At 39.7% G+C, this 144,179-nt stretch overlaps 6 protein-coding genes and 1 long non-coding RNA gene across 13 annotated transcripts in view; 6 read left to right on the top strand and 1 right to left on the bottom strand.

The window, feature by feature from the left end:
* The first annotated feature begins 13,640 nt into the window (after positions 1–13,640).
* LOC129761262 (neuropathy target esterase sws) lies at positions 13,641–82,720 on the top strand. 4 transcript variants are annotated; one of them, XM_055759036.1, is made up of 13 exons: positions 13,642–14,029; positions 14,139–14,220; positions 14,295–14,854; positions 14,915–15,121; positions 15,176–15,520; positions 15,581–15,810; positions 29,400–30,396; positions 30,464–30,739; positions 30,803–30,989; positions 49,047–49,163; positions 51,526–51,737; positions 51,812–52,023; positions 52,092–52,603. In XM_055759036.1, exons 1-13 carry the CDS (start codon positions 13,931–13,933, stop codon positions 52,396–52,398), a joined length of 3,831 nt encoding a protein of 1,276 aa, XP_055615011.1. In that variant the 5' UTR covers positions 13,642–13,930; the 3' UTR covers positions 52,399–52,603. The 4 variants fall into 4 exon arrangements, with proteins under 4 accessions (XP_055615056.1, XP_055615011.1, XP_055615102.1 ...); XM_055758993.1 differs by lacking the exon at positions 49,047–49,163 and adding an exon at positions 31,328–31,444 and having other exon boundaries at positions 13,643–14,029; XM_055759081.1 differs by lacking the exons at positions 49,047–49,163; positions 51,526–51,737; positions 51,812–52,023; positions 52,092–52,603 and adding exons at positions 31,328–31,444; positions 82,373–82,471; positions 82,531–82,720 and having other exon boundaries at positions 13,641–14,029.
* Positions 66,557–82,413, top strand: LOC129761456 (RNA-directed DNA polymerase from mobile element jockey). Of its 3 annotated transcripts, XM_055759245.1 has the most exons (3): positions 66,557–66,708; positions 66,775–68,491; positions 82,289–82,413. In XM_055759245.1, exons 1-2 carry the CDS (start codon positions 66,683–66,685, stop codon positions 67,823–67,825), a joined length of 1,077 nt encoding a protein of 358 aa, XP_055615220.1. In that variant the 5' UTR covers positions 66,557–66,682; the 3' UTR covers positions 67,826–68,491; positions 82,289–82,413. The 3 variants fall into 2 exon arrangements, with proteins under 3 accessions (XP_055615220.1, XP_055615174.1, XP_055615271.1); XM_055759199.1 differs by lacking the exon at positions 66,557–66,708 and having other exon boundaries at positions 67,828–68,491; positions 71,448–82,364.
* Positions 82,624–83,243, top strand: LOC129761347 (uncharacterized). The gene is made up of 2 exons (XM_055759064.1): positions 82,624–82,917; positions 82,980–83,243. The coding sequence occupies exons 1-2, from the start codon at positions 82,624–82,626 to the stop codon at positions 83,241–83,243; spliced, it is 558 nt and encodes a 185-aa protein (XP_055615039.1).
* A 14,950-nt stretch (positions 83,244–98,193) lies between these two features.
* LOC129761831 (protein tweety) lies at positions 98,194–122,287 on the top strand. 2 transcript variants are annotated; one of them, XM_055759618.1, is made up of 6 exons: positions 98,197–98,986; positions 110,856–111,341; positions 111,416–111,798; positions 111,858–112,130; positions 121,865–121,972; positions 122,038–122,287. In XM_055759618.1, exons 1-6 carry the CDS (start codon positions 98,828–98,830, stop codon positions 122,285–122,287), a joined length of 1,659 nt encoding a protein of 552 aa, XP_055615593.1. In that variant the 5' UTR covers positions 98,197–98,827. The 2 variants fall into 2 exon arrangements, with proteins under 2 accessions (XP_055615594.1, XP_055615593.1); XM_055759619.1 differs by lacking the exon at positions 121,865–121,972 and having other exon boundaries at positions 98,194–98,986.
* A 42-nt stretch (positions 122,288–122,329) lies between these two features.
* On the top strand, positions 122,330–123,475 carry LOC129761349 (AAC-rich mRNA clone AAC11 protein-like). Its single transcript, XM_055759065.1, has one exon. It carries the CDS (start codon positions 122,330–122,332, stop codon positions 123,473–123,475), a length of 1,146 nt encoding a protein of 381 aa, XP_055615040.1.
* Positions 123,476–137,035: 13,560 nt separating this feature from the next.
* Positions 137,036–137,877, top strand: LOC129763271 (uncharacterized). Its single transcript, XR_008740871.1, has 3 exons — positions 137,036–137,265; positions 137,329–137,625; positions 137,692–137,877. It is a non-coding gene; the product is annotated as an uncharacterized LOC129763271 (long non-coding RNA).
* Positions 137,878–140,062: 2,185 nt separating this feature from the next.
* LOC129762123 (pyridoxal-dependent decarboxylase domain-containing protein 1) overlaps positions 140,063–144,179 on the bottom strand; it is a 14,247-nt gene continuing 10,130 nt past the window's right edge. The window contains exons 6-7 of the mRNA XM_055760112.1: positions 140,649–140,963; positions 140,063–140,590 (exon numbers count right to left, since the gene is read on the bottom strand). Of these exons, the coding sequence (XP_055616087.1) occupies positions 140,377–140,590; positions 140,649–140,963 (529 nt within the window). The 3' untranslated portion in view covers positions 140,063–140,376. The remainder of the gene's footprint in view (positions 140,591–140,648; positions 140,964–144,179) is intronic.

Genomic DNA, 144,179 nt, shown 5'->3' on the forward strand with positions numbered 1-144,179 from the left:
AGGAAAAGAAATACGTTATTTTTTTCCGTCCGATTGACGTAGTGATCAATATCGCATAAAGTATCGATCAATCTATTCCGATTTTATGATTGTTGAAAAGAGAACATAGTTGAATCGTTTGTTTCAGAAACCCTATAAGACCATTTGACGCACTTGCGAGAAAACGACACAATAATGTTTTTCTCAAAATATTGATGGTATCCTCCTGTTTGTTTGTATCAAAGTCGGTTATTACACAGAAAAAATATTCTGTGGAACCTCTCCTTTATCAATATAACGATAACAACTAAGATAACTGTGAACAGTGCTCGGCAAAGTCATATTCGACTGAGAATAGTCAGTGGACTATGGAGAAATACGCCTACGTATTCAATTGGAAACGACTTTTGGTCTCTTCCAGCAGTTTCTCCGTCAACATGACTCAACAGTCATTCCGGCGATTAGTTGCTATCTCACTCTACGACTCGACTATCGCATTTCATTCTTCCCCGTCAAATGGACTTCATTATATATTGCGTTTCACTGGTTGAATAAAATTATTCTTCTCTACGCTTCATTCCTACGAATTGACGATCTCTATGTGGCAGTTGGCGATTGCAATTACGACATCATCATGTTGACCGAAACCGGACTTGACGAGAGTATCAACTCCCTGCAGCTATTTGGAGCTGGTTTTGACGTTTTTCGCTGCGACCGTAGCCCCTCCAACAGTTTAAAGTCCAGCTTTGGTGGAGTCCTCATTGCAGTAGCTCGTCGTTTCACTGCGGTTGCGGTTCAAACGAGAAATGGAGATTCCTTGGAACAGATTTGATTCTCTACTAACATACGTGGAAAAAAGATGTCACTTTGCACAGTTTACATTCCTCCCGACCGCAGTCAGGACGTGGGGGTTTATGATGCCCATTTGGCTTCCGTGCGAGAGTTGTGTGACCGTGCGTCTTCTGATGACACAATCCTAATATGTGGTGACTACAATCAGCCTCATATTGCGTGGGAACCGAATGCCGATTCTGTTGTTGACCTGAATCCCGCTTTGACCTCCGCGGCGAGTGCTGTTCTAGTGGATGGAGTCGCCTTTTTCGATCTCCAGCAGCGTAACTTCATTCGCAACTCTCGCAGCCGCTCATTGAATCTAGTGTTCTGTGCTCCCGACATCAACATAACTATCAGCGAATCCATATCACCACTGTTAGCGGTGGATGCATCATCCTCTATTAGTACTGTCGTTACCAGCTACAGGTGGAGTAGTGCCGGCTGCTGAGGATTGAGACGAAGCTGAACGACCGTTGAACTACTCTAAAATTTATTTCGCTGTATTCAATGAGTTTCTGTGTAACTACGATTGGAGTGTCCTTAGTCAGGACGTAAATGACATGGCGACGCGTTTTTGCGAAATTGTTTGCGGCTGGCTCGTAACAAATACTCCACGAAAAAAACCCTCTATGTCTCCAGCTTGGAGCACTCCGCTCCTTCGCGTCCTACGGCGCGACAAAAATTCCTGGCAAGTGCTCCGTGTCCAGACGAACTTGCGTAGGAACCCAGGAAGTTTCTGGAATTTTGTCAATTCCAAGTGGAAAACTGCAGATATCCCGTCTAAGGTGTTTTTGGGCGATCGGGAGTCATCTTCTGTTCCTGAAACATGTGATTTGTTTTCAAAAACACTTCAGTGTTTGTAGCCGATGTAGCCACCCCATCCGAAGCCGAGAGGGCTGCAGCTAACGTCCCGGAGGGTTCAACAGACTTGCGGTCATTCGCTGTTACTCCACAGATGGTTGAGAAGGGCATTGGCAGATGGCATTCCAGCAATAGTTCTTTGCCGCTGTGCCACAGCTTTGACTTTACCACTCTCCCGTATCTACACAGCTTCGCTGGATCAAGGGATTTTTCCTAACGTGTGGAAGCTCTCCTTTATGTTTCCAGTCTTCAAAAAGGGAGACAAGTGTGTCGTGACTAACTATCGTGGCATAACCAGCTTATCTGCTGCATCTAAGCTGTTTGAGCTAATCGTAAACGAAGTTGTCTTCTTCGAAGTCAGGAGCTATATCTTACCAGTACAACATGGTTTTATGCCACGACGCTCGGTTAGCACCAATCTTCTCGAGTTTTCATCGTTTTGTGTCAACCGCCTGGAGGCACGTGCTCAGATTGATGCTATCTACACCGACATAAAAGCCGCTTTCGATCGAATTGACCACCGGATCCTACTGAGAAAACTTTCGCGTCTTGGTGCCTCTGAAGAATTCATCAACTGGTTGAGGTCATACCTTTCTGGAAGAACGCTCCGTGTCAAACTTCAGTCTCACACCTCATCTCCGTTTGCTGTTTCTTCTGGAGTTCCGCAAGGCAGCAATCTAGGACCGCGATCTTTTATAACGATGTATCGCTTGTTCTAGCATCCGGCTGTGTATCGATCTACGCAGACGACTTAAAACTATATCTAACCATCTAAACTCTTGAGGATTGCAATCGGTTGCAGAGCTTGCTTGATTAGTTTGTGTGTTGGTGTCATTTGAATAAACTTACCATCAGCATCACTAAATGTGTGATTATGAGCTTCTATCGAAAAAGACAACCAATTATATTCGACTACACGATCGATGATTACTTCTTGGAGAGAGTCAGTCAGGTCAACGACTTGGGCGTAGCGCTCGAACCTAAACTCACTTTCGTCGCACACAGTTCTGCGCTGGTATCTAAAGCCAATCGTCAGCTTGGGTTTATTTCAAAAATTTCTAGGGACTTCACTGTTCCCTACTGCCTGAAGTCGCTTTACTGCTCTCTTGTTCGGCCAATTCTTGAAACTGCATCTGTAGTATGGAACCCTTACCAGCACACGTGGAGCAATAGGATTGAACGAATTCAGAAATGCTTCATCCGTAGAGCACTCAGGCACTCATATGTCGTTAGTGATCCGCGGAACCTACCGCCATATCCAGCTAGATGTCGATTGCTGAATTTGGATACGCTTGAGCGACGTAGACGCATACAACAAGCCACTTTCGTTGCAAAACTAATTTGTGGTGAAATTAATGCACCTAACTTGCTCCAGATGGTGAACTTTCACGCTCCCAGTCGCATCCTACGATCCTCGTATTTGCTGCAACCGCTCCCGCATCGTTCATCGTTTGGTCATCATGAGCCGATTACGGGAATGATAAGGACATTTTCGTTAGTAGAGGAATTTTTCGATTTTGGAGAGACATCACTACGCTTCAGAAACAGGATAGAGAATTCAGATGTGCTTAATGTTATGTTTCAATGTGTGATATAATTATCTTACTTCATTAAGACGATGCTGTCAGATGAACTTTAATTAAAACAAATAAACAAATATTGCAAAACTGTCCATATTACCCCCACTACATGTCGATTATACCCGCATCGAAAAAAATTTTGTACTTTTCGGTCTGTTTTAATTTTAGTAAAAACATTGAAAAACACTTTTTTGTAAAATATTTGGCCAATTAGGTAGAAAAACAGTATATAGAATTGCAAGAAACTGCATCAAAGTTTTGGGAAACATGAGTTTCCAAGAATATAATTGAAGTTCTTGAAGTTTGACATATACTACAGGTGAGCTAGATTTTTTCGTATTCACACTGACAAATTTGTGAATTTTGTTGATATAAACCCATTTTTCTGTATGTTTTTTACAAAATTGAACTAGGAGACAAAGTGAACTAAAATTTTGTTTAGAATTCCTCCCAAACTGCACGCTATTTACTAATACTAACGAGAGGACCTTTATAGCATACCAGATAACTGTCTAAGTTCACGGTGGGTAGACAACAAACCGTCTACTTTTTTGCATCAGAAATCAAGTTTTCGTTTCACTTTATATGAAAGTAAAAATAAGATTGTGTACTCGGGTAACAAGATACATGTCAAGAAGTGTGAATTGAAGTCAGGTTAAATGAAGAGGCAGAGGCATTTGTATTCATTAGTCACGTCAATTAGAATATCCATTGACTAGAATAGTTCATCAGTCATCCTAGCTCTCAACGCTCGTCAATTCATTTTCAAGTTAATTCAAATTATATTGTAGTCCGAAGTAGTCCTAGTCGAAGCGAAGCTACTGAGAGGAGAGTCGTGTTTCATTTTTCATCTTCGAAGATTTCGTGCCTTGTCCGTTAGTTCGCGTGCACCAGTGCATATGGATACTGTGGAATGAATTTCTATGAATTACTTTGGAATCTGCTGTTACGGATAATCCGCACCGTGGTTCATCCGCTCGCGGATAATCGAGGTTCTACTGAGCTCTCAAATCACTCTGCGACAATCTTGAAAGTTGATTCGTGCATTTGCTAAAATGCAAAAAATAGGAAAACTAATTATAGGATATGGACATCATGCGCGTTATCATTACGCATTATCCGTCAAGAAATTCCCTGCCCACAGAAACAAGCCCCTCACTCGTTGATGCTGCAACTCGCAACTCCTCGCGTATAACATAAGTATGGTTTCTTGATGAGGTGGCTGAAAGCAGACATACGCCCGCAATGGGTTAAATTGATCTTATTATAATGGAAATGTAGCTATGTACGTACAAGGCGAAAACAATCGAAAAGAGTCACGTCAAAATAGTATGCTTTTCGTCTAATTTGCTCTATGATGAATATCTATGAGTTGGAAATAATATGAATTGAGACAGTTATATATTATCTCGTACTCTGTTCAAAAGTGACAATAAGTTACAGTACGATAATGTTAAACAGATTTGTGTTTTCATGTGTTAAGGAACTGGTCTTCTGATTATAGACATGTTTAAAAGAGTAAATCTTGTTAGTAAATATCCACGTGTCATATGTCGTTAGTGAAGCCGATGGGTTGAGTGAATTAATTAGCGTCGTTCACCACATGTTCAACATTAGTTTTCATCGCAACCCTATACAAAACTAATAAATTTGAAATTTTGTTTCTGCCAAAGGGGTAAACCATCAAAATTGGGAACAAATATCAGTGCTTTTCGCTAATTCGAAGTGAAGTTGAAAGCCTCCCATACCTGACTGCTCTGATGATTACTGCACTTTTGTCTAGCGATGATCGGTCATCCACGGTTGGTCGTAACTTGATTTGGTGTTATCGCGTTGTAATTTTATGACGATCGCCATAAATATTCAACAGTGAAAAGTGCGTAGAATGTGGAACAAACCAGTAATGCGCAGCTGTGTGGATAGAATTAACGGAAATTGAAGCAACTTATTTTTTTCTCTGAAAATGCTTCTTCACACATAATATCAATGTGAAAAGCATGTACATCCAAAATGTTATTGACCTATTGCAGAAATGATAACTGTAACAAACGAGGAAGCGAATGATTAATTCCTGCAATATCTAGGCAATATCTATTTGTATTTGACCAGGTTCGAAATTTATTGAACGCAAATAAATTTCGAACCTGGTCAAATACAAACAATATATTAAATTGTTTTGTCCATTTTCAATTTGTTCTGTTCCAACACAGACCGTTCCAGGATTGGGTCTAAGACAAAAAATATATTGCAACGATTGCGTCACATTTACCCGAAACCCACTCACCCGAATGACAGTTACCCGAAAGACATTCACCGGAATTCCACTCACCCGAACGTAACATCTACCCGAATTGACACTTACCCGAATGCGACATTTACCCGAATGCAACAATTAACCGAATGTAACATTTATCCGAATGTAACATTTACCCGAATGCGACAGTTACCCTAATGTAACAATTACCCGAATGTAACATCTACCCGAAAGCGACACTTACCCAAAAGAAGGATATAAATGGTGTGTCACATCAAATTGCATCACGGAAAAAACGCTGTAGAAATTCGCCCAGTAGACCGATCCTTTTGAATATTTTAGACAATAAAATAAAAACTATTAAACAACTTTTGGCATTTTCTTTTTATTCATACTTCGAGCCCAAGCCCGTTTGCTCGCACCTTCCTCTTTACCCCGTCCATAAGGTTCTGTACAACGTCAGGTTGTAGTTTTTTTTGAACAGAAATCCATTTTCTCTTGAAGTCCGCCTCCGATTTGACAACTTTTGGGTTCTTCCGGAGGGCCTGCTTCATAATCGCCCAATATTTCTCTATTGGGCGAAGCTCCGGCGCGTTGGGCGGGTTCATTCCCTTTGGCACGAAGGTGACCCCGTTTGCTTCGTACCATTTCAACACATCCTTTGAATAGTGGCACGAAGCGAGATCCGGCCAGAAGATGGTCGGACCCTCGTGCTGCTTCAATAGTGGTAGTAAGCGCTTCTGTAGGCACTCCTTAAGGTAAACCTGCCCGTTTACCGTGCTGGTTATCACGAAGGGGGCGCTCCGCTTTCCACAAGAGCAGATCGCTTGCCACACCATGTACTTTTTGGCAAACTTGGATAGTTTCTGCTTGCGAATCTCCACCGGAACGCTGAATTTGTCCTCTGCGGAGAAGAACAACAGGCCCGGCAGCTGACAAAAGTCCGCTTTGACGTAGGTTTCGTCGTCCATTACCAGGCAATGCGGCTTCGTCAGCATTTCGGTGTACAGCTTCCGGGCTCGCGTCTTCCCCACCATGTTTTGCCTTTCGTCGCGGTTAGGAGCCTTCTGAACCTTGTATGTACGCAGGCCCTCCCGCTGCTTGGTCCGCTGGATGAATGAACTTGACAAATTCAGCTTATTGGCGACATCCCGGACCGAACTTCTCGGATCACGTCTAAACTGCTTAACTACGCGCTTGTGATCTTTTTCACTGACGGAGCATCCATTTTTGCCGTTCTTCACCTTCCGGTCGATGGTTAGGTTCTCGATGTATCGTTTTAGTACTCTGCTGACCGTGGATTGGACGATTCCCAGCATCTTACCGATGTCCCGATGTGACAACTCCAGATTCTCGAAATGAGTGAACAGGATTAATTCACGACGCTCTTTTTCGTTCGACGACATTTTTCCAAATTTACGAAAAATTGACAGTGAAGCATGGCCAACGTGATCTATACACTCTTATCTGATTATAAGCGAAAGCTGAAGATATAATTCCTAAAAATTAAATTTCTACAGCGTTTTTTCCGTGATGCAATTTGATGTGACACACCCTTTATTCAAATTATACACAAATTTTACTATATTTGAATTTGTATTTGTATATTTAATTCTGATCAGTGTTATATAAAGATCATATTTGTCTCATACTTTCATTTCCATTCAAAAGGTATTTTTCGTGGGAAGTACAATACGAGAAATACTGGAATTGAATAAAATCCTTTTCAAAATAATGAAAAGTGAATAAATGCAGTTTTATAACGTATTATTAAGTCCATCTATTCTTATGGATGACGCAGCCCGTTTGCGAGCGTCGGACGCCATACGTTTATCTGGTGCATCACGTTTGCAACCAGGCAATCAAAATGCATGACATGCATAATTAACCGGGCAAACGTAATGCACCAGGTAATCGTATGCAGTCCGACGCTCGCTAACGCTCGGTCCTGACCTGACTAAAGGATCGTCTCCTAGGTTTCAAACAAACCGGGCAATCGGTGGAACACAGGTTTGCTTGCGAGTAGGCCGCCGGGTCGGTGGCCTACTCGGATTGCGTCACCTCGGCGCCTAGGTGCCGTCTCGATTCCTTATTCTCGTTAAATGGGAACTTCGCCCCCATTACATTGATCTCAAAATAAATCTCATCACTAAATAATAAACTCATGATAAAAATTGCGCTGCGGCGGCAAATACGTAAGTACCATTTTTTCTTATCTATTCTTTTCACATTTTCATTAAAAAAAATTATGTTATAGTTACCTGTTTAATTTTCGAAATATTTCATAACCCATGCTCATTTCTGAATGATCTCTTGATCTTAAAGAGCAATACGGAAAGGAAAGAAGACAGCATGTCAATTGTGCCTACACTAATTTCTAAAAATGACACAGCGAAGTCTTCAACATCTTTTTCGAATTTCCTCATTACAATTTCTCAGTTTACTTCGTAACTTCCTAACAGCAGATTCGACAAAACTCATAAACTGATTTTTCGGAATTTTCCCTTCTCCATTCGGGTAAACATCCCATTCGAGTAAATGTCGCATTCGGGTAAACGTTGTATTCGGGTAAATGTTTATTCGGGTAAATGTCCATTCGGGTATATATTGCATTCGGGTATTTGTTACATTCGGGTATGCGTTACATTCGGGTAAATGTGCTTCGGGTAAACGTGTTTCGAGTGAATGGAATTCGGGTGAATGGGACACAACCATTGCAACTTCACAAAAATTTATAATGATACAAAAAAAAATCTGGTCATAGGATGAAATGTAGAAAATTGTTTAAATTTTCATAAAAGACACCATTTTTTAAAAATTTCTATTAAAAATATATTTCAAAATTTAAAACTATTTTTTTTAAAAACGTTTTTTTAAATTGTCAAAAAAAAAATGTGAACAGCTCTTGCAATTCCCAATAAGTCGTCCATACATCGCAAGACATCGCACTTTTACAGGGAAAAATTTTCGAACAAACAACTTTTTCATGTTTTCTTCGAAAAAAATACAAATAATCCTCTTTTTTTTCATGTCAAGATAACAATATAGTGTGTTCGACAATATTTTAGATCTAATTAAAATATGAACATGAAATGAAAATGAAAATATTGTTAAAGATTTTGTATGAAAATATTGTTAAAGATTTTGTTGAAAAACTTTTTCCCTGTAAAGGTGCCCATCTTCCGATGTATAGGTGACTTTGTTGGAAATTGTAAATGCTTTTTTATCTATTTTTTTCAGAATCGAGAAAAATGAATTTTGATTTTCAATTTTTTTTTTTATAAAAACTGTTTATAATTTTTAAATGAAAACGTAAATAACTTCGTACTTTTTATTCTTTAACCAACAATTCGTAGATCTTCTTGGATGGCACTAACGTTCCCAGTGGAACTTTTGCCTTATCAACATAGGTATTACTTGCAACATTTTTGTGAGTACACCCAGGTTTTTTTTTACGCGGAGGATACGTGCCTCGTAAAAAAAACCACGTTAATTGGAAAATTCGCGTAAAAAAAACGCGTTAATTGGAAAATCCGCGTAAAAAAACCGCGTTAATTCGAAAATCCGTGTAAAAAAACCATATCTCCTAATGATAGATATTAAATGGGACTATCTTTACGTAGAACGGAAGTAAAAAGTTGAGTGTTGCTCGCTTCCGAAAACCCGTAGTTTTTTCCTGCAATTTCGTTTGTTACTGGTAGCTATAGTTCGGTTTTCCGCACGAATGAGGTCATCTGCTGTAGCTAGAAGATTCCCTAGTAATTTGTACACTTTTCTGCCGATGCACTGTTGGACCGTCCAGAGCTAAGTAGACAGGAAAAGACTTTCACGAATAGCTGCCCGTAAAAACTCCGTCCCGTTGTACCGCCCGGTGAGCTCCCCGTTACCCAACACCTAAAATCCACGTAAGAATCTTGAGAAGGTGAGGCACTAAGCGCTGAACTCCGTTACAAACACTAATTACTGTAATTTGCTCTGAGGGAACATGAGAGAAAAATGTGAGCTGAGGGGGAGATGTGATATTGCACTGGTTTTTTTACGCGGGTACCGCGTGAAAAAAAACCGCGTTAATTGGAAAATTTGCGTAAAAAAAACCTCGTAAAAAAACAGCGCAAAAAAAACCGCGTAAAAAAACCTGGGTGTAGTACCTAGTTAAGATTTCTATGCCGAATAACACGCCTCGAATGTATTCTGAAGTGGCAAGCTTTCACAGTGCAAGTCAGAAGAAATTTCTTGGACGAAAAATCCCCCGGCCAGAACGGGAATCGTACCTGGAACCCCGGTATGATAATGTGGGACGCTAACCACTCGGCCATGGGAGCACCTGGATCTTTTTGTAGATCTTAAAGTTTTTAAATTAAAATTTCTCGGAAAAAGTTGAAAAAAACTAAAAAATTTCAAAAATTTCTTACAAAAAATCTAGTCAAAGAATGTAATGTAGAAAATTATTAACATCAAACAAACTACTACTGCCATAGAAATGAAGCATACATTTCTGCATAATTCAAGAACTAATCAAGTAAACTGAACCAAATTTGGCATGTGGAGATTTTAGGGGGTCCTCCCACCTTTCTGAGGGAAAAAACAAATTTCTGCATAACTCGTGAACTAATCAAGCTAATGGAACCAAATTAGGCTTATGGAGGTTTAGGGTACAATCATTGCCCCCCCCCCTCTGAACCCGAACATCCGGCATGATAATGTGAGACGCTAACCACTCGGCCACGGGTGCACAAAATGCACTCCTATATCTTCTTCTATACAAAAATACAAATAAAAAAGTAGGGCTGTCTTTATTCTATCATATTTTCTGTACAAAACATTTATTCCATGTAACGGAGGAACATGTTATTTGCAAGTGGTTGAAAACTCTTGAACGAGAATTATGTGTAAAAAGAATCTGATATTATAATGATGAATTTTGTTAGAAATACTAGGAATTTTATAGTAAAAGGTAAATTCAATGGGGTTGATTAGAAGATCAATCAATGAACAGTTCTGGACGCATGAAAAACGTGAATGTTTGGAGGTATTGATAACAAAAAACCAATTTTGAGCGGGACGAAGTTAGCCGGGTCAGCTAGTTACATATATTTCTCTACAATCTCTCCTTGTTTATAATGAAAAAAGGTTAATTTAGCACCTGGGCGGAGGGTCAATTTGAACCCCCACAGAAAAGGAATAAAATCATATATATCCAATTTCATCATATAAATCCGGTTCATTCTGCACCCCAGAAATCGTGAACCCGGGGGCGGTCCGCCACCTCCGCACCCCCAGTCAACGCCACTACCTTTTATATCAACTCATGTCTCTTATTATCAGATCACCTAACAGATATACTGGAACTTGAGGCATTTTACCATACCAAAAATTACCAACCATACCATTCACCAACAATGGGAAACCTTCGCGTGATATCTCGGCTTATGTCCAATCACTACAACCTAAACACGCATCTCTATCGCATTGGGCTCGCAGCAAACAATCTTTGTGATTGTGGCGATGGCTACCACGACATCGAGCATGTTGTCTGGTCGTGTATCCGGTTCCATGCTGCTCGCTCTCAGCTCTCTAGAGCACTGAGAGCACAAGGCAGACAATCGGATATCCCCGTCCGGGATATCTTAGGTAGCCGGGATCCTGATCTTCTGCTTCATCTATACTTGTTCCTCAGAAACGCCGATGTCAACGTTTAATGATGTTTCCTTCGTTGTGTCCCCGTTTCATATCCCTACTATCCGATCGATAAACTTTTACTTAGTCGCGGCAATACATACACACACTCTTTACAGATGCACGGGCCGAAGGTTGTGCAGTCCACTGATCATTCAACAAGAGCCAAAGGTTGTACCGCTCATGACAACTCTACACGAGCTGATGATTGCGCCGGCTAGTGACCATTCTATCCTGGATTCCACGAGTCGAGAAAGACGCACCACGCTAGATATGAGGTACAGACTAGGGGGGCGTTGCTAATTAATGGTCAGCTGCATCCCAATAGCAAGTATCCCGTGTCGGGCACACGTACAGAGCATCGAAGACTGCAACATACCAATTATGAGAACACTTGTAATACTAACCTCGAGCCAACCGCGAGTAATCGGTTACATATTACTAACATAGTTGTAAGACAAAAATTGTCAAAATATTGGACTCCCGGCCCAGTCAGGCTAACGCCACATGTGCCTTAATAAAATATATATTTTGGGAAAAAAAAGGAAAGCTTCCCCTATCCGGCAGGTTAGCAAAAAAATCAGAGCAACTGCGAACCACCGAGATAGAGAGATTATGAACCTCAAAGAAGGCCTTTCCACGATTTTGGTAACCTAGTATTATAGATTTGTTTACAGCAGAACAAAGCAACGTTCCTCACCTCTATAAAAAAAAGAACAATGGTATAGCACGCATTTCAATTTTCATCTGTAATATTGGAATGCTTTACGAAAGCTAAAATCTCATCTCACTTAATAATTCGATTTATCAAATAAATTCGAATGAATAAAGTGTCGCTTCTATGGTTACCACTCAAACAAGTCGAGTGTCACTGTCATGGTTACAGCTCTAACAAATTTTACTATTTCAAATTGAAATTCATTCTGCACATTAATTAATCATCTTATATTAATCTGAATTTCTCCACCAACAGGTAGATACGTCAGGGATCCAAAGTTCCTCCGCCACCATCTCCATTCTCTTTCATATCAAGGATCCGAGATCCCATCGCTACCATCTATGTAGAAACTCAATAGTATGGATTCAAAATCCAATCGCTACCAAACTACCAAACTCCATTATTTGAATTTCTAAGCAATATTACATCTCATGGCTTGCTATTACATGTATGTCTCTACAAAATTCGTCATATACACTATGATCAGAAAGTACTTGATTTTGTTTTACTTAAACGTACCGTGGATGTGGGAACTGGTTTCTTTTATGTTGGTACGACCTTAAAACTCACCTCCGTCAGGTTTTAGTGCCATCCGATCATTAGTGTCTGTCTGTACGTCGCAAACGGCCGGAAATGTGGTCCGACAATTCTTGGATTTTGCCATCCCTTCGTAATCTCGTATGAAAATATTGTTAAAAATTTTCCTTCGTCGGTCTATCATGGATGCATGGAGGACAGAGTCAAGCGTTGGCACATGTGTGTTGCTTCAGATGGATCATATTTTGAAGGAGATAAAAGAATGTTGTTTGAAATTGAACTGTATTTTGTTTTATTCGGAAATTCACAGTACTTTCTGATCATAGGGTACACCATTAACGGGAATTTTGACGTTGGCAAAATAAGTCCAAGAGAATAGTTGACGGGACGGTGACGGTGACGCTGTATGTGTATCGCACGAATACTCACAACGTATTAATCTTGTTTTTGAATGAGCGAATTTTTCACGTGAAAAATTCGTTCTTGCGAAATGTTTTCGTTAAAATCATTCACACTGAACTGCGAGTTGTGTTAATCTGTCAAACTATAGTCCTCCAGTAACGAGATTGGTGAAACAAATTCATGTTACTCACAAATTTGAGTTCAAGTGAAAGTGAAGTTCAATTTTTGTATTTTGTTGCGACCATCTAGATTTATTCAAAGCAAACATTAAATTGATTCGCAAATGGTAGGTCGCATATAAATTCGTTTGAATTTACATTCGTATGAAATATCAGCCCAAGGATGCATCATGTATATCTAGAATCCAGAGAATGTTATAACGTTTTTTTTTCAACAGTTTACTATTGAAAACAAAAAGTATTAATAATTAATTGTTCCGCATTTTTTCTGCCATTACAATTCTTACAACCCGTTTGGAATTCCGTTCAGTTCATATAACACAAGGGTTTTTCAGGGTCACTATTTGGAGTATTGAATGAGTTAAACTTACGAATTCTGAACAGTTAGAAAACTTTATTCAAAAGCAATTATCCTCAAAGTCCTACGACAAGTTTCCGTGTGCGCCTCTTGATATAGACCTTCCTACTTTTTTTCCAACAAATCCACCAGAACATTTTGTAGCACAAATTATAACAATATTTTCTCAGTATGTGCTTTTCCCAGTTCCCATTGCAGTTCTCAACTCAATTCAACAAGACTACACTCATGAAACAGATCACCTATAGGGTGTATTTTGACATTACTGAAGATTTGCTGGTTGTTTCTTTTCATTGCATTCGAACTCGTAAAACAATAACATAGTTGCTGCGTTTTTCATAAAGAACTCAAAAAAGCATCAAGCAGCTCGTTTCGGTAATAGTTTTGCCAAATTGTTTATTATAACGCAGGAAACTAGGAGGGAGATATCTTGAAACTAAAATGAAAAAACTCATCCTTCCGTGAAGAAGTGATTTTTTTTCCACTCGATCTCTTCGGTTTATTTGTGAAGTTTTCTGTGGTAAATCCGTTTCGGTAGGCTAAAATTACACAATGGATATTGTAGGATTGGTCAAACGGTCTTATTCCGATTATGGGACAATCCTAAAGGACTCCTGGTATACCATAATTGCAGAAGAAATCAGGAACAACGTAAGTTACGCACACCGCATAGAGTGACGTTTGGCTGTTGATAATATTGAATTAATTGCTGGTTTGAACTTTTAATCTTTGATTTTCTTTTATTGGGACTTCATTTCAGTATGCCTGGTCTCTGAGCGTATTGTTGTTGCTGATAGCCGCAATTGTTGGTCTTTATTGTTGGAGACGAATATATTTGAAAAGTAAATTAGAAATAATAGTTTATTTTTTGACTTTTGTGTGGTTCTAAAATGTTCCGTTCATATTTTAATTGCAGAACTACGCGATAAGGCGGCTCAATTACTTTTCCAGAGTCATGATCCCTCGCAGTTGCGTTTCCGAAAGCGTGACAAAATGCTGTTCTATGGACGGCGCATGTTGCGTAAGGTCAAGTCCATTTCCGGCCAAGCGTATAGTGGTCAGGGAAGAAAGCGGAAAGCTGTTATGCGTTTCGCTAAGAGGCTACTTCACATACGGCGCGAGAATGATCCGATACAGTTGCAAGTGATCGAGCCGCCTGCCGAGTATCTGGAAGAAGCGACCGAAGGGAATGATAAGGTGCCTCCTGATGCGTTATATATGTTACAAAGTATTCGAATCTTTGGACACTTTGAGAAGCCAGTGTTTCTGAAGATGTGCAAACATACCGAAATTATTAACTTGATTGCTGGTGAATCTCTGATCAAGGTAGGAGATCCGGATGATAGTGTCTTTATAGTTCAATCCGGTCAAATCAACGTTTTTCTTAACAATCCGGACGGGAGTTCGATCGCTCTCAAAGTAGTGCGCAAGGGCGAATCAGTTACGTCGTTATTAAGTTTCATCGACGTTTTAGTTGTAAGTAGAACTGTTTTTTAAACATTATATGATTGGTTGTAAAATGATTTTCAATTACAGGGCAATACTAGTCAATACAAAACGGTTACGGCAAGAGCAATGGAAAATTCGCAAGTTATTCGTTTGCCTATGTTCGCTTTCAAAGAGGTTTTCGACGAAAGTCCAGATTTGCTAGTGCGTGTGATACAGGTGATAATGATTCGTCTGCAGCGTGTGACAATTACTGCGTTGCATAATTATCTCGGCTTGAGCACTGAATATATCCAGGTTGGTTACGAGTTGAATGTTTTCGATTTACTCAAAAATATAATTTCATCACAGTGCTCATCTCAGCGCAAGAAAGTGGCCGTTCCGATGAAGAGCAGTCCTGGACATCGTAGGGTACCGTCAGACATCCAGGTGGCATCCCACTCACTTGTTGGTCATGCGGTCACCAATGAAAATAGGCCGGATATGCTAGCGGATTTATCGGATCACGTAGGAAGTCGGCGAACGTCGGCACTTCCAAGCGAGCCTATGGAGGATACGGTCATGAAATCGATAGCCATTGAAGGTTTTCTCAAAGAACTAGGCCTGAAGGATGAGGATCGTCCGTTTATCGAAGACAATATAGTACTGAAAGAGATCGCACCGGGGACAACTCTGACGCACCAGGGAAGGAGCGATGTAAATATCGACGACGTTAATACATTTTATAGACAGAATTAAACCAACATTACGTTCCAGGATGTACTGCTCATTTTTGTCATAAGTGGAGGTTTGACAATCGCACAATATCCTCTCGTAAATGTTGGTTGCAACAAAAAGCTGGACAAATCTGAAAATCATACCGTAACCATACATCCTGGTGATGTTGTTGGTGGATTGGCTGTTTTAACGGGAGAGAGTAGTTTGTACACCATTAAGGCGAAGCACTACTCCCGCGTGAGTTTACTTAGCAAGGAGGTCATCTACAAGTATGTATCAACTACATTATATAATCAGTGTGTTCAATATATTCTGGCAGTGGCGTAGTGGCGGATGGGGCTGTCCGCCCCGGGTGTCAAAACCTGTGGGGGTGATCTATATATCTGTGATCTATATACCCATAAACTGGGTGCTGTGAAACCAATTTATGGGGTAATCACAGCCACTGGAGTATTCTGCGACTCAGATAATGGATCAAGTGCACGGTTATTCCTACCAGAATTTTATGATTAAAACTTCTGTGTTATCTGTACTTCTGATGCGTTATACTACACGATCTAGCGCAGAATATTTACAAACCTCTGAGTAACGTGGTGACCAGACTCAATGCACTGGTAATTCTTTTCGTGGTTGATAGGAACAGTCTGGCTGAAATGGCAATTAAAAAGGTTTTATTAAATTCATTGATTAGAAAGCGTTCTGGAGCTGAAACAGCTGGATTGCTGAACTCTTTTTTCGTGGAAAGCGTTGAACAAATCCCTAACATGATTCCATCGTCATCACCGGCAATACAAGAAAATGAAGAGTCACAAAGTTGCTTTGACAAGTTCCAACCGATCAGTATGTGGAACCTTAAACAAACGGTTACAAATCTTAAGGATTGTAGTGGCGTAGATAATATTACGAAGCGAGTAATGATTGACTCATTCAATGTAATGTCGAACCAACTACTTCTAATTGTAAACGACTCTCTTTATCATGGCATGTTCCCAGAAGCATGGAAGAAAATAGTGGTGATCCCGATACCAAAAATACATAAATCGACTAGGCCAGAAGACCATAGACCGATAAACATTTAACCACTTTACGAAAAGGTTTTGGAGACGATTGTGGAGGAACAATTGATGGCATATGTTGAACGTGCCGGAACTCTGTTGGAAGAGCAATCCTGTTTTTGGAAACATCACTCTTGTGAATCAGCCTTGAACTTATTACTCTTAAAGTGGAAGCAGTACATAGAGCAAGGAAAAATAATTGTTGCTGTTTTTGTAGATCTTAAACGAGCCTTCGAAACAATTGATCGGGAGAAGCTGAAAAGAGTGCTGAGGCGCATCGGTATCCGTGGGACCGCGCTGGATTGGTTTCACAGCTATCTAGAAAACCCTGTACAAGTGACGAATTACAACGGTTGCATATCACCAGCAGCAGAAGTGACTTAGGTGTTCCACAAGGTAGTGTGCTTGGACAATTGTTGTTTATATTGTATATAAACGATGTGAAATTGATCCTGCAAGAAGATACAGTACTGTTTGTCGTTGCAGACAGTTTCGACGAATGCTTCAATAAAATGAATCATGAGCTGAACACGTTTTCCGAGTGATTAAAATGGAGGAGGCTTAAGCTGAACCTTACCAAGACAAAATTCATGGTTGTTACTACACGGTTGAGTACTAATATAGATAGAACAATTCAAATTGACGGTGAGGAAATTCAGGGAGTAGAGTCAATGAAGTATCTCGGAGTTATGTTGGACAGAAAATTGAATTTTAACGAGCACATTAGCTATACAATACGTAAAGCCGCCCAAAAGTTTGGTGCACTGCGCAGAGTCAATCGCTTCCTGACAACAGATGCGAAAATTATTTTCTACAAATCAATAATCGCTCCTCACTTTGATTATTGTGCTTCTGTTCTGTTCCTCGCGACGATACAACAAAGGAGAAGGATGTAGATCGTCCAGAATAAGATCATGCGTTTAATTTTATGTTGTGATCGGTTGACATCAAGAATAAGAATGCTAAACTATCTGCAATGGATGTCCATTCGACAACGAATCGAGTTTAACACATTAGTTTTTGTATACCATGTGACGAAAGGAATGGCTCCACAATACTTGAGAAGCACGGTAGTGTATGGAAGAGATGTGCATCGTTACGAAACAAGGCAAGCAGGAGATCTTAGATTGCAGAATTTTAAAAAGACGTGCACACAAAATTCCCTATTTTACCAGCTTCCAGAAGCCGCAAAATGGGCAAATAATTTAAGGGAAATCAAAAATATATGTAAAGTGTTTGTATCACAACGAGCCTTGAATTGAGAGACAAAGATGGAATACACGGAAGTGAAGCAAGATAAAAAGGAATCTCTCAGAATTGAAAAAAAAATATCGAAAGATATCTGCTCATAAACCTTCCACACTTCAAAAGATGAAAAGAAGAAAAGATGAGCCAACTGAAAAAGTCGATTTGACAAACCGGCAACTACGAAGTTTCGGAAAGGCAGCTATTGCTAGAGATACTAGGGCTCCGTAGTAATTTGAAGGCCGCTGGAATTAATTCTAACGATGCCATTAACACGTTCGTCGCCCAGTTAGATCTGGTCAAATTTCTTGCTGGGCCCAAATTCAACTTTTGGTGCTCTAGAGAAACAAGCGGGCAAGAATAAGAATGTTTTCGGGATCGTTTCTGGACTACTTTTCTGTTCAATTCGAATGAAATCAACCGACTACTGATTAGAAAACATACAAAAAATATCCATACAAATTAAACACAAATTTCTGCATTACTTGAGAATTATTCAAGCAAATGAAACCAAATTAGGCATATTGAGGTTTAAGGGTGCAATAAATGTTTCTATGGTGGTTAGACTCTCCACCCCCCTCTTTAAGGGGGGGGGGCTGTCATACAAATGAAACACAAATTTCTACATTACTCAAGAATTATTCAAGCAAATGAAACCAAATTAGGCATATTGAGGTTTTAGGGCGCAATAAATGTTTTTACGGCGGTTAGATACTCCTCCCTCTCCTCTAGCCCCCCTTAGGTGGTCTCCAGCCCCTCTATGGTGGTTAGACTCTCCACCCCCCTCTCTAAGGGGGGGCTGCCATACAAATGAAACACAAATTTCTACATTACTCGAGAATTAATCAAGCAAATGAAACCAAATTAGGCATATGGAGGTTTTAGGGTGCAATAAATGTTTCTATGGTGGTTAGACTCTCCACCCCCCTCTCTAAGGGGGGGCTGCCATACAAATGAAACAAAAATTTCTACATTACTCGAGAATTAATCAAGCAAATGAAACCAAATTAGGCATATGGAGGTTTTAGGGTGCAATAAATGTTTTTACGGTGGTTAAATATTCCTCCCTCTTCTCTAGCCCCCCTTAGGTAGTCTCTAGCCTCTCCACCCCACTCTCTAAGGGGGGGGGGGGCTGCCATACAAATGAAACACAAATTTCTACATTACTCGAGAATTATTCAAGCAAATGAAACCAAATTAGGCATATTGAGGTTTTAGGGTGCAATAAATGTTTTTACGGTGGTTAGATACTCTTCCCTCTTCTCTAAGGGGGGCTTCCATATAAATGAAAAACAAATTTCTGAATTACTCGAGAATTAATCAAGCAAACAAAACCAAATTTGGCATGTGGAGGTTTTAGGATGTAATAAGTATTTCTATGGTGGTTAGACACTTCTTCCGCTCTCTAAGGGTGGGCTGTCATACAAATGAAACACAAATTTCTGCATAACTCGAAAACTAATCAAGCAAATGGAGCCAAATTTGGCATGTGAAGGTTTTACAGGGCACGAAACGTTTCTATGATGTTTGCGCTAGCGAAATTGATCGTTGTTCGAAACTGGAAACGGAATTTAATGTGATGGAACGCACTCCTATATCTTCTTCTATCTATACCAAAAAAAGGATCACCGGATGTGTTGATAAGAGCAGAACTCGAATTGTCCGATTTAGGGCTGTCTGAGCTTAAAATTTTCTTTCTCCAAGAAAATTGCTCTTTGGGCTCCCTAGAAACAGTAGGCGTGTTTGGTTTTGCTAATTCGAATTTAGTCAAAGCAAAGATGGCGTCGAAATAGCACGTGCTCCGCGAACGCGTTGTACGGTGCTACGAAACGCATTTCCAGCAAGGAAAAAAGTTCACGGTGGCACATTTTAAGGAAGAAAATGTACCTGTCAGTACGGTATATCGTATCCTGGGTTCCCTGAACGTAGAGCGGAAGGTCGGAAGTGGTCGTCCGGTGACGATAATGACGAAGCAGAGGAAGACATCGTTAAAAAAGCTTTTTGACAACAAGGACGCAACCAGCCTGCGTGACGCCGGTCGGAAATATGGCTGCTCCCACGTATTGATCCATCGGACCCTCAAGATGGAAGGAATCGTCTGCAGGAAGAAGACGAGGTCGCCGGAGTACACGGAAGAGCAGATTGAAACGGTTAAATCACAGTGTCGGTGGATGACCAAAAAATACCGTGGGACGTCTTTCGTTCTGGACGACGAAAGCTATTTTCCGCTGTCCAAAACGAATATTCCAGGAAATGATAATTACTACTCCAGCGACAAGTCATCCACACCGCCTGAAGTGAAATACAAGTTCAAACACAAGTTTGAAAAAAAGGTTATGTTGTACATCGCCATTTCCGACCGGGGCATTTCAAAGCCTTGGTTTAAGCCGAGCGGTCTGGCAATCAACCAACCAATTTATTGAGAAGAGTGCCTCGATAAAATCCTGCTGCCGTTCCTGAACGAGCATCACGCGGATGGAAAGTACGTCTTCTGGCCGGACAAGGCGTCTTCCAATTACGCCAAGAAGACGCTGGCGTATCTTGAGGAGAAAAAGATACCGTTCGTGCCGAAAGATCGTAACCCAACAAACTTGCCCCAGTGCCGCCCAATAGAGGATTTCTTTGGCTCACTCAGTGCCCTAGTGTATAAAAACAATTGGAGGGCCAAGGACACGAAGCAACTGACTACAAGAATCCGGAATTGTATCCGGAAAATGGACGTAAGTGCCGTACAACGTTCTTGTGAGAGCATCGTGACAAAGTTGCGTCGAACAGCAGACCACGGCACTTACTCAAACATTCACTAACATTTTTTTGAAGAAAATACATTATGTTATTAATAAAAATTATTAAATTGTAGTGTCGTAATTTTCATGTCATTGGGATAACCATTGTATCTGTTGGCAAATGAATAAATATAAATATATAAATATATAGTTTCTGGAAAAAAAAATACTGAAATCGGTGAAAAATAAAAGACGGGTGGGTAATGTCAGGGACATAACCGGAGTGACGTAGGACTATACAAAGGGGACAGCTTTTGTTAAATATATATTTCAAATATATTGTTTTATTTTCTTCTCCTACGTGAATACCTACCTATCTACCTGAAAAATGGATTAGTTTACTGTTTACTCTTTATGAATATGTTGATGGTTCTGAAAAGAACCTTTGGTGTTGTGTTTTTGTTATCACTCGATATTCCCATCTTGTTCGGTTAAACCTTCCTGTTTATCTATTGCGTTTGCCACTCGCCACAGCTTTCACAGTTGGAAAATTTCTTCCCATCCAGCTTGATATGTCACAATATGTTCAGAAAATTACACTTAATGCGACGTGCCGAAGAAACACTTTGCCACTCACTGAAACTAATTGTTGCCTTGATGTCCACCGAACCGAATGTGTTCTGTTCTGAATGCGGTTTTTCTTATCGTCGCGAGTAGCTTTACCAGCCAACTCGATCACTTCGGCGGCCGAAACTATATAACGCCGGCTAGGTGGACTGGTGCACTGGTACTAACGCGCTCGGCCTAGCTACCCTTGCTGAGCAATTGGCGGATACACCTACGGGGAACTGCACACTTGCACGGTTCGAGTGGGACTTTGCCTTTCCCTTAACTTGTCCTCCTTTGTTACGTCCATGATGCCGATGCCGTACAACCACACGGGTTTACGGTTTGAAAGAAAATAAGATTTTTTTTTGGGGTCCGCGTGTTTTATACTCTAGCGGTACACACTCACAGGATAGAGACAAATCGGCAGACTCAGCCAGAGGGGCGAGTCCAACGAGACGAACGAATGAGCGTTAAAAGGGAGCGATGGCAAAAAAATACATTCATTACGATTTGTTCGCTCGTTGGATTCACATGCAGACTAAAAAGGGTCCTTTTCAGGATCACAAAATTATCTTCAACCTAAAGAGTTTATTGTTTTGTTATCACTCGATATCCCCATCTTGTTCGGCTAAACCCTCCTGTTTAGCGATTGCGTTTGCCACTCGCCACAGCTTTCACAATTGGAAAATTTCTTCCCATCCAGCTTTGTGACATGTTGTACAGTAACTTACATTCAATGCGACGTGCCGAAGCGCCACTCAGTGTCGCATTGGAGGCGATTTTAACCTGTAATTAAACATTTGCGATGACAGTGGTACAGTGTCGACTTTCAATGTGGGGTCATAATTTGGACCCCGAACTCTATATTTACAAAAATCTCCAACTAAATAAGTCGCATTACATGTCCGTCCAATTAGCTAAATGTCGAACTAATTGTAAATTACTGTACTTTCAATCTGGAAACAATTTAAGAATTGGTGAAAATTGAATAATCAGGAAAGTCCCCAACTATCAATAAGCTCAGAACAACTGCCAAATTCACATACTCATCAGATCCTGGCAAAAAAATTATGAAAAAATCAATTTGTGTTTTATTATTATTTTGGATAATGTTTTAGAAAGCATTGAACTGTATTTCCTAAACTCTTTTTTGGAAGGTTTAATGGCCCTGAAAAGCGCTTTGTTTTATGGAATGGTTCCAATTTAGAAAACTTAGTACTCGTGGTTTGGAAAAAACCATTTCGAACGCCCTCGATGTCGCCTTGTTCTGGATCACAATTCTCGTTCAAGATTTTTCAACCACTTGCAAATAACATGTTTCTCCGTTACATGGAATAAATGTGTTATACAGAAAATATGACAGAGTAAAGACAGCCCTCAATGGTTAATGGTTCCTTCCTCGAGTTCTGGGATTACACATCCGGTGATCCTTTTTTTGTATAGATAGAAGAAGATATAGGAGTGCGTTTCATCACATTAAAATCCATTTCCAGTTTCGAACAACGATCAATTTCGCTAGCTCGAGTAATGCAGAAATTTGTGTTTTATTTGTATGGCACTTCACAGAACCAGTTACTGACAAAACGACTCATATAACTCATGTCTGAGAGCATTTAACGCAGTTTGCTATGTCCACGATTTTGGTATGTTCAAGAATACGTTTAAGGCTAGGATTAGAGACATAATCTAAGTTTCAGTCTATACGATTGTAAATCGAAGACGAGGACAAATAAATAAATAAATAAATATCCGGCATGTTCAGGTACTAAAATTGAGAAATCGCCGAAGGTCGCTAATTTGACCGTGTACGATGTGCACAACTCTAATCAAAGTACCGTCCGGAGAATTCGTATGCGAAAAGTTTATCGTAATTTCGGTGCCTGCAAGCAACCAAACAGAACGCTGAAGTAAAATATGGTGACCAAAAGATGCACTCGAAAGTTGTACAACAAGGTTTTGACGAAGTACGAATGATGCATGCTGATGATAACGAATCATACGTGAAGATGGATTTTGGACTTCTCCCAGGCCAGAAATTCTATAAGGCCATTGGCAGAAGAGATGTCCCCAGTAATTTTTTCTTGATTTGGCAAGAAATTTGGGAATGTGAGCAGAGCACCAAGGTTTTCGTCACAAGCGTACAATGGACACGAGCTCACTACTGATTTCTCAATTTATTCTATTCCACCACGCTTGTACTGAAAATCATTTTCAACCCCGTTATAGAATTCTCCTCCGTGATTGAAGTCATTTCGCACACTTCGTAGTATCTACTGTAGTATTCTACTACAACCAGTATTGTCCCTCCGGCAATAGTCCTAAAAAATCCATCGCTACGTTTTCCCACGGTCTAGCAGATGAAATTCGCCGGCTCATTGATTCCGGAACGGCCGAAGCAGATACAAGTTAACATTCTCTACAGCGCTTCACATAGGTCTCAACATCGGAGTCCAACTTGGGCCACCACACCGAAAATCGAACATGGTTCTTCATCATTCGGGTGCCTGGGTGCTCTTCATAAGCGAGACATAGCACCTGTCTCAAGTTCCGCGGTTATATCTTGATTATTGGTCTGAATTAGAGCAGCTCCCAAAGTGGTTGGACTTGCATCGGCAATTACAGACGTAGTGTCGTTGCAGTTGTAATATCCCAATTTATTCTGTTTCACCATGGCTTGTTTAATATTATTGAATGCATTCTGTTGCTGCTCCGTCCATACGAATTTTACTGTTTGATACAAGAGTCTCCTAAGTGGTTCGGCAACTGCAGCTAGATTTGAAATGAATTGATTCGTGCAATTTGCAAAACCTAGGATGTTCTTGACTTCGGCCACATTTCCAGAGTGACGGAAAGACAACAGTGCTTCCTCCTTGGTTGGAGCTAGCCGCATCCCTTCGGAACTAATCAGGTGACCTAAGAATTGTAGTTCGGCCACCCAATTATGCATTTCTGATGGTTCAAAACAACTTCGCGTTTCTCAAGACGGGTTGAGATTGCGTTACTTAACGTGACATAAATAACGCATCAATACCTTCAAACAATCACGTTTTCTTATTAAGCGCATGTTCATGGGTCCAATCGCAGAACTATTCAATGAATTATCTTCTAATCGACCCTTTGAAATTACCTTTTTTTATTTCTACTTTCAAACGAAGATCAATTTCGTTAGCGTAAACATCAAATGGACTAACAACGCTTGTCACTACGTAATTATAGAACATATGGGAATAGAATTTTCCCATTTTTCTTCAGAGTTTTCCGAAAATTGTCATGTTTGGTTGAAATATGCATTATTTTTATGGGACTCCTTCTCCATTCCAGAGGAGGGAGGAGTGTCATACCACGATAGAAACATTTTTCGTACCCAAAAACCCTTAATCCCAAATTTGGCTCCATTTGCTTGAGGAGTTCTCGGGTTATGCAGAAGGGAAAGGGGGTAAGTATGTAAAGCCACCATAGAAACATTTATTGCTTTACCGCCATATGCCCAACTCGGTTCTATTGATTAGTTCTTGAGTTATGCAGAAATGGAAAAACAGAGTTTTTTTTGGGAAAAAAATTATAGGAGGTTGTGTCCAAGATACGACCGCATTGTGACGTAGAACTACGCTGTTATTTTTTATAAGTCGCTTGTTTTTACCTTCGGATATTATTCTATAATGCTGTGAAATTTTAGAAACAACTACTTAGTAGAATAATCTCTGGATCGGTTTTTTCATTGTAGAATCAGTTGACGATAATTGATTGATGATTCATTCTTGCCCTCGCAAAACAATACACTAGCTGATCGTTTTATTTTTTATTATTTCATGTCAATGCATTGGAATTTTACCTCGAACGCCTTTTTCGCAATTTGCACCAGCAACATTATTCCACATCTTATAACTGCATCAATATATCTTTGGAACCGCATGGAAACAACAACAACTTTTCAACAATGATAACCGTTGCAAGTATCAAATATCATGCTACATATTATTTAGTATTGCCTCAAAGAAATGGCACCTCTAGGCATCGTTCGTACAACGTAAACCAAGCGCCAAACAAGCGTTCACCATAGCATGCATACAGAGCCTTACATTGGTGGCTTGAAACTACCAGAAATATAAACACTTCTCATCATTTTGCGCTATTCTCAAAAGAAACGCTTCTGTTAATATTACTGGCCTTGAGAAAAGTTGTATTACTTTCTCATGCTTGAGAGAAGCGCAGCTGTCACCCTTAGTGGAGGAAGTTTTGTTACTGGCAAGCGAAACCTAATCACATACAAAATTCCAGAACGACATTTACTTTCTTGGTGACTAAACAAGCGAAATAAACTCTTTTCGTTAATAACGACTTCGAAAATAGTAGCAATGCTTCATTATGATCAATATTAGCGCAAATGCAATCCTAGTTGAAGGCAGTTTAATAACCAAATAACTTATAACATTCCAGTAAGACATTCAAGATGCTTGGTGTTCCCCAAATAATTTTTTTGGCACATAACATTAACACCTGCATCGCCATAACGTCAGTTTAATGCATTGATGCATTCTCAAAGGCACCAACGAAGCCCTTATGATGACGGAAAACAAACAATGTTAACTGCTTGGAAAAAGACTGAATAATGCCACACAGCTTGTACTCTGATGTAAAACCCATCGATGCGAATTCGCTGATGAGGTTGTCAAGAGCGACCGCCTTCGCCACCAGCGGGGGGAGCTTGATTTTGGTTGCTGCCTGGGTAACTGCGTTTACATTTTCGACCGACGCGCCGAAATCGCCATCGCGTGCATCATTAGATGACGCTTGTCTCGAAATTTTATTGCCCCTGGCAATGCGTTCGTTTTTTGCAGGGCTCGAGCCTGCCTTCCTCTTCTTCTTACTCATCACACACTACGCGAAGCGTCCAATTTATGACGCGGAAAGAAAAACACACGATACGAATAACGCGAAAAACGAATAGAAAAAATCACACGACGATATCCAAGTTGGGTTACCACTGGTGGGGTCCAATCTTAGATCGAAGCGCAGCGAAAGCAATGTGAACTGGATTGCTCAACAGTCCGATGCCGAATGAAAGTATGCCGCAGCGAGATCCACTATTTATACTCTAGGCAAGTATTCCCCTTCATTCTTCTTCTTTTCCTTTGTTCACGGAGACTTTAAATCCTACGATTTCCCCTCCGTTGATCGTCGATAAGTTGCTCGTTATTGACAGCTCTGTTCGGGAAAGCACACAAATGGACAGAACAAATGTAGGGGAAAATAGAAACGTTTAAAGTTTTCATGAATTTTAACCATTTACAAACCAGGGGATTCTAATGTATAACATATCAAACAAATCTTACGGCATTTCCGATTCGTTTAGTATGTAAATCGTCAAAATCCGTTCACGGCAAAAATAGTTATTAACGTTAACTTTATTTCATAAAAACGTGACCTGTTTTCTGATTTGGCACCCTTAATGAAAGACGTAGTTCTACGTCAAAAATATTTCGAATATATCACGCGAGAATTTTTTTAGAGCATGATGTATTCGAGACGTTACTGTACTTTGAATCCACAACAGACTATATTGGACACAGTAAAATAAGTAGTAATATATTATACATTAAAATATTATACAACAAATATTGACGTGGGACTACGTCTAACCGGAGTATATGGGAGGTAAAATGAAAACCTAAACACAGAACATGCAGGAAAAAATGAAAGATTCCAAATGCTTATAACTCGAACATTTCTTACTGGATCGGAAAGATGTTTGCATCAATTGATACGGAATATTTCTACGCTTCTATCGCAATGAATAAAATTTTATTTTTCATTAGAAAAACAATTGAATAACTGTGAAATGTCAAGCGTTATCTAAACGCCTTAACTGCCTAGTTTTGATTGGTCCGATTTACGGTTTCCCGAACACAAACTTCTAAATCAATGTACCTGTGGGAATCCGCTTAGCAAATATACATGCAAGTAGGGGACATTTTTGTTCCAACCGAGCTGCGTTTCCCTAACACGGACTTCAAAATCAATGTGCATGGGGGAATCCGCTTTGCAAATACATGAAAGTTGGGGGTATTTTTGTTCCGACTGAAATGTGCTTCCCTAACACAGACTTCAAATCCATGGAGCGTGGGAAATTGGTATTGCCAATACATGCAAGCCGGTTGCATTTTTGTTCCGGCTGAAATGTGTTTCCCCAACACAAACTTCAGAATCATGGTATCTGGGAAAATTGGCATTGCAAATTCATGCAGGTCGGGTGTATTTTTCTTCCGACTGAAATGTGTTTATCTAACACAGACTTCAAATCCAAGCAGCGTGGGGAAATTGGCATTGCAAATACATGCAATTCGGGGGCATTTTTATTCCGGCTGAAATGTGTTTACCTATTACAGACTTCTAAACGAAGGTGTCTGGGGAACTCGGAATTGCAAATACATGCAAATCGGGGGCATTTTTGGTCTGACTGAAATGTGTTTGTCTAATACAGACTTCAAAACCAAGATGTCATCATACCAAACGTAAAAGGACTGTCATTAAATTTACTTGTACGAAGAACATAATCTTTCCAAATGCATGAATTGACCTCACATGGCATTATACAATATTTTTACTCACAAAGTAAATATATTGAATTCAATTGAATTCGGCAATTGTTTCATTCAATCAAAAATTAAATCAATACAAACAAATGCTTGCTAAGCTAAGGTAGTCTCACGTCAACCTTACGGTTATATCATAGATATAACCAGCCCATTTTTTCGCAATCCACAAATTCATTTCTACAAACAAAAAGTTACAGGAGGGTTGTGTCCGATATACAATCGCATAGTTGTCGTAGAATTCCATTAGGCTATCTGTTGCATGCTGATTTGGGATATGTGAAAATTTACATCGTTAAGCTCTTTCATAATTGTTTTGTGGCCTCGAAAAGGGCCGTTTTGTTTGGTTGTTGGGTTCACCCACCAGTGTTACAACCGAGTAATGATGGCAGAAGGATGGTGATTAGTCAATGGGTGGTGCTTATTACGATAGAAGATGCCGTAGTGGAATGAGATATGATGAAAACCGTCCTCTGTGGCTCTGGACGAGATGGCTCCTGTGTTCTGTATGGATGAAGTAATAGAAAAACTCACCAATGTAATCTAAATGAATAAAAAAGGGTCGCCAAAGATGTGCAACCCCCGATAAATGTTCAGATTTGAGCCAGCTATATTTTGTGGTATTCTTTTCTGTCCGTAGATCAATGTTACGGAAAGAAAAATCGAAAAATTCTGAAGGAAAGTCGGCAAATCCGGAATTTTGAATTCCTATATGTTCTACAATTTCATCGTCCTAGGCGCTGTTAGTCAATTCGATGTTTGCGCTAACAAAAGTGGATCTTTTTTTTTGACGTGGGACTGCGTCTAACCGGAGTATATGGGAGGTTAAATGAAAACCTAAACATAGAAAATGCAGGCAAAATGAAAGATTCCGAATGCTTATAACTCGAACATTTCTTACTGGATCGGAAAGATGTTTGCATCAATTGATACGGAATATTTCTACGCTTCCATCGCAATTAATAAAATATTATTTTTCATTAGATAATCAATTGAATAACTGTAAAATGTTAAGCGTTATCTGAACGCCCTAACTAGCTCGTTTTGATTGGCCCGATTTACGGTTTCTCCAACACACCCATCAAAACCAAGCAGCCTTGGGGAAATCGGCATTGCAAACACATGAAAGTATGGGGACTTTTGTTCGCACCGAAATGTGTTCCCTAACACAAACTTCAAAACCAAGCAGCGTTAGAGAAATCGGCAATGCAAATACATGAAAGTCGGGGGTATTTTTGTTCCGACTGAAATGTGTTTCCCTAACACAGACTTCTAATTCATGGAGCGTGGGGAAATCGGCATTGCAAATACATGCAAATCGGGGGCATTTCTGTTCTGACTAAATGTGTTTGTCTAATACAGACATCAAAACCAAGATGTCATCATACCAAACGTAAAAGGACTGTCATTAAATTTACTTGTAACGAAGAACATAATCTATTGCATGAATTGACCTTACATGGCATTATACAATCTTTTTACTCACAATTGAATTCGGAAATTGTTTCATTCATTAAAATTTTTAATCAATACAAACAAATAATTGCTGAGCTAAGGTAGTCCCACGTCAACTTTGCGGTTATATCATATATAGAACCCACCCATTTTTTTAAATACAAATCTATTCCAGCATAATGCGTGAACGCCCGGGTGTCGTGCTCGATATCGCTGACAGCGTGGTGAAGCGACTTTCGCCGCTAGTGCGCCAGTGTGATTTCGCGTTGGACTGGAATTTCCTCGAATCTGGAAGGGCAGTTTATCGACAGGACGAAAACAGTGACTGCACCTATATTGTGTTGAATGGTCGACTTCGGTCGGTCATCACTCACCCCAATGGGAAGAAGGAAATTGTGGGAGAATACGGCAAGGGAGACTTAATAGGCATTGTGGAAATGATAACCGAGACGCCTCGTACAACAACTGTGATGGCTGTCCGTGATTCAGAGCTTGCCAAACTACCGGAAGGACTTTTCAATGCAATTAAATTCAAATATCCAATAGTAGTGACACAGTTGATAAGCTTGCTGAGCCATAGAATTTTAGGATCGATGCAGTCTCAATCAATCACCGGGAGTTCGCTGAGTTCCGTCCCGTTTGATACGAACCAACAGATTCAGCATCGATACTGCACGGTGGCCATCGTTGCGACAAGCGAAGATGTCCCACTGACTTCGTTCACGTACGAATTGTACCATTCGTTGTGTGCTATCGGTTCCACACTGAGACTCACATCGGAGGTGGTACGCAAAACGCTTGGGCCACAAATCATGGATCAATCGAACGAATATCGTTTGACTAGTTGGCTTGGTCAACAGGAAGATCGTCACAATATAGCTCTATATCAGTGTGATTCAACGCTTGGGACGTGGACTCAGCGCTGCCTGAGACAAGCTGATGTAATACTCATAGTTGGTTTAGGTGATCGAGCTCCTACAATAGGGAGGATTGAAAAAGAGATCGACAGACTGGCGATAAGAACTGCGAAGGAGCTGGTACTGCTGCACCATGAGGGTGCCGCTAGGCCAACCAACACCACTAGTTGGTTGAACATGCGAGCTTGGGTGTCGCGGCATCATCATATCCAATGTCCGAAGCGTATGTTCACTAGGAGGAGCCAATATCGAATCGTAAGAGTTTCTTATATTACGAATGACATATCATTTGGTTGTTTAACTGCGAATGTTTCTATTTCAGAATGATTTATACAGCAAAGTGTTGATGTCTGAGCCGAACATTCATTCCGACTTTTCTCGGCTAGCTCGCTGGTTGACTGGCAATTCTGTTGGGTTGGTTTTGGGAGGAGGTGGAGCCCGTGGGGCAGCTCATGTAGGTATGCTGAAGGCAATCCAAGAATCGGGAATACCCATAGATATGGTTGGAGGGGTTAGTATTGGCGCTTTCATGGGCGCATTGTGGTGTTCGGAGAAAAATATTACCACCGTAACGCAAAAGGCTCGTGAGTGGTGCAAAGTAAGTTGAACTAAAAAAGATCGACTGAATTGATAGATTAATTGTTGTTTTTTTTCTGCGTAGAAAATGACTCGATGGGTCATCCAGTTAGCGGATCTGACTTATCCTATCACATCGATGTTCTCCGGCAGAGGCTTCAATCAAACGATTCGCGGGACTTTCGGTGATGTGTGCATCGAAGATCTTTGGATACCATATTTTACACTAACCACGGACATCTCTGCCAGTTGTGCACGAACGCATACTCACGGTAATATTGGATTTTCTTTTAATATGCATACATATATGTCAACATTTATAGCCATATTTTACTATTTTCGCGCGCTTTCGAAATATGTTCTGAGAATTTAAATTTTCGAAAATCGCACAGGTTTTTTCTTGCCATATGTCTTTTTGAAACCGTCTCTCTTTTTTCTTCTGCTTTTGGATATGTTTTTTATTCGTAATTGCATTTAACACATTATTTCATTACTTATTTGAACGAAAATTACGTTTGATCTAAACTGTATTACTTTCATACAACACTCAAACACATTCCAAACTGAAAACGATGCGTGAATGAAACCTATGTCGAATATGTATATGAAGGCTCCCTTTGGCGTTATGTTCGATCGTCCATGTCACTAAGCGGATACATGCCCCCGCTGTGTGATCCCAAAGACGGACACCTACTGTTGGATGGAGGTTATGTCAATAATCTACCAGGTAATTATGCATTTTTCTCCCATTCCATTGAATGTTCTCTAAATCATTTATTTAAGTATTTCATTATTTGGCCTCGATCACTGGCTATAGATATCATCGGCTATTTTTATGTTTCTCAATCGATATCGTTAGAAGTTTTATAAGAAAAACTAACACGTTAATATGATGATTAAACTGCGTTCCGGTCGTTATTTTCAAACACCTTCTAACAGTATATAACCATCTCATCCCTTTTGCTGGAAGTGAAACAGAAACACGTTTGCTGCTTCGTTGAGTAAAAACAATATGGTAGAGGTTTTATTTTGCCATGGTTTCAAACGGTTATGTGTGTATGGATTTATGGTTTAGTAGTGAAAATATCATACCAAACACCTTTGAAATGCTTACCGTTTATGTTTACAAAAAATGTGTCACAAGGAAATGAATCATGAAATGTGGATAACATTGTTGTAACAGATTAGAATTTTCGATATTTTACATGATATTGTCAGCACCGTTATACAAATAAAGGTCTCGATTGGCCTGAGTATACATTCCCCCTTATTCTACGCGGCGAGTGACGTGAGATAGCAAAGATCCCCTCTTCATTGTGGAAGCTACATTAATTTTCAACTTCTTTTTGATACCCGAGTCGATAACATATGAGGACACGACTTCAAATCTCACCTAGTGACCAACTATTGTAAAAATAAAAGAAACAGCCATATGTGAAAAAGTTTACAAGTCGTCCGAGCCCAGATTGGTATCCGAAAGTTATCAGTGATATCAAGAGGAACATTCTATCGAAACCAGTGCGTTCCATAAGAAAAAAATTGGAGGAACCATGGTGATATACACAGGAAAACGAAAAAAAGACACGAGCACAGAAAAACACACATGATAACTAATCACACCCATATCAACGTAAAAAATCAGATATCTGCCCAGGTCAGATTCAAATGTTCATACGAAGTTCCCTATATGCAAGTAGTTCTTAAATTTTCGAACGAACAGAGACGGAAAATTAATGCTCACATCTTTTGGGATTGGTGTTTTCAAACCATCTGGCGTTTAGCTGAGAGGAACATGGCCTGGTAAAAATTGATGTTGATTTACACAAAAGTAACTACTTCTTGGTTCAATGCAGCAGTTTCTGTCATTACATTTCTGTAAAAGATACTAGGATGTCCTTACGTGATGAGCAAACCACTCGGCATGATATCGTACCAATTCCGCTTAATCGATTTGGGAGTTTGCGGACTCAATATATTCTGCTTTGATGGGGTATCCATCAATTCCACAGGTTCCAGGTCATTCCACACATAACGATTCCCCTGCATATTCAAAATGGATCGTTTCCAGTTTCGGGTTCTTTGTTTTGTGTTTTTTTAATCCAACTGAGATCCCTCATGATTCTGAGGAAGTACCTGCAAACTCCCGGGAAATAGGAAACATCCTACGTTCGACTTGGTTGATTGCACTGCGTCATTTGTAACAACGAATATAGCATCTAGATTAGCACTTTCGCCGCCCCGTCACCCAGATATGGGTGACATTTTCCTCGTTCAAATTGAATTGGATTTTAAGCGGATAGATAGAGGATCGATAGAATAGGCATTCAAACTATAAAAACTATTTTTTTTGCAAAATTCAATTCTATTATTCAACAAAATAGCCGCTGAAGGAGAATACGGTGGATGATGCGGAAACAATTCGGAGCCCAATTCATACAATTACACACGTACTTCGAAAAAAAAACTCCCAGAGTGCCGATTTTTGACATAAACTTTTTTTTCGAGATGACACTAGATCTCGACGTTTCATGCAATTTTAACACATTAGGCATCGAATTTTTTTTTTCGAAAACCCCGATTTCCTATATCGGGAAGATCTTTGTTCGTGAGATTTTTGAACCATGTTTTAGCTCTATGTATTAATGGGACATTGTGGTCGCTTTCGGGGAGTGACAAGTGACGGATGGCTTTATTGGTGATGGCTTTTGTTACCAGGTGGGTGAAGGGAAGTTGCCCACTTTCTGCCATTACAGCAAGAGTAGGACTGGTGGGAAAAGCGCCAATTGCGAGTCTAATTGCTTTATTGTAAATTGGTTGAATGGTGTTTAACACCTTGTCCCCTCCACGGCTGAAGGTGCCTATTCCGTAAAGGATTTGTGGGACCAACCAAACATTTACAACATTTAGCAGCGTCTTTCTATGACCAGAGGCTAGGTTGCCCGCGATAGACTTGATGATGTTCAATTTCTTTCTGGTGGCTATTTTGGTCTTTTGGGAATGTGATAGGAAGTTGAGTTTCTTGTCGAAAGTAACCCCTAGTATTTTCAATGTCCTCATTGTAGGGATCGGGGTTTTGTTGAGCTGAAGATAGGTTCTCCTTCTGAGAGCTTTTCCGATATGTATGTGTTTGGATTTCTCCGGGGAAATTTTAAAATCTGTTTTTAGAGCCCAGTTTTGGATGGAGTCTAAGGTTTTTTGAAGCTTCTTTCTCTGAATTAAGCCGAAGCAGCTCGTAGAGATAAGAGTGATGTCATCTGCATAGACTATGATCTTTATATGGTCCGGGATAATCTCGAATAGAGATTGCATGGCAATGTTGAAGAGGGTTGGTGAAAGTGCTGAGCCTTGTGGGAAGCCGTTTTCTGGGATTTTTAGAGAAGATTGGTGGTTGTTAATAACGGTTTTGAAAGACCGGTTTTCTAGAAAACTTTTAACGAAGAGACCTAATCTCCCACGAATCCCCCAGTCGAAAAGGCTTTTCAGCACTGGGTACCTCCATGCCCGATCGAAGGCCTTGGATAAATCCAGGGAAACAATATCAATGTGGTGTAATTTTTCAGTTGCGTCGTCTAGGATTTTTTCGATTGCTACAAGGCAATCTTCTGTACCTTTTCCCGCACGGAAGGCGAATTGTCTGGGATCAATCAGCTTATTTGACTCTAGAAAAGTCGTTAAGCGTCGATTGATCATTTTTTCCAAGACTTTCCCAACACAACTTAGGAGAGTGATGGGGCGGAAATTGTCAAGAAGATGATTGTTCATGTCTGGTTTCGGGATACAGATCATTAAACCCTCTTTCCAGCAACTGGGGAGGGTTCCACTGTCCCAGACTTTGTTGAGGAGCTTCAGAAGTGCTTTTTTCCCGAGATGGGGTAGATTCTTAAGCATAGGGTAGCTGATGTCATCAGGTCCTGTGGATCCTTGTTTGACTTTGTTCAGTACCCAATCGAGCTCTTTGAGGGAGAGGTTTTTGTTGAAGTCAAATTCCACATCGGTATGAAAATCGATGGGAATTCTTTCGCATTCCGTTTTGTGGGTTAGAAAGGTTTGGTCGTAGTGTTACGACAACCGTCACCACGTCGTCACTGAGTAATGGTGTGATCGGGTGATCCCTCGACGTAACCAAATCGGAAGTCTGAGTGTCAAATAAATTCTATTATTCATTCTGAATTGTGTTAGGAACCACGTTAGAAGCATACGATTAACGCACACGATTTAATATAATTAATCTTTGCATATTTTTCTATAAAGGTAATGCGTTAAATAATTTGTATTAATAGTTCTATAAAAATTTAATGTAGCATTCATCAATAGCACGTATAAACAATAATTATTGAATTAGATAAGTGGATAATTCATCCATTATTTTCCCACTGGAATGTAAGTAATTACATATCTAAATAACCTTTGTAAAACCTAATTGGAATAAAAATTGCAGCTTTGAAGCTGTAAGTAACAGCTATTAAAATTTCGGTGTTTGGTTACCGCCACATTAACTTCAAAGATTCCATCGATTTCGCTACGAGAACAGTTTTCTCGGAATACGATGGAAGTAGCAAAGGATTCTACAACGGACGTCCACCAGAATCCACCCGAAGGCACAGAGAATTGCGCTTTGTGCGATCGTCCCAATTCGTACGACAACCTAGTGCAGTGTGACCGTTGTGATCGGTTCGTGCACTACAGCTGCGCAGGGGTCAACGATTCTATAGCTAACCTCGATCGGAGTTTTGTGTGTAAGCAGTGCACAGAGAGGGATGAACGGACGTCCAACAGATCCAGAAGATCCAGCCAGGGATCTCGTAGTAGCCGAAGTTCGGCCCAGTTGGCATTGAATTTGAGGAAACTGGAAGAAGAAAATCAACTACGACTGAAAAGAATCGATGAAGAGGAGCGAATCAGAAAGATGAGATTGGAAGCAGAGGAAACGTTAATTCGTCAAAAGTTAGATCTACTTCAAGCGGATCTTGATAGAGATGATGACAGGGCTAGCAACAGAAGTGAGGTTAGTAGACGGGTAGTCCGTGAAAACACTGAGTCGTGGGTTAGAAAAGGTCAGACTGAAGGAGCAATCAGTAATGCTGCCGCGTCGTCCAGTAATCACCCACAATGGTGTCCACTGAACAATGATGAAGCAACTATTCAGCCGTCAAACCCTTCTGCCCTAGGACAGTTAGTAGAACTAAACGTTCCAGTACAAGGACCTTCGGTGTCCAACAAAACAAGTACTCCTAAAGACGTTTCGACAGGAACCAGCATTATACACAAGTCAACGTCGGGGTCGGTTCCCAACACCATTTCGATCGTTTCGACCGGCCAGCCAGCACCAGTATCCAGCGTAATTGTTGCCGTTCCAATGAGCAATGTGACCACTTCGGTACAAGTACAGCCTCCGAAGCCGATTTCAAATAGTGCAGTGACCTTTTCTTCGACACAAGGGCAGTATGCAGTTACGAATCTCGAACCTGTTACGGCAGCTATGCCATTTTATCAACAGCCGTCAGTCCCGTTCAGCAGTGGCGAAACATCAACGTCAGTACACTTTCCGAGTATGAAACACACTAATCGTGAAACATGTATTAGGCCCGTGACAACAGTGCCCACAATAAATACGACATATCACGTTCCTCCGTCTAGTGTTTCATTGGTTCCACAGCCAATGCCAATTCAACAGCCGTCTGGTTATCATTATTCGTCAGTTCATGACATGATGCCGTTAGAACCACGACCAGAGTATAGCCAGACGAAACAGATTAACCCTACAACAGTAACGTCAAATCCGAACCAACCATCTAGGTTCACATCGTACCGCCCACCTCACGCATTTCGTTCGCTGATACCAGAGCCATCGTTACAAATACCGCGCAGTTTTCCAACAGTCAGCTCATCCACTGAAACAATTCCGACAATTTTCGATACAATTCCTCACACGTCACTTACTCAATCACATATGTCAGGTCGTCCTCCATTAGAATTCGGACAAACTTACGGAGGAATAAACACAAACGTACCACGTGTGTCAGTTCCATATGGGTCGGGGCAAAGCAACCCTATTGGCAATGTAGGGCCAAATGCAGTACAAGTAGCGGCTCGTCAAGTTATACCAAGAGAATTACCAGTTTTCTCAGGAGATCCCCAAGACTGGCCCATTTTTCACAGTGCATTTCGAAATTCCACTCAAGTATGCGGATACAGTGATGCCGAAAACTTGGCTCGTCTGCAGCGGTGTTTACGAGGGCACGCCTTGGAGGCTGTGCGGAGCCGACTTTTAATTCCGGAATCAGTTCCCCATGTAATGACTACTTTACAGCGATTGTATGGACGACCGGAAGTGATAATTAATGCTTTGCTGAAGCAACTACGCAATGTGCCAGCGCCAAGGGCGGATGATTTGAAAACGTTGATCAGATATGGTATGGCTGTACAAAATTTGGTCGAGCATATGATTGTTGCGGAACAACAACATCATTTGTCGAATCCCATGCTGCTCTACGAGTTGGTGGAAAGATTGCCGCCTAATTTTAAGCTTGAATAGGCGAACTATAAGCGAACAAGGTTAGAAGTGAACCTGGTCATTTTCGCTGAGTTTATGACAGACTTGGTAGCGATGGCAAGCGATGTGACGATGTATGTTGATCCAATGAATGCAACATCTACCAAGCTGGATAAGAATAAACGTGATAAGCATCCGAGGGAAAACTTATTCGTTCACCATACGGAAACAAGTGCGAACCAGACTGGCAAAGTAAAAGAAACTTTGTCGACAGAATTTATACCAGTGAAAACCTGCACTTATTGTAATCAAGCTGGACACCTCATTATGGATTGCTATGCGTTTAAACGATTGAATGTTGAAGATCGATGGAAAGCAGTCCGCGAGAAAGGGTTATGTCGCATCTGCTTGGTGCCACACAAATCATGGCCGTGTCGCTCTAAAAGAGAATGTGAGTTCGAGAGCTGCCGTCTACGCCACAACTCACTGTTACACTCTACAACTCCAGGGAATAGTAAACCTGGTTCTTCAAAATCATCAGACAATATAAGTAACATCGCGCACCAAAATCACCATTTCATGAAAGTATGTTCTCTGCTGCGTTATATACCGATTACACTCTACGCAAATGGTATAGAGGCGAGACTGTTCGCTTTTCTTGATGACGGATCGACGTCGACTATAATTGAAGCTGAGGTGGCTGAACAACTTGGAGTGGTAGGACCAGAAGAACCACTTCATCTCTGCTGGACAGGTGATGTGATGAGAGTCGAAGAGAAGTCACAACGCATCCAGTTGAATATTTCCGGAACTAATATGAAAAAGCAGTACCCTTTGACTAACGTACGAACGGTGAAGCACCTCAAGCTTCCAAGCCAGACGTTGAATATTGACGAAATATGTAACACACACCCATACCTCAAAGATTTGCCTATAACAAGCTACTTCGATGTTAGACCAAAAATTATTATTGGGGTCGATAACGCGACATTAATTAGTACACTGAAGCTAAGGGAAGGAAGTAAGGAAGGTCTCATAGCCTCTAAAACCCGACTTGGTTGGAGCATCTACGGTCAACATTCGGGATCGGAAGATTCAGTACACCTTCATCTACACTCAGTACAAGAAACACGAGTCCCTGACAATGCAACGTTGCACGATCTCATGAGGCAGTTCTTCAACATAGAAGAGTCCTGTGTCACTACGAAACCTGAATCAGAAAAAAACAAGCGAGCAACAGAAATTCTCGAACGAACAACTGTTCGCGTTCCAACTGGCTATGAAGTCGGTCTACTCTGGAATCAGGATGAGTACAAACTACCCAACACGTATCCGCTTGCGCTTCGTCGTCTGAAGTGCTTGGAAAAGCGATTATTGCGAAATCCCCACTTGTATGCCAAGGTACGAGAAATAATAGAAAACTACGTCGAGAAAGGCTACGCTCATCGTGCTTCGAAATTGGAATTGGAGTTAACAGACGATCGGAAAACCTGGTACTTGCCACTTGGAGTGGTACAAAATCCCAAAAAACCGAACAAGGTGCGCTTAATTTGGGATGCGGCAGCAGTTGTGGAAGGTTTGAGTTTTAATGACCTTGTGCTGAAAGGTCCAGATATGATGGCTTCGCTCATCGCCGTTCTAATGAAGTTTCGCGAGAGAAATGTAGCGATCGGTGGAGATTTGCGTGAAATGTTTCACCAAATTATGATTCGTGCAGAAGATAGACAGTTCCTGCGTTTTTTATGGAGAGATCACCCGGAAGATTCGCCGCAAGTGTTTGTAATGGACGTGGCCATTTTCGGTGCATCCTGTTCTCCATGTATAGCACAGTTCGTGAAGAACAAAAATGCGGAGGAGTTCTCGGAGGAGTTTCCACGAGCAGCCAAGGCAGTCATCGACAACCACTATGTCGATGACTATCTCGACAGTGTGGATACGGCGGAAGAGGCGGTAGAGTTGATGAAGCAGGTGAAATACATTCACGCTAACGGAGGATTTAAGATTCGGCAGTTCATCTCGAATTCCCAAGAGGTCTTGCTAAGTCTCGGAGTGCAGCAAGAAATCGAGAACAAAAGCATGAATTTGGATTCGCAATCTGAACGAGTCTTGGGAATGTATTGGGTTCCCGCGCAGGACATATTCACCTTCATTTCTCCTTCAGAAGTGAAAGTATCATCGGCAGAATCATCGATTCTCACCAAAAGACAGGTTTTGAAGATTATAATGAGTGTCTTTGACCCATTAGGTTTGATAGCGCATTTTATTATACATGGAAAAATCCTAATGCAACATATCTGGCGCGCTGGAACAAACTGGGATGAACAAATTCCCGATCACTTGCAAGACAGCTGGAATAACTGGCAAGAGTATCTCAAACGTTTAAATGAGATCAAGATCACTCGATGTCTGTTAGGTTGCACACGTTCAGATCAGTCAAGGACGTCGGAACTGCATGCCTTTGTGGATGCAAGTCGGCAGGCCTATGCTTGTGCAATCTACCTGCGAACCCGCGGGGAATCCGGTGTTGAATGCTCTCTCATCATTGCGAAAAGTAAAGTAGCACCGTTGAAACCAGTTTCGATACCCAGGTTGGAGCTTCAGGCTGCACTAATCGGAGCACGCTTGATGGAAAACGTGTGTCAGAGTCTGACGCTTCCCTATTCACGACGGATATTCTGGTCAGATTCCTCCACGGTGCTCTCATGGCTAAATTCGGATGCCTTCCGTTATCATCAATATGTAGCATTCCGTGTGGGTGAAATTCTGTCCACAACAAGAGTTGATGAGTGGAGATATGTTCCCTCAAAGTTAAATGTCGCGGATGACGCCACCAAATGGCAGGCTGGTCCGGACCTTAGCACCGAAAGTCGATGGTTAAACGGTCCAACTTTTCTTCGCCATTCAGAATCACGATGGCCGTTACAACCAGAACGTCAGGAGACCTTGGAAGAGCAAGTTAAGCAGTTATTCCTTCATCAGCAATTAGTACACGACACGCTTATAGAAGTAACCCGTTTCTCTAGTTGGAGCCGGCTACATCGAACAGTTGCATTCGTGTGCAGAGCAAGGACACTGTTCATGAAAAAAGGTGGATCAGATGAAATCCGAGGATGGCTTTCTTCGGAAGAACTTGTTGAAGCCGAAAATGTATTATGGCGGCAAACGCAGCAAGAAATATTTCATCGAGAATATCAAGTGCTGAATGTACGGATGGATGAAAACGATCAGGTCAGGCCGTTGGTGGATAGAACAAGTCCACTATATAAACTATCTCCATTCATCGATCAATCAGGGGTTATTCGAATGGGCAGTCGTATTGGGGCTGCCCCATTCGCCCCATACGAAGCTAAGTACCCCATAATTTTACCGAAACAACATCCGATAACCTTCCTTCTTACTGACAGCTATCACCGACGTTTACTTCATGCCAACAACGAGACGGTTTTCAACGATATGAGGCAAAGGTTCTACGTTCCTGCTTTGCGACGACTGGTAAGAAAAGTAGCATCCGAATGTCAGTGGTGCAAAAACACCAAAGCAGCTCCTCGAACTCCCCGGATGGCACCGTTACCAAGAGCACGATTAATACCCTTCGTAAAACCGTTCTCCTACGTTGGTATTGACTACTTCGGGCCGATGTTAGTCAAAATCGGAAGAAGCCAAGTCAAACGTTGGGTGGCTATATTCACCTGCCTGAACATTCGAGCGGTCCATATGGAAGTCGTCCATAGTCTATCGACGCAGTCGTGTATAATGGCTTTTCGGCGGTTCGTGGCACGTCGCGGAGCACCTCTCGAAGTGTACAGCGATAACGGCACCTGTTTTATCGGGGCAAATCGCCAATTGAGGATGGAGATAAAAAAGGCAAACGAAACCTGCGCTTCTACATTCACAAACGCACGCACAAAATGGATTTTCAATCCACCCGCAGCTCCACACATGGGTGGACTGTGGGAACGGATGGTGCGATCCGTAAAAACGGCCATGATTGCTATCGGAAATGGACAGCGACATCCGAATGAAGAAGTCTTTGAAACCATCGTTCTTGAAGCTGAATCGGTTATCAACTCACGTCCTCTAACCTACATCGCTCTTGATTCGGCGGATCAGGAGGCGCTCACGCCCAGTCATTTTTTGTTGTATGGAACACAGGGGGTGAACCAACCAGCAGTACAACCATCAGACTATCGTTGTGCATTGAGAGATAGCTGGAAGTTAGCACAGTGGATGATCGACGAATTCTGGCGCCGTTGGACAAAAGAGTACCTTCCGGTCATAGCCAGAAGATCTAAGTGGTTTGAGCCAGTGAAGCCACTCCAGGTAGGGAATGTTGTAATCGTGGTAGATGAAACGACGCGGAACCAATGGTTGAAAGGAAGGATCACAGAGGTATTCGTAGCTCCTGATGGACAAGTCAGGAAAGCTAGAGTTCTAACGGCGAAGGGAATCATCTTGCGACCAGCTGTGAAGATAGCAGTATTGGACGTCTTCGGAACTCCCGGACCACACGGGTCGGGGAATGTTACGACAACCGTCACCACGTCGTCACTGAGTGTGAGGGTGATCCCTCGACGTAACCAAATCGGAAGTCTGAGTGTCAAATAAATTCTATTATTCATTCTGAATTGTGTTAGGAACCACGTTAGAAGCATACGATTAACGCACACGATTTAATATAATTAATCTTTGCATATTTTTCTATAAAAGTAATGCGTTAAATAATTTGTATTAATAGTTCTATAAAAATTTAATGTAGCATTCATCAATAGCACGTATAAACAATAATTATTGAATTAGATAAGTGGATAATTCATCCATTATTTTCCCACTGGAATGTAAGTAATTACATATCTAAATAACCTTTGTAAAACCTAATTGGAATAAAAATTGCAGCTTTGAAGCTGTAAGTAACAGCTATTAAAATTTCGGTGTTTGGTTACCGCTACACGTAGTTTTGATTGGAGGAGGCGGAAGCAAAGAAATCTCCAAACGCCTCGGCGATGATTTTCCGGTCATTGGTGTATTGACCGTTAATTAGAAGATTATATTCTTTGCTTCTTTTCTTTCCATGAAGCCTGCCAATCTTACTCCATAACTCCTTTGTTGACGCGTTGGGATTAATTTCGCTGACGAATTTAACCCAACTGTTGTGCTTGGCTGTGTTGATAGCAGTCTTAGCTTCTTTGCGAGCCCTTTGGAACTCTGCAAGCAGAGTGGGTCTCAGTGGGCTGTCCGGATGGGCCTTTCTTAATTTGCGTAGGGCCTTACGTCGACCTTTGATTGCTGCCTTCAGCTCAGGCGACCACCATGGGACACATTTCCTGCCAGGGATGCCACTGGTTCTGGGGATGTGCACCATTGCATCTTCTAGGACAACTTTGGAGAATTCCTTGGCTGTCCAATCTCGTTTAGCGGAGAGGCGGTTTTCAATGTCAAACTGATAGCCAGCCCAGTCAGCGTATTCAAATTTCCATCTTGGCCTTGTTGAAAACTCTGGAGAAGTTTGGCCGAAGGAAGTGAAGATTGGAAAATGATCGCTTCCGCAAGTATCATCGTGGATGTTCCAAGAAAGTTTTGAAGATAGTTTGTCTGATACTATAGTGAGATCGATGGCTGAAGTAGTACCAGAATAATGGATTCTGGTGTGTTGGCCGTTGTTAAGAAGGAGAAGAGAATGGTCGGATATGAAATCCTCAATGATGGATCCTTTTCGATCGAGGTATGCACCTCCCCAGGCGTATGAGTGGGCGTTGAAATCACCCATAAGCATGATTGGGGCGGGAAGTTGGGCGAACAGATGGTCCAGTTGGCCGCGTAGAGTGTTCGGATCGGAATCATAAGTGATGTAGATGCTAACGACGGTGATTGAAAAGGGGTGTTTAATGCGCACTACCACTGCCTGAAGATCAGTGGTAATGGGAAGAAGATCATGTGGAGTGCCATCTTTGATTGCGATTGCAACTCCGTTTTTTGAGGGGTTGGGACCCTCTTTGAAATATGTGATATATTTTGAGATGAAGTGTTTATTGAAATTGTTTGGTGTCATAGTTTCTTGAAGGGCTATGACTGTGGGATTAGAGTTCGAAATAAGCATTTTCAATTCTAGAATATTTCGTCGGATACTTCTGATGTTTCATTGTATCCCGAATTTCTGTGTTGGAGTGAATGTGTTGGTGTTTTTGACTCTAATTCCTAAGTCTTAAATGTGTGTATGTTTGAAATATTCAAGGAGAATTAGTTCGATGGTTCTTTACCCTTGGAAAGAGAAGCTTTCTTTGAGGTGTTGGTGTCGTTTTTGTTTGGTGTAGAAGTCTTTGGAGTGTTTGTTGTGTGTGTGTTGTTTTTTGTTGAGTGTGCGTTGCTGTTGTTGTTATTGTTGTTTTTTGTTTGATGCGTGTTGTTGTTGTTGTTTTTTGTTGGTGTTGTGTTGTTATTTGTTGGTGGTGTAGTTCTTTGTTCGTTTTTTGTTCTTTTCTTGTCCTTGTTATTTTGGATTTCATCTTCGGATTTTTGATCTGAATCAGAAGATGATCCTTTCGCCATTTTCCGTTTATTTTTATTTTTGTTTGGAACATCAGAAGTGTCCATTGAAATGACTGATTCGGATTCGGATTCCGTTGTTGAGCTGTCGGTTGTCGACTCTGTCATAGAAGTATCGATTGTAGTGTCAATTGCGATTGATTGAAAAACCACAAAACCAAATGTATTTGGTCACTGTGTTACATGGATAGAAAACATTCAATTAAACTCTTTCACATGAATATATTTTGAAAATTCCCAAAGGAACTGGCAGATTATTTTCAGTAACGATTAGATATTTCCACATTTTCCTCGATACTGGAAGCCCACCAGTGGTTAATGCCAACTCGATAACCACCTGTTAATAGCACTTGATTGAAACATATTTGGTCACAGTGTAACATGGATAGAAAACATTCAATTAAACTCTTTCACATGAATATATTTTGAAAATTCCCAGAGGAACTGGCAGATTATTTTCAGTAACGATTAGATATTTCCACATTTTCCTCGATACTGGAAGCCCACCAGTGGTTAATGCCAACTCGATAACCACCTGTTAATAGCACTTGATTGAAACATATTTGGTCACTGTGTTACATGGATAGAAAACATTCAATTAAACTCTTTCACATGAATATATTTTGAAAATTCCCAAAGGAACTGGCAGATTATTTTCAGTAACGATTAGATATTTCCACATTTTCCTCGATACTGGAAGCCCACCAGTGGTTAATGCCAACTCGATAACCACCTGTTAATAGCACTTGATTGAAACATATTTGGTCACAGTGTAACATGGATAGAAAACATTCAATTAAACTCTTTCACATGAATATATTTTGAAAATTCCCAAAGGAACTGGCAGATTATTTTCAGTAACGATTAGTTATTTCCACATTTTCCTCGATACTGGAAGCCCACCAGTGGTTAATGCCAACTCGATAACCACCTGTTAATAGCACTTGATTGAAACATATTTGTTCACAGTGTAACATGGATAGAAAACATTCAATTAAACTCTTTCACATGAATATATTTTGAAAATTCCCAAAGGAACTGGCAGATTATTTTCAGTAACGATTAGATATTTCCACATTTTCCTCGATACTGGAAGCCCACCAGTGGTTAATGCCAACTCGATAACCACCTGTTAATAGCACTTGATTGAAACATATTTGGTCACAGTGTTACATGGATAGAAAACATTCAATTAAACTCTTTCACATGAATATATTTTGAAAATTCCCAGAGGAACTGGCAGATTATTTTCAGTAACGATTAGTTAATTCCACATTTTCCTCGATACTGGAAGCCCACCAGTGGTTAATGCCAACTCGATAACCACCTGTTAATAGCACTTGATTGAAACATATTTGGTCACAGTGTAACATGGATAGAAAACATTCAATTAAACTCTTTCACATGAATATATTTTGAAAATTCCCAGAGGAACTGGCAGATTATTTTCAGTAACGATTAGTTATTTCCACATTTTCCTCGATACTGGAAGCCCACCAGTGGTTAATGCCAACTCGATAACCACCTGTTAATAGCACTTGATTGAAACATATTTGGTCACAGTGTTACATGGATAGAAAACATTCAATTAAACTCTTTCACATGAATATATTTTGAAAATTCCCAAAGGAACTGGCAGATTATTTTCAGTAACGATTAGATATTTCCACATTTTCCTCGATACTGGAAGCCCACCAGTGGTTAATGCCAACTCGATAACCACCTGTTAATAGCACTTGATTGAAACATATTTGGTCACAGTGTAACATGGATAGAAAACATTCAATTAAACTCTTTCACATGAATATATTTTGAAAATTCCCAAAGGAACTGGCAGATTATTTTCAGTAACGATTAGATATTTCCACATTTTCCTCGATACTGGAAGCCCACCAGTGGTTAATGCCAACTCGATAACCACCTGTTAATAGCACTTGATTGAAACATATTTGGTCACAGTGTAACATGGATAGAAAACATTCAATTAAACTCTTTCACATGAATATATTTTGAAAATTCCCAGAGGAACTGGCAGATTATTTTCAGTAACGATTAGTTATTTCCACATTTTCCTCGATACTGGAAGCCCACCAGTGGTTAATGCCAACTCGATAACCACCTGTTAATAGCACTTGATTGAAACATATTTGGTCACAGTGTAACATGGATAGAAAACATTCAATTAAACTCTTTCACATGAATATATTTTGAAAATTCCCAAAGGAACTGGCAGATTATTTTCAGTAACGATTAGATATTTCCACATTTTCCTCGATACTGGAAGCCCACCAGTGGTTAATGCCAACTCGATAACCACCTGTTAATAGCCGCGCGTGTATGTGTGTGTAGCGATGTCTTCCCAGGGAACCGTTTGTGGCATCACTCTCCTCCTTATAGATTCCCTTCTGGCCTAGGGTGCACAAACAGGCTCTTGGTGACACCGTTCATCCGCGCTTTCATGATAAATACAGAGCTTCACCGCAACAGCGACAACATGCTCCAATCGCTGTTCAATTAGAACTGAGTGGATTTCAGAGCGCCGCTCGCTTATATACCGATTGGTGATTTCAATAGCCTGTTTTGAAAGCAATTTTAAGACTATTGAAACAAGTTTTTGGATCAAAAAGTAACAAGTATATAACGCGTAGACATTTTATCTTTCGAATGAAGTGTTTATCATACCATTTCGTTCAGTTGTTTAGGAGCTATTAACGCTCAAAATCTCGGTCTCCGGCGTAACGCTTTCGTTTTCGAAACTTTGATTTTACACCCCGGTATAGAAATGAAAGGCGTAGTCCTACGTCAAAAACCTAGTTCATAATGTTTCTCAGCCTCAGGACAATATTTGAAAAAACTGGAAGATTTCAGGATTTAACTGTTTGATTGGATCGAGAGAAAAAAAACTGGAATAATCCAGTTTAAACTGGAACATTGGCAATGCTGCCCACAGGGTCCGCTAGCGTTGAAGTTGAGGTTAACCACACGATTTTCCGGAGATTAGGGCTAAGTTTTAACTCCAACGCTCATTTCCGGACTTACGACCGAGAATAGAGTTTTCTAATGTTTGCAATCGTCAATCGAGACCCTCTACATTCTGAGAAAAGAACTGCTCTCAGTTTTCTGGAGAAAAAACCACGGGGCACAATTGTGTCCGAGTGTCAAGAAAAATTATCGCAGCTTCACAGTTTGGCATCTTCACCAGGGGCAAACTCCAGCCTTACCATGGCAACACATGCGAGATCACCGACGGATCCAAGTGCAACGATTTATGTCTCAAAAAGCCGAAGTTGTTCGAAACGTATGGTTTTGGGTGCCAATAAAAATAGTTATCTCGATTTTTCATTCGAGACCTTGCTTCGAAATGTTGATTTGCACGATAATATACCCTATGCAAAATATTAGCTTATTCGGACTTCATTTTTCGATTTCCAAAAAACTCAAACGCAAACGCTTTGCGCCACTTTTCCTTAAGTTCGATTGAGCTTCAATTTTGCATAGAGTATTTTTTCGAGGTGGTGAACAAAAAAAAAGGCGAGACAAATCGATTAGTTTATAACTTTTTAGCGTTTGGGTAGAAATTGATGAAATTTTTAATAAAATTAGCTAAGAATGTAATGTTTACATCGCGAGAATTTATTCGCAATCCAAGGGGTTATCTTGATAGTATTAGAGCAACAGGATGTACGTTGTCGTGGAAAATCCGACTGCGTCCCACAGATGGATCGGGAATCAACTGGGAATAAATCATTCGACGGTGTCCGCTGTTCAAAAAACAAAAAAAAAGATGAAGCGTGTTGACCTCCACGTCTTCAAGGTCCAAAAGGACCTTACTGGGTCGACAAACAAAACACCGTGGCGAAAACCCGCGCCAGAAAGCTGTACCGAGAATGGTTGACGAAATCACGGTGCGTCGTGATGGGGACGAGACGTTTGGCCATTCCTGAGGACGTAAGGTTGAAGAAGGTGGACGAGTTCGCAAGAAGACTCAACGTAGTACCCTGCGCAAATCTACCGGGACGAGTGCTATCAGAAGCGCCTGTGCCCTGCCTGCGGTCTCATGGAGGCCAGATTAGGCATCCGGTATGGTGTGGCGGCCGGTGTTAGACTACTACAGTATTATAAATATTAGTTTTGTTCTAAAATACATCAACCCATCAAACTTGCAAACCCGATTGAGAAGTTTTGGGTCATCATAAAAGACAGATTCCGTAAAACATCTAAACCTTAGTTTCTAAGGTATTGGAAAATGAGTTGGATTTGGAAAAACAGTAGATTAAAATATCAACAGAAGTTGGTCCCCACATTGCCTAAAACATTATTAGCGTTTTCAATGGCAAAGTTTGGGCATTCGGTTATGGAGAGGAGATACAATAAAGCAATGAAGTAGAAGCCTAATCAAAATGTTGTGGTTTATTCCAAGTTAGTTTGAAGAATGGGACAGAATGTACCCATTGGAGATATTCTGTCTTAGATGTCAACTACTTCATTATTCAGGCATCCTCGAATTTTAAGAAACAATAGCTTTCATCGAATTCATTTTGTCGTACTGGCTATGAATACAATGATTATTATGACAAATGCTGTTCAACTTCCTCAATTCACAAAATGCGGTTCGACGACATATTTCTTAGACTAATAAAAAAAAAACTATTATTATTATTATCAGAATCGATTACATCAAATCTCTGGATAATAATGAATACAACAAAATAAATTAGCTGACGAGTCAGGTTATTGTGTAGTGAGAAAAGATCCATGGATCAGCAGGTGTGATAACAAATCTAGATTTGATACTTGTATTGTTAACCACAAATGATTACTTGGGCTTCACAAACAATGACCGTCGAACCATCGAGAATTCCGGATTCCGCACTTATACATCCCTAATCACGTTTGATTTGACGTCCCGGCTTTTTTTTTCTGTAGAATCTATCCTTATTAGAGTGCCACATAAGACACACAATTCATTCCAAGATTGGTTATTTATTATCGGTGTTGTTTAGTTTATTCTTATTTGCGACAGCGCCTTTTACAGGAAAGAAAAAAGAGAGTAGTTTGCAAAGGACTACAACCAATTGGAAACATAAATGCTCAGAACTATATTTGTTGGTGTTTTATTTTTTCGCTGACGCTATAAAATGTATAATAAAAATTGCAATTTTATTGGCCCCTTATTTTTCAAGAAATTTCTCAAATCTTTCGTTGTAAATGTTGGCAGGAACTTTTCAGTTTTTTTTGTTTATATGTTATGTTGAATTTCTATTGCTAAACTGTTATTCAAATCGACACCTATTAGGAACACTGTGGCGCTATGTTCGTGCTAGTATGTCCGTAGCAGGTATATTCCCTCCTATCTGTGATAATAGAGATGGTCATCTACTGTTAGATGGTTGTTACACAAATAACGTTCCAGGTAAATTTCGTGCATATTATACTACTAACTACTAGTTTAACAAATTTTATATTTAGAGTAAGTATCATTCATGTTTTTTTTCTGTTCAATATTTTAATGTCCGATGCTTTGTGTTGTGCTGTCTGAGTGTACAAACATTGTTTTGGGCTCACATGAAAAGAGAACGATATCGTAATTATAACAGGGTTATACTATCTAACGGTAGCCATGAGGTAAACTAAACGATGTCACTCGGAGACCGTCCGGGGTATCCTAATGTAGCCAAAATCCTTGAAATGATCACTAATGAGCTAGTTTTGACAAATCATGAAGTTTAATGTATCGCATGATGGGATTTGATTCGAGTCATAAAGTAGTCGCATCTCTTGAAAATTTATGTGAATATGAATTAATATGTTTATATCGTTTTATTGTGTTCAAAATATGTTTCTTTACCATTCATGAAAATGCAAACTAAAAGCATATTGCATAAAAATTATCTTTTTCTGAACAGTCTGTTCAATAAATTGTCATTATCGTCATATCGGACCGTTTTTTTATATCCAGTCATATGTACTTCAGCCCTGAAAATAATTCATATACAGTGAACGAACGAACGTGATGAATTATAGAGGTTTTAAACTTTTCAGTTCATTCGCCTCTAAAATATACAGTGATTTCCTCCAGTTGGGCATACCGAGGCACCACTCAGTGTCGTGTTAGAAGCGATTGTGATTTGTAATTGGACATATCAACAAACACAACACAATGTGAAAAACAAGTTGAAACAAGAAAATCATTGGAAATCTAACAAATAACCATTAGAAAAGTGTGCAAAATACATAATCTAACGTTTGCATTAAAAAAGTGGACTTTTTTCGGATGGTGATAAAAAAAAGTAAGACTAAAACTAAGTTTGATAAATTTACCATGGAAGGTAATTATATTAGCTTACCTGCAAAAAAATTCTACGTCCTTGCAAGCGGCATTCCGGCAGTTAACGGGAACATCCGCCATGGCGGACGAAAACATGCGTGTAGACATGTTTTTGAGCTCTTTCTTCGTTTTGTTTATCAATTCCTTCTCAGTTTTCTCGACAAAATTGTTGGAGTAGATCTTACGCTTCAGGTTTGCCCAGAAATTCTCGATGGGACGCAGCTGGAAGACGTTGGGCGGGTTCGCCGACTTGGGTACCACATCGATATTCAGCCGCTCCATCTCCTCTAACGATCGCTTCGAGTAGTTGGCCGACGCCAGATCCGGTCAGAACACCGCGTCTTCGCCCTTATGATATTTCTTGATGAACGACGCAACTTCCGGCAGGCACTTCGTACTATGAATTTTCTCGTTCACAGCCAGTCCGGAGCTAAAGAAGAGTGGCTTTGACATCCCCTTCTCACTGATTGTCAGCCACAGCAACACCTTCTTGTGGAAATTGGTGCGTGAAATAAACTCCACTTCGGAGCTCACTTCCTTCATGGGGGAAGTAAAATACGAAGTGCCCTGACAGTCGTTACCATCCAGAATGAGATAGGCCTCGTCGTCCATCACCACCGCCTTGACGCGATCAGCCGCAAAAAACGACATGACCATCTTATTCAGCCGCTGCCGCTGCGTCATTGCCTGCAGCTCCGAGAACAGTGGACGGGATTTCCACTTCCTGACATGTATGTCCATGTTCGCCAGGTACTTTTTCACTGTTTGACCGGGTGCACCGACCTCCCGGCCAAGCGCACACAGCGATGTAGCCACTTTTCCCTCGATCTTCCTCTTCAGCATCCATTGGAGCTTCTTGTTGCTCAGGATCGTCAGCCGTCCGAAATCGGGCTTTCTTTCGATGCTCTGATTGTTGTCCAATAGTGCCAAGATGTTGTAAATGTAGAAACGGGCGTATCCGGCATCCTCAAAGTTCCACACGATGTCCGTTTTCGACGCGGCGAGGTACCGTTCTTTGAACGCGCACACTTCTGAACAGAGTAGCTTCACTGTTTTCGCCATCACGGTTAGAGTTCGACTGATAGAGCTGTCAATTTTTTTCTGCTGACTCATGGGTTACTATGATTGATGCTGCATGGGTAGTTTAGTCAGTGCATGTGAAGGTAAGCCCATGAATAATCGGCAATTTTTGTCCATTCTTTTTAATGCAAACGTTAGTAAAATGGTTGGAAAATGGTTGAGAACATTCCTAACAATTTATCGTGTTGCTGAAACCGGTACAAAGGATGTTTGCAAAAATGTCTAATTAGAAGATCAAATGTCCAATTATTTGTGTCACATTGCAGGTCTGTCCAATTAGTTAGATGTCTAATTAGAGACAAATCACTGTGTGACGAATGAACTTTATTGGAAAACTAATACTCACCAATGATAATTCGTACCCCAGCCGACGTGATGCGCGCCCAAGGTGCTTCTCACATAATCGCAATCGACGTCGGTTCACAGGATGATACTGACCTAACGGATTACGGAGATGACCTCTCCGGTTGGTGGTTGCTGTACAAGCGATGGAATCCATTCACATCGCCCGTCAAAGTGCCCAATCTGCCTGATATACAATCCCGCCTGGCGTATGTCTCTTGTGTACGACAACTAGAGGTAGAGTGAACTGAGCTTCGGATCTCAAACGTTGAACTTCGTCACTTCACTTTCATTCCCATTTATTCCCACAGGAGGTGAAAAAGAGCGATTACTGTGAGTACATCCGACCTCCAATCGATCGGTACAAGACGTTGGCTTTCGGAAGCTTTGACGAAATCAAAAATGTAGGCTACGAGCACGGAAAAAGCTTCTTCGAAAACATGGCTAAGAATGGCCGCCTATCTCGCTTTAACCAATGGAGCGTGAAGGATGTTCCACAGAAAGTGACGCATTCGCTAAACGAGTAATGATGCGGAACCCATCTGTCCACTTGGAGTAGATCTGATTCTTGTTTCTGTTCTTGTTTTCCAGATATACATTCATCGATTTAGCACAAATCGTTTGCAAGGTTCCTGAAACGTATCCCGAGCGTGTATATTCTTCGAGCGAGGACGATTACTACGATGGATACGCTTCGGAGCCTTCCACCATACCAATGAATAAAGGCGTATCGTTGAGAAATATGCGAGCCGCAGGATCTTTGTCCTTGTCTGAAAATGAAATGGACTCGGATGAACTGGAGATTCCGGTGGCGTTTAAGAAATTACAGGGTAACGCAACCTCCGATAGAAATGCTAGCGTACCGTTGACGCCAGAAAAAGCATCTCACAGCGATTAGTGATGCAATCACTCCCAATCTCTACCTAAATAGTCCAATATCAATCAATGAATCTACCGCTGTACATATTGTTCGCTATGCCAAATGCCTCGGATCAAGACAAAATTAGGAAAAACAGGCTGTAGATTGAATTGTTTATTTAATTTTTGTGATCAGTTTATACTATTATGTCAATAAATTAGACATTTTCAAAATAATACTCTCACATTATATGAGTTTTTATTGTTTTCGTTTGGTTATCAAAGACCATTCATTTGGGCCGGATAACGGAATACTGGAGGACGAACAGTCTGGGTTCAGGAACATCAGTTGTTTCTGAATTGTTTATATTTATTAACAACTAGCTGACTCGGCAAACTTCGTCCCGCCCAAAATTTATTTTTTGTTATCACATCCACGTTTTCTTACTAAGCGCTGTTCGTGGGTCCAATCGCAGAATTGTTCATTGATTGATCTTCTAATCTACCCTTTGAAATAACCTTTTACCATAAAATTCCTAGTACTTCTACCAAAACTCGTCATTATAATATCAGATTATTTTGAGACACAATTCTCGTTCAAGATTTTTCAACTACTTGCAAAGAACATGTTTCTCCGTCACATGGAATAAATGTTTGATACCGAAAATATGATAGATTAAAGACAGCCCTAAATCGGACAATTCCTCTCTCGAGTTTTGCTGTTATCAATTATCAACACATTCGGCGATCCATTTATATATATATATATATATATATATATATATATATATATATATATATATATATATATATATATATATATATATATATATATATATATATAGATAAAAGACGATATAGGAGTTCGTTTTATCACAATAAAATCCATTTTAATTTTCGAACGAAGATCAATTTCGTTAGCGCAAATATCAAATGGACTAATCACGCTTCTCAATACATATGTAATTGTAGAACATATGCGAATTGAATTTTCCCATTTTCCTTCAGAGTTTACCAAAAATTTCCAATTGTCATGTTTGGTTGGAATATGTTTGGTTGAAATATGTGTATTATTTTTAACGGGACCCCCTCTCCATTCCAGAGGAGGGAGGAGTGTCATACCATCAGAAAAAATCCTCGTACATAAAAACCCTCACATCCCAAATTTGGCTCCATTTGCTTGATCAGTTCTCGAGTTATGATTAGTTCTCGAGTTATGCAAACACCACCTATATATCAGGGATGGCCAAACGGTAGTCCGCGGTCTCAATAAAACATATAAGTTTTAAGAGTAGATAATTATCCATTAAAGTTTCCCTTTTAATGCTTTTTTTTCTTTCAGATTGTCCATAACCATAACTTGCAATAAAGCAAAAACTTGTCACTAGGAACAATTTCAACAATGTTTTCTCCAGGCATATCATTTGTTGAATGACCAATTGAAAATGCTGGAAACATCCGGTATAAGCCTTTTTATTTTGATTTATTGTGCAACGTAAGAGCTTCATGACATTCACTAAGACGCTTCATAGTGAATTCGGCATAAGGTTTTGACGTGGGACTACGTCTAACCGGAATATATGGAGGGTAAAATGAAAACCTGAACACAGAACATGCAGGAAAAAATGCAAGATTTCGAATGCCTATAACTCGAACATATCTCACTGGATCGGAAAGATGTTAGCATCAGTTGATAGGGAATATTTCTACGCATCTATCGCAACTAACAAAATGTTATTTTTCATTAGATAAACAATTGAATAACTGTAAAATATTAGGCGGTATCTAAACGCCCTAACTGCCTCGTTTTGATTGGCTCGATTTACGATTTCCCTAACACAGCCATCTAAACCAAGCAGCCTTGGGGGAATCGGCATTGCAAATACATGAAAGTAGGGGGACTTTTGTTCTCAACGAAAAATGTTCCCTAACACAGACTTCAAACCCAAGCAGCGATGGAGAAATCGGCATTGCAAACACATGAAAGTAGGGGGAGCTTTTGTTCCCACCGAAATGTGTTCTGGAGGAAATCGGCATTTCAAATTCATGCAAGTCGGAGGTATTTTTGTTCCGACTGAAATGTGTTTCCCTAACACAGACTTCAAATCCATGGAGCGTGGGGAAATCGGCATTGCGAATTCATACAAGTCGGGGGTATTTCTGTTCCGATTGAAATGTGTTTCCCTAACACAGACTTCAAAACCAATGTTTCTGGGGAAATCGGCTCTGCAAATAAATGCAAACTGCGAGTACTTTTGTCCTCGCTTGCCTTCTGCAGACTGGAATATATCTGTCCTAACACGACCTTCTAAACTTAGGAACCTGGGAAAATCGTGCAGACACTAGAAGCGAATGAACTTTCCAGTTTCAAGCAAATTCGCGATTTGAGAAGTACGTACACTTGAGAGATGTAAAATTTAGAGGGAAATGTAAAATAAAATAATCGTTTGATAGTTCTTCCGTACATATATTTTGTCCTAGGCATCATACCAAACGTAAAAGGTATGACATTAAATTTACTTGTAACGAAGAACATAATCTATCACAATGCATGATTGACCTTACATGGCAATATACAATCTTTTTACTCACAAAGCATTGAATTCAATTGAATTTGGAAACTGTTTCATTCAATCAAGAATTGAAACGAATGATTGCTAACCTAAGGTAGTCCCACGTCAACCTTGCGGTTGTATCATAGATATAACCCACCCATTTTTTTTTTTAAATTAAATTTTTGGAGAAAGCTTTGCCTTTGAAGACTGCGAATGCGAGTTTTAATGAAGCATTGTTATTTTTATTTTACACTGTGATAAGCAATGTGAATTAGTTTTTCAACCGAATTTTGCTCGTTAGCTCTATTTTGCTGTTCTAGATGCAGTCTGGTGAAAGCTGTCGGCATAATTTTTCGAGCTGTTCGATTTGCTTGTTGCATTCCTGATATTTTTCTTTGGAAAACATTTCGGCAACGTTCAAAATAAGGAATTTGCAACAAATGACGTTCGAGAAAGAACTCGATTCTATAACATTCTATCGATTTACAAAATACAAGTTGCTCGGTGTGATAGTTATAGGGATCGAATTGACTATTCGATTCAATCTACATGATAGGGACCAATATTTCCGACAGATATTTCTTATAGGGGAGATGGGGGTAAGACGGACATGTTAAGGAAAACTTCAATTGTATCTTTGGAAACTCATGTTTTCCAAAAATTAAAAGCAGTTTCTTACAGTTCAATATACTGGTTTTCGAAATTATTGGCCAAATGTTTTATAAAAATGTGTTTTTTCATGTTTTTTACTGAAATTAAAACAAGCTGAAAAGTAGCACATTTTTATCGAAGCGGGTATAATGGACATGTAGTGGGGGAATATGGATAGGTCAATAATATACGATGCGTAGAAGCTTATCCCTCGCGAGAGGAATAATTTCGCTCTCTCTCAGTGTTTGTGCGTTCAGTAACTAAAATAGAACAAAAAAAGAAAGCAACATAAAAAAGAGTTCAATATTCTTCCCTTCACTTTCTATCATGCATTGAATGTGACTGTCCATTTCAACACCACCAGTGCAATTATTTCAATAATTTAAATTTATCACTCACGAATGAATTTACTTTTACGTATATTCCTAATATCGCTTCTCTGTTAACTCACAAACCGAAATGTAACCATCAGCGAATTCAATTTTGCAATTAAACCACTCAAAATGCTTAATATCGAAGCCGCAAAAATTACATCCACACGCGGAATCATGTTTGATTTTCGGTTTTTGTTTCCCTATTTCACTTTTGATCAGTATTCGTTGTCATAAGATGGTTTAAATATTCAAGGATAGCATGTGGAAGGGGTGCACCCGTGGCCGAGTGGTTAGCGTCTCACATTATCATGCCGGGTGTTTGGGTTCGATTCCCGTTCTGGCCGGAGGATTTTTCGTCAAAGAAATTTCCTCCGACTTGCACTGTGGTCACGCGTATTCTAGAGCTTGCCCCTCGGAATACATTCAAGGCGTGTTATTTGGCTTAAGAAATCTCAACTAAGTTTTAATGGCCAGAAGATGGTCGGGCCCTCGTGCTGCTTCAATAGTGGTAGTAAGCGCTTCTATAGGCACTCCTTAAGGTAAACCTGCCCGTTTACCGTGCCGGTCATCACGAAGGGAGCGCTCCGCTTTCCGCAAGAGCAGATCGCTTGCCACACCATGTACTTTTTGGCAAACTTGGATAGTTTCTGCTTGCGAATCTCCTCCGGAACGCTGAATTTGTCCTCTGAGGAGAAGAACAACAGGCCCGGCAGCTGACGAAAGTCCGCTTTGACGTAGGTTTCGTCGTCCATTACCAGGCAATGCGGCTTCGTCAGCATTTCGGTGTACAGCTTCCGGGCTCGCGTCTTCCCCACCATGTTTTGCCTTTCGTCGCGGTTAGGAGCCTTCTGAACCTTGTATGTACGCAGGCCCTCCCGCTGCTTGGTCCGCTGGACGAATGAACTTGACAAATTCAGCTTATTGGCGACATCCCGGACCGAACTTCTCGGATCACGTCTAAACTGTTTAACTACGCGCTTGTGATCTTTTTCACTGACGGAGCATCCATTTTTGCCGTTCTTCACCTTCCGGTCGATGGTTAGGTTCTCGAAGTATCGTTTTAGTACTCTGCTGACCGTGGATTGGACGATTCCCAGCATCTTACCGATGTCCCGATGTGACAACTCCGGATTCTCGAAATGAGTGCGCAGGATTAATTCACGACGCTCTTTTTCGTTCGACGACATTTTTCCAAATTTACAAAAAAATGACAGTGAAGCATGGCCAACGTGATTTATACACTCTTATCTGATTATAAGCGAAAGCTGAAGATATAATTCCTAAAAATTAAATTTCTACAGCGTTTTTTCCGTGATGCAATTTGATGTGACACACCCTTCAGAATACTTTCAAGACGTATTATTTGGGATAGAAATTTCAACTTAAGTATTAATAAAAAGGACGCAACTAATACTACGTTGAAACGCTGGAGCTCCACTAGGAACATTAGAGACAATACAGAAGAAGAATGTTTTTCCTTCAATTAACCGACCTATACTCGAGCATACGATCTCACAGGCCAAGAATCAAAAATTTTGTTTTGAGGAGGTTAATTCAGCCTGTTGCCTATAACTATTGAAACTGAATGAAGTTGGAGAAAAAATATTTTCTGATGTTTTTTTTCATTTAATATACTATTTTTCTATGTTTTTAAATACAGATAATGCCTAAAATACACATAAGCAACACTACAGAGATCTGTACAGTCTGTGTGTATGATTCTTCGCGCGAGTACGGGAAATTTAAAACTGTGTTTTATCGTCTATTTTCGTTTATTTTCAACTTAATGTACGCGACGTTGTTTAACCCTCCTGTACTCGCATGCAAAATCATAACACGTATACTCGCGCACGGTGTCACAGACCGAAAATTTAGCTTCTCTGTAATGTTGCCATTGTGTATTTTTCAGGCTTTATTGGCATTTATTTGAAGAAGAGGGTATGATTGAATGAAAAAACTCCAAAAAATATGTTTTCTTCTTCTTTATTATGTTTTAATGGTCATCTAATTCAGCCTCATCAAAATAGAGTAATTTTTTATACTCTAACACAAATAACGAAATTCGAATTTTTAACTGTTATTAATTAAAAGTAAGCAACTGAATATAATTCATGGAAGTATAAAGAGCTATAAAATAACATAAAAACGTATTAATCGATTGTGGTTTCATTGGAGTAAGAATCAGAACATAGCATAACTGCATGCTCGAAACAAACATATTTTTTACATTTCATGCGGTTGTTGCGTGTTTTTCGGGTCTTTTATCGAAGAGAAAAATGTATAACGACCTTCTAGATAATTACCAGATGATAAAGGTTCTGGAATATAAAGTTTGCACATTTCTAATATTCTTTGTCTCTGTTTTCTTGGTAAACTAAGAATTAATGCCTTTTTTTAGATGAGGCATAAAAAGATAAAAATAAAAGGATTTCTAGGAACTTCCTTTTCTTTTTCTTGTTTTCTTGTCGATATTGTCTATTATAAAAAAAATATCCCCGAAACTGTTAAAAATTACCATAAGCTACCGATTAGTTTATAGTTTACTGTTTACAATTCTTCCACAAGTGCAATTCTTTCACAAGTGTGTATATGTATGACCATTATATTTAGCGAATAACTATACGAAAGTCAAACATTTATATTTTGCTTTTGAAAGTATGAATCTAACGACGAATAGTTAATATATGGATCCGTTCAATCCAGTTAAAAATGGGACTGAAATCAAATAAGAATAGTCCGGTAATGATCTTATATTCAATAAATATTCCACGCCACTAACATTAATTTATACATTTCATTCAACAATATTCTAGAATATGAAAAAAGACACTTGTCCAAAAAAGTTACTCCTATACTCGCGTCGGTGTCTCAGACCGAATGTGTAAAAAAGTGACACACGTCCCCTTCTTACCAACACATGCGATACGCTAAACGATGACGAACGACCAATAACGAAGCTAAAGAGAATCGCAAAGTCGTAGTGTTGATATTTTCTGAGAAATGAACGAATTATTGATTTCTCGGTCTGACAGACCAATGCGCGAGTATAGGAGTGTTAAAGAAGCACTAAGAGGTGTTCCGTGGAATGACATCTTCATATCGTCAGCTGATTTTGAACGTGATGAAGAAACCTATAGGCAGCACGCCATATCAATGTTTGAGTTTCTTAACTCAATCGACGTTTTCACTGCGGACTCGAATGTTCTACAGTTGTATGCAACAGTGTAGACTTCAACGATATGTCGCTGTGTTTCGTGCTGTTCACCATTTTCGCAAGGTTTGCCTCTTTTTACAGGGACTACCCGAAATCGACAGCCCCGTAACCGGAATGGTTTTCATCAACTCTTATTCGAGTTCTCAAGGATAAACGAAAAGCGTTGAAAAAATGCATAAGAACAGAACTCCGGAAAATGTTACTTCTTACAAAACAGCTGCGGCGATCGTTCAAAGTGTTACACAGAGAAGCGTATCAAGTGTACATCACTGGGATCCAGAATGGGATAAAGGAAAACCCGAAATCGTTTTGGAAATTCGTGAATAGCAGACGAAAAAATAGAGAAATTCCGGATGTGATGAGTTACGGTAACCGATATTCAACTTGTGGACAAGAGACCGCCGAGCTCTTTGCGGAGTATTTCAAGAGCGTTTAACAAAATTACCACCCGAGAACCGTCAACTCTTCGAATGACAGGACCGATGACCTGTTGATTCTCTCGCATCGTGAAGTGAAACAAGGTCTATCCGATCTGGACCCGGGTAAGTCAGCAGGACCAGATATACTCCCCGCAAAACTTCTGAAAGATATAAAGGATGAACTTATCGAACCCCTGACTACTCTATTCAATTACTCGCTTACGTCCGGCTACTTCTCGCCACTGTAGAAAATCTCGCACATTACTCCAATCCATAAGAAGGGCCCCCGTTCAGATGTCGAAAACTACCGGGGTGTTGCAATCCAGTCCGCGATGCCAGAGTTATTTGAACGACTTGTTTACTCTCGCCTTTATGAACGTATAATCGACCGTGTGTCAGCAGCACAACATGGTTTCGTGAAAGGAAAGTCAGTTTTGACGAACCTATGCGAATTTTGCTCTACCGTCACGGATTTTATATCTAAAGGGTATCAGGTGAACTATATACATACAGATATGAGCAATTTTTAGAGGCGAATGAACTGAAAAGTTTAAACCCTCTTAAAACCAAAAAGAAGAAGAAGAAGATATGAGCAAGGCATTCGATGTAGTAGGAATAAGTACCATAATGCACGCGGTGGATGATTTTGACATTCACGGAAAAATGTTCGAATGGATTGGGACGTATCTGGAGAGCAGAACACAATATGTGAAAGTGCACAACAACGCATCTAGGTCCTTCGGTGTTAGTTCAGGTGTTCCGCAGGGTAGTCATTTGGGGCCTATTCTGTTTGTCACGGTCATGAATAAATTACCTTCATGTTTGGCCAACGCAATAGTGCTCATATACGCGGACGATGTGAAAATTTTCCTGCCCGTGAAACACATCGATGATTGCCGTCTGCTTCAGCAAGATTTAGTCAATTTTCGGAGATTCGTCGAGAGCAACGGACTGAGTGTAAACCCCAGCAAGTGCTCCGTTATTACTTACACCAGGAGAGCTCAGCCGATAACTTTCGACTATAGGCTGGGAGGTACGGATCTACAACGAGTAGAGTACGTTCGAGACTATGACGATGGATCAATCTCTCACGGTTAACTTCCACCTAGAACGAATAGTCAAGGAAGTGCTGCAACTATTTGCTCTCACTCGTCGTTTTGGGCAAGAATTCATTGAACCCCACGTAATTCTGAGGATTTACGAAAGCCTTGTACGGTCTAAACTCGACTTTACGAGTGTAGTGTGGCGGCCGCAACGCGATCTGCATATCCAAAGATTAGAAACTGTCCAGAAAAAATTCCTGAAGTTTGCGCTGAGGAATTCAGGATGGAGAGGAGAACACCTACCAGTATACGAAGATCTCTGCTGTTTAGTAGACCTGGATACTATCAGAAGAAGACACAGAATCGCGGATATGACTTTCTTATGTAAACTATTGAGCGGATGGATAAGAAGTCCGTGTCTCTACGAACGGATAAATTTTAACACCAACCCCGTTCCTATTCGTCGCCGGAGGGTTTTTGATCCATCTCTGAGGTCCAGAAATTACACCCAGCATGAACCTACAACTCGATTCATGCGTGAGTTTAACATGCTGCAAGAAGTGATTTCCATAAATATGACAACAGAAGAAATTCGAAGAAGACTACGATTATTTTTAAGAGGACAACTAAATGTATAAGTGAAGATGTGTTTCCATGTTTAGTTTTTATGATGAGTTTTATTTTTCATGTTTAGTTTTTAAGAGTAATAACGGGCTTGCAGCCTATAATCTAATAAACATTTTTATTATTATTATAACATTTGAACATTTAGTCGCCCGTAGTGCCCGAAAGTTTGGCCACCCCTCTATATAGGAAATTTATTCAGATTTTTTTTAGACTAGAGCATAAAAAGTGAATAGAGTAAAACAAGTAAACAATTTAACAAATAAGGGAGGTATGTATTTTGGATTCTACTCGGTGCATGCGCTGTAGGGGAAGAGCAACAATCAAATGCAAATCCAAATTTTGCATTAATTTTCATTCCTCATGAATAACTGTGTTCTACTAGTTAAGTCCTTCATTTGATACCCATATAAATGGGGTTTAGAGAAAATATGTAATCCGCCATCTTGGATTTTCAAGATCATGAAGTACGCAGTTTTATAATGACAGCAGAGATAAAGGTGTGTTCCAAATTCCAGATCAATTGCAATCGCCTGCAAATGCATCGATATCTCTTATGCTGAAAATCAATCTCAAGATAGCGGCCGACGATAGAATGAAGGCAAGCACAATCACCGCTCTCTTCTATACAGTGCGAGTCAGCACATTTTATGGAGCACATGACCGAAATCGGCATTATGCAAAACCATCCAATATCGCTCAAATTAAAACGACACATGATAACACATGAGTAACGCACAAACCATACGTCCATACGTTTCGTCCGTACATATGGTTGCTTGTAATGAATAGCTGTTTACTGCGGGACCGCAGACAAAATGTGTGGGAAGGTAGGGGTTTCTTTCATCAATTTGAACTTTATATGAGCTGAAAACCCGTAATGTATAGCATATAAACAATTGCTGAGGATATTTCCTCTTAATGTGTGTATTTGGAACCAAAATCCATTCATTAATTCTTAATTAACGTTCAAAAACTGAACACTTTTTCACACCGAAATATTGAAATGGGCCCCTATATTGAACGATTAGACGTAGTCCTACGTCAAAAATCACAAAAATGGGTGTGTTATATCTATGATATAACTGCAAGGTGGACGTGGGACTACCGTTGGCTTAGTAATCATTTGTTTGTATTGATTGAATTATTGATTGAATGGAACAATTTTCGAATTCAATTGAACTCAACATATTTTCTGTGTAAGTAAACAATATGAACAAACAATATGAACAAACGTGTGAGCCATCTTGGTTTTGATGGCTGTGTTAGGGAACACATTTCGATGGAAATGAAAGTTCCCTCAATTGCATGGATTTGCAATGTCAACTTTCAATGAATCACCAGATGATTATTTGGCACGTATTCAGACCATTTCTGGATTATAACACTTACAAATATTGTAAACATCATGGTTCCACGCCATTTGCATTAGATTTACTTGGCTAAACCATGTAATTAATGCATTTCGATGACCTAAATTCTGATCATGAGTTGTCCAATTCACTAATGTTGTTTTTTCCACATGATTTCTATGGCAACCGCTTGGCGCGCTACAGTTTGTTTACGTTTGTTTATGGTGTGCTTCGCGCATAGCAGAAGTAAGGTTTTTCTGTGTTGATTGTGTTGAGGTGAACATTTCTAAAATGCCCAAGAAAAGGCAATATTCTGAAGAAAGCCTAAATTATGAATGAATGAAACTCAAGCAATGATAAATGCAACAAATTCGAATTTGTTCAGTCAAAAATTGTGATTTCTTAAGCTGGACAAACCATGATCATTTTCTGGACAATCCATTATCAGAGGTGGTCAAACCATGATCATAATTTTTCTTTGAGGAAAATTGTTAAAAAACATAAATATTTGAATAATTTCAACGCCTTATGAATAAGAAACTAGAGACTTAGGGCTTTTCAACAAACCCAAACTCGTCTTGATTATATGTGATTTTCAGGAAGAAAAATCGATTTGCATTTACTAGTTGCGTGAATACACCCATAATTGGACAAACCAAGATCATCTACTCTAATTGTTCTGTTTTATTTTCTACCTGCGATAAAGCTTACAAGAAAGCCGCAAACATATTGCCATCAGTGTTCAACTTTTTTTAACCTCCTCCTATTCTTATTTCTAATATTTTTTCTGGTTTAGTTATTGCTGTATTGTTACGAATAGTGAAATAATAGATAGTAAAAATATTCTTTATTTTATTTGTTTAGAGCTCGGAAAAACGTCCAAAATTAGTGCCTCTACACTAGACGGGCAATGTTCACTATATTGACACTATTTTTTTCAACTGATTCAATAGTTTATGATGTTATCAATGGTAAATATGTGTTCTTCCTCGTGTATGGATTATGTTCAACTGAATTTGAGTCGCTTTCTTGCCTAGTCTCCAGGGCCTTATAAAGGAGTTGAACTACCTGTGCAACGAATGCATGTTAACTTTGAAAAATCATAACTCAGAAACAAAAAAAAAATCTCTGTGATTTTTGGATACGTTATGTAAAAAGACAGAGTTTTGAAGAAAAAATATAAAAAATATAGCATCCTCTATCTCTAAACCATGTAACAGTTCGACTGAAAAGTTTATAAGATAACACAGTGAAACTTTTTTTTTGCAAAATTCAATTTTATTATTCAACATAATTGCCTTCGAGGGCGATACAGCGATTATAGCGATTTCTTTTCGATACCATTTTTATAGTACTCTTTCGGTTTTTCCAAAATAGGCCTCAGTTTCGGTAATCACTTCATCATTGGTCTTAAATTTCTTACCAGCGAGCATTCTGTTCAGGTCTGCGAACAGAAAAAAAATCTCTGGGGACCAAATCTGGAGAATACGGTGGATGCGGAAGCAATTGGAAGCCCAAATCCTGCAATTTTTCCATCGTTTTCATTGATTTCTGATTTTTCCATTTTTTCACAAAAACAAAATTTGCTTCACGATTGCTGTCGAATTTTGACACGTATCTATTGAAAGATGGTGCTTTGTGGTAGTCACGTAGATTTTTGCAAGAGGTGCCATCTAGACGTAATCTAACTTGACAAAAAAAAATCGGGATAACATTAAATCTTGACGTTTTATGCAATTTGAAGATTTGGATTAATATTTTTTCAACCCTCGATTTCATATACTACTCTTTTGGGTGATTTTCGATCAAACTTTGCAGGCTGTGCGGCACTAATAAATGAAGTCCGATTAAGCTGATATTGTTTTTCGTGAGAAAAATATTTTTAAGAAAGTCTCGTTTGGAAATTCGAAGATCACTTGGCACTCTAATTGCAAGTGAACAGGCGTCTTTCAGAAACTGACAAATTGTTTCATCATGAGTTCCCCCACATCGGCCGCACTTTGCCTTGTTGTTATACATTATATTGCTGTGGTTAAACTTTTTGCACCTTTCACAAGCCTTCATTACCTTAGCAGTGACAATTCAAATCTGAATAAGCACATGTTCAATTTCGAGCATTAACATTTCATTTTTGGCAGAAAAGATGACATTTCCTGTGCATGAGAGTCAAATGCGCAAATAATGAGCTGTTTTAAAAGCATAAAACGGTTTGTATGTATGCGAGCAGACATCTCTTTCTGTTTTCTTTTCTCTTTTCATTTGGGATTGTGCCAAAAAAAAGTCCATACGACGTCAATGGGAATCGAACCAAGGCCGGCTGGAATGCAAAATTGCTTTACACGACCACGCTATCCATATAGCTGCCAGCGCTATTTCAAAGGATCGTGATAATATTACACCTCATCATAAAATGAAGTTGGAAGGTGAACGAGAATATATCATTCTCTATCTGGGCCGTGTATTTGGCAAACTATACGGAAAGCTTTCATATGCTTTCATTTAAATGTGTCTCCTGTTTTGCTCCCTCACATTGGCTCTAGCATATATACTATACAAATGATACACATGTATTGGGGAGTAGAACATTTTATGTTCTCTTTCAGCTCATTTAATGTGATAAATCGGGATGCCAGAACATGTGCTAAAAATTAACTTTGGGTGTAGGAAGTGTGGTCGCTTGAAAAGTAATCCTAACGGAGTGAGATGGAACATATTGTCTGAGTGAATCTGGAAAACTTTTTAGTAGCCTTTGACATTCGAGAACGCGCACAGAATTGAGTCGGCCATCTTTGAATTTATCGCTTCCATGAATAATCACGTGTTCGGATCGATTTCGGGTTCATCCACGTCTCCATCAATTTAAACATCGAAGCAGGGTTTATAAGTTATCAAACACGATATCATCATCGGTACCATCAACGAAACCACAATATCGTTTGATGTTCTTTCACACGGAATAGCTCCGTGTCAGCAATTGAACGGATCGAACGCAATAGTTTAAACAACATAAATTAACCGTGCCCACTCCATCAACAAAACTCGAACGGTTTTGCATCCAGCATCCAGCATCAGCAGCTTGCGTATATCGTTTCAGGGAATTTAGTTTATCGGAGAACAATACTTCGATTCAGGGAACTAGCATTAATTTTAAGTTAGGTATTTTATATACTCTGTACAACTTGCACAGTAACTCATTTCCAGCAGATTGATTGGCCTCGTAGAGGTCAGAACAGATGATCCAGCTAACCGTCAGTTTCGCATTCTTGTAGCATCTGTAAAGTTCTGCGGATACTAAAAAAACGTTAATTGGTTTTTCCAATTGTCGAACATTAACAACGTAGGGAACCTTTTGCAGTATCAGGATACACGTGGACCCGTTTAGACTAAACGAACTTTGAGACGAAATAATAATACTTAGCTCTGATACTGTAACACAACAGAATAACTCGAAGAAAAAAACTTGAACTGGACTGCTGACAGATTAGAATACTTGACTTATTTTTAGAATACAGAAGAGTGGTTTTAATAAGTGATCACCCAATATTCACTTTTTTAAGTAGTTTTGTTGATGAAAAATAAATTTGAATTCAAAAAAAAATTATCATATCCAGTACCAGTGAGGTACTGGTATCTGAAACACACGAGATAGAATAAACAATCATGCAAAATAAATTCTAAAATAAATGTGCGATTTAATTTACAGTACTCCAGCACTATGAATGCGAAGAATACTAATGCCAAACTTTCTGGAATAAAATTTGAAAAAGCTGCGAGTAAATTCAATAAATTAAATGTGCATTTGGATTAAATTTTGAGATAAAATGAAATAAGTCAAGTCATTTACAAAAAAAAAATTAAAACGAGGAAAACACCGAAATTCTATGTTGCACCCTAACAACAGCAAGAGCCTTTGACTAAGTACGCTGTTCGGTTGTGGAATTAACACCAGCGATATATAGTCTGCAGCGAGGAATCCTTAGAAACGACGCTATGTATAGCCTATTCTAGGGCTACACCTGCATTTGTTTTTTTTTCTCCAAATATCCGCCAGTCCGATGGTCAGTCACATTCTGGCCGCCACCCGCACATAGCATGAAACGAAAACAGCGAAGATATCGGTAGGGCACTTAGCAGATATTTCGCAGTTTAATCATAAAATTAAACGAGGTTCGATCGATCCACAGGACCACATTCAATTCACTACAGTTACAGGAATTGGAACGCGCATTCCAAAGGACCCATTACCCGGATGTATTCTTTCGGGAGGAGCTAGCGGTTAGAATCGAACTGACTGAAGCACGGGTTCAAGTGTGGTTTCAAAATCGACGCGCAAAATGGAGGAAATGTGAGAAGGACAATAATCGGGATGATGGTGAGGCCGAAGGCGGAATGTGCAATAGTGGAAATATGTCCGTAGCTTCGCGAATAGTCTCGGATGAGATCCCTACAAATGCAAACTACGATAATGTTTCGCAAAACATCAGTATGACAAATATGACGATGAATTTGCAGGAAAACACTAGTCAAGTGCCTGGCTTCGACTCGGACCCAAAGACTTCCCTTGGTCAGATGTCACCAGGAAGGCTGTCCCCTAATCTATTTCTGAACCTCAATTTCGACCTCATAAACCCTCCCGATGGTCGTGGTGGCAATCTGACATTCGAATGGAATTGCTTCCCCACTACAAGCACACATGGGAAACATAATTCCTCGTTCCCAAGCACAGTCACAGATGTGAATAACATCTGTAACACATCGGGTGGTCCGTCGGTATCATCAACAGACTGTCCATCAGCATCGTCAGTGAACAGTGGAGTACACTTTATGAATATCAACAGTTTGGCAAACTCATCTCCGCCTTCATCGAGTTCCGTTTATGATGATGAAATGAAATTCCTGAATGTCGATCAGTTCAACATGGACAGCTTGAGGAACGAATCTTTGTTTAACTTGGATCAAACTTTACTGAACCACACTGAGGCCCAGATTAACTTTCAGTCTCATCACAATCAACCATCTCAATCGCAAAATTCCATGGCTATCAATTGTCATCACGATGAGAAGTCTCATCTTAGCCTAGATATTCATAACTTCAACCTGAACGATGCCGATCACGAACTTGACAAAACGGATAAGTCGCCATCCGAGCTATTGGACTTGGAAAAACCCATCAATATTAATATAAGTGTGGACAGTTTGGACCACTTGAATGATGATGATAAATATACCTCGTAGAGATATGTTCTATCCCACCCATTTGCTCCGTCGGAGCAAAGTCAAAACGGAAAGCTTAAACCTAAATCTAGTCAAGGGCATACCACAATGTTAACAATGCATGGTGAAATTAGTTACCGTATCGCGCCAGTGTATTAGTATTTGTTGATCGATGAAGAAATAAGATGCGAAAATCGATACCTTTGGCAGCCGTCAATCAAGCATGAGTGTACCATAATAGTAGAACTGTTCATGTTTTGTTTTAGTTAAAAATAAAGTTCGAATGAAACAACGGACAATAAGCTGCTTTCTGTGTTTTCCACCTCTTCCCGTGGGGGCGTATAATGTGTCGCTGATTAGGTGCTTTTGTTTGCCATAGCGTGTATATGTGATACCCATGTGCCCATGTGGACACAAATCTTCGAAATAAGTACTTGGAAAAATGTATTACATTATGTGCTTCGCAATTGTGGACAGTGGACAGCTTATACATGGCAAGAGCTTGACGATCCGCGAGTATTTCTGTATCGCGGCAGTGGAGAACTTATTCGGTTTGAATCCTCATATCGTCATTTGGAATAAAGCGATCGCAATGAGCTAAACTTTCAGACTAATATTTTCAATCAAATATGTTGATTTTTTCAGTGTGTCTTCCAGCGGCATTTTTTCAATCACGATATTAGTTAGGTAAGCTGACTAAACGTACCGTTTTGAACCGTATCGTATTTTCGACCATTTTGGATTGCCCCCTCTTTTTATCAATTTGTACCGTATTATGAGTATAAAGAAAACATATTTGTAACTAGCTGACTCGGCTGACTTCGTCCCTCCCAATTTTTTTTTTTTGTAGTCAATACTTTCAAACATTCACGTTTTTTTAATAAACGAACGTTCATGGATCCAATTGCAAACGATTCATTGACTGATCCTCTAATTGACCCTTTACAATTTTAGACACAATTCTCCTTCAAGATTTTTCAATTACTTGCAAATAACATGTTTCTCCATCACATGGAATAGGTGTTTCATTCAGAAAATATAATAAAATGTAAAATGTTCAAATCGGGCTATTCCTTTCTCGAGTTTTGCGCTTACCAACACATTTGGCGATTCATTTTTATTTACAGTGTCGGATAAAACATTAAGACTGCTGCTCAAGTGAAGTGACAAAACTTTGAGAAAAAATGATCCAATCCAGTGCATCAATTATAATAATTTATTTGCATTTTTCGAGAAAATTTATAACATCTGTAGTTAAAAAAATAGTCATTCATTAAAAAAATGCATACTTAACAACTAAAATGACGTGACAAAAATTAAGATCGGTTTTAAAATTCATGGTAGAAAATAAAAACAAGAAAATTCATACCCTGAAAAGCTGCTAGGGTTAGTTCTTGATCGTGCAACCTTTGTTACGCATCACTTCAGGCACCCGGTTCGGCTTGGATTCCACCTGTTTCTGGCACATGGTGACCGGGATGGAGTACCAACAAGCTTGGATCCTCGTCCCGGATCTTTTTCGATGCCTTGAAGGAATCTTTCTTGGGGGCTCGCTTTATGGCAGAGTCATCCTTCGCGGTCGTTTTCCTTGGGCGTCCAGTTAAAAGCTCACATGCTTCTTGTTTACATAACAAATAAGGAACCGAAAAGCACAAATACCACAATCAAATTTATTCAAAAATCGGTCGAAACAACACTCGAAACAGTCGAAACGAGGAACCGGTCTTGAATTTTAATGTTATAAATTTCTTCGAACAATGTAAAAAAGTCATTAGCAGATTGAGGCACTGGATTGGATTATTTCTTCTCAAAATTTTGTCACCTTCTTTTTTTCTTGATCAGTGGTCGTAATTTTTCGACACTGTATATAGTAAGATGATATAGGAGTGCGATTTTTTACCTGAAAATCCATTTCCACTTTCGAACAAAGATCACTTTCGTAAACGCAAACATAAAATGGACTAAAAACGCTCATCAAGATGTAATTGTAGAACATTTGGGAATTCAATTTTCCGAATTGTCCTATTTTCCGTCAGAGTTTTTTCGAAAATTTTCAATTATCATGTTTAGTTGTTAATATGGTTGGTTGAAATATGTGTAATATTTTTATGGGACCCTCCTTCTCCTTCCAAAAGAAATGCATTGCATTTCTTGTACTCTTAAATCCTCTCATTCCAATTTTGGTTCCATTTGCTTTATTGATTCTCGAGTTACGCTGAAATTTGTGTTTTGTTTGTATGGAAGCCCTCCCCCTTTCAGGGGGAGATATGTCAAACCATCAAAGAAACATTTCTCGTACCCAAAGCCCTCTCATGCCAACTTTGACTCCATTTGCTTGATTAGTACTCGAGTTATGCAGAATTTTTTTTTACTTCATAAAGCAGGGATGTATAACTTTGTGAAATCATGAAAGATGAACAAGATTCCTTTATTTTCTTCAAACTTCTGATAAGTATTTACAAAACAATGTTTTTATCTTTATGTCTAAAAATATTTAATATAATGCTTCTTCGAGTGATATCTTTCGCATGTATCACAAAAATAATTAGTTTGGTGTCTTTCGCCTTTTTCCTTTCTGTTTGAACATACACAACAATGCTCTTGAATTCTACACAGTCCTTTCCTCAAGCATATGCAACTTTTGTTTATACTGGGTACCGTTATCTATTATTCATAGTACCACCATTTTGGTTCGTGAATAAGTTCGCAAGACATTAAAACTCGTTTAGAAAAATGAATTATATATTAATATACTTCTTTGCTGTGGCGGCTGAGAGCAAACAAACAACCGCTAAGAGTTAATACAGACTTCGATACAGATTTTCTGAGAAAAAAATCATATAAAAAGATTTTTTGAAACCAAAAACACAAATTTTATTATGGCAACCCTGGTGAGGAGTGCGATCCATCATAGAAACATTTATTGTCCCCTAAAACCTCTACTTGCCAAATTTGGTTCCATTTTCTTGATTATTTCTCGAGTTATGGAGCTCCCCGTAGAGCGGAGGGGCTGCCATATTGTACTATGATTTATTTGGAAATCCATGCTTTAAATTCCTTCCCACCAGAGATTAGTTAGTGACTTTCAATATTTATTCGTCTTGTTGAAAGAGATGATGAATCTTGATGATTTTATTACAATTCCGTGGCAGGCGTGAACATTGACTAACCCCTCCCGTTATTGTCCACGTGAGCATTCTTGTATATTTTCTTATTTTCAAAAACCAAGGAAATAATAGAATAACGCGTATATTCAATTCTAGATTTGTTTCATGATATATTTTATGTTACTTAATTGATAAAAATAAAAGAAGAATTTTTTCAATTACATTTTCTGGTCATATGATCAATTCTAATGATCTCACTTTTCATAAGGGCGTTTTAACCATCATTTAATAACCATCTTTTTTGTAAAATAATCAAAGCACCAATACGATATTTGATAAAGTTGTAAAATCAATAATCTTCATAGGGAAAAATTATACCTTCTTAAGAAAATTAAAAAATATATACCAACATCAAAAGATTCAATATCTGAAAACACCAATCTTCGATATATGATGGTCGAACATGAGTGTTAGAAAATAAACTCAACTGACAACAATAAATCGGTAGACAGAATTTTCGGAAATTTACTTTCCAGATACAAAAGAAAGCTGATTCTGCATCGTGACCTAGGATGAAAACCCAGCAAACATTAAATCATATAACTCGGCATACTGTAAGTCAAGTATAAAGTTGTATAGAATCACAATCGTATAAAATACCGATCAAAGTAAACATTGTGTATATCTACAATCGCATAAAATGCGGAAAACACGATTTTATTTTACACGACAGATTAAGTAGCAAAAAGATCACATTTTGTCTCTGGCTAACCTGCTACATCAACCGCAAGGTCGGATCGCATTGGAAGGAATACAGTGTTGTGTTTTTTCTGTGATCAGCGAGGTGTAATCTGATCAGCTACACAACGAGGATTAACTACTGCATGCGGCTTTCGACTGTGGGATATCCACTCGTTTAGCAGCACTCCAATTTTTATGAAAATGTGCAAGAATGATTAAACAAACAAGATATTAAAAAAACAAGATATTTTCTGGATAGGCATTCATAAATTGCCTGAAAGATTTTAATGTGTGCAACCTTTAAAACCCATTACTTTCAATACAATATTTTGAACCTTTCAAGAACAAGAAACGTGTCTTTTCAATGAAAACCAAGGTAGCGTATCATGAGTATTTTAGGGCGTGATAGGTGTGTGGCATACCCAGTTCTGACAACAAGAGCATCATTCTGCCGTGGAGCACCGAAAGATGTGTCTGGCAAATCAGGATTCACGCCAGTAAGATCCTGATTACGACATACTGATACGACACAGAAAACGGACATGATAAGAAAATGATTTACATTCGACACTAAAGACTGATAGTCGTGCTATCCTGTTCCGGCGTGTGGGATAATAGTGCGGTTGCCCTCGTCCCGGCAATAACGTTCGATGCTCGTCTAGCCTTTGGCACTAGGTACTAGGCTCAGATGTTACATTCCTGAGTTACGCTGATCCGGCTCTAAACACGGTCCCCAGGACGGACCGTGTCAACCCTTGCATGGCCTCACTGCTTGCATAGATAACCATAGGATCACTTATAGCGACTATGTACAACGAGCGGAGATAGCGGCCCGGAGCTGGAACCCAACAACAAATATGAGTTTTCAAACAAATTCCACAGAAATCGGGAGGGAAATCGAAGAGGTAGGAATGTAGAGATGAATGAGTGGCAAAAAGTTGAAAGAAAGAAAAAGAAGAAAGACAAACCAAAGCCTAGGCAAGCGAGGTCAAAGCCAGATGCTCTGATTGTGGCTGCAGCGGGCACTGCGACCTATGCCGAGATTCTTCGGAAGGTAAAACAAGATCTGTCCCTGAAAAATCTCGGAAAAAACGTGGCCAGAGCGAAACGCACCCAAAAAGGTAAAATGCTTTTCGAATTGAAAAAGGACCCAACGATTAAAAGCGAGGCCTTTGAAGAACTTATTGTGAAATCGTTGGGAGAAACAGCGTAAGTTAGAGCTCTGTCCCAAGAAATAGTAGTCGAATGCAGAAACCTGGATGAGATCACTAAACGAGAGCGTAACGCTTGGAGGGCAAGGTTGTGAACGTTAATAAATCTTTGCCGGATGAACGGAGTGGTATGATAATCATTTCATTCGAAAGACAAAATGTCCAAGATTTATATGATCAATATCCGAAAACTTGTTTCTATAGCTTAAAAATTGCTTTAAAAATAGGCTATTGAGATCACACAAATCTGTATATAAGCTGGCGGAAATCCATTCAATTGTTATTTGATGATGTGAGATGAGGATGGTTACGCTCACACGCCTATACATTATGCTGTTCTCTTTCAATTCCATTCCGTTACTGCAGCCGAACTTAAAAGAAGCATTTAGCGAAAATCGAAGTATCGATGATAATTCGATACAGATGGGTGCCATTGACTGTGGATTTGATAGTGAAGAATATGGATTGTTTGATATGGTTTAATGGATATTTAACCATATCAAAGAAATCACATTGATGAAGGCAGCGTTATAAAATTATTTGTTCACGAATGCCGCAGTCGATCGTTCTTTTCAATTGTTGGGGGGTGCATTATTTGTGCACTAAGCTAAAAATCTTTATAGTCTGTTTTAAATCATTTGCGCAAAGCTGGACTCAATAAGAAGCTCGATGTCTGGGTGTCACAACAGTTAAGACCAAAAAACATGATGAATTGAATTTTCATCTGCGAAGCGTCGGCTAAATGGAATGAAATCGACCCATTTCTTAAACGGATGAGAAATGGATCACATACGACTCTATTGTGCGAAAACAATCGTGGTCAAAGCATGGTGAAGCAGCTCAAACGGTGGTCAAACCAGAACTAATGGCCTGGAATGTTGTACTGTGTATTCGGTGGAATCATTCATTATGAGTTGCTTCCGTATGGTCAAACACTGAATTCGTAAAAAAAATATCGTGCACATCGTTAAAAAGCCCACAGCATCTATCTAGCGAATTGTTATATCCGTATGTAGTACGGTTTCCTTGAACTCTGAGAAAGGAAATGCTTCGGAGTTGGCGGTTCGGAACGTGAATATTTATATTTTGCAGTATGCTGCCGCAGTCGATGTTGTTGCTTAGTACGTCATAGATGAACACTCTTTGCAGAAAACTACGCCGGCTCGACAGAGTTTGAAGTCCGATGAGCGCGCATCGATGTTCGTATGGCGGTAGATTGTCGGGATTTGTCCATGGGAGCCGCCGTAACGCATTTCTTATGAAAAGTTTCTGAATTTTTTCGATACGTGTTACGTGCACACTATGATACGGGGCCCATATTTGCACTCCATACTCTAGCACGCTGCGAATCAGAGAACAGTACAGTGACTTCATGGCATGTACGTCGTCAAATTGCGCTGTATTTTTTCTCAGGAAGCCAAGCATGGAGTTTGCTTTAGTGACTGTTATCGATATGTGCTCGCTGAATCTCAATTTCCTGTCGAAAAGTAGCCCAAGATCTTGAAATGTCTTGATAATTCGGTAGAGTTTTAGGTCATCTGTATACAAGAGCTTGCAGCAGCTTAGGTGGTCACATACATCGTTTAAAAAGAAAATGATGAGAGGACCAAGGTGACTACCCTGAGGAACCCCGGACGATAGGTGAAACGCATTCGATGTGGCATCGTGAACCTTCACGAAAGCTTTCCTGGACGAAAGGTACGATTCTATCCAGCGAACAATCCACGAAGGAAGACCGAGGCGGCTCAGTTTTGTGATAGCTAGACCATGCGGAACTTTGTCGAACGCCTTGGAGAAGTCGATATACACGGCATCAACTTGTCGACACTTCTCGATGGCACCAACCAGAGTGTTAGTGAAGGTCATCAGATTAGTAATGGTGGAGCCTTTCTTCATAAACCCGTGCTGAAATTCTGAGATTAACGATCGGACTGCCGTGTACAGCTTATCGTGTAGCAGTCTTTCCAGGACTTTCGTCAAACAGTCCAGTATCGAGATTGGACGGTAGTTTTCCACGCTGTGAATGTTTCCAGATTTGAAGATCGTGGTTACGGATGCTAGCTTCCATGACTCAGGAAAGACGCCTTCAAGAAGTGATCGATTGAAAATAAACTTCACAGGGGTGGTCAATGATGCAGCACAATTCCTAATGAAAGAAGGTGGAATTCGATCCGGACCAGGACCTTTCGAGGCGTCAACAGAAGAGAGGGCGTCGAGAATATCGTCGTGGCTGAAAGTGACTTGCTGTAGACGAATATCAAAACTCGGCAAGTTATCGATGTATTCCTGCGGAGTTGGAGCCTGATCGACTTCGTAAATGGTTCGGAAGAATTCCGCAAAGAATTCCGGACGTTAAATACAGTATGTAACGTCCACTGGAATACGTGCTGAGCCTTTTCGGGAATTTACGAAATTCCAGAAAGATGATGTATTTATCTTGAAACTACTCTGCACATTGTCAATGTACTGCCGAAAGCTAAGTTCATGTAAACCACTATACTCGGCTTCAGCCAACTGTACAGCAGATTTATTTGCAGCTGTTTTGGAGCGGAAATAACGTTTCCGAGCTTTTCGCAGACGGTTACGCAGATTACGGAGTTCGGAATTCCTCCATGGTTGTGTGAAATTTAGGGAAGGCTTACATCTTTTAACAGGAACGGTGAATTATTCGATATAATATGTTGTCGTAGAAGGCAGAGACTGCTTCATCAATGTCAGAGAGGTCAAGAAGCTCTGTCCAATTCAACGAGCCGATTCGCTCGTTGATAGCGTTAAAATCACACCGTGTAAAGTCATACTCACTGCGAGCTGCTGGAACACCGGGTGGGCGGATCTGGCCAGACGAATGGACGTCAAGTTTTAAAAGTAACGGCTTATGATGATCGTCGATTTTTGAAATAGCAGATGGTGGATCAAACTATTGGGTGAACAAATGTTCGATAGGATTCGCTGCTTGGCTATTGAGCTGAGCAGTCCAGTCTTTCTTTCACCCCTCAAGCCCGTGGCAAGTTCGTTCGTTGCGATAGTGTACGCGTTCGCACTTTATTTTGCGCTCGCTTCTGGCGCTCCTTCAAGAGTGTTAGTAGAGAGTGAGAAGGACGAAGTATCATCGTAGTGAAATGAACGGAGAACAAATCAATCCGTTTGTAAAATGTGGCATTTCCAGAACGCCGACGAAAAAAAGGGATGCGGTAGAAAACTCGTTAACCCGCGCTGAAAGTGAGCCCGCTTTGAACAAATCGCCGGAAAATAGTAATTTCATCTTAAATGTGAAGAAACCAACAGACGATAAAAAAGTGCAAACAGGGATAGATCACTATTTTAAAAGAAAAATGAGTCCCAATAGTGCAAACACTGGCAACGCAGCCAAAAAAAACAAACACTACAGCCAACACAGTTATCCCTCTGAGGAATAGGTTCGATGCCCTTGCTCCGGTGAACGACGAAAGTGCACAGCAAAAAACTGTAGAATCAAAGCCCGCACCGATTTACCTGCGTCAGGTGGTAAACCGAACCCTTCTGGCCTTCGGGCGGCGAATATCATACTAACATTCCTTCCCTTCCCCTGGTAACTGTAAGGACGTGGCCGGCGTCGTTATTGACCGTTTAAAGCTCGAATCACCGAAAATTGCACAACGAGAATGATTTGCTAGTCCCAAGCGTCATTCTGTGTGTTCTTTGTGCAATTTGGTTGGTTCAAGTCAATCACGGAGAGCAACTACGAAGTGTACAGTCTACCCAAGCTCAAGCTCAAGCTAAAAGTGCAGTGCAATACGATTGCCGATTATCGCAAAATTGTGAACGCGTTAGAGAAGGAAAAAACTCTCTATTATACCTACCGCTTAAAAGCTTGGAAAGGTCTCACTGTGGTGCTGAAAGGCATAGAACAGGGTGTTTTACCCGATGATATAAAAGACGTTCTAACCGATAAAGGTTTTGAGGTGGCTTCGGTTACTAATATGTTGAACCGACTAAAAAAACCACAGCAGCTCTATAGAGTAGAACTAGAGTCATCAACGAGGAAATTGAAACCGGATGAAGTGCATCCAATTTATAAAGTCACCCGCGTTTTAAATCGTGTAGTGACGTTCGAAGAGCCGCACAAACGGACTGGCCCTGTGCAATGTCACAACTGCCAAGAATACGGGCATACCAAAGGTTATTGCAACCTTCCAGCAGTCTGTGTAGTCTGCAGTGGCATTCATGAGACAAAAAAATGCCCAGTCTCAAGAACAGCAACAGAAGCAAAAAAATGCAGCAACTGCGGTGGAAACCACACTGCAAACTACAGGGGGTGCCCTGTATATACAACATTAAAGAAAAAACTGCAAGAATCTCGACAAAAAGCTGCAACTAGCAGGACTGCAAACTATCAGCCAACCCTGCAACCAACGGTAAATTCAGCCACACACCCGAAACCCCAACCTCCTGGTTTCACGCCTACACCTAGCACATCGTATAGGGATGCTCTACTCTCCCAACCTTCAACACCAATAATTCCTCCCGCGGACCAATTACAAGTATTTATGGGTTCAATTATGCAACTCATGACATCAATGCAAACAATGATGCATGAAATGTTGCGCAGCCAGCAACTTCTCATCCAAAAATTGCAATGTTCAAAATAATTTTTTTGTAAATCTGCTATTGGAATGCAAACGGGATACATAACCATTTGAATGAAATTAAACTATTCTTGAACCAACACGACATTGACGTTTTTCTTATCAATGAAACTCATCTGACGGATTACTACAACATCAGAGTTACGGGATATGATTTCTATGGTACAAATCACCCGCACGGGTCAGCAAGAGGTGGGGCTGCGGTCCTCATCAAACGAGATATTCCATACTATTTATGGCACGTCACAGTACTCTAAATATCCAAGCAGCGGCTGTGTGCATCGAGAATAAATCTGAGAAAATAGTATTACCAGCACTCTACTCTTCACCGAACCACCACCCTTCGGGAGAGGAACTGAAAGACTTCTTCTCACTCCAAGGGCACCGATTTATCGTCGCTGGTGACTTTAACGCAAAACACACCTTTTGGGGATCAAGGCTGATTACCACTCGTGGACGCGTATTATACAACGTTATCACTGACTCTGGCTATGACATTGCATCATGCGGTGAACCGACACACTGGCCAGAGGACCTCGCACGACTTCCGGACCTGCTAGATTTCGCTGTCACAAAAAATATTAATAGTAAACGAATTCGATCGAAGCTTCTTTTGGATTTATCATCTGATCACTCACCAATACTCCTGGAATACTTCATAGAAAAGGAAGTGAAGCAGACGTCATCTGATCTCACTAACTTTTCAACGAATTGGACAAAATATAAGACATATATCTCCTCTAACATTCTCGATCTACCTCTGGATAACGAACATCATATCGAGGAAGCAGTTAACCAGCTCAGTGTACTCATAAAGAACGCTGCGAAAATAGCTACCCCACCTATGAAGCCTCAGAAACACAAAAAAAAATTACTGCCTCCCACATAAAAGCAGCAGTTGCAGAAAAGCGACGACTAAGACGTATCTGGCAAAACAAACGATCGCCAGAATCTAAAAACCAATTCAATGTGGTACAACGTAAATTAAGAAAGCTATTACAAGACGAGAAAGATGAAAAATTCCATAATTACTTAACTGAATAATCAAAATAATAATTACTCACTATGGAAGGCAACTAAGAATCTAAAATGACCTCAGTTACAGGTCCCGCCGTTTAGAATGCCCTCTGGTAATTGGGCCAGAAATGACGATGAAAAAGCAGCAACTTTTGCAAACCATCTTCAAAAAGTTTTCACTCCGAATCAATACGGACCTAATCAAGAAACGCTCGAATTTTCTGGTGCTATAAACCAAAACAAAATGAAAATCAAACATCGGCTGGTGAGACATGTTATCAATAATCATATCAATGTGAAAAAGTCACCCGGTATCGACCACATCAACGGATATTTGATCAAGGAACTACCTAACCTAGCAATTAAACATCTCACGAGAATTTTCAACGCAATGACCCATAAAGGATATTTCCCACAAGCATGGAAAATTTCGACCATCATTATGATTCCTAAGCCAGGGAAAGACGCACAGAAAGTGGAATCTTATAGACCTATCAGCATCCTTCCAATCTTCTCAAAAGTGTTCGAAAAAATTATCCTGATAAAATCAGCGCCCGAGATTGAAAGATTAATCCCGAATCATCAATTCGGATTCCGAGCAAAACATGGCACTATTGAACAAGTGCACCGATTGATAGAAGAAATTCGTAAAGTATATGAAGGCCGCGGATACTGCTCAGCGCTTTTTCTTGATGTAGCTCAAGCTTTCGATAAAGTCTGGCACGAAGGACTGCTCTATAAAATTAAAAATATGCTACCACAAGTATATGAAATTATGCGTTCTTATCTACTGGGAAGAAAGTTTCATGTTCGGTATAACCAAACTCTATCACCAGAGCAAGAAATTTATGCTGGCGTTCCTCAGGGCAGTGTTCTTGGACCAGTTCTCTATCTCATCTACACAGCTGATCTCCCGACCGCGCGTAACTTAATGACTACAACATTCGCAGATGACACAGCTATTCTCAGCAGTCACAAAAACAGAACGATTGCTTCACGGGATCTCCAGGAACACATAACGGTCGTGGAAAAGTGGCTTCAAAAATGGAGAATTAAAGTAAATGAAACAAAATGTGTCCACGTTACGTTCACGCTTAATAAGAACACATGCCCACAAATTAAGTTCAATAGATCTGCAGTACCTCAATCGAATGAAATTAAATATCTTGGTGTACATCTAGATCGTCGTCTAACCTGGAAGAAATACATAAAGGGTGTGTCACATCAAATTGCATCACGGAAAAAACGCTGTAGAAATTTAATTTTTAGGAATTATATCTTCAGCTTTCGCTCATAATCAGATAAGAGTGTATAGATCACGTTGGCCATGCTTCACTGTCAATTTTTCGTAAATTTGGAAAAATGTCGTCGAACGAAAAGGAGCGTCGTGAATTAATTCTGCGCACTCATTTCGAGAATCCGGAGTTGTCACATCGGGACATCGGTAAGATGCTGGGAATCGTCCAATCCACGGTCAGCAGAGTACTAAAACGATACTTCAAGAACCTAACCATCGACCGGAAGGTGAAGAACGGCAAAAATGGATGCTCCGTCAGTGAAAAAGATCACAAGCGCGTAGTTAAGCCGTTTAGACGTGATCCGACAAGTTCGGTCCGGGATGTCGCCAATAAGCTGAATTTGTCAAGTTCATTCGTCCAGCGGACCAAGCAGCGGGAGGGCCTGCGTACATACAAGGTTCCTAACCGCGACGAAAGGCAAAACATGGTGGGGAAGACGCGAGCCCGGAAGCTGTACACCGAAATGCTGACGAAGCCGCATTGCCTGGTAATGGACAACGAAACCTACGTCAAAGCGGACTTTCGTCAGCTGCCGGGCCTGTTGTTCTTCTCCGCAGAGGACAAATTCAGCGTTCCGGAGGAGATTCGCAAGCAGAAACTATCCAAGTTTGCCAAAAAATACATGGTGTGGCAAGCGATCTGCTCTTGCGGAAAGCGGAGCGTTCCCTTCGTGATGACCGGCACGGTAAACGGGCAGGTTTACCTTAAGGAGTGCCTACAGAAGCGCTTACCACCACTATTGAAGCAGCACGAGGGCCCGACCATCTTCTGGCCGGATCTCGCTTCGTGCCACTATTCAAAGGACGTGTTGGAGTGGTACGAAGCCAACGGGGTCACCTTCCTGCCAAAGGAAATGAACTCGCCCAACGCGCTGGAGCTTCGCCCAATAGAGAAATATTGGGCGATTATGAAGCAGGCCCTTCGGAAGAACCCAAAAGTTGTCAAATCGGAGGCGGACTTTAAGAGAAAATGGATTTCTGTAAAAAAAAAACTACAACTTGACGTTGTACAGAACCTTATGGACGGGGTAAAGAGGAAGGTGCGAGCATACGGGCGTGGGCTCGAAGTATGAATAAAAAGAAAATGCCAAAAATTGTTTAATAGTTTTTATTTTACTGTCTAAAATTTTCAAAAGGATCGGTCTACTGGGCGAATTTCTACAGCGTTTTTTTCCGTGATGCAATTTGATGTGACACACCCTTTAGATGCGAAGAAAACGCAATTGAAGATGCGAGCAAAACAAATACATTGGCTAATCGGGAGGAAGTCGAAATTAAAACTAGAGTTCAAACTACTTCTATACAAATCCATGCTGAAACCTATTTGGCATTACGGCTGTCAACTATGGCAAACAGCTTCAGCAAGTAATATCGAAATCATCGAAAGAGTACAAAATAAACTGCTAAGACAAATTACTGGCGCCCCTTGGTACATCCGCAATAGTGTCATACATCGAGACTTAGGGATGGTGACGGTTAAAGAAGAACTTCATAAAACGAGGAGGAAATATGCGGAAAAGGTGAAGAATCATCCAAATCCACTAGCAAGGCGACTCGGTCAACCTATGGTAACACGTCTGAAGAAAAAAACCTTAATTATATGAACGTGGTCAAACGTTAGTGTTGTGCTCCAGCACACATGTGAAATTTTAACTGTAAGAATTAACAACAAACGTAATACTTTATTATGTTAGAACTAAATGTATGTTATTTCCACATAATGGAAGATTCAATAAATGTATGTATGAAAAAAAAAGTTCGATGATTCATTTTACCTATTATCTATGACTCGCCAAAACGTTTTTCCATTCATCCATCATTTCCAGAAGTGTTTGCCCTTTGATTATTCAATAAATAAATCTTTCAATTGCGCAAAGCTTTTTACCTGTTCTGACCAGGGTTTTTTTTTGTCGAAAAAAGCTCGATGTGGATTTCATCAAAAAAAGGATATTAATCTACCGAATTGCCTTCCAATTTCGCCAAATCGAAATATAGAGGGGAATTATCAAGCGGAAGTTGAAGTATGTGACTCGAGATACTATGCCTACACAGATGGTCAGATCTTGGAAGATCCAAAGCCCGCCAGATTTTTTTTTCTCATGAAAATGTGACTACTTAACATCTTTTTTACATCAAATCCATTACTCAGAATAAAACCTATTTCTAAGTATCGATCCTAATTGGATTAGTTGTCAGCATGATTGTAAATGGATTTGGAAGAAATGGCCGGCTATCTCCTCTGCTAACTAAAGCCGATGTAGGAAAACAGGATAGAATATTGGAAAATAGTTTGGAAGGATACATCTATCTAATGCAAAAATCGCCCTTATAAACACAAAAAGCGTCAATCTTCGTATATGAACAAAATAAGCAGAAACTCAAAGTATTGTACTGAGTGAGTCCACACATTTCTTTCAGTATAGTCAAAGACGATACCGTGTGAATCGAATGATCTCAATTCATTTCTGTCTATTTATATAATATAGAAAGTAACATCCCAACAACATCCCTCATGAATGGGACACGAAAGCTGACGTGAAATTTGAGCTATCTTCTTTCATATCCATTAGCATCCATGGGTTACCACTGGGATCAGCACAAATTAGCTGGGTATAAAAGTGATAAATTTTATGCTTCATTCATTCAGTTTCACGATGATGAGATTAACGGTAAGAACGACAAAGTACATCTCTGTGATATGAACAACTGCTAATATTTCCCATTTCAGATTGTTTCACTCTTCGCTGCTGTATCTTTTGGTGCCCAAGCCAATGGAAAAACTAAACACACAAAATACGGATTACCGCCTTCATTTGAGAATATGTTTCTTCCGCCAAACTTCGAGCGCAGTAAACTAGAAACGCCATCCAAATCAACCTCAATCAACTGTTTCCCGCCGGCAGATCGTACCCACACGTATGAGTGGGCTGGTGGATTCACCCAGAACCATTTCCTGGATGAACTTAACACTGAGAACAGCGGAACTGATATGGACAGTAGCGCAGAGGAGTTAGAGCGGGAGTCGAACAACGTCGAAAAGAGGAATAACTTTGGCAGGGAACTGTCCTCGGATCTGTACACTCAGCATCCATCTTCATGCGCTTGCCAAACAAAGGTTTGTTTCGCTCTGTTTCATTCTACAATTTAGTAAAAACTAACGTAACGTTCCATTGATAGTACGAATTGCTCGATCTTGGATACACTCACTTCCCCCGCTACATTGTTAACGCAATCTGCCTGGATAGGAATTTCAACAGCCGGAAGTGCTGGCGCGGCTCTCGCTGTAGGGAAATTCCTTACAAGGTTCGTGTTCTAACAAAGCGCTCTGAGGACGAACCTGGTGAACAGGATAACTACTCTGCATTACTTCCGGAACCGCTGCGAGATTTATGGCGTTTCAGAACTGTTACCATTGCAGCAGCATGTCAGTGCTCGTTGTAGCGATAAATGTAGGATAGGTCTAGCCATCCAGATCAGTATACAGTAACAGAAATTGTACGCAATACGAGGAAGCATAATAATCAAGTGAGAAATCAAATTATCTGCCCTGTAGTTGGCAACGAATATTGCCATGAAAAATTGTAATTCGTATTTTGTGTGTGTATATATTGAGAACAGAAAAATAGAAATTTGATATAAATATAAACTTATATCAACAAAATACTTCGATATCATCATTTCTCATCATTTCAAACCCTCCAGATGCCTCAAGTTCACGCAGCGAATTCGTTTGCTTTAATGCTGCCAAAACAGGTCCCACGAAGTGGTAATTTAAGTTTCGGAAATAGGAAAAAGTCACACGGGGCCATATCAAAAGAGTACAGTGCTTGTTCAATTACATTTGTGCCATTTTTGGTATAAAATTCGTTCACAATGTTCGATCGATGAGCTGGTGCATTATCGTGGTGTAAAACTCAAGTGTCATTCTTCCACGGATCTGACCTTTTGCGACGAATTTTAACTCTCAAACGCCTCATAATGCAAAGCTAATACTCTTCATTGACTATTGGGCGCCCGAATGGACAACGTTATATCAAAAGAACTTTGATGCAGTTTCTTACAATTCAATATACTGTTTTTCTATCTAATTGGCTAAATATTTTACAAAAAAGTGTTTTTCAATGTTTTTTACTGAAATTAAAACAGACCGAAAAGTACAACTTTTTTTCGATGCGGGTAATATGGGCATATAGCGGGCGTAATATGGACAGGTTTGTAATACATGAATCGTAGGGGTTTATCAATCGCGAGAGGCATAATTTCATTCAATTAAGGTCTGAGGTCATCACGAATGTCCGTTAAATGATGAAAAAATCGAATCAATCCACCTAGAAATGATATCGTGCTTTTCAGCAGTATAAACGGAGAGACCCTCAACTATTTTGTTTTTGGTTCCAGTCAGCTTCTAAACAGTCCACATTTGACGATTTAATTTCCATTTATAGACGCAGGGCATTTCTTAGGAATAGATCAAACAGACCTTTCACTGTTCATCTCACTCCCACTGGCAACTGTCCGTTTTAACCCACCAGTACAATTATTTTAATAATTTAAATTTTCCACTCAAAAATGAATTTACTTTTCCGTACATATCTAATATCGCTTCTCTGTTAACTCACAAACAGAAATATAACCGTTAGCGAATTAAATTTTGATATTAAACCACTCAAAATGTTTAATATCGAAGCAGCTAAAATTACATCCACACGCGGAATCATGTATGATTTTCGGTTTTTGTTTCCCTTTTCCGCTTTTGATCAGTATTCATTGCCAAAAGAGACTTAAATATCATAGAATAACATGTAGAAGGTGTTCTCATTAACAGAAATCTGAAATTCCAAATGTAACTATACAAATCAACCACCTGTCCATATTACCCCCACTGTCCGTATTACCCGCGGTTCCTCTATATATTTGATAGAATGGATGTCGAAATTGTATGCTAAATTCTGGAAGAGTCGATGCTGAAAATAAGAATGGAAGATAATTACACCTTCCAGCAAGATGCAACATACAGCTAAAAACACGAACATTTTTCCGAACGTCTAGCATTCTAAGCGGAAATTGACAAAAAACTACAGACATCCAATCCACAACTTGTCCAATATTTTCTCATACACATTCAAACTTTGATTATTCTACATGAGATATTCAGATTTGATTGATTATTGTTTTGAATTAAAAGTAATAGTATGTTGATAACTTACAGCATATGTTTCGGAATAATACAACCTCAACCTTTTTGGCCACCTTCAAATGTTTTTCAAATCCGTCGCAGGGGGCACGCACAACTTCCCATCGGCATATCCTCTCAAATTCGGAGGATCATGACCTTGAACTGGGCCAAAGTAGACACCTTTTCCTCGTTTACTTTCGACACCATGTATGACCATAGTAATCCAATGGTTTATGATCTAGTGAACTAGGAGGTTATCACCATTGACAAAAAAGTCGGTCAAATTTTCACGACTACAAATACCTCCTCAAATCATCATGGCCGCCGCGCTTTGGAACCGTGGAATGTTGCTGTTACTATCTGCGATATTCATAACACAGTTGGCCCACAAACTGTCGTTCTGGACATTGTGATATTGTTGCAAACAAAAACAACTTTTCATCAGAAAAGACAAAGTCTTGTTTACCGTGCCGTGATAGTAGAAGAGTTGCCCCCTCAAACCGCTTCTCCTTTGAAGCTTCCGAAACCCCATGAACTGAAAGCTTGACATCCCAAAAATGCTCGGGAATGCTAGGAAAATTAGTGTTAAATTGAATTTAAAAAATAAGACCCATTAACACTATCTAACATTCGTGTCATTTACCGAAGGAAAAAAGGAAAAGAATACAGCCATTCCATGCCAAACTTATATAGTGGTTCTCAGATTTTCGTTAAAATTGGTAGTTTTGTTCCTTAGGGTGCTCATACACTGTTTGACCGAAGCCAAATATTTGACTTTTTTTGACAGATAAAATTTGGTCAACGTGTACTGATCCTGAAGGCCCACTGGACGGACCTTTTTCCAGATTTTCTTTCTCTTTTTTTCTATTTGTCTTATTTTTTATTGTTCCGCGATTGTTCTTATATATTTTTCTACTTTTAACTTTAACTTCCTGTCGCGCACTTCTTACTTCCTTAAGGTGAAGGTGGAAGCTAGCCAAAATGGCTGCCACAACGGCGCTCATTTCTTTCATCTCCCTTCCTCACAGCCGCCCCCCCCCCGCCCGAAATTCGATAATTTAGCGAAACAGTGTGAAGAAAATTGTCGTTTTCGCACACTTCCCATCAAGTAATATCAACCAAACTCTAATCGATTACTCACAAGATATTAAATTTTCATCTGCTGTCGTACTGTATAGTGGAAAACGTCTGAAAACTTGAGCTAGTGCTCTGAAAGTTTAATTTTCATTTTTCAATTTTCGGCAATGGTTTTGTTTGTATTGGTGAAAGCATCGTTATTTTTCGACACTGATGCCATACAACATTATCGAATCAGCTATAAAAACCACTCAATAAAATGTTATTTCTGAATAATAGAGTTTCATGTTATGAAAATCAATAGAATAAAATTGTGTTGATATCAATACAATCATTATTTTTACGTTTAATGGTTCTATAATGTAAGTTTTAGCAACTTTAACATTGGGTAAGAAAATTGTATTACAGAGCCCGGAACACTGCCTAGGCAGCCGTGCTTTCAAAAACAGTAAACGGAAAAGTATTACATTCAACCAGAATGCCTCGCCCAACGAAGAGAAGGGTTAAGGCTCTCCAACGTGAATATGTGAAAACAATACGATCAACGAAAGAAAATATTATGGAAATATCAACATCGAGTTACTATGCGGAAGAACTTTTTTTTTTCCAAAATATATTTTTTATTAAGGCACATGTGGCGTTAGCCTGACGGGGCCGGGAGTCCAATATTTTGACAATTTTTGTCTTACAACTATGTTAGTAATATGTAACCGATTACTCGCGGTTGGCTCGAGGTTAGTATTACAAGTGTTCTCATAATTGGTATGTTGCAGTCTTCGATGCTCTATACGTGTGCCCGACACGGGCTACTTCCTATTGGGATGCAGCTGACCATTAATCAGCAACGCTCCCTAGTCTGTACCCCATATCTAGCGTGGTGCGTCTTTCTCGACTCGAGGAATCCAGGATAGAATGGTCACTAGCCGGCGCAATCATCAGTTCGTGTAGAGTTGTCATGAGCGGTACAACCTTTGGCTCTTGTTGAATGATCAGTGGACTGCACAACCTTCGGCCCGTGCATCTGTAAAGAGTGTGTGTATGTATTGCCGCGACCAAGACGGGTCTATGGTACTAGGTGAGGCCGTTTCGTCACTAAGTTGGTAAGGGGAGCGGTATATGAAAACAGTACGGAAGAAAGCAGAAGGGGAATTATTTGCTTGTAGCGTGAAAGAGACAGACTGATCACGAGCTTCGGCACCAGCGTATTGTGTTTTGTTTACAAACAAAACACAGTAGACTTCCAAGATGGCTGAAGAGTGGTTTTAACAAGTTGGCCCACCTTAGGATATACTTCTAGGCGCCTTGGCCGCGACTATGTAAAAGTTTATCGATCGGATAGGAGGGATATGAAACGGGGACACAACGAAGGAAACATCATTAAACGTTGACATCGGCGTTCTGAGGAACAGGTATAGATGAAGCAGAAGATCAGGATCACGGCTACCTAAGATATCCCGGACGGGGATATCCGATTTTCTGCCTTGTGCTCTCAGTGCTCTAGAGAGCTGAGAGCGAGCAGCATGGAACCGGATACACGACCTGACAACATGCTCGATGTCGTGGTAGCCATCGCCACAATCACAAAGATTGTTTGCTGCGAGCCCAATGCGATAGAGATGCGCGTTTAGGTTGTAGTGATTGGACATAAGCCGGGATATCACGCGAATGAAATCACGACCTACATTCAATCCCTTGAACCATGCCCTCGTCGAGACCTTAGGGATAATCGTGTGTAACCAACGACCGAACTCATCACCACTCCACATGCGCTGCCAACTTACGAGCGTATACTGACGAGGAATGTGGAAAAATTCATTATAAGCAATTTGCCTTTCAAAAAGTGTACCTTCTGAAGCGCCCACCTTAGCTAGCGAGTCCGCTTTCTCATTCCCCGGAATCGAGCAATGAGAGGGAACCCATGCTAAGGTAATCTTGAATAATTTTTCGACCAAAACACTCAATAGATGTCTTATTCTTGTTAGGAAATAAGATGAGCGTTTATCAACCTTCATTGAGCGGATTGCCTCTATTGAGCTGAGACTGTCTGAAAAAATAAAATAATGGTCGATGGGCAGTGTTTCAATGATCCCTAGAGCATAGTATATCGCACCCATTTCTGCGACATACACGGAACAAGGATCTTTGAGTTTGAAAGAGGCACTGGACTTTTCATTGAAGATGCCGAAGCCAGTGGACCCGTTTATGAATGAACCGTCAGTAAAGAACATTTTATCAGATCCAACTTTCCCATATTCTGCCGAAAATATCGGCGGAATAGAATCGGAGCGTAGGTGATCTGGGATTCCATGGATTTTTTGTCGCATGGACAGATCAAAAATGACAGAGGAATTGCAGAAGTAAGGGAAGCAAACTTGGTTAGAGATGCCTGGTGAAGGGTGCACGTCGTGGGTAAGGTACTCATGGTATAAAGACATAAAACTTGACTGAGGAGTCAGTTGGAGTAGATTTTCGAAGTTATCAATCACCAATGGATTCATGATCTTGCAACGGATGAGAAATCTGTAGGATAATTCTGTGAACCGAAGAGTAAGCGGGGGTACTCCTGCCAAAACTTCGAGACTCATCGTATGTGTCGAATGCAAACACCCCATGGCTATACGCAAGCAACGATATTGTATTCTCTCCAGCTTGAGAATATGAATCCTGGCAGCTGATCGGAAGCAAAAACTGCCATATTCTAACACTGACAATATCGTTGTTTTGTACAACTGAATGAGGTCTCCTGGATGGGCGCCCCACCATGTTCCGGTTATTGTTTGGAGAAAATTGATTCTTTGCTGGCATTTCTGTTTCAAATACGCAATGTGTCTCCCCCAGGTACATTTAGAATCAAAATATACACCCAGGTATTTGAAAAACATAGAGTGTTGGATCGTTTTGCCGGATAGGTGAAGCTGGAATTGGGCGGGTTCGTGCTTCCTAGAAAAATCGACCATTTCAGTTTTCTCCGTAGAGAATTCGATACCCAGCTTGAGGGCCCACGTGAACAGATTGTGCAGGGTATCTAACGACTTTTGCAGAACGACGGGATTAGTACCCGTGATGGAAATAACTCCATCGTCTGCAAGTTGTCTCAGCGTGCAGTCTCTAGTTAGACAATCATCCATATCATTGACGTAAAAACTGTACAAGAGGGGGCTTAGGCAGGAGCCTTGCGGTAGGCCCATAAAACTGTATCGAGAAGATTTCAAGCTGCCATGATTGAAAAACATGTGCTTTTCTGACAGTAAATTGTACAGGAAATTATTCAGAATTGGTGAAAGTCCACGGTTATGAAGCTTCTCTGAGAGAATTTCCATGGAAACTGAATCAAATGCCCCTTTGATATCGAGAAAAACGGAAGTCATTTGTTCTTTGCGAGCAAATGCGATTTGGATTTGGCAGCGCGAGACAATCATTCGTCCCTTTACCTCGGCGGAAGCCAAACTGCGTATTTGACAGCAAATTGTTCGCTTCAACCCACTTGTCCAAACGAAGTAGAATCATTTTCTCTAACAATTTGCGAATACAGGATAACATTGCAATCGGCCTATACGAGTTGTGATCGCAAGCCGGCTTGTTGGGTTTCCGTATGGCTATCACTCTCACTTGTCTCCAGTCATGCGGGACAATATTCAGCTCCAGAAACTTGTTGAACAAGTTCAGCAAACGCTGTTTTGCCAAGTCGGGAAGATTCTTCAACAAGTTGAATTTAATCTTGTCCGACCCCGGAGCTGAATTGTTACATGAGAGGAGGGCAATTGAGAATTCCACCATCGAAAAATTCTCATAATCGCATTGGAGCGGAATATCGCGTACGACGCTTTGTGCAGGAACAGAATCGGGACAAACCTTCCTTGCAAATTTGAAAATCCAACGGTCAGAGTATTCCTCACTTTCATTGGTATGGTTCCAGCCACGCATTCTCCTAGCCGTATTCCAAAGAGTACTCATAGCGGTCTCCCTTGACAAACCATTGACGAATTTCCGCCAATATCCACGCTTTTTTGCTTTAATCAGACCTTTTAGTTTGGCTTCTAGAGCTTGGTACTTTCGAAACCATTCCACTGATCCAGTTTTCCTGAATTTTTTGAAAGCGGATGATTTTTCAAGGTAGACCTTTGAACACTCCTTGTCCCACCAAAGTGATGGAGGACGACGTCGGAAAGTGGTAGCCGGTACACGTTTCTTTTGAGCTTGAAGTGCGCTATCGTAAATCAAACTTGATATAAAATTATACTCTTCAAGGGGAGGAAGTTCATGCATCGAAATGATTGCTTCAGATATTAATTCTGCAAATTTTCTCCAGTCAATATTCTTCGTGAGGTCATACGCAATATCGACTGACTCACTAGATTTTGATTCATTGGCGATCGATAAAATTATTGGTAGGTGATCACTACCGTGGGGATCTTGGATTACCTTCCATGTGCAATCCAGGGATAATGAAGAAGAGCAGAGAGATATGTCTAGCATGCTTGCCCGTGCAGGAGGGTTGGCTATCCTAGTTGCTTCCCCAGTATTTAAAACTGTCATGTTGAAGTTGTCGCACAGATCATAAATCAACGTGGCACGGTTGTCATCGTAGAGTGACCCCCATGCTGTTCCATGGGAGTTGAAGTCACCTAAGATTAACCGCGGCTCCGGCAATGCCTCGATAATATCAAAGAACTGATGGCGGCCTACAGTAGTCCTGGGAGGAATATATATCGAAGCAATGCAGAGTTCTTTGCCATTGATTTGTATCTGGCAAGCGACAACTTCAATGCCTGTAATCGATGGGATAGTGACTCTATAGAAGGAGTGACGTTTTTTGATCCCCAATAGTACGCCACCAAACGAGTCGTTACGATCTAGGCGAATAATGTTGAAATCGTGAAAATTCAGCTCGTCGGCTGAACAAAGCCATGTTTCACAGAGAGAAAATACATCACAGTTAGAACTGTGAACTAAAAATTTAAATTGGTCTAGTTTAGGGATGATGCTTCTGCAATTCCACTGTATGACAGTGGTCAAATCCTTGACCTCTTGCGCTGAATTAGGCATCGAGGGAAATGAACGCTGCTAAAAAACCACATTTTTCTTTCAAAAATGTTCTCACAACCGGAAGCAAACATAATACTATGCTTTTAAGAGGATCATTACTTGTTAGGAAGAACTTGTTAATACCAAAAGTGCCCCAATTCGCATGTGCTATAAATTTGCTCATATTACGCTCGCGTATAATCAGAATTTGACTTCATATGCAAATGCACCTTCTACATATATTGTATTTATATTTGCAATTGTTCATCGGAACATATCGTTCATACATGTTACTTTAGTAACATCTGTCTGATAAGTGAATTGATCTATTTACGTACAAAAGCTTCACGGAGAAATTATTTTCAGAATGCCTTGGTGCATTCGAAGGTGAACATGAACAGGGAAATACTTTTACGTCTATATTCACCACTGTTTTCACGTTCACGTTCACCGAGGGCGGTGAACTATGGTGAGTTCACCAACATCTCGATTCCACGGTGGAAATTCAGAATCGTTACGAACTATTGAATTAATACACTTTTATTAATATGAAATGTATTTAAATATGTTTTTTAACTAGAAAATGTTTCTTCCTATCGTTTCAGAATGTTTTCCTCGCGTTTTACCTATGGACTGATAAATTGTTAACAAAAAAGTGTTTGTTCACGTTCACGTTCACGGGAACTCTAAAGTGCGCTACACATACACCGTCCCGTCCCGTGAAATGTCAAATATTCTCCCATGGAAATCGTATGGTAGCATTCACATACACAATCACCGGCAAATTTGACGTCGGCAAAATAAGTCCAAGAGAATAGTTGACGGGACGGTGACGGTGACGCTGTATGTGTAGCGCGCTTAAACCTGCCTTAACTTGGTACCTTTACCCGCGCAGAAGGCGTGCTGACGAGGATAAAGGTTACCAATGGTGTTGAGTACAGTGACGAACCGACGGTTCACCACACGTCAAATATTTTCCTTAAACAGCTGAGCAGAGTAATTGGCCTATAGCCGTCTGCGAAATTGGGATTCTGCTAAGCCAATTATAAACTGAACTAGACGTGCTGCATGCCCATTAACATCAGAGCGCTGAAAGAAAGCCAAAAGCGGTGCGGCTCAACCTGGATTTTTCATAATGTCATCTCCTTTCAATGTTGAAGCGTATGCACCTAACGTAAAAAAACCCTGATAAAATTTAACATGGTGGAGGGAGACGGTAGCATGAACAGAGCAATCGTTTCCATTGTAACAAAATGTATGTTTTTTATTGGGGTTTTAAGGTTTATTTTCCGTTGATTAAACAAACTTTTAGTGGAATTCGCGTTGACAGCGGAATGGTGCCGACATCTGGATACGACATTAGTTTGTGTCAGGCCAAACATTCTGTATCAGATTAGTCGGCCTTAAGGCAGTTCTAAATTGTTAATTTGTATGAAATTTTTTTCTTGGCGTTATTTACATTCTAGAAGTACGTTGTTCTGACCCTAATTTAAACTATTTTATATGGTTTTTCAGATATTCTCACCAAAGCTCACTATTATAATTGAAAATTATCTTTAGACACAATTTCCATAGGATATTTTTTAACTACTTGCAAGCAAAAGTGATTTTAATTTACATGAAGTGCTAATTTAATTTTGGAAAAATAATATTCATTCATAATTTTAATTTTAAAAGTGCGTCATTTCTTTTGCAATACATATTGTCATGCCTACTCCCCCATTTCGTAATACGAAGCTCAATGCCGTCAACGCGGATGGGCATTGGGTATGAAATCATTCACATACACCGGAAACGTAACGACCCGTCAGCGAGCGTTCATCGAATATGACCGGCAGGATTTGTAGAAAAGAATAATTGATGGAGACGGACGGTTCGTCGGGTTTTTGTCTGGGCTTTGTGTCTCGGCTTTTGTTTTGATTTTGTTTGCATTTTTTATGCCAACATATTCAAATTTCGGAGTCAAAATCATTCGCTACTAGCTGAGAAAAACAGTTTATATATTATTATTGCTGAAAAAGGGTCGGAACTACGTGCTTTAAGTATTTAAATTATATAATTCAATGATATTCATTAAATTTTTTCAAAATTTAGAACATGTTTTAGGCATCTCTATTCGAAAGAAGCATTGCAATTTAGAGCTGTTGTAGGTGGCAACACTATGAATAACATTAGATAAATCATTCGTTTGACATTTGACGCGACGTTTCTGGTGCAAGCATAGGCGGCTTGTGTGAATTGATGGAGACGTTGACGGAACGTGGACGTTCTTTTCCGTAACGTTCTATGCTAATCGCACAATAAACTGCATTTTAATTTTTGCATGCTGTGGGGGGTGATATGGACACGTTTCTGTGAGGTTTATTGGCCATACAGGTTTGAAGCTTTTCTTTTGTCTAATTGATTCCAGAATCCGCGGGATTACACAGTGAAGAGATTCATGCAGAATTTATCGGCCGTATCCGAAGAATCACATAGAACAATTTTTTCACCTCAGTAGGAACTAGAGATGGTCAATCATATTCTCGACCTTCAAAATCAGGTATATGGTTTGACGTCACATAATATCTGGCAAATGGCATTTTAATTGACTGAAAAAATAACTTTATTGATCCGCATTCAACAATCATTGTCACCGAATATCTAGGGTATGCTACAAGTAACGCCATCCGCCATCCTTTTTTTCGATGAAACACACACATCAACAAATCACCTCACATCAACTATTAATAATCATCTCTTTTATTCTATTATATATTTGGTAGCTTCACGCTTGATATAATGATTGAACATTATCCGGACCATGTGACATTTTTATGATTTCGAGAAAAACGAGCTTGAAGATTGATGTGATAAGGGGTTTTTATTGAGCATTTAAAACAATGTCGATAAGTTATTCCTGCTGTACGCGTGATTTTCCTGATCTGATAAATGTGGAATGTAGCTTACAGAATGTTTCAACTAATGCAATCAATAACTCGTAATTTCTAATTTAGCGACTTGAGGGGATGACTTAACACCGACTAAGTGCAGCTCAGTGTATAATGTGACTTTTTTTTTTATTTAGATCGTATTAATTTGGAAATATTAGGCGATTTCCTTAGGTAGTACAAATTACCACCTATAGATACCAATTATTAGACGGGATTCATCTTTATTGTCACTCTGGCCGCATGAAGACTATTTGATTGAAGTTTAAAATATGATTAAATTTTTTGACGATCTAACGTATAAACAGGTATAAACCTACGCCTAGGCGACGCTGCGGTGAAAGTAATGACGGTTTTAAATTTTGCAACATGAGTTTATAGAGAGTTTGTAGTTCTTTCCGTAAGTTACAATGTTATAGCCATAAAACATTATTTGATTGCGACGGGTTTGGAAGAAATTTAATTCTACGCAATTTCATAAATAACATGTTATTTTTTACATCTTTCAGTTGTGAAAACTGTATAAATATTGACAATGGTTAAATAAAAAAAAATTATAGGAGGTTGTGTCCAAGACACGACCGCATTGTTGACGCTGTTATTTTATATAAATCGCTTGTTTATACCTTCGGATATTATTCTATAATGCTGTGAAATTTTCGAAACAACTGCTTAGTAGAATAATCTCTGAAATAGTTGTTTCATTGTAGAATCAGTTGACGATAATTGATTGATGATTCATTCTTGTTCTCGTAAAACAATACACTAGCTGATCGTATGTCGCAATTTATTTCATGTCATTGCATTGAAAATTTACCTCGAATGCTATTTCAGTGGCCGTTTTCGCAATTGACATCTTCTTCTTCTTCAATGGCACTAACGTTCCTAGAGGAACTTCGCCGTCTCAACGTAGTATTACTTGCGTCATTTTTATTAGTACTTAGTTGAGATTTCTATGCCAAGTAACACGCCTTGAATGCATTCTGAGTGGCAAGCTCTAGAATACGTGTGATCACAGTGCAAGTCGGAGGAAATTTCTTTGACGAAAAATTCCCCCGACCAGAACGGGAATCGAACCCGAACACCCGGCATGTTAGTTGTGACGCTAACCACTCGGCCAAGGGAGCACTCGCAATTGACATAGACTCGGCAATAGTTGATTATATACATGTTGCACCAGCACCATTATTCCACATCTCCTAACTACATCAATATATTTTTGGCACCGCATGGAAAGAACAATGACAACACTTGCAAGTATCAAATATCATGCTACATGTTATTTAGGATTGCCTCAGTGGAATCGCACCTCTAGGCATCGTTCGTATAACGTAAACCAAATGCCAAACAAGCGTTTGCCATAGCATGCATACAGAGCCATACATTGGTGGCTTGAAACTACTAGGAATATAAACACTTCTCATCATTTTGCGCTATTCTAAAAAAAAGCTCCTGTTAATATTACTGGCCTCAAAAAAAGTTGCATTACTTTCTCATGCTCGAGAGAAGCGCAGCTGTAACCCGTAGTGGAGGAAGTTTTGCTACTAGCAAGCGAAACCTAATCACATAAAAGATTCCAGGACGAAATTTACTTTGTTGGTGACTAATCAAGCGAGATAAACTCTTTTTGTTAATATCAACAACCTCGAAAACAGTAGCAATGTTTCATTATGATCAATATTAGCGCAAATGCAATCCTAGTTGAAGGCAGTTTTGCGACTGGCACGCGAACCTAAATAACTTATAACATTTCAGTAAAACATTCAAGATGCTTGGTATTCCCCAAATATTTTTATAGAGCATAACCTTAACGCCTGCTTCGCCATAACGTCAGTTTAATACCTTGATGCATTCTCAAAGGAACCAAGGAAGCCCTTATGATGACGAAAAAGAAACAATGTTAACTGCTTGGAAAAATACTGAATTATGCCACACAGCTTGTACTCTGCTGTAACACCCATCGATGCAAATTCGCTGATGAGTTTGTCAAGAGCGACCGCCTTCACCCCCAGCGGGGGGAGCTTGATTTTGGTTGATGCCTGGGTAACGGCGTTTACATTTTCGACCGACGCGCCGAAATCGCCTACTTCGCTGTTGTTCGATGCGGTGTCACACTCGCCAAGGCTCGGTTCAGCGCGAGCGCTTTTCACTGCACCAACATCGCGTGCAACATTAGATGACGCTTGCCTCGAAAATTCATTGCCCCTGGCATTGCGTTCGTTTTTTGCAGGGCTCGAGCCTGCCTTCCTCTTCTTCTTGCTCATCACAAACTACGCGAAGCGTCCAATTTATGACGCGGGAAGAAAAACACACGATTCGAATAACGAATAACGAACAGAAAAAGCAAACGACGATATCCAAGTTGGATTACCACTGGTGGGGTCCAATCTTAGATCGAAGCGCAGCGAAAGCAAAGTGAACTGGATTGCTCAACAGTCCGATGTCGAATGAAAGTTTGCCTTAGCGAGATCCACTGTTTATACTCTAGGCAAGCATTCCCCTTCATTCTTCTACTTTTCCTTTGTTCACGGAGACTTCAAATCCTACGATTTCCCCTTCGTTGGTCGTCGATAAGTTGCTCGTTATAGATAGTTTTGTTCGGGAAAGCACACAAATGGACAGAACAAATGTATGGGAAAATGGAAACGCTTAGAGTTTTCATGAATTTTAACCATTTACAAACCAGGGGATTCTAATGTATAACATATTAAACAAATCTTAGGGAATTTCCGATTCGTTTGGTATGTAAATCGCCAAAATCCGTTCGCGGCAAAAATTGTTATTAACGTTAACTTTATTTCATAAAAACGTGACCTGTTTTCTGATTTGGCACCCTTAATGAAAGACGTAGTTCTACATCAAAAGAAATTCGAAAGCACAATCAAAAAAACAAGTTGATAAATGCATGGTTCCTGCATGTGAGAACTACCTCGGAATGCCCTGAAATAAAATATACGTGATTTATTTTTAAACATTTTCTTACATTTCATAATATAAATTCTACTAGTACGGTATATAAATTTCATATTTAAGACAGAATATAGCTCTATCTAGACGATTAATAAATTGGCGCTACGAGGAACAAACCGTTAAATTTATTAAAATCGAAATCATTGATATATTGGAATGTACCGTTTTGACGTAGGATTACGTCTTTCGGGAACATATTGGGGTACAAATTGAAAATCGAAAATCGAGCACATCGTGAAAATTGTCCAATTTCAAACGCTTAATGCTCAGTCATTTCATGATGGATTGATGAAATTTTTGCGTCAATCGATTTCGGCACTCCATAACAATTTTTTATATCGAAGAAAATAATATATATCATGAAACTAACTATCGAATAATTGAAAAATCTCAACCTATATACCAACGAAAATACCCATTTCTGATTAGTCGAAATTGACGACACATACGGCGGGTCCTTAACAGAGACATCAAAACCAAGCTGACTGGGAGAAATCGGCATTGCAAATACATAAAAGTAGGGGGACCTTTTGTTCCCACCGAAATGTGTTCCCTAACAGAGACATCTAAACCAAGCTGCCTGGGGAAATCGGCATTGCAAATACATGAAAGTAGGGGAAACTTTTGTTCTTACCGAAATAAGTTTCCTAACAAAGACATTAAAACCAAATCATTATTAAAGATTTTAACGATATAACTCTTCAAACATATCAAAAATCAACAGATCGCCTAACGGAATCCTACGTCAACTATGCGGTCGTGTCTCGGACAGAACCCTCCTGTGACTTTTTTTATTTCATAAAAGAGATACAATTTACGAATGGTAAAAAACATACGAAATCTTCAACACATAAAATGAGAAATTGAAATATCAAATAATTCCCAGCTGACTGATGTGGGTTCACCTTAACACACTCATTGAGCCTTCATCGAATTCATTCATGCAAGGTTGTCTCAAAAACATTGTGAGCATAAATGAGACGTGAGTTCGTGAATTGTGATAATTCTAATCAGAATATCTTGTTTTCTCATTCACCACAGGAAGGATGATATGCTGCATCCCGGGCTCTCCGAATGAAGCGAAAGCGAACAATCGACTAGTAAAAAAGGGAGAGCGCGTTCCGTTCAACTCTCATTATAATCTTGAAGGAGGACATACACGCAATACAATACATTGCTCAGTGTTTCTCTCTCTCTTGCTCATTCTTTATGCTGCTCAATTTTCGTTCACTTCGCACCAATCTTCTATGTAGTATGCTGCCAGGATCAAGAACGAAAACAAGGGTGTGACCAAGAGTAGCAAATATGTTTTCCTCCTTGCTTTTGTGGAAGAAAAAGTGGTACATTTAGCGTTTCAGAGAAAATCCTTAATTAATAGCCCAAAAAGTGTGTGAGCGTGCAATGGGGACCGGTAAAATGGAGTACTGGCACAATTAATGCAGAAAGGACCATTAATTTCGCCGTGGAGTACAACACGGCAGGAAAAAAAAGTTCAAGTGAAAGACGGCTTAAATCTAGTGGGTGCTCTTCTCTGCTGAACAGGATTTTTCCTCTTCGTCGCCACACGGCCTAGCCTGGGTTATGACGTATTCGTGTTCTTTGCTCCTTGTAAAAAAGCATTAATGATTGTGAGAAGAAAGGAGATTATAACCGATACGGATCTCCCGCTACTGTTAGCGCATGAAAATGTAAAATATCAAGAAAAAGCGATAACTGCCCCCTTTTTTGCAATCGGGCAACATAAAATCGGTGCATCGGAAGTTCAATCATCGGCTCACCAGCGAAAATAGTGTCGATTAGCGTTCGCTGCTTCTGGTACATGTGCAGTGGTCTGCTGCTGACACACAATGCAGGGTTCAACTCCACCAATAATGGGATATCCCGAGGATGACGATCAATACAAGGTACCGCTCATAGCCAAACTGCTCCATGCACTACCTCATTACAACATCACTTTCCATCGGATCAACAATACCTTTCGCCCCTCGAATGAAGTGTATTTAGAGGTGAGTATTCGAGAGTCTTCGTCTTCGTAGAATGTAAAATATTTCTGATAGTTGTATCTGTTAGACAATAGATATGTAAGGGCGAAGTTGATAGTATAAGCGGTATATATCTTTTGAGATGGACGGATAACATAATCACCTGCTTTGTTCAATTCTGTCGGTGAAATCAATTTAGTGGGTTCTTTTGTTGTATCTAAATACACATACAGTGAATTAAAGATCTGTACAACGATTGCTCTCCTAAGAAGTAGCTCGAATCATTTGAAGCTTTTAGTTGATTTTTCAAATTTAAAACAAACTGTCAACGAATTTACGCTTATTTCCCGGACAGTAAATCATCTATTTCGATAATATTTATTCATTTACGGCTACTGATTTAAAAATAGGTGGGTTATATCTATAACTAGCTGACCCGGCAAACTTCGTACCGCCCAACCATTCAGTGAGCAAAATATATGAATGCATATCTTCCAACGCAGTCTTGAAAAACCGAGGCAATGTGTTGTGTCCATAACCGCTTGTTAGAAAAACACATTCCGGAGTGTAAAAGAAAATTGCGGTACCACCGGCTTGGATGAATCAACGACTTAAACTTCTTCTGGTTTTTTAACTAGAAAGTTCATCTAGTATCTGGAATGACTATTTTCCCAGGCTCCTCAGTTTATAAGTCCGTATTAGAGAAACACATTTTGGTGGGAACCAGTGTTGCCACATTTTAATCTATACCAAAGGGGTTGAAAATCTTTCTCATTTGTACTTTTTTTTAACTTATTAGCATGAAAAAAGACTCATTCATTCACTACAAATACTACATTTACATTTGCAAGTCATTCGTGCGTTTGATGATGTTTATACCTAGTTTTCTGAATCTATTTTGCATACTATCATTGATAAAATTTTCGAGCTGCCGTCACGATGTTTGATCAAATCTTTTGATCTCAAAATAGCGTTCATAGTATCGTTGCTGTACCGGTTTCGGTTTCTGATTATATTCAGAAAAAATCGCTCGACAGTTGCCGAGGAGTGAGGCATAGTGAGAATGTTACAAAAAAGACATCGAAGCGCCGAAATGCGAGCGAACCGTCAGTCCTTTTCAGACATCAATTTTTGTCTACCAACCCTGCACATGCTCGTTTTCTGAAACTGTACAGTACGGGTACGGAATTAATTCTGCACATCTTGTACATTCCAATTGTAGAATCCTGGATACGCTTTAAACACAACGTTAATGCTTGTTTTAACATTGCCGCAACCTTGAGTGTCGGATCGTCAAAATCGAATCTGTTTCTCATTTGCTTCATCAGCTTCAAGAAAAAACTGCGACAAATATCCTTTGAAATGATCTGCCTTTCGATGTCCATTGTTCTGATAATTTCTTCTGCTGCTATTCCAACCTAAAAATTATTGTCATTTTTTTAAATGATCTTCTAATTCAATAGCATTTGACATTGAAGCAACGTAATATTCCTCGCAGATCATAGTGAGAATTGTTGAATAAAGAACTTTCAGCTCTTCATGCAGCATCGTGAATTCAGGTTTTTCAGCCTGGAAAACAATTCAAAATTGAACTAAGCAAAACATACGTCTCCCCGTCCGACACGAATCCTTTCAGACGATCCTTATGAAACTGATCAATCATTGCATCGTAAATGCTTTCATGATCAGCATCAAGCGATACTGCGGTGTAAAAGTTCTTATGTTCAATGTTTTGGTTTGTGCAAAATAATTGTTCGTCTATGGGCAATATTGAAAGATTGTGAAATATATTGTGTTATTTTCAAAATTTTGAAAATATATTGGGCAAACAGGATAATATTGTGCCGTCTGTTGGCAATATTGTTCAATATCCTGTCAGTTTGTTACAAGCGGTCTTTTGAACTAAACATCTAATGCGCGCGTTATTATCATGAGCACGCTTAGGGCATTTATATACTGACACACAGTAAGTAATAGCGTCACACATGTCCTGGTCGCAAATGCCATTTGCGACGAACGTCAATCGCAATAACTGCCAAACTCTCAAACTGGTGTAAATCAAGGCGCTTAGTATACGAATGGGTTTGATTAATACTTCGAAGGCGACATACGTAACCGATTTACAGGACGCATTATTATCTCTTGAAAAAGAACTGTTTATGTTGAGAAAATTTCCAATACCTTCCGATAACGATTCACCGACTGCTTCATCAATTCTGATCTCATCGCGAAACGTTCAACATTTTCATGAATCTCATTTTAACTCATCTGTGTGTGCTGCAACTTCAGTACACCGGTACGATTCCGAAAACTACTTACCCTTCCACCTTAAATACAGTAGTAGTCTCGCAGTACTCGCGACCAATTCCGTCATTAATGTCATCATCATCGATATATTCAACAGTATCGAACATGTGTTGCCCTCCAGATGAGTAAAAATTATCAAACCAATCCGCAGCCATCTTAAAATTACACAAAAGTAAATCAATACGACTGTGCACAGTTTTTGAGCTATATTGATGCTTTATTACATGTTCATTACATTCATTAAGTTTTACGCTGCAAATGTTTCGTCTTTCCCCTCTGCGTTGACGGCATTTACTTCGTGTTGCACCATTTGGAAAAGGAATGTTATAATGGATTTTGAGAATGAAATGAACACACTTTTAAAATAAAAATTATGAATTAAAATTTACTTTTTCGTGCGGAATATGTATTCTATGTAATAGAATAATACGTTTTCTCGCAGCTTGTGAAATAATATTAAACTGAAATTATGTCTGAAAATAATTTTTCTAAAGTTTTGAAATACAAGTCGGACTCGATTATCCGGAATGCTGATTGTTTCTTTCACTCCGGATAATCGAATAATAACAAAATTTGAAAGAAAATCTCTTGGTAAACGTACAATAATTATGATTTGCACTTATTTATTTGTATAATACAGTGTTGTAGCCACAAATTGTGTGGCGCCCCTTGTGAGGAGGTGTAATGTTTTGAAAACCGAAAAAAAAAATTCATCGCCTTGTTACAGCTCATGGACCAAAATATTATTCAAATCGTCGTCCCTTAGGGTCGATATTAGTTTCCCAGGGGTCGACAAGATACTGTATAAGTTGTGTTACGAGAACCAACTCGTTATAAGAATGATTAATATTTTTATGGAAAGTATTATTGTTGATATTTGTATTAATAACTTTTAATTACAATTAATATTTTCTGAATTTCATGTCTATTTATTGATGAGAAAATGATATCAAGTTTAAAATTTTCGAAAAAATTGTCCATGGAGGTCGATGATATAACTTTATTTTGGAAAAGGGATTTCTTGCTCAAAATAGTTTGAGAGTCCCTGGTCTAGACCAACTTCGATCAAAAGCTTATGCGTGTGCTTCTTGGATGCCTCGAGATGACAGTAGATCTCTACGTTTCATGCAATTTGAAGACATTTGGCATCAATTTGATGATGCTTCGTGCACTTGGGTGATTATACGGTTTTCGGAACTTTGGCGACTTTGCGACAATAGTAAATAAGTCCCACTCATAAATTTGAGATGACCATTTTCATTGGCAATCGTTACTCATGAATTTTTTTAGGCCGAATTCAATAATCATTTGCCAAACAAGTTTTATTAAATATATTGTGCTAACATATTGTAACATATGAAATCAATGGACTATCCAAGCAAATTCAAAGACTTATCACTTATTTTGTATTCTTTGCAACAATCTCAACAATCCGACCCCAACATTTCCTTTTCCTTACTACATCCATGATTATTTGAATGATCATATTATATCGGCCATCCCATGTCCAAACGATATAGTAGTTCTCGGATTTTCGTCAAAAGTGGTAGTTTTGTTTTTGATAGCAAAATATTTCTACCAGTCTGAGAGCCTTTTTTCTTTCCTTTTTTACGACTAGCGGCCACGGCAATTATCACGCAGCACAAATCTTCACTCAACATGTTGACTTCATGAAATTCCGGCAGGAACTGTTTGCACAATGTGGTTGTACGTCTGTGCTCGTGATTGCGCAACATTTTGCACAACCTTCAATTTCGCCGCCATACGGTACAATCTTTTGCACAAACCAATTGTAAAATAATATTGACCGTCTAGGGGTCACCAAAATATTGGGCAACCCACATTGCTCAATAATATTGAACGTCTATGAGCCGCTTAATGTTCAACCATCCGTGGAAAAAATCTGTACCAATTTGTACTTTTTGACGCAAATCTGTACTCTGTACCGTACAGAATCTGTACCAAAAAAAAAACGACAAAATCTGTACCATTCCAGATAAATCTGTACGTGTACGTATATATATTGAGAAAAAAGTCACAGGAGGGTTGTGTCCAAGACACGACCGCATAGTTGACCTAGGATTCTGTTTTTTTGGATATGTTTGAAGAATCACATTGTTAAACTCTTCGATAATGATTTGTTGGCCCGGTAAAGGGCCGTTTTGTCTTGTTGTTTGGTATTGTTTGTTCACTCGACCAGTGTTCACAACCGAGTGATGATGATTAGTCATCGGATGGTGCGTATCACGATAGAAGATGCAAAAGGGGAATGAGATATGATGAAAGCAGCTCTTTGTGACCCTGAACGAGATGGCTCCTGTGTTATGTATGGATAAAATGAAGAGAAAAAACTCATCAATGTAATATAGGATAATTATTATTATCGAACACAATTATCAATTTTCCTCATCAGAAAAAAATGTTACTCTATTATAGAGAAAATATATTTGAAATGGAAAAGATAATTTCATTTATAATTTTTACTTTCTGAGTGTTTATTCAACCCATTTTTATTTTCGCTTTAAACCCAACAGGACACGGAACTCCTTCATTTTCCCAATTTTTCTCGTCGCATGAAGTTTCCTTGGGAGAAAAAAGAGTTTTCATATTTCAAGTCATTTCCACACAACCGCTACCATATACAATTTTACACTTACATTTGTGCTAAAAGTTTTACAATGCATGATCGTTCATTGATATGAAATTTCACGAAGCAACCAACATAAAAGTTCCAAACTTAAATTTTATTTTTATATTCTATCAAACATAAGTTCTATTCAGTTCATTAAAACATCATTCTTCAATCAATCCATCGAAAGATTCTTATTGAAACGAAAATAAAAAAAAACACTCGTTCATCGCTCCCAGCTTATTCGCCAGCACGTATGCAATCAGCAATGCCAACGCTAGTTTGTGCGCGTCGTTTGTTAAACTACCGACCACGAGGGTATTTATATGCTGGTTTCTCCTAGGTACCTTGAATTAGAAATCTCTCTTAGGGTGGGTTTAGACTAGTGATATATTCATGTGAAGAAATATGATGAGGTTTATGGAAATCACATCAACCTTTTTTCACATTTCGATTTCCGATTTCGATGCCGATTTCCCCCAGGCAGCTTGGTTTTAATGTCTCTGTTAGGGAACATATTCGGTGGGTACAAAAAATCATTTTACTTTGATGTATTTGCAATGCCGAATTTTCCATATCTCCAATTTCAACCAATCAGAACGAGGTATTTCCGTTTGGAGAATTTTCGATTGTTTGATAGTTAGTTTCATATGATATTGGGTTGGGGAAAAAGAAATGTCGTATTTTGTCAATATATGGCAACACTTAAACATATCTTGTGTTGTACTTATCGCATCGGGTCATACTATACGGCTATTTAAAGACGACAATTCTGTGCTACAAGTGTCGTTTTGACAGTGTTGTTATTGTCCTTTTTAGTCTCAAGTTATAGCGCGTCAAAGATGGAGTCCACCAAGCAAGAAATTCGCCATATTTTACGTTTTTACAACCTGCGAGGTAAAAATGTAACGAAGGCGGCCGAAAAAATTCGTGTAGTTTATGGACCCGATACTGTAACGATTCGCACAGCACAGCGTTGGTTTGATCGATTCGTTCTGTTCTGGTGTAGTGGCTGTCGAAGATACGCCCTGTACTGGTAGGCCAATCGTCGTGGAAACCGATAAAATCGTTGAAATCATCCAAGTAGACCGGCATGTGAGCACTCGCTCGATTGGTCAGGAACTGGGTATAGACCATAAAACCGTTTGGAACCATTTGCAGAAGATTGGATTCCAAAAAAAGCTGGATGTATGGGTACCACACGAGTTGACGCAAAAAAATCTTTTAGACCGAATCAACGCCTGCGATGCACTGCTGAAACGGAACAAACTCGACCCATTTTTGAAGAAGATGGTGACTGGTGATGAAAAGTGGATCACGTACGACAACCTGAAGCGAAAAAAGTCGTGGTCGAAGCGCGGTGAGTCAGTCCAAACCATCGCCAAGCCCGGATTGACTGCCAGGAAGGTTTTGCTGTGTGTTTGGTGGGATTGGAAGGGAATCATTCACACTATGAGCTGCTCAACTATGGCCAGACCCTCAACTCGGTTCTCTACTGTGAGCAGCTTGACCGTTTGAAGCAGGCGATTGACCAGAAGCGGCCAGAAATGATCAATAGGAATGGTGTTGTTTTCCACCAGGACAACGCTCGGCCTCACACATCTTTGATGACCCGCCAGAAGCTACGGGAGCTCGGATGGGATGTCCTATTGCATCCACCGTATAGTCCGGACCTGGCTCCAAGTGATTATCATCTCTTCCGGTCCATGCTAAACGCTCTTGGTGATACTAAGATGGCCTCAAAAGAGGCTTGCGAAAACTGGCTGTCTGAGTTTTTTGCAAATAAGGAGGGGATAATGAAGTTTCCTTCTAAATGGCAACAAGTTTGCGAACAAAGCGGCGCATATTTGACTTAAATTGGATAATTTTAAGTATGTTAAATAAAGCGTCAAATTTCGATCAGAAATACTTTTCTTTTTCCCCAACCCAATATATTATTTTATCCATTATGATGAATTGTTATGGAGTGCTCAGATCGGTTGATGCAAATATCTCGTAAATCCATCAGGAAATAACTGACCAATAATTGTACATGAGCCGCCGCATGTGTCGTCAATTTCGACCAATCAGAAGTGGGTATTTCCGTTAGGATAGGGGTTGAGATTTTTCAATTGTTCCATATTTAATTTCATGACATATATTATTTTATTCAATGTAAAAAATTGTTATTGAGTGGCGCAATTGATTGACGCAAAAATCTCCTCATTCCATCATTAAATGATAAGCGTTTAAAATTGGACAATTTTCACGATGTGCTCAGTTTTCTATTTTCAATTTGTACCCCCATATGTTTCCGAAAGACTTAAACCTACGTCAGAAAGAAATTAGTTACTAATAGCAGTGTCTGTGATTGCGGAGGTGGTGCGGCGTTTTTTGAGTAATGCACGAGACAACCCGAAATGGAAGAAACAACTGCAACGGTTGAACTCGTGACACATGCTCAACAAAGGAACATTGAGCCATAGTTTGTACGAGAAAACGGTATTCGTAGAAAATTATGAGACCTAGAAACCTTAGACCTAACCTTTGTGTGTTGAAAAAGATTTGCTGTAGAAGCTCTGGTCAATCCATGTGACTCAATATCAAATGGTCGGTGTTGTCAGACCGGACCATGTAACATTTTTATGATTTCGAGAAAAACGAGTTTTAAGTTTAGCACTTATAAGTGGTTTTCATTGAGCGTTCAAAACTATTTCGATAAGTTATTTCTGCTGTACGCGTGATTTTCCAAATCTTATAATTGTGGAATGTAGCTTACAAAATGTTTAACCTAATGCAGTCAATAACTCGAAATTTTTAATTTTGCGACTTGACCGCTTTGACTTAACACTGACGAAATCAGATACAAAATAATGTTCAGCTATTTTACGACGAACATCTGATGTGTCTAAACCAATATGTTTGCAGGGGTGTTCATAGCAAGGGAGACTATGGGGATTACTCCATGGTAGATGGCGCAAGGAAAACCTCAAGAACTTGCACTGGACAGCCTCCACACGTAAAATGCTATTTTAGTATGGTAGTATGGTGCCCAAACTAAAGACGTATAATCGAGTATTGAGCGAACCAGGACACAGTATACATCATTCATTCAGTAAATATCTTTGAAATGTTTGGTCGAGCGGAACATAAAGTCAAGTGTTTTAGATGCCTTCGAAGTTACATATGCGATATGATCGCGAAATGTAAGCCTGGAATCGAGTATGATTTCTAGGTCCTTAACACAGCCAACACGCTGTAATATTGTATCTCCAAGCTTATGAAAAAATTGACTGGTGAACGCTTACGAGAGAAGGATATTACCGAGCACTTGATTGGGTTTAAGATCATCTTGTTTACGACGCAGCAAATGTATTTATTTGTGTCTGAAGAAACTAAGCGTCAGCTTCACATTCAATCTGATGGTACAATTTGAAGTCATCCGCGTACGGAAATTTATGGCACTCAAGATAGGTATTGATGTCGTTGAAGTAGAAAAATATATGAACCAAGGTGACTTCCTTGAGGAACACCTGACGTTATCCGGAAAGGTTTGGAGATGGTATCCCCAATTTCACTGACATTTTCCGGCCTGTCAGATATGATTGCAGCTGACACAGAAAGGAGCCGCTGAAGCCAAGACATTGGAGCTTGACGATTGTTATTTGGTAAGTAATGGTATCGAATGCTGCTGAAAAATCCGTATATCGCATCGATTTGTTGACGCGACCGTAGAGCCCGGGCAATCAAAGATGTGTATACGATCAAATTCGTGGATGTCGAACGATTAGGAATGAATCCATGTTGCTCTTGGGCTATGTAGTTTTACAGACATGAGAAATGCAATCAAGTACAATAATTTTGAATAGTTTCGAAACCGCACATAAGAAAGCAAAATCTCTGTAGTTTTTCACATTTTTTTGTAACCCTTCTTGAAAAAAAGGTAAAATATAAGAATTCGTCCATATTTCCGGGAAGATGCCACTTTGGATGGAGCGGTTGAATAAGATGCTGAATGTTTGAGACAAGCTTTTGGAGCACCTTTTCAGAATAATGGAGAGGATACCATCAGGTCCAGGATTTGTAGATTGTTTCAGCTCACAGCAAGCTGCGTCCATAATGTTGGAAATAATTACAGGTGGTGTTACAAGCGATTAAAAATGAGGAGTGTTATTAATCTCAGCGGCGATTTGATCATGATCCAGGTGTCCTTCCACTAAAACGTTGATGAATTGGAATCGGAAAACTTCGCAGATATCTTCTCTAGTTGAGGCTTCAATGTTGTCACGTCCCATCACAGTCAGTAGACCGGACTCTTTTCTTTGATCATTTACATATGACCAAAAAATTTTCGGGTTACTTTTCAGTGCAGATTGCATGCGATCCTGATATCTACCAAATAGTACATTATTCAGACGTTTATAATCGTTGTTAGCCATTGTATAACACAATGACACGTTCCACCAATTACTACGATTTTTGAATATTTCTTCAAGACGAATCGTTTTGTTATTTTTAATCGTTTCAGGTGAAAATTTGATCATGGTGGATGAAGTTTGATGCGATTCATTTTTGACGTAGAACTAATTCTTTCATTAAGGGTACAAAATCGGAAAACTGGAAAACACGTTTTTTATGAAATGAAGTTAACGTTAATAACTATTTTTGCCGGAACAGATTTTGGCGATTCACATAACAATCGACTCGGAAATTCCCTAAGATTTATTTGTTATGCTAAATATTAGGCTGTCAAAAAAGTCCTGTGGTATTTTTTTTGAATTTTCATTTGTTCATAAAATTAGTTACAATCATCTCTTTTAAGTCAAATATGCGCCGTTTTGTTCGATGACTTGTTCCCAACGAGATGCCAACTTCATAATACCCCTGTTATAGAAGCTCGCTTCCTTATTGGCAAAAAACTCGGATAGCCAATTTTCACAGGCCTCTTTTGTGGCTAACTTCTGACTACCTAGCTCGTTCGCCATGGACAAAAACAGGTGGTAGTCACTTGGTGCAAGGTCCGGACTATACGGCGGATGCAAAAGAACCTCTCATCCGAGCTCCCGGAGCTTCTGGCGCGTCACCAAAGAAGTGTGCGACCTGGCGTTGTCCTGATGGAAGACAATGCGGCCTCTGTTTATCAAAGATGGCCTCTTCTTCATGAGTGCTACCTTCAAGCGGTCCAGTTGTTGGCAGTACAGGTCCGAATTGAGCGTTTGGCCATAGGGAAGCAGCTCATACTAGATTATTCCTTGACAATCCCACCAAACACACAGCAGAACCTTCCTGGCCGTTAATGAGGGCTTGGCCACCGTCTGAGCCGCTTCAGCGGGCTTCGACCACGACCGTTTGCGCTTCACGTTGTCGTAAGTGACCCACTTTTCATCGCCAGTCACCATCCGCTTCAGAAACGGGTCGATTTTGTTGCGATTCAGCAGCGATTCACATGCGTCGATACGGTCAAAGATGTTTTTTTGCGTCAACGTGTGTGGCACCCATACATCGAGCTTCTTTGTGAATCCAAGCTTCTTCAAATGGTTAATAACGGTTTGATGACTTATCCCCAGCTCTTGGCCGATGCTACGGCTGCTACTATGCCGGTCTTTCTCGGCTAATTCAGCGATTTTGTCGCAATTTTCGACGACAGGCCGTCCGGAGCGTGGCACATCTTCGACGACCTCTACACCAGAACGAAAACGTTGAAACCATCGTTGTGCGGTGGAAATGGAAACTGTATCGGGTTCATAAACTGCACAAATTTTATTGGCAGCTTGAGATGCATTTTTGCCTTTGTCATAGTAGTACTGTAAAATATGTCGGATTTTCTCTTCATTTTGCTCCATATTTGCGACACTATAACTCACGAACGACTTAACCAAACAGAACACTGTCAGGGACCATATTATATCGCGCAAAAATACCTTTCCAACAAGCTATAGTATGACTCGATACAATGAATACAACTAGAACTACGCGCTTACAACGACACCTCGCGGAAAGACCGCAGGACTTTTTTGACAGCCTAATATTATAATCCACTGGTGTGTAAATGGTTTAAATTTATGAAAACTGGAAGCATTTCCATTTTCCCATACATTTGTTCTGCTCATTTGTGACCTCCCCAACCCGTGCCGTTTAACGAGCAACTTATAGACAAGCAACGAAGGGGGATAATTTAAAGTCTCCGTGAACAAAGAAAAGAAGAAGATTAAGAACTTAGAGCATAAATATTGGATCTGGCTGATCGCATCAAGTGCTTCCATATTAGGGAGAAGCTTCGAGACCCCGGTATGTAGAGGCGAATGAACTGAAAAGTTGGAACAGTGGATTAACGACATAGACTTGGGGCTGAAATGATGGAATTTTCGAATTCCACCGGGTCACCGGCGAATTATATGAATCGATTTTGTGTATCAAGCATGTATTCCATGCAACGGTGAAACATTTTTATTTATAAGTGATTACAAAATATTGAACGATAATTGTGTCTGAAAAAAAATTTATAATGTAATCAGTGGCGTCGACTGGGGGATGCGGAGGGGGCGGACCGCCCCCGGGTGCACGATTTTTGGGGGTGCAGAATGAACCGAATTTATATGAAAAAATGGCATTAATATGATTGATTCCTTTTCTGGTGAGGGGGTGGGGGAACAAGCCAACTCTTCCGCCCCGGGTGCGAAAGCTTCACTCGACGCCACTGATTGTAATGACGAGTTTTGGTAGAAGTACCAGGAAATTTATAGTAAAAGGCAATTGTAAAGGGTCAGTTAGAAGATCAATCAATGAATAGTTCTGCGATTCGACCCATAAACGTTCGTATAGTAAGAAAACATGAATGTATGAAAGCATTGATACCATAAGAAAAACATTTTTACCAGGTCAACTAGATTTTAATAATTTTGCAGTACATAAAACAACATCACCAAAAGCTTAACCAATTCATTCTTTTCCACTACATATCATTTTCCTCTTCAACAGAGCCTGGGCATCCTCGGATCAATACCAGCTGCGCTGTTGATAGTCTCGTTGTTTGGACTGCTACTGTATCTCCTAACGCGATGTTGCGATCGGAAACCTCGACCCGCTCATTCGATAACTAGTCTTAAAGTTACGCTATCTATAGTTACTGTGTTGTGCTGTGCAGCGATCGGCCTAGGTCTGTACGGAAACGATGATCTTCACAACGGGTTGCTGGAGGTGTTACAAGCCGGACGAAAGGTGGATAATGTCGTTTCGTCCGTTCGAAACCACACGTTCACGTTGGAGAATACTCTGACAATGAAAATACAGCAACAGTTGACCGAGTTGGAAGATATTTTCGACGGGAAGGCAAATAACCAGACAGCCTTGGCACAGCTCCAGCTGGCATTGGCAATTACTAAGGGTAATGTTACTATCGCAAAGAATGCAGCCAATGATATCCGACGTCCGCTGGTTGGATTAACTATCACTGATTTTCTCTCGGTAAGTTGAGAATAATTGATCTATTATCCGTAAACCAATGATGTACGTTTGACTTATGTATTTTTTTTTCCTAGAAAGGAGATCAATGGGAACTGATCCGGTGGCCGGGTACGGTTGCCATCCTCGCACTTTTATTGGTATTATGCGCTGTTTTGTTGGTTGGGGTAGCCCGTCACTCTCGGTGCGCTTTGATTTTATTCAGTGTATGCGGACTGTTGGCTGTCACAGGATCATGGCTTATGTCTGGGCTTTATCTGTCGACATCCGTCGCTGTGGGAGATTTGTGCAATGATCCAGCAGATTTCCTAGTTCATCAGGCCCCGAACGAGTTACCCTCGGATATACTACTATATTACACACAATGTGACATTTCACGATCCAACCCTTTCACGCAACGACTTCGTGAATCGCAAAATGCAATCAACAATGCACGAAATGCGATGAGCACTGTATCAAAGTAAGTTGTAAGCGAGATTTTTTGGAGAGTCCCAACTATACAATGTTTATTTATCGTAGAATATCTCCAGTATTATTCAAAAATGCTGGCCTAGGACCAAAACTGGGTTCCGTGAATGCAGATATTAAACTGTGTGAACGAATTTTGACCGGACTGACAGCGCTGGTAGACTGCAAACAAGTTCACCACAGCTATCTCAATGCAACGAGAGGTCTCTGCGAAGGAGGACTTCTGGGTTTAGTTCTCATGTTGATCGCTAGCTTCATGGCAGCCATTCTACTAACCGTGATGGTTTGGGTTGATTCCCATACATGGATATACATAAGGAAGAGGTATGTATCTAACGATTTCCATACGCATTACAATCCTGGTTAGAATCTCTACGACTTTATTGTGCTTCCGTGACACGGAACTCTCACAGAAAAATGTCATTTCCAGATATTTGACAAAAAAGGTGATCTAGATCATTGTAGGCGATGTGTCGACGCGACAGAAGTCTATTTTGAAACCTATTTATGTTCTGCATAGACCTCATCAGCAGCCTTTTTATACTTAGGGTGCTTCTCTATGAATTGTGCCTTTTCATGAATAAGCTACAGCTAACGGGAATGGTTTTGTATCTCACATATCTCGGGGGTGTTCTGGAAAGGCCCCATTCATACATACATTAAGTTTGGACTGCTCGTGGAAATACAACAAGATTGTTCACGTATAAGGCATACATTGGTGAAAATCTGGATGTGTTTTGTTTGTTTTTTGTTTAGGTAAAACAACATCATCTTAATGAATAATTATAAATAGTTATAAATAGTCGAGAAAAAACAATAAGACACTAGCTCTTCGGGATTCTCAATTCTATTTTTGAAGCGTAGTTCTGGTTCTCCAAAGTCAAAAAAGGTACTCCACTAACGGAAATGCTCTTATCATCCCCGTAATCGGCTGTTGACCAAAGAATGGACGAGGCGGGAGCGGTTGCATACTATGCATGGTGCAAACTAGGATTGGGCAATCTTTATAGGGATCGATTAACTGATTAAACCGGTACAAAAGAATCCATCTTTAAAGAAAACGAAAGCAATTTTTTCCAACTCATCCACTTATTTTATATGAGTATCGTCTTTTCTTCAAACATGGCATAAAAATTTCATGATTCTGTTTAAAAATCAAAAGCCGTTTGTTTTCACAACATGAAGGCCACAAAAAAAATAGACCTCCGAAAAGAATGTTTTCCAGAGTCATCATGGAATCATTGAATTAAATCAATTAATTGAAAAAGTATCATTTGGAACTCAACAACAACCCTTAGTAGCTGTCGCCAGTTCTGTTAGAATTTGTTGGAATTCAATCGATGAATGATCAAACTGACTGTGTTAGCAAACCAAATGTAGTGCTTCAAAGCGGTCAAACGTTCTCATAATATTTATAAAATTTGTCAGCCGATCTGTGGTGAGACTAAAACCGAAATATATTGAAAAACAAATTTACAAAAAGTTTGTCTTAGATCAAAAAGTCGGATGAAAAAAAATCGAAAAAAATCGATTTTCTGATAATTGATCCAAGATCGGCCAATCCTAGACCAAACATACACAGCAGCTTCACCTAGACTCACTATCATTAATTTGACATTTTCGAAAGTGATCCAAACGTTTACATCATGTTTATAAAAATTTTCAAGTGGTGAGATTGAAATCAATGTACAGTAAAACCTGTTTTTGTGCGGTTTTTTTTTGTGCGAATTTTTTTTGTGCGATTTTTTTTGTGCGGTGTATGAAAAGAAGCATATTTGACGAAGTTATCGTCCAGTTAGTTTATTTCGATGGTTTATATGCATTTCAGTGCGAAAAAAGCATATTTGCGTCTCAATTATCCACTTCTGAAATCATTCCCCTCCTCCAAGTTTTTGCATGATATGATTTCTAACAGCAACACGTTTCGACATGCAACTAAAAGCATAAAACAGCCACGCGCAACCGAAAAGGCAAAGTGTCCCATCGCAAAGCAGGGAAACAAAAGAAAATTGAACGGTGAATGGTGTGGATTTGAGTTATTTTCTTGGGGGAAACTTTTTTTATGCGGTACCTATCTACCGCACAAAAAAAGTTTTTTTTCAAAATGTGTACCGAACACGATTTTTTAAAGCTGCCGGTGAAGTTTTGCGGGATTTTTTCATGCGACTTTCTTTGTGCGGCACTGAACACTAAATTCAAAGATCGAAAAAATCTAATGAAAAATATTTTTCTTTACGATTTTTGACGTAGAACCACCATACCAATACCAATCGAATCGGAAATTCTCTAAGATTTGTTTGATATGCTATACATTACAATTCACTAATCTTTAAACGGTTCAAATTCATGAAAATTGGAGGAACTTCTATTTTTCCCATAAATTTGTTCTGATGATTTGTATGCTAACCCTAGCCGTATTTCGAATGCTTATAACTCGAACATTTCTTAACAGATCGGAAAGATGTTTGCATCAATTGATAGGAAATATTTATACGCGTCTATCACAATTTATAAAATGTTATTTTTCATGAGATGAACAATTAAATAACTGTAAAATGTCAAACGTTATTTAAACGCCCTAACTGCTAAATTTTGATTGGGCCGATTTACGGTTTTCCCAACACAGACTTCAAAATCGATGTACCTGTGGAAATCCGCTTTGCAAATATACCTGCAGGTTGGGGGTATTTTTGTTCCTACCGAGCTGTGTTTCCCTAACACGGACTTCTAAATCAATGTGCTTGAGGGAATCCGCTTTGTCAAAACATGCAAGTCGGGGGTATTTTTCGGTGTTGAGTACTTTCGTACTCGCTTGTCGTTGTGCAGACCGGAATATGTTTCCCTAATAGAGACGTCGGTTAATCGTTCGATTAATTCAAATAATCGAATATCTGAAATTATAATCGAGTAATTTTGTATCGAACAATTTAAAATCAAAATATGAATACATCGAATAATTGTCACTGTAATCGCGAATAATGAAAAAGGAATCTTTCTCAAGGTAAATGCATTTTTAGGTTAAGAATTAGGCTATATAATTTTTTTATCCAATCATGTAACAGTTCTGCTTTTTTTTGCAAAATTCAATTTTATTATTCAACATAATTGTCTTCGAGGGCGATACAGCGATTATAGCGATCTTGCAACTTTTCGATACCATTTTTTCACAATAACAAAAGTTGCTTCACTCTCAATGCTGTAACTCACGAACCAATCGACCGATTGCTGTCAAATTATGACAGGTATCCATTGAAAGATGGTGCTTTGTAATAGTCAAGTAGATTTTTGCAAGAGGCTTTTGCATCTAAACGTCAACCTTATGAACTTTTCAGCCGAACTGTTGAATGTCTTCCTAACATACCTCGCCATCAAATAATTTTAAAAAGTCAATACGTTTATGGATTTGAAAAACATAAAATGGAAATTATGACTAGATTTACAAATTAACGTCAGCGTGGTCCCGTGACCGAGGGATTAGCGTCACATATCATCATTCTGGGAGTTGATTACCGGGGGATCTTTCTTGAAACGAATTTCTTGCGACTTGCACAGAGGTGGCGCGGATTCTATAGTTTGCCAGTTAGCATACATTCAAGGCATGTTGTCCATAAGAAATCTCAACTAAGTGCTAATAAAAGTGACGCGACAATTTCTAGGCCCTTGTTGTTGAACACGATTAAGCGCTTTGGAATTACGGGTACTGCATACACCCAAACTAGCGTTGGCAGAAAACATTTCATCTTTGGCAGAAATGATACCATTTCGAGTGCTGAAGAGTCAAATGCACAAATAATGAGCTGTTTTAAAAGATTGAGAGAGAAAATCATATTGTTTAATCGGGTGGCAGAAAAAAATGAGATTGAGAGGGAAGAGCATACTGTTCTTCGGGTCTTGTGGCCGAAAAGAAATGGGATTGGAAATGAAGAGCAGTTCAATCTGGTGGCAGAAATGAAATGGGATTGGGAGAGAAGAGCACACTGTTCAATCTGGTGGCAGAAAAAAAATGGGATTGAAAGAGAAGAGCACACTGTTTAATCCGGTGGCAGAAATGAAATGGGATTGGGAGAGAAAAGCATAATGTTCTTCGGGTTTTGTGACAGAAATGAAATGGGATTGGGAAAGAAGAGCAGTTTAATCTGGTGACAGGAAATAAATGGGATTGAGAGAGAAAAGCATACTGTTCAATCCGGTGGCAGAAAGGAAATGAGATTGGAAGAGAGAAACACATTGTTCAATCCGGTGGCAGAAATGAAATGGGATTGGGAGAGAAAAGCATAATGTTCTTCGGGTTTTGTGACAGAAAAGAAATGGGATTGGGAGAGAAAAGCATACTATTCTTCAGTATTGTGGCAGAAAAGAAATGGGATTGAGAGAGAAGAGCACACTGTTCAATCTGGTGGCAGAAAAGAAATGGGATTGAAAGAGAAGAGCACACTGTTTAATCCGGTGGCAGAAATGAAATGGGATAGGAAGAGAAAAGCATAATGTTCTTCGGGTTTTGTGACAGAAATGAAATGGGATTGGGAAAGAAGAGCAGTTTAATCTGGTGACAGGAAATAAATGGGATTGAGAGGGAAAAGCATACTGTTCAATCCGGTGGCAGAAAGGAAATGAGATTGGAAGAGAAGAACACATTGTTCAATCCGGTGGCAGAAATGAAATGGGATTGGGAGAGAAAAGCATAATGTTCTTCGGGTTTTGTGACAGAAAAGAAATGGGATTGGGAGAGAAAAGCATACTGTTCTTCAGTATTGTGGCAGAAAAGAAATGGGATTGGGAGAGAAGAGCACACTGTTTAATCCGGTGGCAGAAATGAAATGGGATTGGGAGAGAAAAGCATAATGTTCTTCGGGTTTTGTGACAGAAATGAAATGGGATTGGGAAAGAAGAGCAGTTTAATCTGGTGACAGGAAATAAATGGGATTGAGAGAGAAAAGCATACTGTTCAATCCGGTGGCAGAAAGGAAATGAGATTGGAAGAGAAGAACACATTGTTCAATCCGGTGGCAGAAATGAAATGGGATTGGGAGAGAAAAGCATAATGTTCTTCGGGTTTTGTGACAGAAAAGAAATGGGATTGGGAGAGAAAAGCATACTGTTCTTCAGTATTGTGGCAGAAAAGAAATGGGATTGGGAGAGAAGAGCACACTGTTCAATCTGGTGGCAGAAAAAAAAATGGGATTGAAAGAGAAGAGCACACTGTTTAATCCGGTGGCAGAAATGAAATGGGATTGGGAGAGAAAAGCATAATGTTCTTCGGGTTTTGTGACAGAAATGAAATGGGATTGGGAAAGAAGAGCAGTTTAATCTAGTGTCAGGAAATAAATGGGATTGAGAGAGAAAAGCATACTGTTCAATCCGGTGGCAGAAATGAAATGGGATTGGGAGAGAAAAGCATAATGTTCTTCGGGTTTTGTGACAGAAAAGAAATGGGATTGGGAGAGAAAAGCATACTGTTCTTCAGTATTGTGGCAGAAAAAAAATGGGATTGAGAGAGAAGAGCACACTGTTCAATCTGGTGGCAGAAAAGAAATGGGATTGAAAGAGAAGAGCACACTGTTTAATCCGGTGGCAGAAATGAAATTGGATAGGGAGAGAAAAGCATAATGTTCTTCGGGTTTTGTGACAGAAAAGAAATGGGATTGGGAAAGAAGAGCAGTTCAATCTGGTGGCAGAATAGAAATGGGATTGTGAGAGGAAAACATACTGTTCAATCCGGCGGCAGAAAAAAATGGAATTGAGAGAAGTTCTGTTCTTCAGTCTTGTGGCAGAGAAGAAATGGGATTGGAAAATAAGAGCAGTTCAATCTGGTGGTAGAAATGAAATGGGATTGGAAGAGAAGAGCACACTGTTCAATCCGGTGTCAGAAAAGAAATGGGATTGAGAGAGAAGAGCATTCTGTTCTTCGGGTCTTGTGGCAGAAAAGAAATGGGATCGAGAGAGAAAAGCACACTGTGAACAAGAACTAAAAAAGATTCCACACAGCCACTCTTCATTACACTTGGGTTTTTACCGAAATAAAAGGAAAAAGCATAAAGTTGTCCAAGTACGTTTTAAACGAGTTTTTCCCTTTTTGATTTACTGATGTGCAATTCTGAAGATATTTTTTTGAAATCTATGTTTTCGGACCGATTGGATCAGTAGCCAAAAATGTTTGTTTTGATTTTACGAACGACGAAAAGTAAACAAAGGCGCGAATTGCGTTAAGGCATACCAACATTCTGTTTATGGCTGTCAAAAGGTGGGTTAAAAGGTAAAGGTTAAAGAATTTTCAGGACGAGAATTTTTGTAAAATTGCATGTATAATCAGCATACGCGTGCATTACGAAAATCTTATCTGTACAAAATGCGTATTGTTGATGGAAAAACATTGCCATCGGCTTGATTTTTGAAAAAATGCAGTTTTATTTAAGCTATGCCACCAACGCCAGATTGTTGTGGAAACAGCAAATCTAAATCGCTGTTTTCACAACCGATTGGCGTTCATTCATCAAAGTATGCGAGAATCTGTTTCCAATTAATTTCTCAAAAATACTGCCGTTGAGCGAAGCAGGGAGAAGAATCCACACACTTTTCCGACTTTGTAGCATGCGTCGAGCAGGTTAACGTAGTTGAGAACCCAATTATAACAATTATGGACAGTACCAATTTTTTCGAATTCAAAATGCAATTGAAACCAGCCGTGTTAAATAAGATAATGCCGTACGAAATCTTCCGATGTAAAACAGATACAGTTTACGCGAGGACATTTTGAGTTTTGGTACAAGATGCGTTTCGATGGAGCATTTAGAAGAGTGCACCTGTTCACCAAATCCGAAATTTACCCTTTAATCAACACTCAGCTTCAATTTATCCGAAAGAGAAATCGATCAGGCGAGAAAAGTAAACATCTTCAAGAAGCTTTGTCTCTTGATTCCTGAAGAAAAAAGACACTACATTTTAGGGAATCCTTGTAATCAACAATTAAATTTTTGAGTTTGAACTATTTAGTTCTTATCTTTGTGTGCTATATGTGAGAACAGCAATACACTTCAATCTAGGATAAAAATTTTCCTTTTAGATGAGTTTGATTTTATGAATTCAAAGTACATGATTTTATGAGCTTCTCAGTACATGATTTGTAGTTCTTAAACAAAATTGCTAAAATTATTATTATTATCATTGCATGGGGATGGTCTGTTTTTGATTAAAATAATTAGCAAGACGAGCTTTTCGGAAAGTGTTTTTTAGAAGGCATGTGACTTTTATTATGCTAAGCTTTCAATACGGGAGATGTTGTTATGTGAAATTTACTGTCCCTGCTCGTTCATCCTACGCTATCGCTATCAGATAAAAAAATCACATTGCATTACAATTGAAATACGTCACATCATAGGGGAAATTTTCATGCTTTTACGGGGACATTTTTTCAGATTTATACAAAGCTTCACAGTTGTTTGAAAGGATTTAGTATTCTTTATCGATCTATAACAAAAGAGTAAAATGTCAATTTTGGCGCTTGCGTCACCTTGCGAGATTACGGCAGTACTGTGTACTGAAAAAAACAGGAAGTGGGTTATATCTATGGTATAACCGCAAAGGTGACGTAGGACTATCGTTGATTTAGAAATCATTTGTTTGAAGTTGAATCTGAATTCATTCTGAATGAATGAATATTTGGGGGACTTCGAAAACGAGAGCGTTACGTTGGAGGCACAAGGTTTTATGCATCCAATATTGGATACGGAAATATATTACTGATGGGGAAGAATAATCTTCAGAAGCTATCCTGTTAATTGCGATTGATTGAAAAATCACAAAACCAAATGTATTTGGTCACAGTGTTACATGGATAGAAAACATTAAAATAAACTCTTTCACATGAATGTAATTTTAAATTCCCAGAGGAACTGGCAGATTATTTTCAGTAACGATTACATATTACCACATTTTTCCCGATACTGGAAGCCCACTAGTGGTTAATGCTAACTCGATAACCATCTGTTAATAGCACTTGATTGAAAAATATTTGGTCACAGTGTTACATGGATAGAAAACATTCAAATAAACTCTGTCACATGAATGTATTTTTAAATTCCCAGAGGAACTGGCAGATTATTTTTCGGATCTTTCTCGATGCTGAATGGCATCCAAACGGAAAGAATTCCGTGCGTGTATGTGTGTGAGTAGCGGCTGCTTCGATGGTCACCTTTTCTTCTCCTGAAGGATCGGCTTCTCTGTGCTCCCTCACAGGTTCAAACAAACTGCTTACGTTTCAGGGCAGATCTCGATCCTTCGCCGTCCAGCACCCTCAGCAACGATGTTGTCTTGTCGATGTCCTCACGAAAAATGAATGCATCTCACCACCAGAATATCGCTTAAGTATGCTTTTTGTTCGTGATTGAATCGAGAGAAGGCGTGGTTTACGATGGCAATTTGGAAGGCAAACTAGAGGGGAATGAACTCTCTGAGCTCGGAACTTTCGGCGACTGAGCAATAATCGATTGCGGGCGCATACAATATTGGATACGGAAATATTCTACTGATGGGGAAGAATAATCTTCAGAAGCTATCCTGTTAATTGCGATTGATTGAAAAATCACCAAACCAAATGTATTTGGTCACAGTGTTACATGGATAGAAAACATTAAAATAAACTCTTTCACATGAATGTAATTTTAAATTCCCAGAGGAACTGGCAGATTATTTTCAGTAACGATTAGATATTTCCACATTTTCCTCGATACTGGAAGCCCACCAGTGGTTAATGCTAACTCGATAATCATCTGTTATCATTTGTTTGAAGTTGAATCTGAATTCATTCTGAATGAATGATCATTTGGGGGACTTCGAAAACGAGAGCGTTACGTTGGAGGCACAAGGTTTTATGCATCTAATATTGGATACGGAAATATCCTACTGATGGGGAAGAATAATCTTCAGAAGCTATCCTGTTAATTGCGATTGCTTGAAAAATCACAAAACCAAATGTATTTGGTCACAGTGTTACATGGATAGAAAACATTAAAATAAACTCTTTCACATGAATGTAATTTTAAATTCCCAGAGGAACTGGCAGATTATTTTCCGGATTTTCTCGATGCTGAATGGCATCTAAACGGAAAGAATTCCACGCGTGTATATATATATATATGTGTGTGTGTGTGTGTGTGTGTGTGTGTGTGTGTGTGTAGCGGCTGCTTCGTGATCTTCCCGGGGAACCGTTTGTGGCATCACTCTCCTCCTGATGGATTCCCTTCTGGCCTAAGGTGCACAAACAGGCTCTTGGTGACACCGTTCATTCGCGCTTTCATGATAAACGAAGAGCTTCACCACAACAGCGACAACATGCTCCAATCGCTGTTCAATTAGAACTGAGTGGATTTCCAAGCGGCGCTCGCTTATATACCAATTGGTGATTTCAATAGCCTGTTTTGAAAGCAATTTTAAGACTATTGAAACAAGTTTTTGGATCAGAAAGTAACAAGTATAGAACGCGTAGACATTTTATCTTTCGAATGAAGTGTTTATCATACCATTTCGTTCAGTTGTTTAGGAGCTATTAACGCTCAAAATCTCGATCTCCGGCGTAACGCTTTCGTTTTCGAAACTTTGATTTTACACCCCGGTATAAATGGAAAAACGTAGTCCTACGTCAAAATATCACGTCAATCCATCATTCCTAGTAAATGTTATGGCTTCTGTTACAACTTACCCCGTATTTCAACTTGCCCCGGTATTCCTATGTACCTTTCACGGAATCCTGGTGCACTAACAAAAGTCCGCGGACTGAGAGAGTCGTATGACTTCCATACTTTTCTTTCTTTTTTCATTTAACTATAGTCTATGCTAATAAGCATAGCGGGGGCGCTTCGATTTTCCTTTTTTTTAAATATCAGGTTGTGCAGTCCATGCAGTCCAGTTGTGCACATATGGAAGAGACGCCACTCCCGAAGATTACATAGAAATTTATTTTCTTTAACGATATTTAAATTTGTAATATAAGATGGCGTACGTTTAAATCCCACATAAAGTCATGTAATATCGAAATATTTCACTAACATATGCATCAATTATAGGAACGACTATGCTCAAGTTGAAGAGCAATCATATGTATCAGCCCATCAACTCCATCCTCAAAATCATCAGAATATGAATGTGCGAACACTGCCACATCATCCAAAAGGGTATTGCACGCAAGGATTCAATACGTGTCGATCAATAATAAACAAACTTTACTTTCTTTTTACAGTCCTCCGGTAATAAGTGGATCTCATACTCTAGCACACCCTGGACGGAACGTAAAGCACGAGCTGACACCACAACAACAGGCACATATGCATCACCATCATCAAGCCGTAATGCGACCAGGAGGAACGCATACCCTCGGACGATTGCCCTCCCACAACAATAGTCCAACCCACGTGCATGGACCTAACAATGGCAAATATGCCACCCTGAGCAAGCACTGCAAAACACTAGATGCAAATGACTTTTACTGAAGTTACGCCGCCTGTAACGATAAAAAATTTCACCCACCGAATATGCAACATTATCACACGTTATCCCATCAGCAACAACAGCAGCTGATACAGATGCAGATGCAGCAAATGCAACAGCAGCATTCGCACATGCCGCCAAACTCTCGACACCATCCCCATCCCGGTGGTCATCCGGCTCACACAATGACCATGAACAACAAAAAGCCTATCGATCATTACAATGAAGATACTCCGCCGCCACTACCGCCACTACGCAACCCCCAGAAAGCGCTGGAGTCAGTTCAAGCAATACCTAGTCTCAATGATAGCACCGTCAATGAGCGTGACAAGCAAATTTACATTTGCTCCACTCTTAAAAATCCAAACAATCATACTATGAACAATAACATTAACAGTAACAGTAGCAGTAATTCCAATAGCAACAAAAATAGTGAGACTGTCCAAAACCCCTTGGGAAACCATAACAACAACGGGAACAACAACCACTATGGAACCATGAAAGCTAACGCTAATACAGTTAAAAATCAAACCACTTTCAACTCAACACCGGCGACAACAACGAAACCGTTACCATCGATCATCAACACTCCATTGCCGGAAATTCCCAAACAGGTGCAGCCGGCTTCACAACCGCAAAAGGATGACATCTACGTTAAGCGTAAACTGATCGATCAGAATAGTAAATTCGCGACGCTGAAAGCCATTCCTTTGCCGAAAATAGAAGCCCTGGAGCTTGAAGCCCAGCGGAAGAAAATGGCCCAACAGCATCAGCAACAGTTGGGAGCGAGTACCACCCCCAATGGTAACCCGGTTGCGGTCACAACCACGGCTCTACCTCCCCCACCTGCAGCAACTGCAGCCACACATATGACCACATCCCAAATCCAATCCCTCCCGTTACCACCCCCACCACCGGAGTTGATAGAGGATGAACCTTTGCCTCCTCCTCCACCCGCGATAATCCAGGATGAGGAAGCCAGTGGCAATAACAATTCCAAGAGCACGACGCACGCTTCCAACGACAACGATTCGAAAGAGGCAATTTACGCGACCAAAGCTGTTACCAACACACACAGTAGCGCCTCCAACGGCAACCGTGGAAACAACGGAGATGCACCAACGCAGAACCCATCGAATACAAATAACAATGGTGACGAAAGTAGTTACTATGCGGTTACCGAACTATAGACAAAGTTGCATCGGTAGAATGGGATGAAGTTGTAGAAAGAAGGGTGAATGAAAGCAGAATATGAAAAAAAATTGTTACAGGCGAAAACAAAAATAAATGAAACAAACTTCGCAGAAACAAAAAAAATCCTAGTCAATAATGAGCTATGTTGACACAATCAATTCGGCGGGAGTTGTCAATCGAATTCGTTATTGAAACTATTATCGAAACACTTTAAAAATATATTTGAAAACTGTCGATAATAGATATAATTTAGTCAACTCACTTGAGGCGACGGATTAGAGTTCCATTTAAGTTAATAATAGACATAAAATTAATTTAAGCGCATACCAAAACTACTGGTTTTATGGCCATAAAAGAAAAGTTCTCAACCAGATGATTGAGAACGAAAAATTAAATGGGAGCTTTTGTATCGTTGTGGTGTAATGAAAATATTTGCTCCAAAATGTTTGTAGCATAAATTTCATCATTGCGGTTTATGTTTCAAAAAGAAATGAACAGCTCAGTGATCTCACTTTGTTCTTGTTCAGTTACCAATTTTAATGGCGATGGCAAAAAAACCTAATCCCCACAACTCATACACATTTTCATACAGTTTCGCCAAAGAAAAAAAAACAACACTCTAGTCTGAAAAATCCGAATGCTCAAAATAGCAACCGAAACTATACATTTTAATGATTCTTGTATCCGTTGTCTTACAATGTATATGCCGATGCTATAGACGAAAGAATAAGCTAATAAATAAAAAAAAACAAAACAAAACAAAAAAGCAGCCCAAAATATTATGTAGAAAGCAAACTAGGCAGATCCAAACTAAAACTTTTTGATATACATATTAATGTAATTGAATAAAGGTAAGGAAACGGACAAGATAAATCTACACAAAAAAAACCAACAACAACGTCATACGAAAAGTTTTTTTTGTAATGATGAGCCCACAAAAATGGGATTTTATTTCCGAATGCGCCGTTTTAAAAAAGATTGCGAAACCGTGTAATGGGTAAACCTCTAAATCAAATATTTGATTAAATATATATATATATATATATATATATATATATATATATATATATATATATATATATATATATATATATATATATATATATATATATATATATATATATATATATATATATATATATATATATATATATATATATATATATATATGATGTAGGAATTAATTAACTGTTGTACATGATATTTTTTATTGATGAACGATTGAACCAAAAATAAATAAGAAAATGGAACATAAAAGCATACACACACACACAACTATATCATAGATGTACCAAATTTACAACAACAACTTCATCGGTATTGTGCAAAACGCACGCGAACAAGTTTCATACTCGTACACTAATAATTGTGTGTGGCTACTCGACAACAACAACAAAAAAAAAGACTCTTATCGCGACATTTACCATTGGCTTTCTCTAACTGAAGTCTTCTTGTTTCCATCTTGTTTGTAGTAATGGAAACCGAAGGAATTTGTGCAACTTTAGCATGATGTAAAGCATATTAAGATAGAAAAGATCATCCATGCCGTAAGATAATAGTGTACTTCAGTAATAAACAACTACAATCGTGAGAATGTTAACGTGAGCAACCGTAATTATGTAGAATTTTGAAGACTTCAAAACGTAATTTCAATATAATAAAATCATGAACATGGAGGGTCTAACCGGTTTTTTTCTTTCTTTTCAGTAACTCTATGAATTCTTCGAAGGTGTCCAATGAATGCCAATATTTGCTTTTATTCATTTACAGTAAAACCCCGATTATCCGCGGAATAGTCGGGCTAGCTCACCGCGGATCACGTAAATCGCGGATAACACAACAAATGACTAAAAATGAGGTGCAAACACAAAAAAAAACAGATATTTCAGCATGAAAACAATGTTTTATCAATACAGGAATCATTGAACTATCGTGGACACCAGTAGTAAAATAATGTGAATGTCATGACCAAATCAGAAGAACAAAAACCTGAATCGAACCATCATAGAATTAGTATTGCTCCCTAAAACCTCCATATGCAAATTTTGATTCAATTCGCTTGATTAGTTCTCGAGTTATGCAAAACTTTTGCCGTCTCAACGTATGCATTAACTAGCGTCATTTATTAATAGTTAGTTGAGATTTCTTAAGCCAAATAATACGCCTTGAATGTATTCCCAGGGGCAAGCTCTAGAATACGCGTGACCACAGTGCAAGTCGAAGAAAATTTCTTTGACGAAAAATCCCCCGGCCAGGACGGGAGTCGAACCCGAACACCCGGCATGATAATGTGATACGATAACCACTTGGCCACGGGTGCATTCCAGCATTCCAGACGACCAGTGTTTGCCAAATGATCCATTCACTGAAAAAATCGCTTTCGTTCGTTCAAATATGATCATACACAAATCATTTCCCCCATCCGCATTCTTTTGTTGTTACGTGCTGCAAATCACGACACAAAAGAGAACGAGACAACTCTGCATCGGTTCGCACTTCACGATACACCGACACGCAAGCCAAACCAACATATACGCTATCGGTGCAGAAAGTTTATTTTCTTCTTTGCCTCTAACATATGCATATCGACCTATCCATACATCATGAAACAGCAGGATCGTACGGACTACGCAAAGTGAATGATTCATAATCAGCTATTATAGCAGCTCCTGATTTTTAAATCTCAGAAAATGCAAATTATATGATTATTTAGCTCGATAGAGTCTAAGGGAAGGATAGACAGATCATATTTTCCATTTTTAACGCCGAAATATGTATATTCATATAGACCGCATAGTTTTACTAGCAACACCGCTCTCTCCCCCATTCGTTGCTCTCCGCAAATGGTGACCGAATAATGACGTAATTTTTCTTGTATCATTTATTGCTTTGCACTTGTCTGTGCAGTGGGTTTCGCTATAGTAGAGCGGGACGATATATGCGGTTCAAACTTGTTTGCAGGCTTCGAAAATGGTTTGCGATGTTTGATACAGCTCGAATATGCAAACAACAGTCTTCGTTCCTCTCTTGGTTTAATCATGTAATGTTACACAAGTGATTACTGTCATTCATACAAGTATCTGAATGATCCTCTCATATTTGGTTATATGTTCGTGAGAGGTTACTTGCATGACACATTGTGTATCATTCGATTTTGATCGAAATAAAAAACACTGCAGACGACGCTTCCATACTCTAGGGTTGGTCGAACCAGAGCACAATACAGCGATTTGAGGCAATAAACATCGGAGCAACTCTTGGAGATTCTCATGATGAAACCAAAGTTCCTTGATGCATTCTCAATGATGTGTGAGATGTGTTGCTTGAATGTCAATTTTGAATCCAAAACCACTCCAAGATCTTTAATCTCCGTTCTTCGTTCAATTGCAACGTCAAATAGGGTATAATTGTGCATTATCAATTCCTTCTTCCTACCGAAGGATACCGTCGTACACTTGGAAGGGTTGATAGCCATACAATTGACAGAACACCACGAAGCGAACGTATCCAGCTGTCATTGGAGAAAGATAGCATCGGCGGTTGAGCGGATCTAAAAAACAGGAAGTGGGTTATATCTATGGTATAACCGCAATGGTGACTTAGGACTATCGTTGATTTAGTGATCATTTGATTGAAGTTGAATCTGAACCCATTCTGAATGAAAGAGTAAATGAATATTTGGGGGACTTCGAAAACGAGAGCGTTACGTTGGAGGCACAAGGTTTTATGCATCCAATATAGGATACGAAAAACCTTGTTCTGAAGAATAATCTTCAGAAGCTAACCTGCTAACTGTACTTGATTGACAAATCACAAACCCAAATGTATTATATGGATATTTTATGGATAGAAAACATTAAAATAAACTCTTTCGCTTGAATGTAATTTTCAATTCCAAGGGGAACTGGCAGATTATTTTCCAGCAACGATTAGATATTTCCACATTTTCCTCGATACTGGAAGCCCACCAGTGGTTAATACTAACTCGATAACCACCTGTTAATAGCTCTTGATTGAAAAATATTTGGTCACAGTGTTACATGGATAGAAAACATTAAAATAAACTCTTTCACATGAATGTATTTTTAAATTCCCAGAGGAACTGGCAGATTATTTTCCAGCAATGATTAGATCTTTCCGGAACTTTCTCGATGCTGAATGGCATCCAAACGGAATGAATTCCGCGCGTGTATGTGTGTGTAGCGATGTCTTCCCGGGGAGCCGTTTGTGGCATCACTCTCCTCCTGATGGATTCCCTTCTGGCCTAGGGTGCACAAACAGGCTCTTGGTGACACCGTTCATTCGCGCTTTCATGATAAACGAAGAGCTTCACCACAACAGCGACAACATGCTCCCCAATCGCTGTTCAATTAGAACTGAGTGGATTTCCGAGCGGCGCTCGCTTATATACCGATTGGTGATTTCAATAGCCTGTTTTGAAAGCAATTTTAAGACTATTGAAACAAGTTTTTGGATCAAAAAGTATAGAACGCGTAGACATTTTATCTTTCGAATGAAGTGTTTATCATACCATTTCGTTCAGTTGTTTAGGAGCTATTAACGCTCAAAATCTCGGTCTCCGGCGTAACGCTTTCGTTTTCGAAACTTTGATTTTACACCCGGTATAGAAATGAAAGACGTAGTCCTACGTCAAAAATATCTTTAAATCTTCGGCGAATGCAGCTCGGGGTCCCTCTAGCACAAAAAAAGTCGTTAAAGAAGATCAAGAAAACTAGAGGACCCAAATGGCTTCCTAGTGGTGTTCCAGAAGTTGCATTGTAGTGGGCCACCATCTGTTGCCCTAAATCCTCGCTTGCTGTGTGCTAGTGTTTCCTTTACCCTTCACATCATATCAATCTAAATCTGTAATTTATAAAAAAAACCATTATTGTTTTGCAAAACATTTCAGCTTTAGTATATGGTATAGAAAGCTTGGTATAGTATAGTGATAAAAAAGAAAATTTCTGACAAAAGTAACACGTAATAATGTACGCTAGCAGGAATAAGCAATTTTTAGGTAGGAAATTCGGTTGATAATAATTCAAAGGAGGATAAAATTTACTTACAGTGCCACAAATTATCAAAATCTGTTCACGAATGAAGACATTAGCTTTTTCCCAGTGTCGGATGAATTTTCTTCTGTTGAAACTCAACGCCATATCTGTCATAATGAGTATAACACAAAAGTCGAGACGCGTGAACTTTGTCTGGTATATTGAACGAATAGAGCATGAACGAATTTCGGAAAGCCTGCATTCAGGCACTTCCATTACTGTCAATAATTTCAGGTGATTATCACGAACGTTATGTTGATCCTCATCGCTTGCAGTGAATTTTTATTGAAAACGTGTTTGATTTCCACATTTAGAAACAAAGGAATCCGGAGAAGGCAACATTAGCTTTCGTTGAGCGTTGACCGTTGTGCGGTGTTGAGCGGTTAAGCGACATCTTGCGTTGAACGGCGTTGAGCGTTCCGTTTCCGTTTCCGTTTCTTTTTTATACTGTATTATAATGACTTTCAACACTTTTGGCTGGCTTGTCACTTCCATTTTTGGAAGAATGTCGGGAGTGAGAATTCAACTCGCGATCTTTACCGTGAAGGGTACGGTCCGTTCCCATTTCCGTTTCCGCTTTATTTGATCTTTTACTATCGCCATTTCGCTCTAACACGATCTTAGTTTCTAACACTTTCTTTATCTAACTCCATTTCACTAACTCCATTTTCGGTCTCCTAGGGCGGTTTTCAATGCACCGGAAGCCACCGGAATACGATATTCGACTTCCGCTGTTTAAGCCCTTCCATCCAATACCCATATCATAGGGGTTTTATATGATTGCTAGTCATTTATAGCCAGTATCATTAAACCGGAAATCAAAACAAGATTATGTTCGTTTTTCGCTCGTCTGTTATTGTCACCCATTGCCCATATAATTGGGGTGTACGCCATTTCTGGCCAATCGGGAGTAGATTCATAAAATATAGCTAGAGTTATACCATACATTTCATTGCCAATGTCGCCAAAAACAAGAATTTTGTATAATAAATGGCTATCCTTTACCATTAATCGATTTTACTCTCAATTAGTTGACGTTGAATTTTATGCTTTGATTTTCACTAACACGCAATGATATTCAATTTCGACGTTGCGAATATCATGGCGAAAATGAATATGCAAATGAAAAATTAACTTTATGGCAAGCTGATGTTGATGTTCATTGCACTGGTGTTCATTGATAGTGTTGTTCCATATTTATCGACTCTCACTTGAGCAGTAGGTTGTCAATACAAGACAGGCTGAAATTCGCCGTATTTGAAAACCGTGAACGTGAATATTTTCGGCACTGTTTACTTATGAAGTTATATGTATCATAGAAGAAACACTTTCTGCTATTCTGAACCAAGACGCATTGATTGTCTCAGTGCATTAAGCTCCTCACTGAATTTCTCCCAATTTTCCTTAACCGGAATTCTATTTGAACTGCCTCCACAAAAACCTCGAGCAATGTTTACATTCGCTGATTTGTCTGTCCATTCATTTTCAGCCTCTGAAATATACGCTGGAAGTAAGTTTCACATTGTAAATTGTAACATGATTAATATAAATAATGCTGGATTGTACACTTACATTGTAAAGACTATTCTGGCAGCCCCGTAAAACAAATACTGATCAAAACAAACGGAAATGTGTTGAAAATTGCATATATCTAAGTGTTTCTGAAATGTTTGCCAAAGGGAAATATCAGGGACGCAAACCAAAACAAAATAATTCTCTGAAGATATGCAACAAGCGAACCAAACAACTCGAAACGTTCTGACACTTGCATCGATAGCTATCACTCGCTCGGTGCTATCGAATTGCTCGATTTCTATAATAGTAAAACAGAGTTAACGAGCAAAATTTTTATCGCCTCGATTTCTATAATAGGGCCCATAGTGCTTGAAGAATGAGCTCACTGGATTCATAACAATTAATTCAAACAGTTTTGACACGGCACAAAGGCAGGAAATCCCTCTGCAATTATTAACACTCTGCTTATCGCCTTTTTTGTGGATCGGTAACAAAGCTTTGGAAAATGATCAGTTACTGGAGAAAGCTGGAAGACGTGTGTCAACAAACTAGATATGCATTTTTAAGGAAGAGCGATGGTATTTCGTCTGGACCCGGATTAGTGGACGGTTTCATTCGCGAAACAGCAGCCATGATCTGTTTACCACTAATGTCGATACGGTCCTTTTCGGAGCTTGTTTCGGTGCCAAATGACATCGTAGTTGGTAATCCGTCTTCTTCTCGTTGATTTCTTGTTAGTTTATTTGCAGGTTTTGCTGGCAACGTTGCAACGTTGAATTGTTTTCTGATAGGCATTGTTAATGCGGTTGAAATGGGTTCGCAGAAAGGGAGTGCGATACCTGGAGATACCTCAACATGGCGCGTTTTAGAGTTTTCGTTCGACGTAGCTCTGGTGTTACCAAGGCTTCTTGTTAGTCGCTATTGCAGTTGATCGTTCTTAGCAAATTCTAAGACGGGTTCTGGCGAGATGACGTGGGCCCGTTTTTTTGGTCGTGGTCGAAAACTCGGACAGTGACTTCTGGCCAGTACCAACGATTGCTGACCACGTTCGATACAGCTTTGCTGACTTGACTTGACCTTGACCTTGAAGAACACAAACGACAGGTCTTCCAGGCTTTTCCCACGAGGAACTAACTCCACGACTTTTACCAACGATGAGTCCGCGTTAACAATGTCGTAAGTATGTTATTTCAAGTCATCCTCTTTTTGATCCGGGGTATACGGAGTTACATAGAACGCTACCATGTCATCAGTGGATTGTTCAATTTTGGCAATGCTCAAAGTACTTGCTGCCAGTGTGGTTTCTGTTATTGGACAAGGTATAAAGCAAGGCGCTTGTATGAATGTATAACAGGTGAAGCAACATCATCACTTCAATAAGAAGGGGATTACGGTTTGTGGAGCGGGGGTTGTTTGTTTTGTTATTGCTAGGATACGCCATTATTGCATTTTCACATGCGAGAGTAGTGGATGAACTGGATGAGAATGAAATTCTACAAAATCATCGCTTCTTTTTCACATAAATTCGAGAAAGCCGAACATAGTAGGCATCGTTTGAATAAGCGTCGTGGCAGTTTGTAGAGAGCCGCCGGCAGCTGTTTATAACAAAACCGACAGCAATTCCAATATGGCTGAAAGTGCATTTCATATGATTGTTTCACCTGATATATATAGAGGCGCCTTGGTATAGAGAACGAAGATGGACTGCGACTGTTTGTTATTGTCATCAGCATGACCAAGAGATGAGGGCTCATTGGCAGATGATTCATTACAGTTTTCGATTGGTGCGGCTGGCGTTGATGCAATCGTGTGGGAAGTCGTCTTCGATTTCTGCTTCGATAAAATTTGCACGCGCCGGTTTCCGACAATGAGTTTGTCAGGTTGTTGTGCAACCGAGCTATTGATTTCGTTTAACACCTCGAAATGAGATGATTCATTGCAGGATCTCGAGCGATTGATGGGTTCAATCGAGATTGAGCTGATCGATATTCTAGAGAAATGTTGACCTTTCTGACGATTGTGGGGTTTGTTTCAAATGCTGTTGTGTACCGTAAAGCGTCTTGTTTATTGTGCGAAGATTTTCGCCTTAGTTACCTAAGCGCGTGTCCATTGAGTCCGTGCGAACCAGCAATTCTCGTAGCGCTTTTATAATAATGTTTTCTCGATTGTGTGCAGCAGGGTTAAAATGCAATCGACAGGAATCGCAAAACCAAAGTCGCCCAACTCTTGCTGACCAAGCTGAGTAGAGATGCTTTGTTAATCCCACGCACGTGTGATAGAAAGTAAGGCCACAGGAGCCGCTGCATAAAATCGCCTTGCCAGTACTTAAAGGACGTGAGCTGGCTTGGCCATAATTTCAAAATACAAGATCGCAATATAAGTTGAATTATAGAGTCTCGCTTCACGACGGTTTCAGAAACGCCTATAGTTATGCAGTGTTCAGACAAGTTTGTTTAACGGGTTCTTTGCCATTTCCTGCAAAAAAGGTAATAAAGATGGTAGAGTTTCGGGTGACATAGCATGTGCTGCCATAACTATTGCTCAAATAGTGACGTCAGTCGTTGTGTTTATCTTTGATTGCCCACCGCATCCATGTGAAAATGCTATTTTCAGAAAATAATTTATTAAAACGTATTTTTTTAGAGTTCCCGCTGAATATGAGGCTAATGTGATAGCGTGCAGTGAATATTTGTGAAATCACGTCGAAAAAGACGGATAAAAGTGATATTTCCATGTGCCATTTTCACTCCCCCACGTTCTTAGAAACAAACGAAGTTTCATTATTTTAACCTTATGAAGTGGATGTTTCGAAGGCTCTCAATGTCGGTGTGTATGAGATGAGAGAATAATCGCCAATTATTTCGCCTTTCGACAAAAAAGCATACTACCGCTCTCTGAACATTTTAACCACATATATAATCGAAATACCACGATACAATTGTCATCTGCTAAAAACAAACAGTTGAATGATTTCATGAGAATTTTGGCATAAATTATCATGCAACCGTGAGTACTTCCAACATTGTTTTGTTTCTTCCATACACATTCCATATTGAATGCAAATAACTACAACACGATATTTTGCTTGCCAATACATATATACTTCGCCTACTGCTCCACCTCGATATGTACCTCATTGGGTTCTTTGAAAGTCACTATAATACAGAAAGAAAGAAAAATTCTCCGAGTTTCGTAGCATCAAGAAAGCAGTCAATCTTTACCAATCCAATGGCTAATCCGATGTTCTGTTCGTACTGTCAGCTACACCCCGGAGGCAAAAAGTTGGTCATTATAAGGCACTTCACGTCCGCCGGATGTAGCCGATCCACTATCTAGTACATTCTCCTTCATTTCTCCTACTTCAGTCGTACAGAAGTAACCGACGGTACCGCGCGACCGTAGAATGTGACAGAAGCTGAAGAGGAAGACCGAGAGCAAGGTGGCCTCATCGTTCCGCACCTTGAGCCGGGAGGTCCAAGCAACCGCCCAAACGGCGAAGAAGTTCCTGGTGAACCTGGCTTGCAGTGAACGGGTAGATATACAGTACGAAGTGCCTGGTAGAAGTGGCCGTCTTCATCAAGAAGTATCATTCGAAGGAGGATCTGGCCTCGGCCGATTAGGTTAAGAGATCATTGGAAAAGATGGACCGACTGAAGATAAACTTTACACCGAACGTCCCACAGCTGTGACCGATAGAAAAATTTTGGGCATACCTCAAACGGAGGATGTGCTCCAATAATTTCGTGGCCGAAACGGAGAATCAGTTGACCGCCAAGACCACGAAGGAGTTGGAGAACATGACGACATCCATCTTTTCATCGGTCATGACTAAGGTTCTAGCCAACTGCCATAAGTGGGTCAGAATTTTTTGTAGAATGCTGCATAAACGTAGAATTGAAGGAAAATTAGGTCCATTTAATCATCTATTAAAGAAATACGGAGCGTAAAGTAAAAACGCTCCACATGTAGGAAAAAATAAAGATATCGAATGTTTATAACTCGAGCATTTCTTCATAGATCACAAAGATGAATCAATTGATAAGAAATATTTCTACGCATTATCATAAAAAATATTTGTATTGAGATAAACAATTGAATAATTGTGAAATGTGAAGCATTATCTTAACGCGCAAAATCCACCGTTCCGATTGGCTCGACTTGTGCTCCTCAAATCGTACCGACCAAAAGAAGCAACCAAGGTAACAGCGGAATACGGTATCTCCAACACAGACTTCAAAATCAAGGAACCTGAGCAAATCGACATACAAATACATACAAGCTGCGGGTACTTTTGTACTCGCTTGCGTGTGTACAGACCGGAATGTTTCTCCTCAACATGGAAAATCGGCATTATAGATTTTATTCATTTACAATGATGCTACATCCCTCAGGGAGATTGGATCTGATTCACAACATTGCTCCGCCAATGCACTCGGTTTATAGCTGCAGTTCTCCAACTTTGCAGTTCGAGAAATACGTACACTTGGGAGATACAATAACTTCGAGGGAAGTTGTTTTCGATAAATGAATGAAATGACCAAGCCATCATGCCATACTCAAAAGCATAATGGACGGTTAGACTTATTCATTCAATTTACTTACAACGAAAAACGTAATCTATAACAATGCATGAATTCACCTAACGTGCGATTTTAAACTCAAACGCTTTACTTACTTAAACCAAATACCATAGAACCCCGATTATCCACGGAATAGTCTAGCAAGGATACCGCGGATAATACAATAAATGAATAAAAACGAGTTGCAAACGCGAAAAAGGAATATAACTAAGTTTTATCAATACAGATATCATCAAACTATTTATCTGTAAGGTTGTGTATAGCAATGGTCAGATAATGTAAAAGCCATGACCAAAACAAAACACTGACTGACAAATTTCAGAGAGCTCTATAGTATTACTATAAAACTCGCTTTCACGGAAAATCCGCACAGCGCATCATCCGCTTACGGATATTCGGGATTCTACTGTATGTCCACAAACACTTAAGGTCAAACAGACTTAGCAATCGTGCGAAAGGTTCCCTGTACAAAACGCTCATAAGACCGGTTGCCCTCTACGGACACGAAACTTGAACAATTCTCGAAGAGGACCTGGGAGCACTCGGAGTGTTTGAACGACGGGTGCCAAGAACAATCTTCGGCGGTGTACAGGAGGACGGCGTATGGAGGCGAAGGATGAACCACGAGTTCACGGAACTCACCGATGAACCCAGTGTCCAGAAAGTGATCAAAGCTGGAAGGGTACGCTGGGTAGGATATGTTGCAAGAATATCGGACAACTATCCTGCAAAAATGGTGTTCATCAGAAATTCGGCTAGTACGAGACGATAAGGAGCGCAACGAGCCTAGTGGTTGGACCAAGTGGAACATGACATGGTGAGCACGAGGTGCCGCGGAATTGAAGAGAGATAACCACGAGCCGAGTTAATTGGAAAAAAAAATGTGAATACGGCCATGTTGTAAAAACGTTAAGACAAAGGGCCTTATTCCCGTATCCACTTACACTTACGTTCCCACTACACTTACATCTCACTTCACTTTTTTGCGTTTCCACCGATCGTGAAGTGTAGAAATGAACTTCGTGTAGAATGTGGAGTGGATACCAAAATGACCCTGTGTTCATTTCCAATGTCGTTACTAATGGCGCGTTTACATTCGGGAGATCTATAGCTATAGATAAATTTAATCACACGGAAATAGATGTAAACGGGTGAGAATATGTATCATACTCTTCTTCGAGGTATATATAACCACTATGTATAGGATAAATTCAGGCATATGTAAACGCTGGTGAATTTCTCACTGGTGGGAAATCACTAAAGTTGGATGCAGTTCTACTTCAGGTGAATTAATTCACTGAAAATGTGAATATATTCAGTATATAAGTTCGCGCTAGTGTAAACGGTTGATGCGATTTCTATAAATCTCATCATATTTCTTCACATGAATATATCACTAGTTTATACCCACCGTAAAAGAAGCGTCAGTTGTATTTTGTTTTGTTTATCCTCGAGTTGTGTCGATACACCCAGAAAATGGATTACTAAAAAATGCTTCCAGATCATTTGTAATGCAAACAGTAGAATGTACAAATTTTCTGTAAATATTACCAATCGTTTGTAATGCGGGCGCTACACGATTCGTCCAACGTTTCACTCGAATGTTGGACTCAAACATTTGACTCGATGAATCGACAAATGTTGTGACCAAGGCGCCTAGAAGTATATTCTACGGTGAGGCCGTTTCATCACTAAGTTGGTTAGGGAGCGGTATATGAAAACAGTACGGAGGAAAGCAGAAGGGGAATTATTTGCTTGAAGCGTGAAAGAGACAGACTGATCACGAGCGAGCTTGGGCACAAGTAGACTACCAAGATGGCTGAAGAGTGGTTTTAGCAAGTTGGCCCACCTTAGGATATACTTCTAGGCGCCTTGATTGTGACGAATGTGCTGCTACACGGTGAAGTGAATGTTCGATTCAATGCAATCGGTCCAAACAATCGGTCCAAACAATCGGTGATAATTTGGATCGAATGTTTATTGTTTTTATTTACCATCAAAAACGTTAGGAAACTGGATGATGATGAGAGTATTGAAATTGCTGCCATAGCAATTGTAATCGGGATTTGAATTAAAAATGCTTGAAATCGACATGATTAAACTGCAATATTTTGCCGAATATTTTGAATTTTATGAATCAATTTCATAGTTCCATCATCTAAAACTTGTAAACAAACCAATCTGTCAAAGATAGATTCGGACGAATTGTGTAGTGGTGTATCGGATGTAATCAAGTGTCGAATCAACGAATGACAAAAATCCTTTGACTCGCGTTGGAAGGTAATCCACAACGAACGGATTACCTTCCAACGCGAATATTCGACACTCGACATTGGAGGCTCGTAGTTCGTCCTACACGATGCGTCTAACCATCGAGCGCCCAATATTTGGGGGTGTTCGTAGCATCGTGTGGCGCCTGTTTAAAATGAATGTCAGATGCAATACACATCCCTACCAACATTCATTTACTTCGCGGTATTAGTAACTTCTACGATTGTCATTACTGGCAACCGCGAGGAAAATGTAAATATAACTTCATTAGCCTATTTACCAAGTTGTTAATTAAGTTGCACGGGACTACTTTCCAATATTTATTTCTTCACAGAAGAAGGTCGTATTCACTCAGATTCGGGACAGGTAAGTAATATTCGTGAAAATCAATTCAATTTATGTTCTTTAATTAATATTGATACATATTAGATAGCAATGATTTGTGCTCGTCTGCTGCTGGAGAATGCGAAGACATTACTTCAATAATAAGGAATCTGGGTACTTCGATACACAAAATCGAGCTCTGTCGAGTCCTAGTTCTGCCTTTATGCTGTTGGATTTGGTCAAGGACAACTTCATAAACGTTTTGCAGACGATTGTGATCGGTGGTTCGATCAATCGGATTAAGCCTCACTTAATTCCGCCTGGGTTTTGTCAGCTTCGTGATATCTCCCGAATGTGTTTGGCTGAGAAGTAATTACACGCTGGTCCTGGGAGATGATAATGGTGAGAATTGAGTAGTATGTCGTAGCTATTTGTAGTAATAATTGCGTATTTTGTTCTAATTTGTAGCCATGGATCAGACCCAATCGATGCAGGATCAGATGTCGATAGTTTAGATAGTTCAATAAATGAATAAAGATACATACAAAAGCTCAATAAGTTCATAACAATATATGCATAAAGGTTGGGTTAACATAACATGTTTAGGGTATATGTTGAACCAACGTTGAACCGACTGCTTATACTGGGTTGTACTGGCCGATTTGACATTTATTTACCATTGTTATCGCGTAATATGTTTACTAAGTATTGGTAATAAATTTACTGAGTATTTGTAACATTTACCAAAAAGCTCGTCATATATACCAACTTTTTGGGAGAGTGTATGATCGGCGATTATGATGAACTCGAGGAATCGTTGTTTACACAAAAAAGAGCGTGAAGTGTAAACCAGAATAACATCGGTGGATGAACTCGGTGTATTGCTAATGAATTCTACCAACTATTTACAGTGGCGTGTATTCCGGAATAACGTTGTACTCACTACACATTGTTTTCACGTGTAGTGTATTCGGGAATAAGGGCCAAAATAAATAAATAAATTGGCATTCATCAAAGCTCTAGTAAAGGGGTATACGAGGGCTATCCAGAGAATAATACACGCTTTTGACTAGCTCGGCAGTGGACGGGGCAAGGGCCGCCATATTAGTGTCAAAATATTTTCCCAATCGGTTCGCATCAGGCTGTGGAGGCGAGAGATCCGTACTCTTACTTTTCTCTCTGTGACATATTGAGATGTGCGCAGCAATAAATCTCTCGTTTCGAGAAAATTCAAACTCAAAACGCATTGGTTTTAGTATTATGTAGTTTCAAGTTAATATTTTCAGTTCACTATATTTAGAGCAAAATTTGTCTCGTAGAGAAATGTAAAAATTTTGGGTTCGTAAACAAAGCTAAGTCAATGTGGTCGGAACGAACAAAAATCACTCGTTTCGTAATGTGCAATGTCACCCTAGTTTCCAAGATGGCGACACATAAGAAAAGTAGAAGGTCTGAGCCTAGTGGCGCTGACGAAAGTTTGACGTAGGACTGTGATTGTTCAGAGCAGTTGTTTTTTGAGATGTATGGTAGAACCCCGATTATACGCGGAATAGCCTGTCTAGGCAGGAAGTTCAACTGTCTAACTGAAAATGATTATTGAATTTCAGTTATGTGTCACAACAGGGTGGTATGGTAGATGAAGTATATGTGGATCGGTAAACATAAAAAAATTATATCGTCATTGATTACATTGAATATGAAGTTTATGGGGAAGAAACAAAAAAACAGGCTGAAAATACTTAAGATTTCGTGATATTTTGAGGTAAAAAACACATGAAGTTGATTTATTTTTAATGAATAGCCATGGTATTGTGTTTGATCCAATTGTCTTACTCTTTTTTATTAGTCTTATTCTGAGACATCAGCAGCAGTAGCTTTTTCGGTGAAATAATGTTCGTTTGCAGACTATCACAATCAAGTCGTATTGGCTACTGCTCAATCTATCATAGGAGGAATTGAGTCATTGAGAATTATGAACATGAGTCATGAGTTCATTTCGTTTCATTTTTGTGATGCGATGTAATGCCGATCTCAATAAGTCCTCCCATGATCATCGGTGCAATCCTCCTAGTATTGACATCATTTTTCACTGTACAATTACCCATGTTGCCTCAACCCGGAATATACTCGCTTAAGATGTTCGTCACCCCGTTCTATAATATACAGAAGTCATTCACTAACTGGACTTATCTATAACAGGGCGTACGTTAACTGGTTTGCAAAGCAGTTATGTATCAATAATAGATGTTATCTTCAGTTTGAAATATTGCCTTTGCTGTTATGCAGTCCAGTTAGCGAGTAAAATTCGATAATTGTATTGATTTTCCGGCCTAATTAACGAACGATCACTGTATGGGTGACACTTTCCTCGTTGCTCTGATTAAATCTTGCATGGAATTTGAGAAATGCATAAAATCTTGCATTTGATTACTTCAACGTGGTTTTTTAACTGGATCAAGACCCAGTTGACGTTCGCCCAGTTAAAGAGCAGTCCACTTAAACCAGGTTCAGGTATCGAATGATTACTGTACGAAGTTCGAGATTTCATATGAATGCAAAATGATGGTGTGTTATAGTGTCAATGAAATATCGGAAAAATAAATTTAAAGCCTTATGCTTATTTTCTTACAACTTTTGAGTGCCCAGATTATTGTGGATACAGACAATAGTGTCTGAATTGTAGCAAACGTCATGGCAGACTTCCCAGTTCTAACTTACAAAAAAAACACCCAAAAGTCGGTTCTCTTTCGAAACCGCGCGACCATTGCTTGTCCAAGATAAGAGCAGGGAACCTATTTCGGTATGTCTTTAGACACACGAGAGTGGAATCTTTGTACCAAAATATAATATATTACATGATCTCAGTGATTATATTAATACTCAATTAAAATAAATAAGTGCCATATTTTATTGCATAATTCCTATGAACCAAAGAATACACACAATACACTTTCTATGAAGAAAAAGTGCTTCTGTGGTGCATCAGCGGGACATTCTAAAAGCTATTTCTCTATTCTTGTTCATCAGCGCCTAATGTTCGCAAGTATAACGGTTACGACTTTGGTTAAAAAAATCGATAGATTTTTTGTTGTTGTTTTTTTTTAACTAGGAAATTACTAACAATTTAAGCTTTTGTGAATACATTACCAACATTTATGACACCGTAGTTTCCGTCGTGTGTTGTCCTTGTTGTTGCTGCTGGGGAATTGTTTTGTCGATCGTACCACTCGATTGCTGACTACTGGAACTTGCATTCCGGGAATGTAGACTTTTGCTGTCAGCACTTATTGGGGTTTGAACCAGCGGCGTGGGCGGATTTTTGTTACCAGGCAACTGATTGGCTTTTGCGGTCATCTGCATATGGTATCTGAAGACATTGAACAATAATGATATAGCACGAAATTTATAAAGGTAAACATCATTACTTGTATATATTCTCCGTACTCTCGACAACTCCTTGTGTGAGGTTCAAGCTGCGACCTTTAACGCCACCTTCTTTAGCTGGCGGAGACCACCAATTCACGACACGACCAACGAGGGGTACCTGGCGGAGTATACCATCCTGCCATAGTTTTTCATCGGCCTCTCGCTGTAGGTCGATAGTGGCCGCTTCGATACCCTTCTTCAGTATTTCGGACATCGTGTCAAGGATTTTGGAATTCTCTTGAATTTTCTGACCGGTTTGAATGACCAAATCTAGCAGTTCTTCTACGTCCGTTTCGCTCGTTACCATCCCGAAGCTGCAACAGAAAAAAAAAACGGAAAAGTTAGTTGATCGTAGCTCTTCATTTCACCTTATTTCCGCTATCCAGTATTGCGACACTTGTTGTATATTGCTGTATTATTCTAAGAACATATGCGCAAGATATTTTTAAAAACTAGATATGAATTAGGGAAATATTCTAGTCTAGAAATTTGAAAAACATAAAAAAAAATTCTTCATATTTCTGATGTTCAGGCATTCAAGAATATACCCTAGAAAGGATTTATTGAAAATCCTATTATTTACCGAGTTCAAGCCATATTAGTGATCCCCGATTTTTTAAATTAATCGTTCATCCACTAATCGAATACTTTTCAGCAGTTTGTTATTCGATACGATTAATCGCTCCAAATAATCGATTAATCGTCACTTTTTTTCTTCTTCCTTTCTCTTCAGTCAATTACAATTTCCATTGCGTGTATCCACTACGCATACGCATATGCATCGATTCTTCAATTTGGGTTTCGTTCTACTGTCGTTTCCTTTGAATTTTAAAGCAGACGCTTTCACTTGACGATTGAAAGTGTCCCACTCATTATCATTTGAATGGGCTTTATGTCGCTTTCAGTTGAACATGTGAAAGGATTCTGACTGCTTCCAATTGAAAGTTTCATTCGATTTAATTTCTCCAAACTGGATTTTCCCGGACCTTTCCTTTCTTTCTTTCCTTTCTTTCAAAAAAGTGGAATTAAAAGGGGCATATGAGGGCTTACAACCAGCGCCGACAACTGATAACGCCTGCTGGCATACTGCACATTCTTTCACATCGTCATTTTCATTAGTTTCAGTGAATACGGTTCTAGTTCGAACGAAATTTTCATTCCAGATAAGATTTTCCAAAATATATATTTTTATCAAGGCTCATATGGCGTTAGCCTGACGGGGCCGGAAGTTCAATATTTTGACAGTTTTTCAGTTGACAGAGATAAGACACTTTCATTCGATATAAAAACCTTTCATTTTTATTTGAGGATTTGATAATTTCGCTTCGGTATGAAGAATGAAAGAAATGAACATGTGGCGAAACGAGACTGTATGAAGGTGAAGTGATATTCTCTTCATTGGGCGTGAACAGAGAGTAGTACTATTTTCAGTCTGCACGAGTAGGCAGCATATTGAAAGGCGAAAGGCTCTATATTGAGTGACGATGTGTAAATTGAAGTGAAATTGTGTGGCCCTGCTAGCAACACAAAACTTCAAACGAGTTTCTCTCGAAGCTTTTTCAAGGCGTGCACATTGTCTCAAACTCTACTGAATCGATTTATTGCAAATTTGATGAGAATAAATCTTTGTACATCTCTCTCTCGCATGAACCAGTAAAAAATTATTATGTTTTAACTTTACTATTTAAAAAAATTAAATCGTCATAAAACGAGCTAAAAAGCAATTTATTTTTTCAAGTGGTCGCCACTTTGTACAAAAAGGTTTTTTTATTGTGCGGGTCTCGTTTCACTTCACGTCCATTTCTTTCATTCTTCAATCGTCAAATGAACATATTCGAAACATATTCACTGAAACTAATGAAAATGACGATGAGATAATCACTTCATTCGAATCTGGCGTAGTGGTAACATCCATACCTCTCACACTGAAGGTCACGAGTTCAATTCTCACTCCCGACATTTTTTCTAAAATGGAAGTAAAAGTGCTCCTCCCGAAAGACTCCACATTGAACCTATCAAAGTATAGATCGATAACGTGCCTATCGAGTCTGTACAAAATACTGAGCAGCATCATAACCGCGTCCAAAGTTTTTGCCCACTGCGAGCAACATCACATCATCGCAGACGAGCGAAAAGGAGAAGGGGTATAGAATCAGCGGAACCTAAGTATGGCCTATATTGACTATCGGAAGGCTTATGGCTCCATACCTCACTCGTTTCTCGTCCAGGTACTAGAGATCTATAAAATTGATCCCGCCGTCGTTAGGTTCCTGCAGCATGCTATGAGGCAGTGGAGTACGTCTCTGCACCTAAGTGATGGGGAAAATGTGTTGCAGTCTAGAACGCTGCAGAGAAAGAGGGATATACTCTAAGGTGACTATTTCAGTTCGCTTAGGTTTTGTCTGACACTGAACCCCCTCAGTAGGACGCTCAAAAGAAACGGCCCATACCTTCAACATGGATGATCTCAAGGTCTACGTTGATTCACGTCAGCGTCTAGGTGTAGCTATCCGAGTTGTCGATGACATAAGCAGGACCATCTGCATAAAGTTCGGCCTCGATAAGTGACGCTGTGTCCATCTGCTGAAAGGACAACTCACCGAATCCGGAGGATACGAGGTCTATGATGGCGAGTTTCTAAGGGACATGGTTCGTGGCGAATCTAATAAGTATTTCGGTTCTCGACAGCTCACCGGGATTCGCCACTCCATCATCAAGACGTAGCTGCGAGACAAGTTCTTTAGACGAGTGAACTGTGCCCTAAGGATTTTCCCAAACGCGGAGAACAAGGTATGCGAGATCAACTCTTTCGCTGTAGACCTTCAGTTTTGGAGTAGTCAAATGACCTAGAAGACTTTGGGAGAAGAGGATGCACCATCCTCAATTGGTACTGGAGAGAGTATCACTACAACGTAAAAAAAGGACTTGGAATCGTTGACATTTCCGCACTGTGTGTTGTCCAGGTACGATAACTGCGCGAGTACTTCGCAGAACGCACCAACCAAAACGCACTATTTCGGGCTGTCTGCGCCGCTGCGCCGCGGGCGATACAACGCTCTGCTCTTGACGCAAGCAGAATACAAACTCAACTGCAATTTCCAGACAGGGGAGGAAAAGATTGCAGCTTGGAAGCAGGAGACAGTGCGTGGTGCCCACCCACATCAACTGGATCGACCACACGTCGACAAGGCCGCATCTAATCTGTGGCTAACGCATGGTTAACTCTCTTCAATATTAGAAGCCAACATGATAGCCATCCAGGACAGGATAATGCCGACGAGAAACAGCAGGCGTTGCAGGACGTTGATGACATTTGCCGGATGTGCCATCAATCAGGTGAAAACATAGAGCACATTATGGGAGGCTGTCCCGTTTTGGCCAACGCAGCCTACACCGAGCGCCACAACAACGTGGCCCGCATTGTTTATCGTCAACTGGCGCTCCAATTTAGTCTATTGGAAGACATCGTACCTAACTACCGGTTCCTGCCTGCACCTGCCCTGGAAAATGACCGTTTCAAGTTGTACTGG

The sequence above is a fragment of the Toxorhynchites rutilus genome, chromosome 1 (genome assembly GCF_029784135.1).
Source record: "Toxorhynchites rutilus septentrionalis strain SRP chromosome 1, ASM2978413v1, whole genome shotgun sequence".
Lineage (NCBI taxonomy): Eukaryota > Metazoa > Arthropoda > Insecta > Diptera > Culicidae > Toxorhynchites > Toxorhynchites rutilus.

What these genes read in the sequence shown, in the direction of transcription:
- LOC129761262 (XM_055759036.1), top strand. Translation starts at nt 13,931, where the DNA reads ATGGATATTGTAGGATTGGTCAAACGGTCTTATTCCGATTATGGGACA. An exon ending in TGAGCACTGAATATATCCAG is followed by an intron (nt 15,122 to 15,175) that starts GTTGGTTACGAG and finishes ATTTCATCACAG; the next exon opens with TGCTCATCTCAGCGCAAGAA. An exon ending in GTGACGCATTCGCTAAACGA is followed by an intron (nt 52,024 to 52,091) that starts GTAATGATGCGG and finishes CTTGTTTTCCAG; the next exon opens with ATATACATTCATCGATTTAG.
- LOC129761456 (XM_055759199.1), top strand. Translation starts at nt 78,609, where the DNA reads ATGCCCTCTGGTAATTGGGCCAGAAATGACGATGAAAAAGCAGCAACT.
- LOC129761347 (XM_055759064.1), top strand. Translation starts at nt 82,624, where the DNA reads ATGTTTCTTCCGCCAAACTTCGAGCGCAGTAAACTAGAAACGCCATCC. An exon ending in CATGCGCTTGCCAAACAAAG is followed by an intron (nt 82,918 to 82,979) that starts GTTTGTTTCGCT and finishes TTCCATTGATAG; the next exon opens with TACGAATTGCTCGATCTTGG.
- LOC129761831 (XM_055759618.1), top strand. Translation starts at nt 98,828, where the DNA reads ATGCAGGGTTCAACTCCACCAATAATGGGATATCCCGAGGATGACGAT. An exon ending in CTATCACTGATTTTCTCTCG is followed by an intron (nt 111,342 to 111,415) that starts GTAAGTTGAGAA and finishes TTTTTTTCCTAG; the next exon opens with AAAGGAGATCAATGGGAACT. An exon ending in GCGATGAGCACTGTATCAAA is followed by an intron (nt 111,799 to 111,857) that starts GTAAGTTGTAAG and finishes TATTTATCGTAG; the next exon opens with AATATCTCCAGTATTATTCA.
- LOC129761349 (XM_055759065.1), top strand. Translation starts at nt 122,330, where the DNA reads ATGCAACATTATCACACGTTATCCCATCAGCAACAACAGCAGCTGATA.